General features: G+C 35.0%; 17 protein-coding genes and 1 long non-coding RNA gene across 38 annotated transcripts; 8 read left to right on the top strand and 10 right to left on the bottom strand.

Moving 5' to 3' along the window:
• The first annotated feature begins 586 nt into the window (after positions 1 to 586).
• On the top strand, positions 587 to 14100 carry LOC105163660 (PH, RCC1 and FYVE domains-containing protein 1). 2 transcript variants are annotated; one of them, XM_088881867.1, is made up of 9 exons: positions 587 to 1101; positions 2859 to 2945; positions 3875 to 3964; positions 5151 to 5231; positions 5354 to 5548; positions 5688 to 7820; positions 9781 to 9927; positions 12464 to 12849; positions 13620 to 14100. In XM_088881867.1, exons 1-9 carry the CDS (start codon positions 1045 to 1047, stop codon positions 13750 to 13752), a joined length of 3309 nt encoding a protein of 1102 aa, XP_088737993.1. In that variant the 5' UTR covers positions 587 to 1044; the 3' UTR covers positions 13753 to 14100. The 2 variants fall into 2 exon arrangements, with proteins under 2 accessions (XP_088737993.1, XP_020550674.2); XM_020695015.2 differs by having other exon boundaries at positions 5691 to 7820.
• Positions 14101 to 14240: 140 nt separating this feature from the next.
• Positions 14241 to 17594, top strand: LOC105163661 (protein PATRONUS 2). 3 transcript variants are annotated; one of them, XM_020695017.2, is made up of 6 exons: positions 14241 to 14605; positions 14744 to 14818; positions 15068 to 15148; positions 15418 to 15765; positions 16744 to 16775; positions 16873 to 17594. In XM_020695017.2, the coding sequence occupies exons 3-6, from the start codon at positions 15082 to 15084 to the stop codon at positions 17071 to 17073; spliced, it is 648 nt and encodes a 215-aa protein (XP_020550676.2). In that variant the 5' UTR covers positions 14241 to 14605; positions 14744 to 14818; positions 15068 to 15081; the 3' UTR covers positions 17074 to 17594. The 3 variants fall into 3 exon arrangements, with proteins under 3 accessions (XP_020550676.2, XP_011080400.2, XP_020550675.2); XM_011082098.3 differs by lacking the exon at positions 14744 to 14818 and having other exon boundaries at positions 14241 to 14690; XM_020695016.2 differs by lacking the exon at positions 14744 to 14818.
• Positions 17595 to 18018: 424 nt separating this feature from the next.
• LOC105163659 (uncharacterized) lies at positions 18019 to 20596 on the bottom strand. The gene is made up of 3 exons (XM_011082096.3): positions 20436 to 20596; positions 19726 to 19763; positions 18019 to 18512 (listed from the first exon to the last, which is right to left on the bottom strand). The coding sequence occupies exons 1-3, from the start codon at positions 20506 to 20508 to the stop codon at positions 18399 to 18401; spliced, it is 225 nt and encodes a 74-aa protein (XP_011080398.1). The 5' UTR covers positions 20509 to 20596; the 3' UTR covers positions 18019 to 18398.
• A 1067-nt stretch (positions 20597 to 21663) lies between these two features.
• On the bottom strand, positions 21664 to 24521 carry FIS1B (Tetratricopeptide repeat (TPR)-like superfamily protein). The gene is made up of 5 exons (XM_011082095.3): positions 24291 to 24521; positions 22781 to 22919; positions 22405 to 22526; positions 22076 to 22139; positions 21664 to 21970 (listed from the first exon to the last, which is right to left on the bottom strand). Exons 1-5 carry the CDS (start codon positions 24381 to 24383, stop codon positions 21882 to 21884), a joined length of 507 nt encoding a protein of 168 aa, XP_011080397.2. The 5' UTR covers positions 24384 to 24521; the 3' UTR covers positions 21664 to 21881.
• A 2562-nt stretch (positions 24522 to 27083) lies between these two features.
• On the top strand, positions 27084 to 32116 carry LOC105163657 (putative magnesium transporter NIPA3). Of its 12 annotated transcripts, none has more exons than XR_016065909.1 (11): positions 27090 to 27425; positions 27526 to 27582; positions 28035 to 28125; positions 28245 to 28405; positions 28492 to 28619; positions 29357 to 29494; positions 29888 to 29980; positions 30329 to 30449; positions 30527 to 30675; positions 30971 to 31024; positions 31539 to 32116. XR_016065909.1 is itself a non-coding variant. In XM_088881551.1 (10 exons), the coding sequence occupies exons 1-9, from the start codon at positions 27296 to 27298 to the stop codon at positions 30658 to 30660; spliced, it is 1053 nt and encodes a 350-aa protein (XP_088737677.1). In that variant the 5' UTR covers positions 27090 to 27295; the 3' UTR covers positions 30661 to 30675; positions 30856 to 31243. The 12 variants fall into 12 exon arrangements, 6 of the variants coding, with proteins under 6 accessions (XP_088737681.1, XP_088737679.1, XP_088737677.1 ...); XR_016065910.1 differs by lacking the exon at positions 31539 to 32116 and adding an exon at positions 31378 to 31529; XR_016065907.1 differs by having other exon boundaries at positions 27091 to 27425; positions 30527 to 31024; positions 31539 to 31595; positions 31890 to 32116.
• A 154-nt stretch (positions 32117 to 32270) lies between these two features.
• On the bottom strand, positions 32271 to 34072 carry LOC105163655 (F-box protein At4g18380). The gene has a single exon (XM_011082086.3). It carries the CDS (start codon positions 33775 to 33777, stop codon positions 32662 to 32664), a length of 1116 nt encoding a protein of 371 aa, XP_011080388.1. The 5' UTR covers positions 33778 to 34072; the 3' UTR covers positions 32271 to 32661.
• A 1755-nt stretch (positions 34073 to 35827) lies between these two features.
• LOC105163654 (serine--glyoxylate aminotransferase) lies at positions 35828 to 39461 on the bottom strand. Its single transcript, XM_011082085.3, has 6 exons — positions 39291 to 39461; positions 37652 to 37921; positions 37295 to 37579; positions 36677 to 37043; positions 36362 to 36572; positions 35828 to 36138 (listed from the first exon to the last, which is right to left on the bottom strand). Exons 2-6 carry the CDS (start codon positions 37854 to 37856, stop codon positions 36001 to 36003), a joined length of 1206 nt encoding a protein of 401 aa, XP_011080387.1. The 5' UTR covers positions 37857 to 37921; positions 39291 to 39461; the 3' UTR covers positions 35828 to 36000.
• Positions 39462 to 42755: 3294 nt separating this feature from the next.
• LOC105163699 (uncharacterized) lies at positions 42756 to 50126 on the bottom strand. The gene is made up of 12 exons (XM_011082141.3): positions 49101 to 50126; positions 46125 to 46222; positions 45884 to 45963; positions 45629 to 45755; positions 45256 to 45319; positions 44727 to 44824; positions 44412 to 44496; positions 43873 to 43996; positions 43657 to 43758; positions 43463 to 43527; positions 42964 to 43045; positions 42756 to 42881 (listed from the first exon to the last, which is right to left on the bottom strand). The coding sequence occupies exons 1-12, from the start codon at positions 49346 to 49348 to the stop codon at positions 42756 to 42758; spliced, it is 1299 nt and encodes a 432-aa protein (XP_011080443.2). The 5' UTR covers positions 49349 to 50126.
• Positions 50127 to 53351: 3225 nt separating this feature from the next.
• On the bottom strand, positions 53352 to 59976 carry LOC105163698 (uncharacterized). Its single transcript, XM_011082140.3, has 13 exons — positions 59468 to 59976; positions 57035 to 57132; positions 56794 to 56873; positions 56538 to 56664; positions 56165 to 56228; positions 55635 to 55732; positions 55253 to 55337; positions 54700 to 54823; positions 54480 to 54581; positions 54286 to 54350; positions 53788 to 53869; positions 53627 to 53706; positions 53352 to 53546 (listed from the first exon to the last, which is right to left on the bottom strand). Exons 1-13 carry the CDS (start codon positions 59713 to 59715, stop codon positions 53525 to 53527), a joined length of 1275 nt encoding a protein of 424 aa, XP_011080442.1. The 5' UTR covers positions 59716 to 59976; the 3' UTR covers positions 53352 to 53524.
• A 1883-nt stretch (positions 59977 to 61859) lies between these two features.
• LOC105163653 (NAD(P)-binding Rossmann-fold superfamily protein) lies at positions 61860 to 67172 on the bottom strand. The gene is made up of 9 exons (XM_011082084.3): positions 66805 to 67172; positions 64589 to 64701; positions 64384 to 64437; positions 64181 to 64265; positions 63811 to 63916; positions 63255 to 63341; positions 63056 to 63153; positions 62584 to 62693; positions 61860 to 62171 (listed from the first exon to the last, which is right to left on the bottom strand). Exons 1-9 carry the CDS (start codon positions 67148 to 67150, stop codon positions 62097 to 62099), a joined length of 1074 nt encoding a protein of 357 aa, XP_011080386.1. The 5' UTR covers positions 67151 to 67172; the 3' UTR covers positions 61860 to 62096.
• A 2184-nt stretch (positions 67173 to 69356) lies between these two features.
• On the top strand, positions 69357 to 75761 carry LOC105163652 (indigoidine synthase A family protein). 7 transcript variants are annotated; one of them, XR_016066182.1, is made up of 15 exons: positions 69362 to 69577; positions 69801 to 69894; positions 70438 to 70548; positions 71324 to 71406; positions 71819 to 71878; positions 71973 to 72033; positions 72686 to 72792; positions 72886 to 72963; positions 73578 to 73623; positions 73709 to 73829; positions 73948 to 74033; positions 74234 to 74317; positions 74792 to 75018; positions 75383 to 75446; positions 75531 to 75761. XR_016066182.1 is itself a non-coding variant. In XM_020695156.2 (13 exons), the coding sequence occupies exons 1-13, from the start codon at positions 69515 to 69517 to the stop codon at positions 74797 to 74799; spliced, it is 1002 nt and encodes a 333-aa protein (XP_020550815.2). In that variant the 5' UTR covers positions 69362 to 69514; the 3' UTR covers positions 74800 to 75156. The 7 variants fall into 7 exon arrangements, 2 of the variants coding, with proteins under 2 accessions (XP_020550818.2, XP_020550815.2); XR_016066181.1 differs by having other exon boundaries at positions 75383 to 75761; XR_016066185.1 differs by lacking the exon at positions 69801 to 69894 and having other exon boundaries at positions 75383 to 75761.
• Positions 75762 to 77483: 1722 nt separating this feature from the next.
• Positions 77484 to 79877, top strand: LOC105163651 (scarecrow-like protein 3). Its single transcript, XM_011082080.3, has 2 exons — positions 77484 to 77938; positions 78087 to 79877. Exon 2 carries the CDS (start codon positions 78208 to 78210, stop codon positions 79618 to 79620), a length of 1413 nt encoding a protein of 470 aa, XP_011080382.1. The 5' UTR covers positions 77484 to 77938; positions 78087 to 78207; the 3' UTR covers positions 79621 to 79877.
• Positions 79878 to 80808: 931 nt separating this feature from the next.
• LOC105163650 (protein GAST1) lies at positions 80809 to 82157 on the bottom strand. Its single transcript, XM_011082079.3, has 4 exons — positions 82003 to 82157; positions 81514 to 81570; positions 81375 to 81408; positions 80809 to 81212 (listed from the first exon to the last, which is right to left on the bottom strand). The coding sequence occupies exons 1-4, from the start codon at positions 82066 to 82068 to the stop codon at positions 81031 to 81033; spliced, it is 339 nt and encodes a 112-aa protein (XP_011080381.1). The 5' UTR covers positions 82069 to 82157; the 3' UTR covers positions 80809 to 81030.
• Positions 82158 to 91740: 9583 nt separating this feature from the next.
• LOC105163648 (PHD-finger and DNA binding domain-containing protein) lies at positions 91741 to 106504 on the top strand. Its single transcript, XM_011082076.3, has 9 exons — positions 91741 to 93553; positions 93644 to 94258; positions 99031 to 100195; positions 101246 to 101534; positions 101626 to 101750; positions 102070 to 102530; positions 102893 to 102921; positions 104752 to 105354; positions 105712 to 106504. Exons 1-9 carry the CDS (start codon positions 92010 to 92012, stop codon positions 106293 to 106295), a joined length of 5415 nt encoding a protein of 1804 aa, XP_011080378.2. The 5' UTR covers positions 91741 to 92009; the 3' UTR covers positions 106296 to 106504.
• A 5063-nt stretch (positions 106505 to 111567) lies between these two features.
• On the top strand, positions 111568 to 125578 carry ALB1 (ALBINA 1). Its single transcript, XM_011082077.3, has 15 exons — positions 111568 to 111942; positions 112812 to 112990; positions 113554 to 113638; positions 113714 to 114030; positions 115614 to 115737; positions 116549 to 116641; positions 119934 to 120029; positions 120750 to 120884; positions 121034 to 121234; positions 121451 to 121606; positions 123166 to 123273; positions 123998 to 124132; positions 124468 to 124623; positions 125011 to 125131; positions 125201 to 125578. The coding sequence occupies exons 1-15, from the start codon at positions 111661 to 111663 to the stop codon at positions 125284 to 125286; spliced, it is 2274 nt and encodes a 757-aa protein (XP_011080379.2). The 5' UTR covers positions 111568 to 111660; the 3' UTR covers positions 125287 to 125578.
• Positions 125579 to 127104: 1526 nt separating this feature from the next.
• Positions 127105 to 128579, bottom strand: LOC110012125 (uncharacterized). Its single transcript, XR_016065781.1, has 3 exons — positions 128439 to 128579; positions 128215 to 128334; positions 127105 to 127717 (listed from the first exon to the last, which is right to left on the bottom strand). It is a non-coding gene; the product is annotated as an uncharacterized LOC110012125 (long non-coding RNA).
• On the top strand, positions 127260 to 128767 carry LOC105163697 (transcription factor BC1). Its single transcript, XM_011082139.3, has 6 exons — positions 127260 to 127640; positions 127717 to 127836; positions 127923 to 127988; positions 128088 to 128156; positions 128249 to 128326; positions 128461 to 128767. Exons 1-6 carry the CDS (start codon positions 127260 to 127262, stop codon positions 128581 to 128583), a joined length of 837 nt encoding a protein of 278 aa, XP_011080441.2. The 3' UTR covers positions 128584 to 128767.
• Positions 128768 to 136592: 7825 nt separating this feature from the next.
• LOC105163647 (ubiquitin-conjugating enzyme E2 19) lies at positions 136593 to 138391 on the bottom strand. The gene is made up of 6 exons (XM_011082075.3): positions 138041 to 138391; positions 137726 to 137753; positions 137358 to 137585; positions 137209 to 137272; positions 137062 to 137121; positions 136593 to 136801 (listed from the first exon to the last, which is right to left on the bottom strand). The coding sequence occupies exons 1-6, from the start codon at positions 138169 to 138171 to the stop codon at positions 136758 to 136760; spliced, it is 555 nt and encodes a 184-aa protein (XP_011080377.2). The 5' UTR covers positions 138172 to 138391; the 3' UTR covers positions 136593 to 136757.
• Between the last annotated feature and the right edge of the window lie 1295 nt (positions 138392 to 139686).

The raw sequence follows: 139686 nt of genomic DNA on the forward strand, positions 1-139686 counted from the left end.
GTAATAAGGTATAAAACTATTTCAGATAGAATGAATCTTCGACACCCGTAGAAGATGGTCCTGTAAATTTGTATTTGTTTCGAAAGATGGTGGATTAAGGATAGGGTATTGCTAGAATAGAAATGAAATATTAGAAATGGCAATAATAGTGATAGCAATGCAATACTTGTGACTGTAAATATTTACAAATTTATTCATTTTCATTTGTTCCAAATTTCACTTAAAACAAATATGTGTTTCTATAAATATTGTATTATTGACTAAATCAAACAACTATTTAATTTTCGATAATGTTTTTACGTGTAGTATAATATCATAATTTGATAAAATAATCATTATTAATTATATATATTCACACATTAAATTATTTTTACGCGATTATATGTTAGAAAGTCACATCAATAATCATACATCAAATTCAGACCCATTAATTAATTTTCATACGAAAGATACCAAAAAAGTAAAATCTAATCCAAACACACCATATGGAAATAGACATTCAAAGTTTTTCAATTATTATCCATTTTTATTTATTTGCTATTTCTTTTTTACATTTTCCATATGAAAATACCATAAGTCCACACTTTTTCCAATCTCTCATCTCTCTCTCTCTCTCTCATATCTGAGCACAGGATAGTACTATTGCTCACTTCTGCTACATAAAAAAGAAGTGTTGATTATCAGATCAAAAGACCATTGGATTCTACTCAACTCACTTTTTCTTGATCTCCCATATTGTCGCACAACGCATACCTCGACAATCATCACAGCCGTCAATCGACTGCGAATGACCCTTTTTCCTGAAACTGTTGTTCTTTACTACTTCATTTTCCAACTTGGGTTGACAAGTCACCTTTAGCTTGGTAATCGGCAAGTTCTGCAGTTGCATTAGGTGGAATTCATGCGGCTCTGCAGCTGGGGTTGGAGTACAGCTGACTGGGAGCGGAGTATTGTATGAGCGTGGATGGGGGATGGGGGGGTTGGATTTAGGGCTTGTTTGGGGAAGTGGGAATTTGTTTTTTGATTTCACGGGACGGCGATAGGATGAGCAACTCTGATGTCAGCAGGGCTGGTGGGCCAGTGGAGAGAGACATCGAGCAGGTAAAAGTTTCTTGGGTGTTATTGTTAGTATTGGTATTATTGTGTGTTATGAGCGGAGTTTAACTTTCGAATTGTTGGATTAAGTTAAGTAATCCATTGTTTAGTAATTTTACAGTAATAGTTTTTATTCTGTTAGGTTTAGCTGATTGGAGTGCTTGAAAAATTAATCACGTTGCTGATATGTTTTTTTTACTTAATTATTTATTTTTTACTAAATTTCCTGATGCTGTATGCTAAAGTAGCTAGCACTTGAGAGTTATAATCATTACAATTTGGTTAATTTAATATTATAAACATTGACATAGTATGGTATAGTTTAGCGATGGTGATGTGTTGATTCACACCAAGTGATGGAATACACAGGGTGGTTGTGGCAAGAGGTGCGGGGGTGGGAATGGGGGCCTGCCTCTCCTAAGTTTGTGATGAGATCTTTATTGAATGTTTATATTGTGTTGCCCTTATAATAAAATTTTGTAGTTTTGTCATTCCTTATATGTGTGGTATCTTATGGTTCTGCCATTGCTTATGTGTCTGGTTCGTGTTTAAACTTAGAATGCAAATGCATTAATAATGACTGAAGTGGCCACCAAAGTAAGGCCATTATCTGTTGCTAGTTTTGACTGGTAATTTGGTTTAATATAGTAACTTCATTCTAAATAGATCACCATACTTCTGGTCTGTACATGGTTTTCTGTAAGCACATTCTAGAGATGGGTATTAAACTGCTCTTTATATAGTTTCAAACACTTGTCTAAGATACTTGAGAGTTTGTGAAGCCTTCTTATTAACTTTTAAGAATCTTGTGCTAAGATTCCCAAGAATCTCTTAAAATTTCTCGAGTCACAGAAAATTTTTCTTCAATGTCTTCTGTATGGTTATACTATGATTCTCTTATTGATGCCTTGCAATTCAATGAAATTTTCTTGGCTTCTCAGATTGCGAGTCTTCACCATTTTGCATTATAATCATGGTTGTCCTGCTGCTTTGATTTTTTACGCCCTCATCCGTGCCCGTTTTAAAATTCTTTAGTTAAAAGTGATAAACCGCAAATGGGCCAATATTACCACAATTAAAGCAAAAGTTTGAATATCTATCTAACATGCTCAATATTCATCACAAGCTTTTCTAGTAACTTGTCGCCGTAGCAGATTTCTGGCATCAAGTTTTCTCCTGCATTGAGTTGGTCTGATTTTATCGGAGAACCGGTATCGTTGTTTCATTAGATGCTGTCACCATGTACCAACATTTCCCCTCTTTCTCTACTTTCTGAAGATATGACATACAAATATTTATTGTTCTTTGTTGGTTCCAATTGGTCAGTCATTCTTCTTCTACAAGGTTCCTAGTAAGTCCAAGTCAGTTTATACCTTCAAACGACCAAAGTGATAGCTGAATACACTATTCTTGTTTGGGTTTTAAACAAGTCCACATTATATTTCATGGCTCTCCTTGACTATCATGCTTCCTCAAATGATTTTATCTTCATCTAGTTGTGATGAAGATAAGCTTTCTGATGTCACTGTCATATCTTAGATAGGCTGCCTTTCCATGTAAATCTGAGCACATGTGAATATCCTTTTTTTCCTCCTTGTGATTCTCTTCGTTTATTGCTCCATTAATACTAACCGATTATATACTTACCATACTATTTCTTTTTCTTGTTTACACTTATTTGTTTGGGGAAAAGCCTTGATTTAGCTTTTCACACAATATGCTGGCTATGCTAAACGTGTGTTATTGCCTGATCTTTACAACAGGCCATCACTGCTCTAAAGAAAGGTGCATACTTACTGAAGTATGGAAGAAGAGGGAAGCCTAAGTTTTGTCCATTCCGCTTGGCAAATGTAAGCCCATTCGATTTTGAAGTTCTTGTACTTTCTTTTGGCTCTTAATTTTTGTTTCACCTTGTGCCTAAAATGGTGTAAAGGCCCTTTGCTTTTTCCGTCTTGATAAATGTGAACAGCTATTTCAGAACATGGATATATATTATGATTAGCTGCTAATCATTGTCGCAATTGATTGAGACGCTCAATTGCCTAAAATTATAAAATGAGTCTAAAACTACCAATGTATATAATCTTTGAGGATTATAAGTTTGTTACAGTTTCTAGCAGTTATAATTTGAAGTAACGTGTTAAGATTTTGGATGCTTTGTGTCCATGACTGTCCTGAACTCCTGCTTGCGTAGTTTTTATGCAAGACATATTAACTATTTTCTATAGTAGTTCTGACCTCATGATTATAATTGTTGAGTTGATTCCGTAATTTATCTTGATCTCCATGCGTTTGTTCATTAAATTGCTGTAGCTTGATCAAAAAATTGCTCTTAAAGTGTTAATAATGCCTTTTCAGCCAGCTGTGAAAAAGCTTTCGCAGTTTCTGCTAGTGGCAAGGAATTGGGCACGGAGAGCTTGGAGTTAATTTTGTTTTAGTTGATAGGAATGCTAGTTTGAGCAGCGCACATTCCATTGCCTCCTTTATTTTTGTGCTATGGGATATCAAATAAGTTTCCTTAGATTTACTTAGAAGGATCTTTTTGTTCTCATCTGATAGACGTAATGCCAATCTAAATTCTACCTATAGTAGGAAGTGCTCAGTTCAGTTGTCATATTTTATGAACCTTGGTTGAATGGAGTTTTTTTCATTAGGATGGCTGGCTGTTAATCAGTTTCCTAATTTCACCTGCCAGTAAAGATTAATTTGCTTTTTTTGTCACCTGTAAAATCTTGAAAAATACTACAAACATCTAATGATCTGGTGTCCTTGTTTCCAGGATGAGTCTGTTCTGATATGGTTCTCGGGTAAAGAGGAGAAACACCTTAAACTTACTCATGTTTCCAGAATTATATCTGGACAGCGGACTGTAAGTTTCCTACTGCACATGTACATTTTCTCATTGTTATGCTGCCATGAGTTACCAAAGTTTTACTAGAACTTGACTGCTTATGCACAATATACAAAATCTAAGAATGTTTCTTTTGGTTCAAAGACTACTGCTTACATGTTCTAATTCTGCATTTGAGTTTAGCAATGTAATTTTGCCTTTTACTCCAACTATCACTCAACAGAAAATAAGAGCTTTGGTTTTGGCTGATGGGGATAGGGATAAGCAAAAGAGAAATATTTCGTCTTTTGACTTTTATTAACTGCTGCTGACAACTAATTATGTCATAATTCGATATTTGATTCATGGATTGAACCCTCAAGAATTTAGGTGGACGGTAATGTTAGATGTTACCTTTGTAGATTCAATGTTAACCTCCAGTGTTTGCATTTCCATTGTGGTCTGTTTTGGCTCTATTACGAAATATAGGCTAAAATTCCATCCTAAGATGAAGATTTCCTTTAATTTTCGGGCATGGCCTAATTCAGTGACCAACTTCATGAAAATGAACATATTTTACACATTCCCTATCTGTTTCAGGTAATCCACTTAAATAACAAACATTATCCCCTAGAATTTCCTTCGACCTTGTTTGGTTAAACTACTATTCTGTTTATCAGTCGTTCAAACAAATTTGATCTATCTTTCTTTTCTAGATGATACAGTTTTATTCATACATGGCTCGCTAAGTTTTATTCTGGTGTTACACCATGTAATATCATGATAAGTGATATAACAAGAAAATATGCAGGGAGTACTGGGAGGTGAAGTTTTGTCTTGGTTGCTGGACTGGCTATTTATGCATGCTACTTTTGCATAAGTATTCAAGCATGTCAATGCACATTTAAAATGTTATGAACTATACATGAGATACTTTTACTCTCCTAAGTATAGGATCTTCAGGGCTAGATTTGCTGCCAGTCCTTTAGTCAGACATAATCAAAGCTCTCCACCTCCTGTTCTTTCTACTTTTAAGTACCCTGGTTAACTGGTTTCAAAGATTTAACATTAAACTCTAGAGATCTGCTATGTGAATAGGAACTTTTCTCTTGTTTGCTTAGAGTATTAGTGCAAGCAGTCTGACATACATTTCTGGTTAAGTGTTTGGTTTCACCCTTTTTTTTATGTTCATTTATGTAAATCTATGATTTTTTTTCTTGTCTAGCCAATTTTTCAAAGGTACCCACGACCTGAGAAAGAATACCAGTCGTTTTCTCTTATATACAATGAGAGATCACTTGATTTGGTAAGATTCTCATTTGTTATCTCCAAGTTCTCTGAGAAGCAACTATTTTGTACATAGTTTGGTGCTTTGACTGCAGCAGTTTATCATTTAGATAGTGGAAATTTGTCATCTTCTTTTGATAGATATGCAAAGACAAGGAAGAAGCAGAAGTGTGGTTTAGCGGGCTTAAGGCATTGATTTCACGCAGTCATCAGCGTAAGTGGAGAACAGAATCAAGAAGTGATGGCATTTCATCTGGAGCTAATAGTCCCAGAACATACACAAGAAGAAGTTCTCCACTGCACTCCCCATTTGGAAGTGGTGATGGCGTGCAGAAGGTGTAGTGCTTTTATTTTTCCTCAATTCACATGCATAGCCATATGTTTCCTCTTTTCAGATAAATGGGCTGAAACTCTCTATGAGCGCATAATCGTCTTGATTTTTTTAAAACTTGAAATAAATCATTCATCACTTCAGCAGGATGGTGCTGAACTTCGCCTCCACAGCCCTTATGAAAGCCCTCCTAAAAATGGTCTGGATAAGGCATTTTCAGATGTGATATTGTACTCTGTGCCTCCCAAGGGTTTCTTTCCTTCAGATTCTGCCAGCGGTTCTGTCCATTCTGTGTCATCTGGAGGGTCGGATAACTTACATGGTCAGATGAAAGGAATAGGAGTAGACGCCTTCAGAGTAAGCCTTTCTAGTGCTGTAAGCTCATCAAGTCAAGGTTCCGGTCATGATGATGGTGATGCCTTGGGAGATGTTTTCATTTGGGGAGAAGGTATTGGCGATGGTGTTATGGGTGGTGGACCACACAGAGTTGGAAGTAGTTTAGGTATCAAAATGGATGCATTGTTGCCCAAGGCATTGGAATCTGCTGTTGTATTAGATGTTCAGAACATAGCTTGTGGTGGACGACATGCTGCCCTAGTGACCAAACAAGGAGAGATATTCTCTTGGGGTGAGGAGTCAGGTGGTAGACTTGGTCATGGTGTAGATGCTGATGTCTTGCATCCTAAGCTAATTGATGCACTCAGCAATACAAACATTGAGCTTGTTGCTTGCGGTGAATATCATTCCTGTGCCGTCACACTTTCTGGAGATTTGTACACTTGGGGTGATGGTCATTTTGGTCTCCTGGGGCATGGAAATGAAGTGAGTCATTGGGTGCCAAAAAGAGTAAACGGGCCACTGGAGGGGATTCACGTTTCTTCAATTTCATGTGGGCCTTGGCATACTGCCGTTGTCACCTCTGCTGGGCAGTTGTTTACTTTTGGTGATGGAACTTTCGGAGTTCTTGGTCACGGAGATAGGGAAAGTATTTCAAAGCCTAGGGAAGTGGAATCGCTGAAGGGCCTCCGCACTGTGCGAGCAGCCTGTGGTGTTTGGCATACTGCTGCAGTTGTTGAAGTTATGGTTGGGAGTTCTAGTTCCAGTAACTGTTCTTCAGGGAAACTTTTTACATGGGGAGATGGTGACAAAGGTCGACTCGGACATGGTGATAAGGAATCAAAACTTGTTCCAACCTGTGTTGCTGCTCTTGTAGAACCGAACTTTTGCCAGGTTGCTTGTGGACACAGCCTGACAGTGGCTCTTACAACCTCTGGGCATGTATACACCATGGGAAGTCCAGTTTATGGACAGCTAGGAAACCCTCAAGCTGATGGGAAGCTACCATCTCGTGTTGAAGGAAAACTCGGGAAAAGTTTTGTGGAGGAGATAGCTTGTGGTGCCTACCATGTGGCAGTGTTGACTTCGAGAACTGAAGTTTATACATGGGGGAAGGGAGCAAATGGCAGATTGGGTCATGGGGATACAGATGACAGAAATTTTCCAACTTTAGTCGAAGCTCTAAAGGACAAGCAAGTGAAGAGTATTGCTTGTGGTACTAATTTCACAGCAGCTATCTGCCTTCATAAGTGGGTCTCAGGGGTTGATCAGTCCATGTGTTCTGGCTGCCGTCTACCATTTAATTTCAAACGAAAACGTCACAATTGTTACAACTGTGGACTTGTGTTTTGTAATTCATGCAGCAGCAAGAAGTCACTGAGGGCTTCCATGGCGCCAAATCCCAATAAACCATACCGTGTTTGTGATAATTGTTTCAATAAATTGAAAAAAGCTATTGAAACTGATACATCATCTCAGTCTAGTGTGAGTAGAAGAGGAAGTATGACTCAGGGGATAAATGACATTGTAGACAAAGACGAGAAGTTGGATACAAGATCTCGTCCTAATCTAGCTAGGTTTTCTTCAATGGAATCCTTTAAGCAAGGGGAAAGCCGCTTCTCCAAGAGAAACAAAAAACTGGAGTTCAACAGCAGTCGTGTATCACCAATCCCAAACGGAAGCTCCCAGTGGGGGGCACTTAATATCTCAAAGTCTTTTAATCCGGTTTTTGGGTCGTCCAAAAAATTTTTCTCAGCTTCGGTTCCTGGATCAAGAATTGTTTCTCGAGCAACATCGCCAATATCAAGAAGGGCTAGTCCTCCTCGTTCAACTACACCAACCCCCACTCTAGGAGGACTCACATCACCTAAGATTGTTGTGGATGACGAAAAGATGACTAATGATGGCCTTAGCCAAGAAGTTATTAAATTAAGAGCACAGGTACCGTGTCTTATCTAAGTTGCTGTCCATATATTTGCACTTCAGTTGTATTTTATTTTCTGTATCCTTGACTACACTTCATATCGTGCCATAATTTTGACACTGCTATTGGCTCTAGAAGCCCTGGTAGGTCACAAATGGTGAAAACAGTTCCCACATTGCGTGCAACTAGTGCACTGCTAAATTTTCTCTGGTTATCTTGAATGTGTGGAATCACTAAAGATGAAACCCAACTATAGCTGAGAGTTACACAACCTTCCTTTGGGTTTCTCTTGGGAAGATGAGGGAGATGAGGACTAACCATCCATGAAGTGTGGCTTATTACATTTAATGCGTACAATCCTTTCCCTTTGTCTGAAAAACGGTGGGTATGGAGTGATCAGTTCAAGCTTGTGTTTCTACCTGGGTTCTATTTTTGTTGCCATGGAGACCGAAGGAGATGGCATTTCATCAACATCTTTTGTGCAAACTGGAAAGGGTTTCCTACTGGTGATTTTAATTTTCTGGTCCTGGAGAGATGGATTCATTGTAGTGGTTCCTTTCAAACACTCTTTATTTTATCCAGGGAATGCTGTAATTGCAGCATAATCTTTAATCCAAAGGTTAGATATGGACGATTACACAATTCGAACAATTTCTTCGAATTCACCTCAAATAAAAAATTTATAAAAACCTGATTCAAAAAACATTTACAAATTCAAAATTAAAATAGAATAGAAAAACTTTAGTTTTCTATCGATCTATTACCAATCTATTCCCTTATTTTGTTCCATACTTGTTAGAATCGAATCCATTGAATTATTGTTCAGATTGAAATGAATATGAATCAAGATTGATAAGGAGTTGGTTAATGATGCTCAAACATATATTTGTTTTGATTGCCTATTTTTTTCTATTGGTATCTATGGATTGATCACAAGTCGAAAGATAGTTAGAGCCCTTATGTGTCTTGAACTTATATTAAATTCAGTTAATATCAATTTTGTAACATTTTTTCCATTTTTGTTATAGCTATTGCAGCTGCTGAAGCAGCTATTGGACCGGCTATTGTTTTATCAATTTATGTAACAGAAAATCAACTCGTATTAACCAATAAAATTTGTTGAATAAATAGTATTAATCATATAAATGGAAATTTGAATATTCATAAATTGATTCAAATTAGCAGGTTTGATACGGGTAAGGTATGATCGTGGTTGCAAAAACATAAGAAAGAAAAGTATTTTGGCCCTTGCTCATAAACCAATTCGGAAGTAGATTGATTCTGATCACTCATTGATTCGTCTGGTATCTAAATATAGGATTTATTTATAAGTTAGTTTACTACACTGAAAATTTATGACGTTAAAAAATGTATAGATCCAATGTCACATTCAGTAAAGATTTATGATACATGTATAGGATGTATTCAATGTGTCCGCGTGTGCCCTACCGATGTATTAGAAATGATACCCTGGGACGGATGTAAAGCTAAACAAATCGCTTCTGCTCCAAGGACCGAGGACTGTGTTGGTTGTAAGCGATGTGAATCCGCCTGTCCAACGGATTTCTTGAGTGTTTGAATTTTTTTATGGCATGAAACAACTCGCAGTATGGGTCTAGCTTATTGATACATTCCATAAAACTCTACTTGAATCCATTTTCTTTTTTTTAGTTGTGGTAGCTTCCGCGCCAGCAAGATAGGCAAAGCCAAAGCAATACTAAATCATCATGCAGTATCTATACCTCTCCCCTCAAGCTGGGGATTTTTCTGTTTGCCATTTGCCTCCTCCAGGCTGGGGAAGCACATTTGAGGACTTTATTTTTACTTTAGTCATAGTGGAACTTGATTGCTTTCTTTTGGACAGGATAACTCTCTAAGTTGTGTGAGTTGAGGTTTTTTGATTTTATCTGCAACTACTGGATATAACTTGTTAAGTGATGGTAATAGCATTTTGACTTCGCCTTTCCCTCTATATAGGTGGAAAACCTCACTCGCAAGTCTCAACTTCAGGAATTAGAGCTAGAAAGAACAACTAAACAGCTGAAGGAGGCAATAGCAATTGCAGGGGAAGAGACCGCGAAATGCAAAGCTGCAAAAGAAGTCATTAAATCGCTTACTGCACAAGTAAGAAAAGTACTTCTGTTCATCAATTATCTAAATGGCACGTTATGGATTTGCTTGCACATGTTTAATGGAACTAAAGATGACTGGTCTTCTTTGATAGCAGTAGGCATAAGCCCATGTTATCTAGTATGCAAGAGTACCCGATATTTCTTGTGCATCCTTCTCAAGTTTACTGGCCCTATAGTTCTTTTGCCTTGTTTATCTTATGATGTCTTTTCCAATTGAATGCTTATTCAACAGCAAGAACTGTGCTTAAATGATATGCAAGGCACATGAAACCTATCTCAAGATGAAAATAGTGTCTAAATTAAAATGCTTAGATTTCATTTCTGCAATGATGCGGTGTATGTAATTAAGAACATATTACACTTGCAATATTTCCCTATTTATTGCTTGAGTGGTTCTGGCTATGAAATTTGACAGCTACCTATGACACTTTGTTAATTTAATTTTATCAATTAAAATGCTTCACATTGTGAAAAAACTAGCATAACTACGATGAGGATATTGAAGTCGATAACCCTCAAGTCTGCACCAATGATAATGATATGTAGAATCTAATCATTTGATGGCGCAACATTTCTTTACCCATGAAAGTGCCCTTGTGTGTACAATATTTTTTAAGTACTAGTCTTCTCTCTGATAAATCTCTCGGTATGATGTCATTTGTGTGTGGTAATTTCGTTAAACAAAAAGTAACTTTCTTCGTGTTACTTCACTTTTCTTGCATCCTTCTCGATGGTTCGTGTCCTTCACCTCAAGCTTCTATGATATAAATACCATCACACATGAAGCATATCTGCTCTTATTTTAACTAATAGAACGAGATCTAGGCTTCAAGCTCTTCTATAACAACCTAGGCTAGCAACAGCATTATAACAAATTGCCATTGGAAAAATTAGCACTTTAATTCTGGTAAATTGTGGTCTGTAGTTATTCATTGGTATTTAAGATATTTGATCGTGAAAAACTTCCTGATCTGACAAAAAGTGATTTGAGAAATAGGCAATTTAATGATGATCGAGAAAGTTTTCCTTTATTCAGCTGTCAAAGATCTTTACATTAGTCACTGTCCACGAGAGCTATTGGGCTAGTTCTTATTTATATGATAATAGTATTAAGAATGGTGTAGGACTCAAGTAAATCAAGCGACTCACATGTTAAACATAGCCAAAATATATTAAACGTTAGTTAATACATTAAACGCGAGCATGCTAGTAAATTATGAATGAAAAGCCAAGATCCTTCAACTGTAAAAATTTATCAGTTCCTCGTTCATATTAAATGATCTTGTCAGATAAGAACTCGGTGAAAGTTTTGTATATGTCCACAATTGAATGCCTCCTATTTCCTTTCTGGAACATTCTTAGGTAATGCTCCATTTCTTTAGGAAGTTCTTTGTATGCTCTCAATTAAAGTAAGGTGTGATGCCATTAACTACCGCGATTGCTTATACTAAAAAGAATTGTAAATGCACCTAAAACATTTAGGTCTTCAATGCTGATCCATAATTCCATAATCTTGGAAGGGAGTATTTGTATCTATTTTACTGTCCACTGGGATTCCTCTTGTTTAACTTTTTATATTGTTTTATCTTATTGTTTTATCATATATATATATATATATTTTTGTATGCATACATGATGATTGCTCTAGTTAAAAGGTCCTTAACATACATAACTGGCTATGATCTATTGTTTACATATTTTTTATATTTCCTTGGTTAGATTTCTGCTTAAACTGATAAAACACTGAGCCTAAGTATCAAAAGGGAGTAATCAGTAGGAAAGCATGGGTAGCTAGTGGATGAATCAGTAGCGATAAACAAAAAAAGGAAAAAGAACAGTGAAAGTTTTGAGTTCACAAAGTTTATCATGTACCTTATCAGTGATAAATAGTGAAAACTTGTTGAGAAGCTAGGTTTGGTTCCTTTTTTTCGTAACCTCAACTTTTTATTCCATTGTGGCCCAGTGAATGACCCTCTGTGGATTAGGTCAAACTGATATGTTTTTGATAATTATCTTATGGTGATACCTTTATGTAGAAACAAACACAGGATCTCAATACCATACAAATGACTTGGTTTCCTAAATAATGAGTTAACAAGATCAAGTTCTGAACAAAATACTGTCAGTTTGACTTGAAAGAATTAAAGTAGCAATTTAATTTCAGATGGAGGGCATTCTACACAGGTATAGTCAAATTAAGGGGTAAACAAAACCACCGAACTACTTTTTATACAAACGACACATATAATTTGATTCTGAACCGTAATCGACTCTGCATGCCAGTTATCATCGCCTTAAGCTCTACCACTGGATGATTTTGCATATTTTGGACTTGCAAGCTTCTTTTTCATGATATTTGCAGCTCTGGTTTCGCTAAATTTTGGTTTTGGTTTGATTTGGATAAGATTGAATAAGGAGAAAAAAGGAAACAATGCAGAGATTTGACTGTGAGGGGAATTGTGACTAAGTTTTGTTTCTTGTTATACCTTTTTTTTAGCGTCCGTTGCTGATGATATTGTATACTGTAGCTGAAGGAAATGGCTGAAAGGCTTCCCGTGGGTTCTGCTAGAAACATGAAATCTCCGCCATTCACTTCACTTGGTCCCCCTTCTATGCCTAATGACGTTGCAAACCTCTCTATTGATCGGGTAAATGGTCAAACAAATGGCCCAGAATTAGAATCAAATGAGACAAACAGCCTGTTGCTTTCTAATGGGTCCAATACTGCCAGTAATCGCAGTTTGGGTCACAGCAGACAAGGTTACACAGAAGCAACAATGAGAAATGGAAATAGAACAAAAGAAAGTGAGTCTCGTACCGAAAATGAATGGGTTGAGCAAGACGAGCCTGGTGTTTATATCACTCTTACCTCTCTACCGGGAGGGCTCAAAGATCTGAAGCGAGTTCGTTTCAGGTATGTTGCACTGAGCTCTAGTGTGGCCGTTTTGGTGCCATCTTCAAATTATTCTGTAATGCTATGTTCAGATATAGGATTAAGAGGGAGTTAAGCGCTAAAGAAACAATTCTCTCTTTAAAGATAGTATTTTTATGGTGTCTCCTTTGACCATTTTATTCTTCTTTTTCCGTTCCAAAAAAACATTGTCCAGACCTAGTATAACATTCTAGCAGATATGCTTGGTACAACTGCATAGACTCCATAAATAGAAAGGTACCAGTTTTGTGCATATTGATGAGCCACACTCACGGAGGCCTAAGCTTTGCTCTGTGTATGGAGTAATAGTGATCTGATACATATGTCATTTTGCTTCTTTATTTTCCTAATGCAAGCTGTGAGATAGGCTCTGTTTTTGGTGATGATACATTGTTTCTGCTGTCTGTCAATAAATATCAAAGCTATAGCATTAATGTCTGCAATTTTCTTATTTTGGTCTCAGTTACACTCATTTGTGTTCTAACATCATAGAACATATCATGATGTACAATAGTGATTCGTAAATATTACATTATCTATTGTGGGCTGAAAATGCTGTAATGTTCTCACAGAGAGCTTGATAAAAACGTAACTAAGTACAGAAATATCTTGAGTTTACTGTTCAAAGGTAGTTGCTGAACCTGTATTGAATAAAATGGAAAACATCGATCTTATGTTTTGGGAAAGTAGTGACATGGTTTATAGTTTGTTTATGTATGAAACTGAACATCCTTCTCAATGGTCGAATGCAGTCGGAAGCGATTCAGTGAGAAGCAAGCGGAACAATGGTGGGCAGAGAACCGAGCAAGAGTATATGAACAGTACAATGTACGGATGGTCGACAAGTCAAGCATCGGTGTAGGAAGTGAGGACTTGGCACATTGATGGTGGATGTATCACATGTATATGGAAGAAGTTTTTTCCTTTTTACCCAGCATACGTGTTTCTGCTTCCGCCACAGAGGAAAGATCATATTGATTAGAAGGGTTTGGCATATGAAAAAAGAGTAGAGAGGAATTTCTAATCTGCAGTGTTTTCTTTTCTTTTCTTTTTTTCGTTTATTAACCCTCTATTATTCTTATGGCTTGACTATGCTTTTATCATTTTTTGTTCCCTTGCTTGGGGTTGGGGTTGAGGGTGAGAAATGTAAATTCTTGCTAGGGTGCTGGCTCAAGTTGTGAGCAGCTTCCATGTAAATTCTATAAGCAAATGTTTCTGATCTCCAGTTTCCTACTGCTTTTCTTTGATTTCCTTTCTACGTATGTGTTGCTCGTTTGTTGTCTGCGTCGCGTTTTTCATACGAACCCCATCATACAAGACCAAGAACGTGAGCATGGATTTCGCGTTTTCTAATGTTACTGGTTTCGTAGATGGGAGATGATATTTTTGTTGCTCTTTGGGTTGACCGAATGTATGCCTAAAAATGATATAGCGTATGAGGTAAATATGCAAACATGTCACAACCACCTCAACAATGAAGAAACGTGGTTATATCTCGGGGCAGAAAGCCCGCTGGTTATGAAAGATTGATCGGAACGACGTCGTTATGGCGATGCTGGGACTGGGAGACAGCAATGAAATTGAAACCCAATGAACCGAATTGTTGTTGCGCGCCTCTTTCAACTTTTTCGAACATACGCACACAGAAATCCCTCTCACAAACTCACTCACCCTTCCGCTCGCAAGGAGTAGTACTCTTTGTCTTGTCCGATCAATTCCAGCAAATTAAAGAGAAGAGGTATGCTTTTCACGGCTTTTGCTTTCGGAACTTTGATTCTTGGATTTTGAAATTGACCTCGGGAGTTCTTCCGCGACGTTCATAGGTGATGAATATTGCCTGATTTTAAGTCATCTTCTGTGGTTTTATCTTTTATAGCTCAAGAGAAAATGAGATGCAAAAGAGGAAAAAGTTGAGGAACGAGAAGGACGTAATTGAAATGTTCATAAGAATGTGCGTATTTGGGAATTCGGACTAGATATTTCATCCAAAACCCTTGAGAATATTGTCTGTGTATTTTCGTTACTTTTCAAGAAAATTGCTCTTTGCTTGTTTCATACTATGTGTCTACTTTCTTCTTCTTCTATTGTTGTTATTATTATTATTACTGTTTCTTTTAAAAAAAAGTTTAGAAATTTGTTTCTTGTGTTAAACACATGGGCAATAACTTATTAGTCGTTGTAACATATTTCTATTGTGCAGTGTTCTAAACAAGTATGGAAAAACCCCTCGCGCTTAGGCCGCTGAGCATCCAAGATGAAAATTCTGCCATCCATCATAAAAGTAATCACTTGTGGTTTTTTCTTGTGTGTATTATCTGTTCTCTCTGTAAAATGAGCTTTTGGCTACAACGATATTACTTTGTTATGCATTTTTTGTCTTGTGGATAGTTAACATGTTTGCATTGTCAGCTGTACTTTATCTCGAGCACGTAGGTTAGATTGAAGCCTATAAGAGCTTCTCAGATATTGTGCGGCGCCGCTATGTCTATCATATTTCTTTTTGACAATCCTTCATGTATCTTACAGAATGAAGTTAACTTAATTTTGTAGAGGCTGCAGCTGATGGTAAATCCAAGAGCTCCAAACTAGTTGCTAGGAAGGCTGGAGTGGGGCTCGAGAGTCGTAAAGCTCTGACTGATATTACAAACAAGTCATCCATCCATCTCGAAGCATCCTCACAGAGAAAAAATTCACAAGATAAAAAGTGTAATATTGCAGAAGATGGATATTTGCACCAACAGGTTATTGAGGGTGAGGCACTTTTGAAGAAAAAGAGTTCAACAAATGAGAAACTTAACATTGCTGAAGAGGGTTTCTTGCATGATCACAATAAGTGCATTGAAGCACAAAAAGCAGCATTAGAACTTGATTTCTGGGACACAGTTCTTCCTGGACATGGTAATTCCTTCAAATTTGTATTCTGTTGTTATTTTGTGCTAGTTCACTTTATTTATTCTCATGGTTAGAATACCATAACCCAATAGAGTAATTTAAGCTCCTTTGTGCCTCTCCTTTCTTTGGAAATTTGCATAAGGTGCCTTTCCTGTAGTTGCAATTTTAGTAATATCTGAATGAGTGGTACTTGATCCTGAATTTCATATGTGGTAGTATGTAATCCTATATAGAAATGTTCGTACTTGGGAACTTATTCAGATGTCTTTTTTAAATGAAATATTAGTCAAATCATTTTAAGATATGAGTCGAGGCATTCTGAAAGAATTTAGTTTCTAGGTAATAATAATGTTCAGATAGGGTGTCTTGGAAAGAAAGGAATGAGTGTCATGTTTCTTTGTGGTTTTACATTATGCAACGCTTTTGTTGACAGATACACTTAATAAGGTAATATCAACATGTTTATAGGTGTCTGTTTGTTTGTCTTATAGGTTATTCAAACAGTTGCTGAAACACTTAGACATGTGGAAAGGAAGAATCTTTGAACCTGAATAGATCATTGAATATGTTCTGGACGCTTAAGTAGGTCTATTCACTTGAGGGAATATTGATTGTAGTCACTTGAGGGAATACTGTTTGTACATATTTAGTTCATGCTTCTTCTCTGATTTCTTATTAGAAGTTGTTAGCTTTCTAATCCATCATGGCGAGAGAGCAACATCATGGAAGCTTCATGTATTCTTGCAAGTCATACTTCTTTCCTCACAGATTCAAAAATATGTTTAGTAGCTTTCTCTACTTAGTGAGCAAAATTAGAGGAACTCTGATGCAGTACAGTTCCATGATATGCCCATCATATTAAGTTTTTCAACTTGTGTTTGGAAGCAAATGTTTCTGAATCATCAATTTCAAACAACAGTTATAAATTCCAGCACTATTTACTTGAATACATGAGAACAGATTCTAAGCTCTTTTTATATGCAGATTCTGCAGATCAAATAATGAAACAAGCAAAGGTATGAATATTCCTTTACATTTGCTGCATTTACCATATAATATGGCAAAAGGATATGTGGACCTTGACGTCTGACTCACATTTATGCGTTCTTTTAGAGTGATCCTGATATTGATAGCAAAACTTGCCACCGTATACTAGAAGAGTTATCCATGTCAGAGTTTTCTGATTGGTTTAAGTCTTGGTGGAAGTCTCCTCCTTCTCCAATACACTGGGATTCTCCTCCCCTCTCTCCTTTTGCATGGGATCTTGAGTCAGTTGAACTATTGCTCAAGGAAGATGACTCTGGTGATGTCTGAGGATCTCGTTAATTGCATGCATGCACATGGAATGTGAAACAAAGGCAGTTTTTGTACCTGATGAGACTAACTTGTATGGACTTTCTAGCTCTCTTCTTTTGTTAGAAAATCTAGAATTGCATTTGAAATAAGTTTTTGGGCTTGCTGACTAACTTGCTAACTTACATTCATATCTATGTTTGTGTCAAGTGTTGTTTGTTTCAGTTTTCATTTCTATAGTTCTCAGAATGTGAGATTGGATCAATCATGATGAAGAGAATCCTGCATTTGAACCCATGGCTGCAGTTAGTTTCCTTGTGGCAATGCACAATGTCACTTCCTAGTGCATGCATGTTTTATGCCGTTAAATCTGATTTGTTGTATCCTGGTTTTGAAACCAGTTATGCCCTTAGATGAAAGAATTAACCAGCCACAGCCAGTAGATGATTCAGTCATTTGATATGCTCCCAAGACATTTCCAACCTAATTGAGCACCGAATTCTATATTTGATCAGTTTCATGGACTTCTTTTTTAATAATTATTTCATGGACTTGTTATCCCCATCCTCATCAAGGTTGTGTCCGAACTGAAACAGAAATTTTTTGGTTTTCAGTAATTCACACAAATCCAACCTTGGAAAGATTCTGTGTCAACTACAATTGAAACACAATGGTTCCACTCATTAAGTAAATCACACCACCCTTCTTCAGGGCTTCTGACGAACAAGCGAAACAAATTCAAGAAAACTTCATTCCGCAATTCATGTGCATATTGGTGTTTTAATTCCTCTTTCCTTGCTTCTTTTGTGGAATTAAACTAACAAAGGTACGATTATTTAATATATATTGGCTTCAGAAGCTCCTTTTAGGTTGTAACCAAGGAACTAGCATGTATGTAAAATAAAATACTATCATGCACTGAATTAGCTATGTGCAATTTAGAGGACAAGTATCACAAGCAAAGGAAAAAAAGACAGGATTCCTAATGGAAGCATAAAAATTTATCAAAACAGTCTATTCTGAGAAGTCATTATGAATACACAGGACACTGCAAATTATTGTATTAGTCCTGATGAAATCATACTTATAGATCATGATGTAAGTAGCCATTTCTAAAGGCCAATTGCTTAGCTAAACACTGCTCAGACTAGGATGAAAATGACAATCGGAAAGCATGTTTGTTCCCGTGATGCTCTACTGGAGAACAGTTTTGGACTTACAAAAGCACCACACAGTAAGCAGAAAGGCCAAGAAAAATTAGTGAGTGACATCTAAAGACTTGTGATTTAGAGCAATTCATCCAACACAATGCAAGTTTCACTTGATGCAAACTAGAGTGGAAGACCCTAGTAGGATTTCCCACAATGTATTAAGCTTCCAGCTCCCAGGAAAAGTCCAAAAACGGCAGCACTCCCTAGTGTTGTTTGCCCAATATATCGTACTTTTAAAAGACCTGGAACCTGCATTTCAGAAAGTATAGCTTTCACCTTTAAGTCCAAACAAGACTAGCACAAATAGAGTACTTCTGCAGTTTTTTGCAAAACAATATTTTTATACTTTCACGAAGACAAAGTCTAGTTCAGCTATAAAAAGGACATCAATTAAAAAATCTGAAATGGATCTCCCAGATTTCAAGATTTTCTCCATCACTTTTTAAGGTCTCAAAAGATGTAGGAAGAAGCTATATATTTACTTGAAGAATGTTCAGTGGACAACAGTTGATTATGGGCAAGACCAACTATGAATGATCACAATAGTGATCTGATGAAAATGCACAATAATTAATTTGAGGAATTTTCAAATATTTTGACCATTGAAACTATAAAATACAAAAAAAAGAAGTTCATAATCAAAACATGTGAGACCCCCCATCAGCTAGTCCATGCAATGTCTTCCCTATTTTGGTGCCGTGGCAATTTTTTATTTTTTTGTTTAATTTCTGAACATGCTAAATGTCACATCTTAGCTGCACCAATGCCTGACATTCAACACTATATGGGATCATTATTTGGAGAGTTGTACATTATATTGACAAGTAATGAGGCCCAATGATCACTGAAAGTATTCCTTCGATGGTATAGAAGTCTTGAATACTAACATATGCCAGCCCATTTGATGCTGATAGTGGGTGTTATGACCCTCAACAATCATAAAGCCATATAAACAAGTCAATGAGCAAGCCTCTTAGACAACACAGGTGGGGGGATGCAAGGATATCACTTAGCTCTCTCATCTCTGGAATAGATTATAAACTGTTTGTAGCTCATTGAAGGGCTAGCCTGGATTGACGGTAACAAGGTTGCAACAAGACTGAAACCCAAAGTATCAGTGAAGACATGTACTAAGAAAAAGGACCAAAGGAAGACTACAAAGAGCCAAATATTGGACATTTACATAAAAAAACACACTATAGATATTCACATGTGTGCACGACCATGCCAACACCACTAAAATTTATTAACCATGCACACACCAAAAATGCAATTAGACTAAACTCACCGAAATTCCAATTAAATAGTGGCATATTTTTCGGGCACATATAGTCAAAATTAGCTATAAACAGAAGCAACAAATAGACAGAACCTATTATTCTTAAGCATTTATGATGAATTACTATCAAACAGAACAGAGTTAAGAGTTTCTGGGAAGGCTGGAAACACAAAGGAACTTTACCTTGTATCTTATAGCCTCATAAGTTCCATAAACAGCACCTGCACATGATAGCATATTCGATGATTCATGAGTGCAATTAATCACAACATTACTCACGGGTATCCGATGTAAACAGGAAGAACAAACATTCAACATAATCACACCAAATATTTCAATAAGAAATCTTACCTATTTAATGCAGAAGAACAAATATTCAACAGAATCGCACAAAAAATTGAATAAAAGATCTTATCTATTTAATAGAGAAGAAGAAACAAATCCTACTCCCTTTCTTCTTTTCAGACCTTTCCAATTCAAAGACCAATCAGCATGCATTGTTTGGTGTATCACATGAACAATTTCTTCCTTGTGGTAATAGAAACATCCAAATAACCCACACATTTCAGATAATGCAAATGCAAAATAGATATCCTCCCTAATCGGACATTAAGATGCACTTAAGACAACATTCAAGAAAATTTTTCTTGTTTAGCGAGAAGTTTGATGATGCCATAGCAGAGGTACAATCTTCCTAACCAGATATGCATCAAGGTTTTATGCCCCTAAAATCTATCAGTACCCGAGTTGCATATTCAGAGATACGAAAAATAAATTTCATTTCTGCCAAAAAAAAAAAAAACAGAGAAACCAAGAGAGAATTTTTTCAATACGGGGACAGAAAAGAGGAAGATAGTTGCAGCTAGGGTTTAAGAAGAAATAGGATACGTTACCCACAGCGCCTCCAACAGCACCGCCGACGGCGAATCCTGCCGTAACCCTTGCCAGACAGCTATCCCTCGCCATGTCCTCTCTCTCTCTCTCTCTCTCTCTACTATCCCAATATCTACTGATCAGATAGACATGGTGGACTTGAACAAGTAGCAATCACTTTTCTTTTCTTTTTTCTTTTTGTTTTTTAAGAATTTTAATTTTTTCAGAAAAAAAAAGGGAAGAAGGGAGGACATAAGTTTAAATAGGGCGTATAAGTAAATACTAGTATATATCTGTGTCCATAATAAACTATAAATTTTATAAAATATTATAATTTTAAAAAATATATTAATTAATAAATAAGAAATACTAAAGAAATATAACAAAGTTATGAAAATTTATTGAAAAAAAATTAGATAAGAAAAAGAAATGTGAAATTTATTTTTTTTAAAGAAAAAAAATAGGGATGTGAAAGCTGAGAATAGGGGTAAAATTAATTTTGGTTCCCTACTTCTGGATTCAACTTCAAATTAATCCCTATCTTTTCAATACATTTTAAATCAGTCCCTCCGATGAGTTCAATACATTTTCAATAAATCACTAACACTAACACTAAAAGTGTTTTGAGTTCAAAAGGGCACTATTTGTAGCATGCCCAACAAACTCCCTGTAACATCACCAAAATAGGAGAAAAGGAGAGGAATTTTGCCAATGGTTTTCCTTTCTTTTCTTGGGTTTTGACCCTTTTCTTATTTATCTTCATTTTTTCAACTCATCGGTGAAGAAGATTAAGTTGGATATTCTGATTGATTCAAATGAGGTACATAGTCGATTCATTTCTGTTTTTTGTTTTTGTCCCTAAAAGTTGTATGTTTATGTCCAATACTTGTACAATTGTTTCCATTATATCAGCAATACCTATTATGTGCTATTGATGATCTGATGCTTAGTTTTTGGACAAATATAAATCGTACAAGTACTCTCTACTCCATTCTTGCGTGGAGCTGAGATATGTATGTAGAATTGTAGATATGTTCCCTTCTTTTGGAGGCTAATTCATTTGATCCCCTGTATTTTTCTAAAATAGCTGGGGTAGAGCTACAAACAGGAGTTTTGTGGGATTATCAATCCCTCTTTGGGACAGAGCTGCCAAACATGTCATAGGCACAGATGCAGAGATTGGATATAGGAGTATAGTTGAGCCGTGTGAGGAAATGAACAAATCAGGATCGTTTGTTCTCATTCATGTATTCTCCAACAAGGTATGAATTGAGATTTCCACAAAGAAAGAAGCCCATCTAGTGCAGTAATGCATGGAAATACAGTATTTTGTCTAATTATACATCAGGTACAACATCCATACACTCAAATTTTACAAGAGATCATAACAGGAAAAATCAGACAGTATCATAAGGCAGAGGGTCTGCAATCAAACTCTGGATGTAATTCCATTATGTACATTGTTATCACTTCTTGCGAGCTGAAAGAGCTGCGGCAATACCCCCAGCCACAAGTCCAACAGCAGTTGCAGCAATGCCAATACCAATTACTCCATCTGGATAGAATTAAGAAAAGCAAAGGCAAAAAAGATCATTTCGTGGCAAGTTATATATACACATCAGATTATACAAGTACAAGCATTAAGTTGAGTTCAAGTTACCTTTTGTGATTTTATCTTCCAGTGCTTTCTTGAGGGTCAACGCCTGCCTCCAGTCTGGTGCAATCTGTAATATTCTCCACCGATTTAAAACCAAATTTCAAATGAATATATACGCCAAGACAGAAGTTTACTGGAAGATGAAGGATTATGAAGTAAACTAAAAAGGGAAAATATAAACCAAAACCTGAGAACAAACTGATAACCATTTGCTTTCAACAGATAGAGGCTCCCTAATATATTTCAAGCCTGATTTCGTAAAAGACTACCAACGTCTAAACACCGAGGCTCCCTAATATATTTCAAGCCTGATTTCGTAAAAGACTACCAACCTCTAAACACCGCTCGACAAGCTGCCTGCTCTTAGAGTAGTTCCCACTTCTGTAGTATCCAACAGCAAGAAGATAAAGCTTTTCCCTGACCTGCAGGGGGGTATTAGACCCAGACAATGAAGCTGCAAGTGAAAAGTTTCAAAAATCAAAATTTTGAAACCTGATTTTACACCAGGAAGATGAGTACATACAGTGGTCCATGAGAAGCCAAAAAACAGAACATAAGCAAAAGGTATTGATGAAGGATCCAACAGCAATATCTTCAGTTCCATGAGTTCAAAAAGAAAAAGGATTCCCTTGAGACACACAACAAACATGACAGAGCAAGAAGAGAGTGGGGGCCGGGGAGAGGGGGTTCGTGGTGGTCCCAGATCACCTTCAAGCATAGCTATTCCGCGTTGAACATCCTCTTCCCGTTTTGAGTGAACAAGGGCCCAAGACAAGCGCATGATGCATTCACCTTTTAGTTTATCAGAGGAGCCTTTCTCAGCTTCAGCTACCTCACGCTCACAACCCTGTATATGTGTAATTGTCAGACATAGGCAAAACGAAATGGCAAAAGAGGAATATTTGTAGAGGAACACCCTAAGATCTGCAAGGCAAGGGAACATCAGTGCTTTTCTGAATGCATGAAAACATTTCCAGACAGAACCAGAGTCAGAATCACAAACCATTACAGGTTGGCCAGTTCTTGTATTTAATATATAGGAATATTCTTTTCTGAGTATATACTCCAAAATCAGATGATATATGCAAGGAAATGACAGTTGCAGAAAGTAAAAAATTCAATTGACCACAAACCAAAATCCAAATTTGTGTAATTTGGTTTTGAACACGATCACCTAAGTCATAAGCAACACAAGAAAATCAAATGTTATGCAGAGACTCTCCATTTCCTACTTCAAAGAACAAAATCCACCACCATCATATAACGAGCCAATGAGCAAGAGAAACAGAGAAAGTAATGTCCAAACCTGATGCGTAGAAGCAGCCATCTAATCAATAAGAAGCCTCTATTTGCCCAGGATATTGTAAACGTTCATATACAAACATTTCATAAATGATAATTCTACATTACTGTAAGAAAACAGGAACAGATGAAAACAGAACCAAACAAATATGCACCCTCAGAAAAAATCCAATAAGCCAAGACTGAAATTTTTAAAGCAGGCATATCACTCACAAACTGCTTATCAATCCCACTGCTATGAAGCATTGAGCTTTCCCCTCTAGTCCATCAATTCATGTAATCACCGGCTTTCTTCCTACCATTATAGGGAGACTAATAGACAAAAGACTATCCAAGAAAGTATCCCGTATGCTAAAAAACTATGCTCAATTCAGGAGAATAACGCTGTCTATGACAAGTCATAGTTAATTACAAATTTATTCAAAAAGCAAATAAGCTAGTAGCGAACCAAACGCACTTTGAAATCCAACCTCAAATGAGCAAATTATTGGATTCTTAGAACTAACAATCAAAAGCAACTAAAGGCAATGGACAAAAAAGGCCAGAACAGGTCTTGGTACATCAAAATGCAAGGTAAATTAACCCAGCAAACACTAGGTCGCTTAAGTATAGCAGACACACGGAATATCAGATTTCCAATATACTAAGTTACATCGAGCTGTATTCCTCTCCTTTCATCATTCCCTCAATCAAACCCCATCAAATTTTGCCCCACATGCAGTCACTGTGATATCTTCAGTAGGATTTCCGTCTCCAAGGACTATTCTCAGAACTACGAACGCAGAAAGAACAAAGATTTTGCTCCCAACAATTCACCTCTTAAACCCAAGTAAAATCACCACGATTCCCAGAAATCTTAACTGCACTCAAGTCGGTGGAAAAACTACAAAGAAAAACAAATATAACAAACACTCACAGCGACGATGTCGAAATCGCACCACGGAATCTGATCCCCGCCGGTGAAAAAATTGCTCACCGAGTCGAAAAATTTCCCAATTTTCGCTTCCATTTCCTATATAACTAGTTTGTACCAAACCGAAACTTTATGAATTTCTATAGAATAGTTATATATCTACTTCTTTTCTTTTCCGTTAAGTTTGTGTGTGATTGGAGTAGTCTAGAGAATTTTGAATGAGATGATTCGTAGACATTTTGGGGTTACGGAGGTTTGTCAAATGGGTCCGTTCCAAAACCCGCAAATCAGACCCGATTCTCCCTGGACAATCCGCGTTGGCCGATAATATAAATGGATAATTACACTGCAATTACTGAATTACATGTAGATTTTTTATAATTTGAAAAATTATGTCTAGCACCTTGATGTATACTTTTATTTAATAAATAAATTTTTTATTAGTCAAAATTCATTGAATTTATAAAAAATTAAAAAAAAATTCTATATTCACCGTCAATCGACTTATTACTGACTTATAGTAAGTCAAATAAATATTTTTATAATCAAATTATCCTCATACATTTTCACATGTTAATACATGTGCAGGGTATATCTTCACTATTATGAGGATAGTTTATCCGAAAAAAATTATTTAACATGCAATAAGTCAGTTTTAAGTCAATCAAGGGTAAATATCAATTTTCATTCAATTTTTTTTATTAATATTAGTAAATTCGATTAATTTTTACTAACAGGTGGACTTATTTATTAAATAGAGGCAAACCTCAGAGGTACTAAATGTAATTTCCCATACTACAATGGGTCTACGCGTAATTACACCAAATCTTAGGGAGGGGAATGTAATTATTCCTTCTTTTTTTTCCGGTAAATATAAGTTTCATTAAATAAATTGTAGTACATTGGTACAATACAATATGAAAGGCTAGACAGTCACCTCGACAGGCCAAGGGATCCGCCATAAACGAAAAAGTGCACAAGTACTAATAGAAGGAGGTAAATCAACATAAGTATCCGTTGTCGGACATCTTCAATAATAAGTTATCCTACTGAAGGTGCCCCCCATATTCCTCCATCAAATCGTCGAACATATGTGGTATACAAGAGAGCCCAATAGTGCACGATAAGAAGCCGAGATACAATGCTTTCCTCTCCCACCTTTTTGCTGCTGACAGAACGTCGGTAGGTCAATCACGGTGGGGTCAGTCAAAACGCAGGGTGCGCCAGATCACCCTCAGCAGTGTCTTGAGTAGGGGCAATGAACAAAGAGGTGATTGTGTGTTTCAGTAACCCATTCGTTACACAAGAAACAAGTGGTACCTAAGTGAAATAACCAAGACTTGTCAACTGTAGAAAGCTTTCCAAAGATGGTGAGCCAGAGGATAAACGTATGGCAAGGAATCTTGAAGGGGCTCAAGAGTAGTGAAGACCAACCTACCTTGGTACCCACAGTTTTGAGAACCTGGAGTAGCGTAGCCGATGTCAAAGGCCCAATCTAAGATCGCCAAGAAATACGGTCAATGCCCCCATGGATATGTGGGAGAGTATGGAGGATCTGTGGACAACGAATATCTGTAATATGGGGCCATTGACATTGCCAATCCTCAATTACAACAGAATTGCATTTGTCAATTAAGTACCCGTGAGGTAATGGCCATGTACACAAGACACAAGTGGTATGTAATTGACCTTAATAAACGATTTATATTAGGGAGAATTACATTCCAATAGCAACACTGTCTTAGTCTAATGGTTAAGGAATCTCTGATAGATCTGATAAAGTTGCCCTCATTACCTCCATTATTATATAAATCTGATGGATGCAATGATAAGATCCTTTATGATCTTTGGCTTTGGAATCTCTGTAGCCTTTCCCTTCTGGTGTAGAAGAGTAACTATTTCGAGGGCGTCCCTAATTCGTTCTTGTCTGGATTTGGATGTTTCAGGGTTTTTCCTTTGATTTCTCCGGTTGCAACTTCTGTCTTCAGATCCGTAAAATTCTTAATTAGATCTGGAAGGATTTTAAGAATCTTGATCACTTTTTGGCTCAATGTTTCTATTTTTATAGGTATATAAGTTAAACCTATGTGCATAGTCTTAAAATATCTTATGAATTTCTCTCAAATCTTATGAGATCTTTGAGGTGTCTTGAAATGTCTTATGAATCGCATAGGTGCAGGAATTTACCTGTTCAGTTTCTTTTGGTTGAAATTCTACCATGGATTTCGGTGAAGTGTAATTGCCTAACCGCATTTCTTGGTAGTATATAGCTGACTTGGAAAGTCCGCATCTCTTCCTCTAATTCTTCTTTCATATGAAGATCCGAGTCAATCCTCTTAGGACTGTTGTTTCTCAAGAATTTCCATAAGAAATTCCCTTCCTTGTATTTTCAAAATCTGAAAATATTCCCTATTTTTATTGCAACTTGAAAGTTCGGTTCCATATATCTCAAAGGTCTCCTCCAGTAGTGGATAAAATATCTAAATATAATATAATCAAATATTTATTCAATAAATCTAGACTCTGATATCATTCTTCGCGAGCAAGGAAGTTAAATTCAAATAGGAATGAAATTGGACTAAAAAGCTCATTTTAAAGTTAAATAGGGGTAAAATTGTTTTAAATTTGATCGCAAGACTAAAAGTGTCGCTGCTATGAAGTTATAGGACTAAATCTGTTTCTTCTTTGAAATTACCGAACTAAATCTGTTGGCCCAAAAGTTGAACGACTAAATGGGCACAACTGACCAAACTTACAGGACTGAACTTGTGATTTCCCATTTATACTTGTAACAAATTTTGAGGGAGTAGTAGTGAAAATGTAATAAAATATATACTTTAAAACAAAGACACCAAGCAATAATGAGGGCTTATGATTGAGCAGCAGGTGTGAATGATCAGGCAAAAAGGCTCATTGATCATTGGAGGATTTCCATGAAGAAGAAGAAGAAGAAGAGGAGGAGTAAGAATTAACGTAAATTCTTGAAAGTGATATTGTTGAGCACAACTATGGGAATCTCCAAAGACAACCTCAAAGGATTCATATTGGCTCTCCTTTCAAGTGGGTTTATTGGTGCAAGCTTCATAATCAAGAAGATAGGCCTTCGAAGAGCTGCTGCGGCCTCCGGTGTTAGGGCTGGTGAGCATCTTCATATATTTTTTTCAAAGTTTTGATCTTTTTCTCCATATGGGTTCTTGTTTTTGTGTGTGATCGGTGTGTTTTCTTGGGATTTTGTTAGGTGTTGGGGGGTATTCGTATCTCATGGAGCCTCTGTGGTGGCTTGGGATGATCACGAGTAAGTTAATTTTTCCCTTTTCTTTGTTGTTTTTTGATAGTGTTTTCTGCCTTCTTGTTGTTCCCAAGATTATGTTTATATGTACTCTTGAGATTGTCAGTTGTAGAGGGGATGATCCAATGAATATTGGGGAGATAGTGGAAGAAGCTAGATATTGTTCTAACAAGTATCTGTAACTTAACATCTTTATGATGGTGGAGATCATACTATAAATAGTTTCAGCAGTCATCTTCTGGAAATAATTTCACTGCAGTTACTCTAGAATTGTGTAGTTTTGCGTAAAACGGGCTTGATGAATTATTAGAAGAGTTCATAGTTTGAATCAGAGGGACCGTGTGATTCATTACCTGTGACAGCTATGCCTATACATGATATCAAATTTTAAAAAGAAGAGATGAATGTGTAATTTGCAAAGAAATGTTTATATTTCTATTCTGATTCGTATCGTGTAGTGGTCATTGGAGAAGTGGCGAACTTTGTGGCATATGCATTTGCTCCTGCAGTGCTTGTCACGCCCCTTGGTGCATTGAGTATCATTGTCAGGTGACCTATTTCAGTTTCTTGTCCTTAATATTGACCATGGTTGTCGAGATGGCTTTCTTCTAGTTATGCAGTCTACCTTGGTTTTTCCTTGTGTTATATTCTAACATGATATGATGCAGTGCTGTATTGGCTCACTTTATTTTAAATGAGAGGCTACATCAACTGGGAATATTGGGCTGTATAATGTGCATCACGGGTTCTATCATAATTGTTATACATGCACCACAAGAGCAGCCGATATCCTCTGTCCAGGAAATATGGAATATGGCAACACAGATGGGTGAGAAGACACCTCATCTCCTCGCCTTTTAGAAAACTAAAGCTGCAAATCTGGTGACTGATGCAATTCCTTTTGTTTGTTTTCAGCCTTTCTAGTCTATGTGGGGTCGGTCATCGTTTTGGTATTCATTCTTGTTTTCTATTTTGCACCCCAATGTGGACACAGCAACGTACTTGTTTTCACCGGCATTTGTTCACTGATTGGTTCTCTCTCGGTAAATCCTGAGTTGCTAATATTCTAAATTGCATGCTTCTCTTGTTTCATGTAGTATATCTTGTTTGTGTGCATATCTGAACTTATATTTAGAACGCTGTTGCTTCAAGGTTAGAATATCAAATTAGTTGATTACATTCTTACTCAAATCTCAGTTGATTGGCCTTTTCAGCCAAAACCAAATCCAACTTGTTCAAGGTCAAACTTTATAAAAATTCTGCTCTCCTATTCTTAATTATAATCAGATTCCTGAAACATTGTTCAACTTCTGCTGGCAAAAGTTATGACTCTAGTAATGACCACTCACTTATTTGCTACAAATTTATGCTTCTCTAGATTTTATTATTCTATAAGTGAACATAAACAATTGCAGCCCTTTTGATTTGAGTTCCGTTTCAAAATCTTGCATGGTGAAGTCTGTAGGATTCGGCTAGATAAACTTACCGCCCTTGCCTTATCTTGCAGTTGGTTCATTTTGTCCTACTGGAGTTTGTACTCAACTGCCTTTTTAGAAATCTTGGCCCTTGTATCTTGGAATTATGTGAGGCAGTTCCAATTTTTCTCCTTCCATCTGGTGAATTGATAGAAAATCTACTTAAGTGCTTTAGGGGAACTATATAATGCATAGTGTTGTACTGACTAATCCACACATCTAGCACTACTTGCTGATTCGGAATTTGTTGTACTTGTGATTTTCTAATTGCCTAGCAATATGAATATTTTATGTCCATATTGCAGGTCATGAGTGTTAAAGCCCTTGGAACTTCTTTGAAATTGACTATTGAGGGGAAAAACCAGTTAATCTACCCAGAGACCTGGTTTTTTATGTTTTTCGTGGCAACTTGTGTCATTACACAGATGAATTACCTAAACAAGGCAAGTATCACTTTCACTCAACTGAATTTTCTTGATAGACTAGTATCTTTTCTAATATGATGAGATTCTGGATCTTGCTTTAACATGCCACATACAAGGAGGCAATGTTTATTCTATCTTTGAGATGCAAAATGATTTTAATATTAGTTGAGACAGTCATAATAAAAGCCCACGGCAGTTTCTTCTTTGTAGTAACTTGAAAATCTTGAATCTACAGGAAGTTTTACATTAATTGATGCTCGCTGCTTGCTCAACTTGGTGATATCATTTTGAAACAGAATATCGTTGAACTTCTATCATAGTTCTCTTTTTTTTGGGTTTTTATTTTTTGTGGGGTGCGGGTGTTAAATCTGATCAGCTTTCTGAGTCTAACTGAATGTCCATTTGTTACAGGCACTTGACACCTTCAACACTGCCATTGTTTCTCCTATATACTATGTCCTGTTTACATCACTTACAATACTTGCCAGCGTAATTATGTTTAAGGTAGTATCTGTTTTCTCATGGCACTTCTTATTGGACATGCTATTTTATTGCTTGTCCAATCTATCTATGCTCTGACATTTGACTCAGAAAGCACGAGGTGGTCGCAAAAGATGAACTTTCCCACCTTTGGCAAGTGATAACATTAAAATATATCCTACATAACAAGCAATCTACCTCAGATTTGACATGAACCAAGAATCACTGTCTCCATTATCATAGTCAAAGTATTAATCTCTCAAACACACCTTGAAATTGATTGGAGATCCCTTCAAGATCATGGATTATTTAAGTAGAAAACTAATAATTGTAGTCCTATGGTTATTTCTATGCTAAAATATCATGTTACAGGAATGGGACGACCAAAGTGCTGGGAGCATTGTATCAGAATTATGTGCCTTTGTCATAGTGCTCTCTGGAACCATCTTGTTGCATTTGACCAAGGATTTTGATAGAAGTTCGTCTTTTAGAGGTTTTCGTACTCTCCTATTGTATTCAACTATGCTGATATAATAAGATTTCATGCTCACAATCTCACATCACATTCAGGCAATTGTACCCCATTATCCCCTACATTAGCGACCCGACTATGCAATGGGAATGGGGATTTTGTGCAGCATGACGAGCACAATGAGCCATGTGAAAATGAGGTTTACTCAAGAAGGCAAGAATGGTACACGTGAATGGATGTCCTTCAGGTAAGAAAATACTTCCTTTTGAACCATCGGGAGATAAGTATGGAAGTTATGCCTGGAGCAGGGCTCAAACAGCATACTATCTTGTGACATACCACCTTGCGGTTTCCAACTATGTTTTCATCAGCTTCTTTCCAGACGTTTGAACAAATAACTTGACTTGATATGTTGCTGAACAGCAAGAAAAGGAATTAGTCAAAAGCTGCCTGTGTGAATAGTCTGTGATAATTCAGTATGCGCCCTGTAGTTATCTGCCCCTCAGGCATCTCAGCTTAAATTTGACAGTGATCACTCACAGAATTTTGGATTTGGCGAGACGATGGCAATGATGGGAGCAGAATATCAAAAAGAGGTGGTACTGAATGAATGTAGAACTGAAATTTCATCTTGTAGCCCGAGTTATATGAAGATTCCATTCTCTTTTCTGTTTCGGGGTTTATTGTGTGGCCACAAGAAGAAAGTTTCTTATTCAGTCTATTAGATTTCTTGTTAATCATTCGTAAGAGAAACTCGTAATATAATGATTCTTCCCACGATATTCGTAGGCTATATATCATTCCACCTTGTCCTACTCGATTTCTTATGATGTTGAAATGAGCAGAGATGAACTTGATTTTACACCTGTCCTGAGGCTATCTTTTCTTGGAGTTTTCTGTTTGTCATTGTCATTGCTATTATTACCGTTACATTATTTTCTATTTCCAGTTGCAAGATTCATTCTCTTGAAGGCTCTCTTTGGTGTCATGGTGTAAATTGTGATGGAAAATGCTATATGCAAAGTTGCAAACCCCCACCAACCCTTAAGGCTCAGTGTTTTCCCTGCTCTCTCTCTCTGTGAAATTTACATGGCACCGTGGTTGTTGCAGAAGCTGCAGGAGCATTGAGTTCTTGCCACACCTCTGAGAGTTGAGCAGTATTTGCAGGTAATATACATAGTAATTCATGCCGTCTCCCATGCTTCAATGCTGTTGCCCAGTTTATACTTGAAACAACACGAAATCCATCTCAATCGTTTAAGACACGTATTTTACTTTTATCCAATATACCAAACAGAAATGCTCATAATGCTCGTTAAATTCATGCTACACTTTATGTTATGTGTATTAAGTATATGAATGATTGCTACATACTCCGCATTTTTAAAAAGAAGGGTATATGTTCAATCTTCCGCCTTCCTATCTAGGACAAAAATGAAGAGTATATGTTCAATCTTTTAGACAGGTAATTGCTGCCGCCTTTCTATCTAGGACAGTCTGCGTTCCAACCGTGATAGTTTCCATCTTCAGATCTTCATGGCTGAACATGTTTGGGAAGCTGAGATGTGTTTGTACAAACAGCTAACTATTGCAGCATTAATAACTGCACTAAAGGCTGTTGCATTGAGGATGAGGAGTGTTGGACAATTACTACTTACTAGGCTGTTATTGCAGCGTCGCTTTCAATATGGCTGTCTATCAAATTATGCCTTCATTTGTCAAAAAATCAAACCCCTTTTCCTGGAAAAAAATTCTAGACAAACCTATTGAATTTGAATTAGAAACCATCACCAAATATCCAGACTTCGCCAACTGTTGGGCATAAAATCTCAAGAATGTAAATGAACTAAAAAATGATCAATCCTTGTGAATTTGAATGAAATAATTCATACATTATGTATGACGGACACATGTATGATTGACACGTGTCTTTTCAAAGATTACAAAATTTACAAATAAGATATGCATACATATTATGTACAGGTAGGTGTTATACCAAAGGGGGACAACAGGAAAACCCATTGATCAGGCAATTCCAAGAATGTGAAATGGACCGAATGGTCAATTCCTTTCACTAACCTTGGAATGAAAGAACAAAACGTAGCACTGTACAACTCAAAATTCTTACCCAAAACAGCTTTGGATGAATTAAATCCATTACAGAGAATGTGTGTTGTGTTGTGTAAATGATTCAGGTCCGGCCAATTTGGATTAGAATTTCACTTCTTCAAACTCAAAACGAATTCATTTCCAAAGTGTAACATTTCTTGGCAACCATCAATTTCCTGACAGCTTCCCGAAGCATCTTCCCATCTCCTTCCTCACCAAACGCTTCCGCCGCCATACCGCCATCGCCCCAATTGCCCATTCTCAACTCATCCGCCCCTGCACCACCACACGCCGCGGCCGGCCTTATGACGACCAGGGTGCCCCCCTCCATGACCTTGCCAGAATCCGGCAGCTCCAGCCTCTCCAAGTACCACATTTTCATCCTCAGAGCCGGAACTCTACTCCTATACTCCAACAATTCATCTCCCTTCCGTTCCATCTTCCTCACCTCCTCAATCTGTCCTTTGTTCATACAAAGCCTCCCCTGATTGCTCTCATCAGAAACCACTATGCTATCAATGGTTTTCAGCCCCTTCACCGTTTCTTGAATCAGATAATGCCTGGCGGACGCGGCTATCAGGCATGAGATCGTCCAAACGATTCTCAGCTTCAGCTCTTCGTCCGCCATAATCCGCGATTCTTGATCTGGGTAAACTGAATTCTCCTCCCCCTCAGACTTGTCCCTCCAGGACTTGGCTCCAAGAATCACACAGCTCTGCAGTTCCCGCCCGAACTCAGCCTTCCACCTCAGGAAATTCGTGGGGTTCATGCTGTTCTCCCCGGTTTTTAAACCCTGTTTTTGCGTTCCATAGCAGGGCAGACGGAGATGAAAAGCACGAATTTCCTGAAAAGACTTCAAGACTTGATTGGGCACGTAATGAGAGTAGAACTCCAGGTCGTTCTCCTCGTTCTTGGGCTTGGATTTGATCATCTGAGAGACGAAATAAAAGGGCTTCTTCAGGGCCCGAATCACAGCACTCCTGAATAAACCCCTGCGGGTTTCTTGACCCGATTCTCTCTCCGCTGATTTCTTCTGAGGGAGTGGGAGAAAAACTTGGTTAACCTGAGGAATTATGGAATGAAAACGCTTGCAGACAGACATGGACAAACACAAGGACTTGGCATCCTGCAGCTGGTCGAAGATGGAAAGCACGACTTCGTCCGGTAAACGATCAAAGAAATCATCGGAACCAGCGACTCTCGAATCCATATTATTACACAAACTCTTCCTTTGAGGCATAGAAACAAATGGGATCGATGTGTCTGGGATGAAGCAAGAATATGCGGGGGGAGATGGGCCACTTTTATATGAAAAAGAAGAAGAAAAGCTATTAGCTGTGGGATTGGCGGTTGAGGAACAGGGGTGGGGATGATTCTAGAGAGAGAAAGCCGTGTGCTTTAGAGAGAGAGAAAGAGGAGAGGTGACGCGGTGAAACAAGAACTGCACACGTTTCCGGCAGGCAAGATTGACTGGGGAAAAACCATTGAAGAATTCCGAGGTTTATTAACGTTTTTGGTTGGATTATGGTCGGTCGATTTCGTGGATTTATGTCTGCTGATAAGCTGTTTCTCGAGCAGTTGCGTGGAAACCTTATCTATATCCTCTGACAGTTTCTCTTCTATCTGTCAACAAAATCATGTGCCCATTAAATTTAAATCAAGAATTGGGTGATGATGATTATGAGTTTTTGGCAAGATTTAGGAATCAATCCACTTTCAAGAAATTTAGGGCCATTATTTTTATTTAATTTATTATAACTATATCAAATGCTTATCCAGTTTGAATGTTTATATGCATGTATATAGAATTAATTATTCTTATTTTTTTTAAAAAATAGAAAATTATATGTATATATTTTTTTAAAATTATACTAACATCTTTAGGAATTCTCTATTTACGTCTAACCCATTTATATTATGATTAGATGGAAAATACTGATATTAACCAAAAATTATTATATAAATTTTTATTTTTTTCTCATTCAGCATTTTTGTACGTATTATTGTACTTATAAAGGGATAAATATAATATATATAGAGAGTAAGACTAACATCATTAATTCATAAAAAATATCTCTAACTGTATAAAATCTTAAAAATGTGGTAGTAATTTTACCTAATTAAAAAAGAAGTAAATTAGTGATAGTATTTGTAATCTAAGATTGTAGGGTACAAACTGAGACGACCTCTATATTTATTATGTCAAGTCTAAAGCAGTTTGTCCCTAAAAAAGTGAACTCCAAACACGGAACTAATGCAAGTCCCAAGTGGAATATTCTACTTTTCACTCCTACGTTTGACCAAAACACTATTCATTATTGCCTCCGCCTCCAAGTTGAGGTTGTCATAAATTTGACTCTGTAATATTGGACTTAGGACCCATTCAGCCCTCACAATTTCAATTCGTTGATGAGCTCATTAGAATCAAATTAAATTTAAGAGTTTTGGGTCCAATTTCATTGTCACTCGTTGGAGTTTTATGTCTGGGGTTTAACAAAAATATTAAAGTTAATTATATTTGAATTTTATAATTACGAGGTTGTGAGCTCGAGTCTTATAAATGTAGTTGTCTTGTCTACTTTTAATACTATCTCTTTGTTTACTTTGCGAAAGTTTGTTAATTTTAATTTTTTTTAATATATTAAATTTGTATGTAGTAAATGATGTAGCAATGAACCTTATTCAAGGAAAAGAATTACTGTTACACTCTTTTTTTGTAAATGTGAAATTACATTTTTCTCTTAAAAAACTTTTGAAATTACAATCACCCTTTAAAAAATGTCCATTTATAACTGGATTCTTTCCTCAGGAATTAATGAAAAATACTAGACATCAATAACAAATTAAGGGGAGCATTCAAGCTTACCTCCATTTGGTATTGTTTATAATTTATTGACAAAAATACCTTAGTATTAGTTTTATACTCGTGAGGGGGTAAATGTAATAGACATGAAGGCAAAATGATATACTTCAGTAATTATAATAAAATATTATTTTCAAATTGAATAAAAAGATTAATCAATAATCTATACGGAATGTTCAATAAAGAGTCAAATTAAAATTTTAGATTTCTTCTTTGATGAAGCCAACATTTTCGGTCCATACACTAACGGAAGAGTATAGTTGCAAACGGGAATTCTCAAAAGGATATAAGTGTAATTTAAAAAGTTTTTTTGAGAAAAAGTGTAATTTTGTATTTTCAGGGGAAATTTAAGTGCAATTAACCTAAAATGTTATACACTAAATGATCTTCGTTAAAAACATTAAATGATTCCCATCATTAGCGATAGTTTTTAGTTGAAGTGGTCGTTCAACCAAGAAACTTTGTTTAGATACAACGGATACATAAACGACATTTAACCGAATACAAAGCCTCAAGTCCAGAAGAGAGGAGGATGGTGCAATTTTTACAGTATAGTGATACCGGAGAATGAACACAATTCCATGCTCTGAAAATGTTGAATCAAATCCTGGAAGGAATGTATGGAGTTGAGTTCTGTAAGTATGCTGAAGCTGCAGCCACCCCGCTGCCGAGCTTCACCGGATAACCGACGTCCTTCAGCACCATCTCCACTCCGGCAAGACAGCCGAGTAGTTGCAGCTGCAGCAATGTTAAACTTGATCATATGCTATCAAAGATTTTCTCACTTGTGATTTTGGTATTGTCTGGTATGAGCTTTGAGTCTCCGAAAGCAATCGGAGGACTTAATGATGGAATCGTAGTCGGAACGAATAATTATAACTTTTAGCACCAAGGGGGATGCTCAGTCCTATGATTAGTTTTAGATTACTGGAATTATGTAGTTTAAAGAAAGAAATCATACCTCATTTAGGTGGCCGAGATGGCCGATTCTGAAAACCTTTCCGGCAACCTTGTTAAGCCCTAGGCCTAAGCTTAAGTTGTATCGTTTCCATGCCCTTCGCACGATTTCTGAGCTGTCGATGTTTGATGGAACCACCACGGCCGTGACTGTGTCGCTATACCATTCCTCCTTCTGGGTGCAGTTCTTCAGTCCCCACGCTTGTACTGCAAGTCTGCATGTTCAAGCAGAACACAGAAGCCCCAAAGGTTTACACACAAATCTGCAAGTCATTTTTTTTTTTTTTTTGGTTTTCTTTACCACAGGGAAGTGATGTACCGTGTTGCTTGGCCGAGGCGAGCATGTCTTGCAATAACGTTGTCGAGTCCTTCCTCGAAAATGAGATCCAAAGCAGCTCTTAGCCCATAGAGGAGTTGGATGGAAGGGGTGTAAGGCCAATAAGTTCCCAACTTATAGAACTTCAAGTAATCATTCCAGTCAAAGAAAACTCTGACTGATTTTGCAGTTTTGGTGGCCCTAAGAGCCTTGGCGCTTGCACACACGATTCCCATTCCAGTTGGAAGAGAAAGAGCTTTCTGTGAACCAGTAAGAGCCACATCTATACCCCATTCGTCCATGCGGAAATCAAGCGCACAGATGGAGGAAACTCCGTCAACAAGAAAGAGTGCTGGATGCTGATAGTGATCTGGTAGTAATGCAAAGTTGATGAGTGTCTGATCATTTCAATCACATACATGTAAACAAGCAATATTTTGCGTTTGGATATCAAATACAATGAGCGGTTTTGCACGACTTAGAATTAATCAAGAACATGAATATAGGAAAAGCAAGTTAGTTCCAAGCCTAACCAGAAACATGACTTATATTCTGGTACATCAATTTCAACAATGTCATAGATCAGCAAAGGGGCAACATAAGTACTTTGTGTATGCTTACCGAGTATTTTTCTTACAGTAGCCAAGTTATTGGTAACTCCTGTTGCTGTCTCGTTGTGTACAATGCAAATGGCCTTAATAGTATGCTCTCTGTCTTCCGCTATTTTTGATGCCAAAATTTCAAGATTAGCACCTTGTCCCCATTCACTTTCAACAACATCAACATTGAAGTTCAGGCGTTGTTGCTGATCAATCCAGAGCAAACTGAACTGACCAATCAGGAAAGTGACAATGCGATCACCGGGAGATAGTGTGTTGGTAAGTGCACTTTCCCATGCCCCAGTTCCTGCCCAAACACAAAAAGTTAACTCAGCAAATTACAAGTGATTAATATTTAAAGTTATTCTGGGATTAATACCTGTGGTTGGGATGAGAAAAGGGGTTCCAGAAGCGGTCTTAAAAATCTTCTTCACATCCTCGAGCAGCGTTTTTGTGAGCGCAGGAACAGCTGGAGAACGGTAGTCCTCGTTGTTTCTGTTCATTGCACGAATGACTTGTTCCGGGATATTGACAGGTCCCGGAACAAAGAGGTGGTTCCTTCCTGGTCCGTAAACATAGTCCATCTTTTTTCTCGGAAATGTCAGACAGTAGCTTCAAAAACTTACAGAAGCGTTCTACGGTGAGATCGCTGCAAGATTAAGAAGAAATCAACAGTTGGGATCAGAACCATCTAGACTTCTACCTGCAAGGCCCTTGTGCATACAATACTGGTGAAATGTGGAAGGCCCTCGAGTATAACTCACACACTAGGCATGGTTGTAGTGCAGCAAATTGAAGTCTTATCCACTAAGGTGCTCTATTTCAAAATTTACTTGAAGTTGGAAAACTTCAGTCAGTTTCATGCACTGATGATAGAGGTCATGTAATTGAAACGGCAGAATTGCACCATTGGTTCCATAAGAATGGACCATTTCAACTTTTGGTTTTGTGCTTTACTGAATTGTATATTTGGCCCCTGCTCCTTTTAAATTTTGCGCCTTTAGTTAAAAAATACATAACAAATTTAGTCATTTTTCACTCCACTACGACAAACTAACGGCACAAGCCATCTGCATGCACGTGAGGGTCATATGCACCCATAAATCACCAGCTAACGGCCACATGAACAGAACATGGGTTATGCCGTTAGTTTCTACCGGCAGAGAGAAAAAATGACCAAATTTTTTCTTACTTTTTTACTAACATTGCAAATTTTAACAGGACTTAGCTCCAAAATTAAAATTCCACAAAGTGCAGGACCAAAGCTGAAATGATTCAATCTTATGGGATCAATGTTGCAATTTTGCTTAATAGAAACCATACAAAAACTTATTTTTTATGGATGTGGAGTGGAGCATCTGTATCGAAAAGGTTATTTTTCTTCAGAAAGACTAAACTGAGTTAAATAAATTTTCCATCCAATCTATTTATCACTATTATTCATATACATAACTTTCAAGTTGTTGAATCAATATTTTCCTTAAAAGAAACCTTCAAATTTTCAGTTTGAAAACTGAGAAACACAACAGGGAGCCCAATTTCATTCTTGAAAGATCAACTAATGCAATACTTCAGTCAGAAAAAAGCTAAAGCACACAGTTCCCTTGATCATATGAATCATACAATGATGAGGCCATGCATCATAATTTTTGCACTAAATCAATGGAACCACATCAGATATTGCTCCAACGCAAAGCAGAAGGTGTAAAGTTCCCTAATTTTCTGAATAGCCCAACTCCACATATTCATGAATCATATCACACACACAACACCACATACAGCGAAACCCATCAAACAAGAGCAATTCTTGATCATCAATTTACAAAAAGAAACTGCAAACAAACAAAGGGTTCCTCTCCCTGAAATCTCAAAAATTTTGGGTAAAAAAGACAACATCTTTAAGGTTGTAAGACTTAGTATATGTGCATGCATGTCAATAACTTACATATAATAGCTCAGTAGAAGAGATTGAAATCAAGAAAAAAGAGTTTGAGAAAGAGCAGTGAGAGTGGTGATACCTCTGACTACTCAACTATGGAAACAGCGACTTCTCCAATGGCCTTAGAATTTCCTTTTTCTGATAATCGATGGAAATGCCAAAGCAAAGAGGAGCTTGTAAAAATTATATAACAGCTACACAGACCAATCACAGCAGTTTGTGGGTCCCATTTTGCTCTTCTTCACTTGGCAGATGATGTGAATCTTGCGGCTAAGAGTGAGTGACATCACCACTACCACGGAGTAGTATCAAAGAAACTTGGCCAGCCATAGTCAAAATTTCAGATTTTTGCAATTGTGCCACTGCTTTCTGATGATATTTCAATTTGGCCTCACAAAAGTGCAAAAATTCGTATATACTTTAATATACAAAAGAGTGTGGCTTGCTATTATTTCTCTGTTTCTTTTCTCATACGTGAGCTACAAAAAAAATTTCCGAAAATTCTCTATTTATAACTGTACCCATTTTGTTAGGGTTTGAATACGATCTCAGCCCAAAAAAAAAAAAAAAAAAAAATTAACTTTACGGTTCATTCAGTATTTCGTACAAATTAGTGACAATATGCTTAATTTTTCATATCAACGGCTACTTTTTATCCAATAGAAATAACTTGAGGGTATAATATCTTATTAATTATAGCTATACCCTTTTGACTTCATTTATATTATATTTAGCCCCTTACAAGTATAAAAGTGATTGTTAAGGTATTTTTATCGATAAATTATGCGAATTATTTATGAGGGGTAAAATTGAAAGGTTACGTGATTTTTCTGTTGGCATCGGTATTTTTCATCCAAACCCTTAAGTATAGTCGTAATCAGAAAATTCCCGGAGTGGGTGCAAGTATAATTTCGAAAATCTTTTGTGAAACACTTTGCATTTTTAAAAGACGTTCTGATTGTAATTAACCGTAATTTAAAGTAAGAGATCATAATGTGCAAATACAACAAAATATAGGGTGCATAGGTTGAATAGGAAAAACTTACCAAAGCAAAATAAATTGATGCCCAACACACACCATAGAAAAAAAAACACAGAGTTGAAGAAAGATTGAGGTGGAAAACAAAAAATGAAGGATAATGTGATAAAGGGATTTGAACCACAGCTTCTAGCTATGGGAACTCAAGCCACAAAAAAAAGCTTCCCTTTTGTTTTCTTGTCAAAATTATGTGTTGTTTTATCTCTAGTATGAGGCTCTTACACAAACAAATTGCATGCTTTCCTTCCTCAATACAAGATAATATATCCTCAATATCTCCATCATTACAAGCTTTCAAGCCTCAACACATCTCTTAATTTGGAGACATAATTTTAGAAGATTAAGCACCTTTGTCTCAATGTATATATGGATAAATTACAACGACTTTCTTAAGGTTTGTTTTAATTACATATACCTTTTAAAATTATAAATATCCTAACAAATACCCCCTATAATGAGCTATTATAAGAGGTATTTGTTAAAATATTTGTAATTTGAGAAGGGTATTTATAATTTTTCAAATAATGATGGAGTATTTGTAATTAAGCAAATTTCAAAAGAATCAATAAAAGGAAAAAAAAGTTCATAGGTAGAATGATTTGTCCTTATGTAATCACTATGGGGAAATTAATTCAAATATGCATCAGCATAAATATTTAATAATGTAAATCAAATTATATTACATCAATAAAATTTTATTTTCAACATGTCAAAAAATTATTTTTTCAACAAAAAGAATAAAAAAGGCTAAAAGGTGAAAAATATTAATGGAATGTAAATTCAACAAGAAATTGTAGTGCTGTCAAATGATATTTTTTGTAGGTAAAATGGAGTTGGGAAATATCATACAGTGTGGATCATATGGTATTCACAACATGGATGGATTGTGTTGGAGGGATTACAATAGGTTGGGTCCAATACAAGTTCAAATGTATGGGTTAAATAAGAGTCGAATTGAAAATAAGTTAGTTTATGTTCGATTTTATTCAATATAATAACATTACTTTTTCTGTGATATAAGTTTAAATTATCGTCATATTTTTTGTTTTCTAACGTCTTTAGCAACTTATGTGTGTTGTTACGAAATCAAATAATAACTATTTTTTTTAGAATATTGCACTGAATTTTTTATTTATCGAAATTTCAGTTCAATTTCATTCGATTAGATTAATTTACAAATTATTGTTTCATTCGGAACAATAATTTACTAGTTATAAAAAATTAGAAGTTTATCATGTTTTTTTTTCTTTTAATCAAGCGAAAATATATTTATTTATAAAATATTTTTTTATATAGTTTAAAAAGAAAATTAAAGAGCACGATGAATATAGCAGTATTTTTCTTCAATTGCATAGTATTATTAAAAATAATATCCTTTTTTTTATCAATACTAAAAATCTTAATTTACCTACGGAATCTTTGAGTTTTCAATGAAACTTTTTATTTTTTCTTAATTTTTTAACGAAATATTTATTTGACACTTTAAGCTACAAATATATAAATTCTTGTGTCACGCATAAATATTGTATTCAATGATAACTAGTTTAAAATTAATTACACTAATTTTTAATGTTATATCTATATATCAAGATAATAAAGACATTTTATAACACATAGTTAAAAAAAAATGTGTACTATATTATTGTTTAGTTTTAATATCAACTATATCAAATTATAATTCCAAATATATGTAACATGTTAAAGAAGTATTTGAAATAAGAAAATGTCAATGTCAATTCTACTCATGGCTATTCAATATGCAAAATATTCATACAAGCAAAATCAAAATATAATTGAAAAAAATGCGAGCAATCTCTTGTGATATTAAAAATATTAAATTATACCCTATAAAAAAAAATTATCTTTTTATATTTTTTAAAACACAAGCAATTTTGCAATATTTCATAGGGAGGTAAATTGTCAATTTTTTTCATAGGGAAGTAATTTTCTCATGTGCAATATTTCACAGGGGGGTAAATTGCTATTCACCAAAACATAATCTAATCTTGCAGTGGTAATTTAAGTAGCAGCTAGGGCATAAGAGGGCAAAATATTTTTTCAATCTCATAAAATAAGGGAAGAATCTGTTTTGGTACCCAATTATGGCAGGTGTTACTTTTGTTACATAAAACTCATAATCACGTATTTTTAGTCTCAGAAAACAACGTGCATTGTGTTTTTGGGACTAAAAATACTTAATTTTGAGTTTTATGAGACTAAAAGCTTCACCTGCCATAGTTGTGGTACCAAAAAAAATTATGAGACTAAAAAAACTTTTGGCCCAGCATAAGACTTAATTGTCTTTATTGAATACTTTTTGTACTCAGCTGAGTTTACATGTTAAATAAGTATTTGAAGTACTTTAAAATTAGGAAGTATGCAGAATATGAGATCATGAAAGAATTTGAATTTTCCGAATCAGCATATCTTATCTATTCCTAACTTGAGTCTACTTCCTTCTGCAAAATGACCTGTAGGAGGAAACAACCTGATTTAGTTCTCAAATCATACATAAACACAATCACAAGAACATAAAGTACTAGTAACATACTTGGTTATAACGGAATTGATTGCTCCGTCTGCTACACGTCTGAGAAGAGTTTCCCTAGCCTCAATGGGAATTCCTTCCGGCTGTAAGGATAGCCGGAATCAGGAAATGGGCGAAACCAATCATATATTTGACCAAGTGGATTAATGCTATTACTACACATACCTCTTCCGGGTACCAAACTCCCGGCTTCGTGCTTCCCTCAAGAACAGCAAGTGCGAATGCAGCTGTTGCAACTCCGACAACTCTAAAACAATGAATTCGCATTGCTAAAGTTAAGTGTATGAATCAGATTAAGAAAACAAAGCCAGTCGAGACTTGGACAGTCACATTTTATGCTGGAGTGCATATATACAATATCCAATGTTGCAATCTGACTCAACACTCATGTTACCAACTTTAATTTGGCGCACACTTTACTGCAGCAGGACAAAGTTTTTGGTATTCATTCTATAAGATTATACTATTTTGTAATGCCTTAGCTCTGTGTAGTTTATGGTGTCCATCTATTGTGCGTGTACGATTTTTCTATCCTAATAGGAGAAACTTGAACAGCTGTGGACATAGCAGCGATCATCTTTGGATCACATAAAATCATTATGTTCAAGGTGATTTATGATTTCATCATCAGAGAATAGCCTAAGAATGTGAAATGGGAATTTACTCTGATAGTCTTTTGTGGCTGAAAATAGCTGTTGTATTATATCCATCCGAACACTCCAAATCAACCTGTTGAGAAGACAATGAGGTGCAAACGTCTGTCAAACAGATCGACATGTTACCCAAAGAAGAAAATTCTCTCCCTAGTCCTTTGTGGAAGTTCTTAGTAACAGGAGATGCACCAACTTACCAACTTACCTTTATTGACATGATCTCACCAGTTATCACATCTACTGCACGAATAAGTGGATAAGAAAACTGCACTAACATCTGAACGATTCTTTGGTCCCTAAGAAAATTCTTCAAATTGGGATTAAAATAAAAAACATTATCAGCATATCGGAACTAGGCCCATGAACAGCAACTTGTAATTTTTGATATATTTAAGCATTGTCATGGTCATAGTAGGCATACAGTCGGAACGAGACGAGTTATAGCTGAGAGCGTCCAGTTCCAGAAGAATGGTCCAGTTCCAAACCGACTACTGACAGTTGGTACTTGTAGAACCTCATGCGCGCTTTCCACCTCAGGCAAATTCCTATCATCAGAAGATACTGTGAGATATAATGGCTATGACATGAATCCAATGAAGACTGAAGGTTGGAGAAATCATGAAAATGTTTATCCAGATTGCACGTATAATACTTTGGTCACGCGGTGGTGGAAGCAAAAACAAGGAATATATAAACACATTTCTTTAACTGAAGCAAGCACCTTTCTGTTCAGTGCTTTAACTTCATAATACTTTAAAACCTGGAAAAACAGGTAGTGGTAAGGATTAGAGAAAACAGTACCACTCCAACTTGATTAAGACTGTCTTGGCCTTTCTAAAATATACTTTAATAGGCATATTTTTGTTCAAAGAGGTGCGAATAAATAAACTATAAACGCCATTCACTGAACTTTCTACTATAATTTACTTGCTTTTGAAGCGAATCATTAAAACGACATACAAAAGAAAAACATCTTGCTTGCCAATGCCTTCTCCAAAGTCGACGTTAAGCATACTGCTGTAAGGACTGAACTTCACTTTTTCTCCTGAAAGAATCCAACGTTTCAGTAAAAAACACAACAGAAGACGGAGAAGTTGGTGGATTGAAGTAAAATGAGCCAGTGAAAATGAAAGCGGTTCTCCTGACTCTCTTCTGGTTTCGATAACATTACTGTTTGTTTGTATTAAACAAGGATCTGTTTTTTAACATAACAAACGGCAATAGCACAATGTATGCATTTCTTCCTAACAGTTATTTGTAGTCATAGCAGGTGACCTTTATGGTACGTAACTGCTTCGTCTCCCAAAAGGAAAAAGCTTGTGGCCAGTATGGCCCGGCCAGCGCCGCCAGTTCCACAAGTGTAATAGTTGAATCTAGGAATGATATCAGCAAGTAAGAAAATGCAAAAGATAGGACAAGGAAGAAAATGAAAATGAGGTGTTGTCTTTTGCAGTAGTTGCTTTGCCCCTTCATATACATATTCTTTTCCTGTATCTTGATCTTCCACTATTTTTCTCTGACTTTTCTATGTACAAGGGCTCGGCAATCTTAATAATGTGTTCTGACTCGCAAATGTTGAAATGTTGGGATTTTAGAAGATTTAAGCTACAAGGTGACTTCAATCAAGATCAAGAAAAGGCTGTATTCAAGGACCAAAGCAAGAAATAGAAGAATCATCCCAATATGGTTAAAGCCTAAACATTTATGCACTCTCTTGAGAGCTTCAAATTAATCCGGATGCATAAATTAGAAGTAGCCACTATTTGACGCTTTTGACATGGTAAAGTTTTGGATAAATAACCACCTTAGGCTCTCAAGTTGACCTCTGCTTTCCCTTTGTGCATTGTGGACGAGCACGGCTGCCATCACTGTCAGAAGAAAGGAAGAGAACATGTAAATTAAAGATTCAAAGAAACTATTATAGGAATACATAATTGATGCCTTCATTGTCCTAAGAAAGTTTGGCCTGGAAATTCATCAGAAATGTGTTGAAGTTTCTAAACCAAAACAGAACAATACCAACAGAAACTTCAAATCCTGTAAAGTGAAGCCAGAACCAAAGATCATGCAGAAAAATTGAACTCAAATGGAGACTGTATCCTACTAAACCAGATAACAAATCTTTATCTCAACTTTCACTCATTTAAGTCTGTCCATGTTATATGAAGAGACATTACAATTGCTAACTCCGGGGTTGATTCCACAAGTTGTAATGGCCGGAACACCTGCAGCCATTGCCTTGTTCTTGTAGGTTTTTGCACGTTGCGCATATCTTTTACTGTCACTCACGTCAATATATGCTGTCTGATAGATGTAAGGATGGTAAGTTTTCAAATAGAAGACTGCTACCAAAATCATTAAATATTGGCTCTGATGGATAACTCAAAAACTAAGAAGCTAAACAGCAACCATGCACAAGAGCTCCTCCTTACCTTGGACTGGATTGCAGCTTCCAACACATTGCACTCCATATAGTCGAATGGACCGGCTGCATTAACAACAAGGTCCACATCTGCAAATTGTTTCTGTTAACTCATGATAGATTCATGCAACAGTCGACCTCATGAGTACAAACACCAGCTCTTTTGCCATAACAACTGATGGACATAGAGCATAAAGAGCTCGAGAACATATTCACTTCAAACTTTAAGGTAATCAGAAGAAATGGCAAACCTTTAATTGCTGCTTTTAAAGATCTGACATCTCCAATGTCAACTTGAGAAAACTCTGAATTCTCACCCAAGGTTGCCACAACTTTATCACCCTTGTGCCTGTCACAGTAAACAAATTTGTGGGACTAAATTATGTTTTCGGGTATATATACCTAGGTGAAATAAAGAAAATGTCCAACAAATTAAAATAAGTTACAGGCTAAACATAATATCGGATGGGAATGACTAACTAAAATAGCCCTCTTTTTGTTGTCTCATATATCTTTCTTAAACAACTTTCAACTTGTACATATTAAGCCACCTTGTTACATTTGGAACGAGAAGTGTAGGTAGGTGGCTTTTTGGAAGAAAAGCCACATGCGCCGAGCCCGATTGCCCCGGTCCGCGCGGGGCTGGGCCGGGCCGCAAGGCTATGGATTTTTTTGGGAGAAATTATACTGAATTCCTTCACACTTTTATTTTGGGTTAAATTCATTTTGACTCTCCTGTGATATATCAAAATATAAAAAATTCCCCTATAAAATTTTTAATATAAAAAATTATTCCTATGTTATGAATAAATAAGCACACCGCCCCTTGGTCAACTTGAACCTATTTCTTTTTAAACAATGACTAAAATACCCTTTATAATCAACCGGTCAAACTAAATATATTAATATATAATTTTTTTATTTATAATATATATAATTTATAACTATTAAAATATATTTATAATATATATAATTATAATTTATAAAAATTTAAAATAAAAATTATAACCCCCCACCCCCCATCCCCAATCTTCTTCCCCGGCCAACCCACCCCCCACCTCCCCTCCGCCCCCCCCCCCAATCTTCTTCCTCAGCCAACCCAACCCCCCCCCCCCCCACTCCTCCACCCCCGCCTCCCCCCTCCCCTTCGCTCGCCCCCTACCTGTCTGGGCAGTGTCGGTCGCCCATGCGCGCGCTCCCTCCTCTTCAGCAGCGGCAGCGGCAGCGGCGAGCTGTTTTTTTTTAAAAAAAAATTATAATTTTTAATTAACTTAATTAAAATTATATTTTATTATATAAATAATTAAATAATTATTATATAAGATAATATTTTATTATTAATAAATATATAATATTATATATATTAGATGTGAGAGAAGGGTAAAAATGTCATAAAAATATTTTATAGCAAATTCGCAGTCAAGAGCGACTGTGGCTCAATTTCTATACGGAGGGGATTTTTTTAACTTTATTTTATATCACAAGGAGGTTATTCGATACTTTCATTTTCATAGGGGTTTTTTTAAACATTCCCATTATCGTAGGGGGTCTCTGGATTTGTCCCCTTTTATTTTTGAACCATCAAACAACTGACCTTTTGGGGTGAGAAATTACACTGAATTCCTACACTCTTTTACTTTTGAACCTTCAAACAACTGACCGAGTCTTAGAGGTTGACGAATATCTGCCTCTCCTATCTATTGTGCATCAGGTTTGATTATACAGATAAGAGAGTCCATTTGCATGAAACTCTCAACAATTTGAGTCTTTTTGCATCTATAAATAAGCCTCGATTCTTACTTCATTTCACACAAAAAACTGAGCTCCTCCTCCCTCACTTCCTTTGTTGTTTTCTTATTTGCCTCTGGGTGATATTTTGAGTTCGTTATTCCAAACTCTTTGATACAAGTGGATCGTGTTAGAGGGTGCAACAGTGTTGACCTTGGCTAGCCAATGATTATTGCTATTGCACCTCTGTGGTATCAAAGTTTCACTTTATGGACAATGGCTTATGCACAGCATAACGTTTCCTTACAATGTCAATCATGTCTTTTCATGGCTAGCATAAAAGTTTAAGAAAATATTTTGTGTTTTGGAGATAGAGTGAGATAAATAGAGATTAATAAGTGCGTTGGATATAGAATGTATATTTAAATTTATTTTTAAATATAATTTAAAATATTTTAAAATAAGTTATGTAAGTTTGATATTGGAATTTGAGAAATAAAAATAATTATTTATTATCAAATTATATCTCTTTCCGGCCCCGTCCCCCCTCCCTCAGCTCCAGCCACCGCTTGCCGCAGTCTTCCCCGAAGACCATTGTAATATATATATACATATGTATAAAATATACATGTCTATATATATATAGACTTGATTTTATGTACAATAAAACATGTAATTGTATAAACAAATAGTTAAATTTGGACCCCCATTTTTCGTCAAAGAAAATATAAATGTTAAGTTAACTCTGAACTGTTGGATTAATTTGACAAATTTGGACCATTGATTTATATTCTTTAAATATAGGCTACGGATTTATGTATAAATCAAGTATATCAAACGGTTAATAAACGAGGATATTTTTGTCATATTTTATGCTAAAAATGAAAATTCCACACATACTTGGCGCGTTTATATAATAAATCCAGCTCTAGAGGGGTTCTTTGTCACATTTATTTTATTATAGGGGGTTTGTTGCTATATTTCTTATCACAAGGGGTTTCTTGGAATATTAAGAATAACAAAGGGGATAAAATGCTTTTAATCTTATATATACATTATACATAGAAAGTTCAAAAACAAAAAAGACAAACAGATAAGGTGTAAAAAACAATTGACAATCATTCAATATGTTTGAAGAATTGCCCAAAAATGAAACCAAACATTATGTTAAGTTTTGCACACTGCCGAGTATATTTATACACTTAAAAGTACATTTCTAACATATATAAAACACAGATAAAATATTTTTGGTTAAAGTTGTTAATTATCAGATTAAAGAGAATCTCAAGAGTCGTGTTTTTGAGTAAAGTAATAAAGTAGTGGATATTCCTATAGAGTCCATATTAATTAACATCAATGAATAAGGTCGACTTATTCATCAATGCTCATTTCATGCTCAATAGATTAGCTATAGAAGCAGTATTTAATTAGCAGAAAAAACAATTAGTTGTAGAGGTATGGATCGGAAAGTAACTAGACATGAAATATATTTGAATTACCTGTTACGGCCTGCGACGACAACACGAAGGTGAGGGCAGAGTTTGTTGAGTGCAACGGCGGTGTTGCTGCCGACCACGCCGGTTCCACCTACTATCAAAACACTCCGGTTCCGTGCAATTTCTTCCGCCGACACCCTACTTACATTGACTCTCTCCACATCACGATGATGATCTCCAATCTGTTTCCTAATTTCTGCAGTACTACTTGCCTTCACAAACCCAACCGCCATGCAAACTGCAGATGCCATATCTATATATACACTATATATATATATATGTATATATGTGTGTGTATTTCTTCCTTCTCGCTCTAACTCCTACTCTCTCTCTCAAAAATCATTCGCGCGCAGAACTGAGAAATCCGTCCGTATGTGTGTACGTAGTATGAAGAACAGTTTTGTCTGGAGAACATCATTATTTATTTTATTTATTTATTTAAATAGAAGGACAAAAGGAGATCGGAGTTGAATTTTAGGTAATCAGATTATTGAGTTAAATGGAATTGAAGTTTTGAGAAGCACGATTATGATTATTTTATTATGATCCGCATACGATTTTGGAGTAGTCTATATATATATATAGAGAGAGAGAGAGAGTGTGTGAAGAATGTGGACATTTAAAGCAACTGTCCCTTTCAATTTCTTGTGATATTTTAAGTATCTCGTGTTTAGGGATGGGTGAATTATATGTTTTTTAAACAAATTTAAAATATAATTCAAAGTTTATAATATAAACATAAATAATTGATAATATATAAATTTTGATATGATAATGATCAGTGATAGCAAAGTATACAAAATAATATAAATTATGTTGGTGATGAGTTGAACTGGCATCTTGTCAAGATGTCGTAGCAGTTGACTTAGATCAATTGGGAATGAATATTTCAACTCTTTCCACAGAGAAGGCATACCTCCAACTGAAGAATTGACACGAGACCTTCCCAGTCTACAAAGTTAAAATGCAAGAATAGACTTACGTACATTAATGCCATATCTTCTGAAGCTGAGTGTTTGCATCTGCCTTACTAATATGCGATGCTTTAAGAATATGAGAAAACATGAATTGCTTGCAAATCCTTTCACTTTTTTATAGTAGAAAAGTGTGTCGCCATGCGTCCTTGTCCAATCTTAACATCTTCATTTGAAGACAGAAATCTTCCTTCATTCTCTTGCACAAGTAAGCTGTTTGTCTGTGCTTCCAAGAGCCACATACCCAACATTGACCAGAAAATTGGCGACCAAAAAGCAAGAAATTACGTTGAACCCGTTGCACTACTGATACGGGACGTATATTTTCTTCAAGGCAAGCAGTAATTCTGTGATTCGTTATATTAACGACTTCAATTGGACTGAGAATTGTACAATATAATTCTCATTGTAAGTTTTCGATTTAAATTTCTTATCATAAATAGCGTTTCTAATTGCTTTATATTATGGGCAAAAGACAATTTTCGTCCCACAACTATAGGCCATTTTCGTTTTAGTCCCGTAAGTATCTAGGGTTTCAATTTGGTCCCGTAAAACTGAAAAATTCGCAATTTCAGTCCAAATTTCGCCGGAAAATTTTGTGGGTCACCGGAAAAGGTCACATGCGATGCATGTGACTTTTAAAATTGGGGGCTCGATCCTGATTGGCTGGAGAAGCTGATGTGGCGCATATGTGGAAATTAAAAAAAAAAAAAACGACTGAAAAATCGCCCGCCAGTCGCCGCCACCTTCTCTCTTCAATTCCGCCGCCGTTACTTGGAATTTCTGGCCACCACATATACCATTCGATTCCCCACATCAAGGAGAACAAAACCCCTCAACCAATTTTGAGATCCCACCACGACAGCGACTGGGCTTTGAAATTGACCGCCGCGGACAATTCCTGTCGATTCGCCGGCGACAGGACGACCCACGATCGCGGATTGGTACCATTGGATTCGTCTCCTCACTGCGGTTTTAATGGGACTAGTCTCATCCATTTTCATCAACTAGGTGCAAAGATCCATCGTTTTGAAGATTTCGGTCGTCGTCCGCCACGACTGCACCTTCCGCCGGCGTATTCTCCTTCGTCCGAACGAACCACCTGCTCGGAATACCATCGTTGAACGCCTCTCATTCTGGCGAATCTTTTGAGACCAGTCCCATCGATTTTGGTCACCTCTGTGCAAAGATTTGACGAAAGCCATCCTCCGCCTTTGCCGACGGTCGCGAGCTCGATTTTTGTCGTTTTTTTTTTTTTTAATTTCCACGTATGCGCCACATATGCGCTACATCAGCTTCTCCAGCCAATCAAGATCGAGCCCCCAATTTTAAAAGTCACATGCATCACATGTGACTTTTTCCGGCGACCCACAAAATTTTCCGGCGAAATTTGGACTGAAATTGCGAATTTTTCAGTTTTACGGGACCAAATTGAAACCCTAGATACTTACGGGACTAAAACGAAAATGGCCTATAGCTGTGGGACGAAAATTGTCTTTTGCCCTTATATTATTTATTGCTTTTGATTTCTAAATTCGATCGTAATATTTCAAAACGTTGTTTCTATTTGAACTAAATTTTTTTTTCCAACAAAAAGCAAACACTTGATATGGAACTCGAAACCTTCAAATTTTCGTGTAAATGTGGTGAAACAGGAACAAGTTCATGCTACCCTCCTTTCTTATTCAAAATCTTCCCTTCCTCCCCCTAAAAAAAGCTCAGGTCCATCCCAATCTGCTCCCACGTTTTGGGCAACTAAACTTAGCATCTCAACACGTTTCTCGTAAAATGATAGAAAAGATTCCCAACAAACACTCAAAGCTCTACTCCACTTGTTACTGTAAGCTAGAAGCACACTACAATCATAATTTGAACTCACATTCCCCATTTTCCATTCTGAAACTAATTTTTGTGATGTATTTCTAATTTCCCAATAGGCGACATTGCTTTTTTAATCCCATACAATAGGGGTTGCACATATAGTCCCAACCTTTACAGGCTAAATATATTTAGTTCTACAATTCAAAAGATCATACATTTTGTCATTTTTCAGTAACTCCGTTAAAAAACTAACAGGATTTTATTTTTAAAAATTTGGCTCCCAACTATTTCATGTGACACATGAATGTTTTCCCCTCAATTGCAGTGAATTGATAAACATGTGCCAAACACGTTTCTTTTGTTAATTTTTAACCGAATAATTGAAAGAGGAAAAAAATTGCATAAGTTTATTTTATTTTATTTTATTTTGAGACTAAATATGGCGAGTATAAAGTTTGGGATTACAAACGAAGACCCCCTTATCAAATGTAACTAAAAGTGCAATTTTGTTCAAAATAAAAGAAAATTAAAAATAAATTAAAAACTAACGGCAACCGTTGGCTTTTTAGTGGAGTTACTAAAAGAAACTAGAAATGCATGATTTTTCAAAGTGTATTAACTAAAAACGTTTAGCCTGTAAAGCTGAAGGCTATATATACAACACCTCCTATCCCATATGATGAAAAATGCAATTTTGCCTTCCTAATAACATGAATGAGACCTCAAAAGAAAATCAAACATGAAAAATATTCCAGGATCAAACTGAATTTCAAGAACATGAATATAGCATAAACGAAGTTTCCTGTTAATTTCTGAGATCTTACATGAAGTTGCAAAGAGAACTCCTAAACGCTTCATTACTTGCCATACTAACTACTGAACCAACAAGTTGCAGATACAAAGAAAAAGGAAGTACTGACACTTCAGAGAATTTCAAAACTAGAAAAGTCATTATATCATCCGAAACAACATAATTTGCAAACAATTTTCCTTTTTGTATTTTTTAAAATACAGCAATTCATCTTCTTATATTTTTTAAAATGAAGCAATTTTGCTTTATTTTAAGAAACATATAAAGGGGGTAAATTGTCAATTTTTTGTCATAGGCGAGTAATTTGCTCATTTATAATATAATAGGGAAGTAAATTGCTATTTATTGGAACATAATTTGATCTTGCAGTGGTAATTTAAGTAGCAACTAGGGCATAAGAGGGCAAAATATTTTTTCAATCTCATAAAACAAGGGAATAGATTATTTTGGTACCACAATTATGGCAGGTGTCATTTTTAGATTCATAAAACTCATAATCACGTATTTTTAGTCCCAGAAAGCCACGTGCGTTGTGTTTTTGGGACTAAAAAGACTTAATTTTGAGTTTTATGAGACTAAAAGCTTCACCTGTCATAATTGTGGTACCAAAAAAAAATTATCGGACTAAAAAAATATTTTGCTCGGGCATAAGACTTAATTGTTTATATTGAATACTTTTTGTACTCAGCTGAGTTTGTGCATTGTTTACATGTTAAATAAGTATTTGAAGTACTTTGAAATTAGGAAGCATGCAGAATATTAGATCATGAAAGAATTTGAATTTTCTGAATCAGCATATCTCATTTATTCCTAACTTGAGTCTACTTCCTTCTGCAAAATGACCTGTAGGAGGAAACAACCTGATTTAGTTCTCAAATCATACATAAACACAATGAGAAGAACATAAAGTACTAGTAACATACTTGGTTATAACGGAATTGATTGCTCCGTCTGCTACACGTCTGAGAAGAGTTTCCCTAGCCTCAATGGAAATTCCTTCCGGCTGTAAGGATAGCCGGAATCAGCAAATGGGCGAAACCAATCATATATTCGACCAAGTGGATTACTCCTATACTATACATACCTCTTCAGGATACCAAACTCCCGGCTTTGTGCTTCCCTCAAGAACAGCAAGTGCGAATGCAGCTGTTGCAACTCCGGCAGCTCTAAACAATGAATTCGCATTGCTAAAGTTAAGTGTACGAATCAGAATAAGAAAACAAAGCCAGTCGAGACTTGGACAGTCACATTTTATGCTGGAGTGCATATATACAATATCCAATGTTGCAATCTGACTCAACACTCATGTTACCAACTTTAATTTGGCGCACACTTTACTGCAGCAGGACAAAGTTTTTGGTATGCATTCTATAAGATTATACTATTTTGTAATGCCTTAGCTCTGTATAGTTGATGGTCTCCATCTATTGTACGCGTTCGATTTTTCTATCCTAATAGGAGAAACTTGAACAGGTGTGGACATAGCAGCAATCATCTTGGGATCACATAAAATCACTATGTTCAAGGTGATTTATGATTTCATCATCAGAGAATAGCCTAAGAATGTGAAATGGGAATTTACTCTGATAGTCTTTTGTGGCTGAAAATAGCTGTTGTATTATATCCATCGGAACACTCCAAATCAACCTGTTGAGAAGACAATGAGGGGCAAACGTCTGTCAAACAGATCAACATGTTACCCAAAGAAGAAAATTCTCTCCCTAGTCCTTTGTGGAAGTTCTTAGTAACAGGAGATGCACTAAGTTACCAACTTACCTTTATTGACATGATCTCACCAGTTATCACATCTACTGCACGAATAAGTGGATAAGAAAACTGCACTAACATCTGAACGATTCTTTGGTCCCTAAGAAAATTCTTCAAATTGGGATTAAAATAAAAAACATTATCAGCATATCGGAAAGAACTAGGTTTATGAACAGCAACTTGTTATTTTTGATAGATTTAAGCATTGTCATGGTCATAGTAGGCATACAGTCGGAACGAGACGAGTTATAGCTGAAAGCGTCCAGTTCCAGAAGAATGGTCCAGTTCCAAACCGACCACTGACAGTTGGTACTTGTAGAACCTCATGCGCACTTTCCACCTCAGGCAAATTCCTATCATCAGAAGATACTATGAGATATAATGGCTATGACATGAATCCAATGAAGACTGAAGGTTGGAGAAACCATGTAAACGTTTATCTAGATTGCACGTATAATACTTTGGTCAGCCAGTGGTGGAAGCGAAAACAAGGAATATATAAACACATTTCTTTAACTGAAGCAAGCACCTTTCTGTTCAGTGCTTTAACTTCATGATACTTAAAAACCTAGAAAAACAGGTAGTGGTAAGGATTAGAAGAAAATAGTACCACTCCAACTTGATTAAGATTGTCTTGGCCATTCTAAAATATACTTTAAGAGGCATATTTTTGTTCAAAGAGGTGCGAATGAATAAATTATAAATGCCATTCACTGAACTTTCTACTATAATTTACGTGCTTTTGAAGCGATTCATTAAAACGCTTCAAAAAAACGACATACAAAAGAAAAGCGTCTTGCTTGCCAATGCCTTCTCCAAAGTCGATGTTGAGCATACTGCTGTAAGGACTGAACTTCACTTTTTCTCCTGAAAGAATCCAATGTTTCAGTCAAAAACACAACAGAAGACGGAGAAGTTAGTGGATTGAAGTAAAATGAGCCAGTAAAAATGAAAGCATTTCTCCCGACTCTCTTCTGGTTTCGATACACAAACATTACTACCGCTGGCTAGGATAAGTGCCCCACTCATAAATTCAACTCCCTTCCCTCAACCCCAAAGTTGTTTGTTTGTATTAAACAAGGATCTGTTTTTCAACATAACAAACGGCAATAGCACAATGTATGCATTTCTTCCAAACAGTTATATGTAGTCATAGCAGCTGACCTTTATGGTACGTAACTGCTTCGTCTCCCAAAAGAAAAAAGCTTGTGGCCAGTACGCCCCTGCCAGTGCCGCCACTTCCACAAGTGTAATAGTTGAATCTAGGGAATGATATCAGCAAGTAAGAAAATGCAAAAGATAGGACAAGGAAGAAAATGAAAATGAGGTGTTGTCTTTTGCAGTAGTCGCTTTGCCCCTTCATATACATATTCTTTTCCTGTATCTTGATCTTCCACTATTTTTCTCTGACTTTTCTATGTACAAGGGCTCGGCTATCTTAATAATGTGTTCTGACTCGCAAATGTTGAAATGTTGGGATTTTAGAAGATTTAAGCTACAAGGTGACTTCAATCAAGATCAAGAAAAGGCTGTATTCAAGGACAAAAGCAAGAAATAGAAGAATCATCCCAATATGGTTAAAGCCTAAACATTTATGCACTCTCTTGAGAGCTTCAACTCAATCCGGATGCATAAATTAGAAGTAGCCACTATTTGACGCTTTTGACATGGTAAAGTTTTGGATAAATAACCACCTTAGGCTCTCAAGTTGACCTCTGCTTTCCCTTTGTGCATTGTGGACGAGCACGGCTGCCATCACTGTCAGAAGAAAGGAAGAGAACATGTCAATTAAAGATTCAAAGAAACTATTATAGGAATACATAATTGATGCCTTCATTGTCCTAAGAAAGTTTGGCCTGGAAATTCATCAGAAATGTGTTGAAGTTTCTAAACCAAAACAGAACAATACCAACAGAAACATCAAATCCTGTAAAGTGAAGCCAGAACCAAAGATCATGCAGAAAAATTGAACTCAAATGGAGACTGTATCCTACTAAACCAGATAACAAATCTTTATCTCAACTTTCACTCATTTAAGTCTGTCCATGTTATATGAAGAGACATTACAATTGCTAACTCCGGGGTTGATTCCACAAGTTGTAATGGCCGGAACACCTGCAGCCATTGCCTTGTTCTTGTAGGTTTTTGCACGTTGCGCAAATCTTTTACTGTCACTCACGTCAATATATGCTGTCTGATAGATGTAAGGATGGTAAGTTTTCAAATAGAAGACTGCTACCAAAATATATTAAATATTGGCTCTGATGGATAACTCAAAAACTAAGAAGCTAAACAGCAACCATGCACAAGAGCTCGTCCTTACCTTGGACTGGATTGCAGCTTCCAACACATTGCACTCCATATAGTCGAATGGACCGGCTGCATTAACAACAAGGTCCACATCTGCAAATTATTTCTGTTAACTCATGATAGATTCATGCAACAGTCAACCTCATGAGTACAAACACCAGCTCTTTTGCCATAACAACTGATGGACATAGAGCATAAAGAGCTCGAGAACATATTCACTTCAAATTTTAAGGTAATCAGAAGAAATGGCAAACCTTTCATTGCTGCTTTTAAAGATCTGACATCTCCAATGTCAACTTGAGAAAACTCTGAATTCTCACCCAAGGTTGCCACAACTTTATCACCCTTCTGCCTGTCACAGTACACAAATTTGTGGGACTAAATTATGTTTTCGGGTATATATACTAAGGTGAAATAAAGAAAATGTCCAACAAATTAAAATAAGTTACAGGCTAAACATAATATCAGATGGGAATGACTAACTAAACTAGCCCTCTTTTTGTTGTCTCATATATCTTTCTTAAACAACTTTCAACTTGTACATATTAAGCCACCTTGTTACCTTTGGAACGAGAAGTGTAGGTAGGTGGCTTTTTGGAAGAAAAGCCACATGCGCCGAGCCCGATTGTCCCGGTCCGGACGGGGCTGGGCTGGGCCGCAAGGCTGTGGAGTTTCTTGGGAGAAATTATACTGAATTCCTACACACTTTTATTTTTTAACCTTCAAACAACTGACCTTTTCTGGGAGAAATTACACTGAATTCCTATACTCTTTTACTTTTGAACCTTCAAACAACTGACCGAGTCTTAGAGTTGGACGAATATCTGCCTCTCCTATCTGTTGTGCATCAGGTTTGATTATGCAGTAAGAGAGTCCATTTGCATGAAACTCTCAACAATTTGAGTCTTTTTGCGTCTATAAATAGGCCTCGGTTCTCACTTCGTTTTACACAAAAAACCGAGCTCCTCCTCCATCACTTCCTTTGTTGTTTTCTTATTTGCCTCTGGGTGATATTTTGAGTTCGTTATTTCAAACTCTCTATACGAGTAGACGTGTTTGAGGGTGCAACGGTGTTGATCTTGGCGAGCGAATGATTATTGCTATTGCACCTCTGTGGGATCAAAGTTTCACTTTCTGGACATGGCTTATGCACAGCATAACGTTTCCTACAATGTCGATCAGGTCTTTTTATGGCTAGCATAAAAGTTTAAGAAAATATTTTCTGTATTTATGTTTTATTTTTTGAGTGTCCTGTTTTGTGTTTTAGAGATGGAGTGAGATAAAATAAATAAGTGCCTTGGATATAAAATGTATATTTTAATTTATTTTTAAAGATAATTTAAAATATTTTAAAATAAGTGATGTAAATTTAATGTTGGGATTTGAGAAATAAAAAACACTATCTATTATTTTTTTTTGTTAATTGTCAAATGATATCTTTTTTATGTTATATTTATATATATACGTGTGTATATAATAAGTAAATATCACAAAATAAATTAAGATTTATTTTAAAATTAAATTTAAAATGTAAAATATAATAAAAACCCCTCCCACCCCCAAATTTCCCCCGTCAGCCAGGCACCCCCTCCCTCCCTTCTTCTTCCTTAGCCCCAAACCTATCTCCCCCTTCCTCCTTGGCCCCAATCTCTGGTAAAATCCACCGCCACCCCTCCCGCCATCTTCTCTCACTTCCTCGCACTCCCATCTTCTCCCTCATCTTCCCCCATCGCTCCCTTCCCGCCACGTCCCCCCTCCCTCAGCTCCCGCCACCGCTTGCCGCCGTCTTCCCCCAAGACCATTGGAATATATATATACGTATATATAAACACATGTCTATATATATAAAACATGTAGTTGTATAATAAAACATGTAATTGTATAAATAAATAGTTAAATTTGGACCTCCATTTCTCGTCAAAGAAAATATAAATGTTAGGTTAAATCTGAACTGTTGATTAATTTGACAAATTTGGACCATTGATTTATATTCTTTAAATATAGGCTATAGCTTTATGTCAAATATATCCAACCATTAATAAATAAGGATTATTCCGTCATTTTATATGCTAAAAATAAAAAATACACACATACTGGGTGTGTGTATAACAAATCCAGCTCTAAAGGGGTTCTGTCACATTTATTTTATTATAGGAGGGTTTGTTGCAATATTTCTTATCACAGTGGGTTTCTTGGAATATTAAGAATAACACAGGGGTAAAATGCTTTTAATCCTGTATATATTATCCATAAAAAGTTCAAAAATAAAAAAATACATAGATAAGATGTAAAAAATAATTAACAATCATTTAATGTATTTGAAGAATTGCCTAAAAATAAAACCAAACATTATATTAAAATTTGCACACTGCCGAGTATATATGATCAAAGCTAATATTTATACACTTAAAGTACATTTCTAACATATATAAAACGCAGATAAAATATTTTTGGTTAAAGTTGTTAATTATCAGATCAAAGAGAATCTCAAGATTTGAATAAAGTAGTGCATATCCATATACCATCCATATTAATTAAAATCAATGAATACGGTTGACTTATTCATTAATGGCCATTTCATGCTCAATTAGATTAGCTACAGAAGCAGTATTTAATTAGCAGAAAAAACAAATTGTTGTAGAGGTATGGATCGGAAAGTCATTAGACATGAAATATATTTGAATTACCTGTTACGGCCTCCGACGACAACGCGAAGGTGAGGGCAGAGTTTGTTGAGTGCAACGGCGGTGTTGCTGCCGGCCACGCCGGTTCCACCTACTATCAAAACACTCCGATTCCGTGCAATTTCTTCCGCCGACACCCTACTTACATTAACTCTCTCCACATCACGATGATGATCTCCAATCTGTTTCCTAATTTCTGCAGTACTACTTGCCTTCACAAACCCAACCGCCATGCAAACTGCAGATGCCATATCTATATATATATAATATATATATATATATATCTGTGTCTATATATATATGTATATATGTGTGTGTATTTCTTCCTTCTCGCTGTAACTCCTATTCTCTCTCTCAAAAATCATTCGCGCGCAGAACTGAGAAATCCGTCCGTATGTGTGTGTGTATATACACACACACACATAGTATGAAGAACAGTTTTGTTGGAGAATATCATTATTTATTTTATTTATTTAAATAGAAGGAAAAAATAAGATCGGAGTTGACATTGAGGTAATCAAATTATTGAGTTAAATGGAATTGAAGTTTTGAAAAGCACGATTATTATTATTTTATTATGATCCGCACGCGATTTTGGAGTAGTCTATATCTATATCTATATCTATATATTTAAGTATACAGAAGAAGATGTACTTATTTATTTAAATAATGTGTACATTTAAAGCAACTGTCCCTTTCAATTTATTGTGATTTTTTTAGTATCTCGTGTTTAGGAATGGGTGAATTATATTTTTTAAATAAATTTAAAATATAATTCAAAGTTTATAATATAAACATAAATAATTGATAATATATAAATTTTGATATGATAATGATCAATGATAGCAAAGTGTTACTAAATATACAAAATAATTTAAATTATGTTCATCTAAAAAAAATATGTACATTTGTTGCATAAAAATTAAATAGTTTTACAAGATTAATTATATAAAATTTAAATAAAAATAAACAATCATAGACTTATCAAAAATTAAATTAAAAAAAATCTTTTTTACAAAAAGAGATGATATAGAAACGAAGTGGCGGTTTTGGCATTGCTACACCAATTTTTTTGTGATATATATCAAAAAGTGATAAAATAACTAATTTATGTAATTCTTTAAATTTTATATTAATTTAATTATCTAATTAATATATTTTATTCTTATTTGTAATATATCTTAAAGTATAAAAAATTGCTACAACAGTTAGTGCTATAAGAGGTGTTATCGAGACAGAGTAGCAATTTTGACAACGCTGCATCAATTTTTTGTAATAACATAATTAAGTTATTCAACTTCCTAAGTCTATATTAACTTCACTATTCAATTAATATATTTTTATTTTGATTTATGATATATTTTAAAATATAAAAAAAATTATTATATACGCACAAAAATAATGTACTACAATAGTTAATAGAGCAAGATAAAATGCGAAAAGACCATCCAAATATACTCATATATGTATGACCTCAATGTTTTTGTTTTTTAATATATAGATTTAACCATATGGACCTAAATTTGAGTAATTTTTAAAGTAGTTCTTACAAAAAAAAATTAATAATAATTAATTGTTTTAAAATAAAGGGATAATTAATCAGGTTGCTCCTAAAAATTTGAAATAATTACACCTATAGTTCATATATTTTAAAAAGTTACGTACAATATTCCTAATGTTTGTTTTCGTTCAATAAATAAATTCATTTATTAATAAAAAATTCATGAAATATTCTAATATTAGGAGGAGGGAAAGTTGAATAACAGTTCATATCTATCCATAATTGACTTATAACAGATTTATTGTAAGTCAAAATTCTTGTTTAGACAACTATTTTTATACTTCTTCACGTGATAATGCATATGAATAGATACGTTTTCAACTTTATAAAAATAATTTAATCAGAAAAAAATGTATTTAACCAGCAATATACATGTAGCAAGCCAATTGTAGGCAAATATGAATTTTGATTCAACTTTTTTTGTGAATTTCAGCAAATTTTATAAGTTTTTACTAATAAATAAATTTATTTGTTGGATGAAAACAAACTTCAGATACTATGCGTAATTTTTCAAACCATAAGAAATTTATATAATAAACATCAATGGATTTATGCAACCAGCAAAGGCATCATGTGCTCCAGATTTGTAGGCAGATCACATATATCACCGACGATCACAATATCTCACCTTGATAAACGCAGCAATTACTTCACCAGTGCCGAGAGATATTAAAGTATGGTGTGAAACACGACTTCATATATTTAATAATGCAAATCTCAACCTCCAATTCAGAATAACCTATTCAAACGTTTAATGTGACTTCATAATTTATTGAATGTAGTATGCCATACCAAAGTAGGTTTTGAATTAGCATATCAAAGTTGACAACAATAGACCTTAAAGATAAATAGAATAATGCGTAGCAAAGTTGACAAGTTCTAGATACACACTGGTAAGTATTCAACTTGTAAAAGGAAATTCAATTCAAGCCGATAGAATACAGAGAAAGATAATGTTCTTTATGTTTTAATGTAATAAAATATATATGTACAAGCCCTTTACTGTTAATTCTTTGAAGCTAACCTTTGACTTTATGTCAGGTAAGTATATATTATGTCCATCGAGTGAAATTACAGAGGGAGTGGTTTCTGGGCAGCTCTGAATAGTTCTTGCCATTTCTGCGGATCGCTTCCTGGTCCTTCCCCCTGCATTAATTTCAAATTATGGTTTTGGGAAAAATCAAAATTTTTGCTGTATCATATGATTTTTGTTATATGGATGGGATTTGAGAAAGTTTGTGACGTTAAAATAATATAGGTGATACTGATGACGTGGCATGATTCATACTGTTTGGAAACGATGTAGTCAGCTGAAAATGCAAGAAAAACCAGAAACATGGACATCAAAGTGCATTGTTCTATGGGCTATTGAAAAGAGAGGTTTCCAAATCGAAGAGTTCAGAATTTTTACTGTGAAGCTTCCCATGTTGGAAGTGACTATTTTCTGGGAAGAAATAATGTCCATGCAATGACAGGGTTATGATTTTAGAGATGTAAAACTTGCAGAAAATCAGCAGGCTTTCGAGTGTTTTGGTGTATATGATGTTAAGAAAATTACCTTGACTGAGTTGATTTCATAAATTTGGCCTTCGGTGAAATCTATGTCCAGTGCCTGTATGCATGCTTCTGCCACCACAAGCCTACTAACCTCTCCAACAAGTTTATCGCCTGCGAACCACATGCAACATTGATTGGTGAAGAAGTGAAGCATTCTGATCATAAGTTATTGCTCTAGCAGGGATAAACAACATACAGCATGCATGTTGGAACACGTATAGAACTGAACAGAGAAACAATAAAATCAAAGAATGTGATGTCAAATGCATGAAATGTACTTCACTGCTTGCAACAGAGAATATAGCATGCCAATATTCATCATTGGCATGAGTCATGAGACATTGATGGAATTAGTGACAGCATAGTTTTCTGATTTGCCGTAAAAGCTACCTGAATTGCTTTGCAATCTGATTCTTCAGTTAGCTCCGTGTGGAAGAGAAACTCAGACAATAACAATATAAAATCTAAAGTACCTTGACCTATAAGCACAGCACGGCGTTCTCCAGCGGTAGCCTGGAGGAGAGTATTAAGATCATAAGATGTATAGGGTCCATCTGTTAATCTACCGGGTCTGGCATAAGAAAAGCAAATTATAAGTGAAAACTGTCTAAGAAGGTACGGCATAGTAATTTTCAAAGGAAAGTCCATTAGGAGCGGAAATGGATATCAGACCTGATGATTGTAAATGGTAGGCCAGAATTACGAACAAAGTCCTCCCCCATTTTCTTATATTTTAGAACACCAAAAAGGTTCATGATGCTAGGGCATAAGAAGAAAGATCAAATTAGAAAAAGTGAAAGTAGCACTCAAAATTTAAAAAATGAATAATGACCAAGCTGAAGAAATTAAGCATATTTTGGAGGTGCATTCAAGAATAAGAAGCAAATACAATTATGCATTAGCAGAGTACAAAAAGTAATTCTTCTAATATCAAAGCACTGTTAGTATTATTAAGTAATATCAGTGTCAACTTCTACTCAGGCAAGTGGTGAAACCGATGACCATTCAAATCTGAAATATCATAAAAGCAACATAAAATATGATCTGATCTGGCAGTGGTAGGTTAAGTAACAAAGCATGTGTGATTTTACTAATTTCTCTGCTACTGTTCAACTGGCATCTTGTCAAGATGTTCTAGCAGTTAACTTTACCATCAATCCAAACGTCCTAGATCAACTCGGAATGAATATTTCAACTGCCTTGCAAATTTTCCAAAGAGAAGGCATACCTCCAGGGGATTTCATTAAACTTGGTGACTCCAACTGAAGAAACAAGAATAATTCTTTTCAATGATGCCGGCAATGCTGACACGAGGTTTCTCACACCTTCCCAGTCTACAAAGTTAAAATGCAATGATCAGGAGAAGGCAATGCAATGTAATGATAGTATGTAGAATAGACTTACGTACATTAAAGCCATATCTACTGGAAGTGAGTGTTTGCATGTGCCTTCTTAAGATGCAAGACGCACAGAAATACCAACAACAATAACCAACTTGCTTTTCTGGTCTAACCCATACAGTATATATACAGCTTATCTAAGGTTGCAGGAAGAAAACGCAAGGCTCTGAAATATCATTTTAGAAGTAGAACTCTAACCTACTCTTTCAGGTGTATTGTCTCCATCCCATCTCCTTGAAGGGAAGGCAGTTGTACCTGTGCAGCAAATAACATGCGTAACACCCTAAACACAACAACCCTAATATTAATGACTTTTCACCAAGTTGTACAAACTCCTTGAAGCACCTGAATTCCTCATAAAAACAACAACCCAGAAGCTAAAGTGACAACAATCCACCAACCTCAAACATGGAAGGATCTAAATCCTGTGGATTCCGGGTGTCACCTTGCACCACCTAGCAAGTCAGAAAGATGCTTTAAGAATAAGAACACCCTGAATATGAGAAAAGATGAATTAAACTTTTGGATGCCAAAATTGTGCTAGCTACTAAAACAATAAGCACTATTTGGACAACAGGTTTACAAGTGAGGCAACATGAGTGGAACCTGTAACTTTTCCTCATCTTGTTCACCAAAAAGAGCAGTAGCCTTCTCAGGGTTCCGGAGTAAGAGGCGTGATTTAATATTCCGATTGAGCAGTGATGCTACAACCAATTGCCCTAAAAAGCAAGTAATGGTTAGCAGTGACAAGTAAAAATGCTCTTTTCAATAAAGGACAAGAAAGATCAGTGTATATGCTTTTTCTTTTCTTTTCTTTTTTTTTTTTTTTTGTGTGTGTGTATCTGCAGAAGGATTTTATGCAGGCAAAATCTTTTTCCAAGGGAATCGAAAAGGACTTCATTGTACGTGTGCATCCCGCATACCTGTTCACTGAGTAATGAGTTTTACTATCCAAAGATACACAGAATAATTTATCTTCTGATTGTAACTTCACAGCTAAGAGCATATTAGCATAATACTATTGACTACTTGAAAAAAGTTACACTTTTCCCGGTAGCGGTGACATCAACGTCAACTTGGAGGTTGCAAATCCTTTCACAGAGAAGACTTTTTTATAGTCCCGGTAAAAGTAGAAAAGTATGTCGCCATGAATAGAATGCGTCCTTCTGCAATTTTAACATCTTGATTTGAAGAGAAAAATCTTCATTCATTCTCTTGCACATGTAAGGTGTTGTCTGTGCTCCGAAGAGCCACACACCGAACATTGAGCAGAAAATTGGCAGGGAAACAGAGCAAAGAAAGCAGCCAAAAAGCAAGGCTCAGAGGATGGAATACTCCTTGACTAAAAAGCAAACACTTCATATGGAGTAGGCATGTTGAACTCGAAACCTTCAAATTCGTGTAAATGTGGTGAAAAAGGAACAAGTTTTTGCCCCAAATTGCTCATGCTACCCTCCTTTCTTATTAAAAATCTTCTCTTCCTCCCGCTAACAAAAGCTCGGGTCCATTCCAATCTGCTCCCACGTTTTGGGCAACTAAACTTAGCATCTCAACATGTTCTCGTAAAATGATAAAAGAGATTCCCAACACACACTCAAAGCTCTACTCCACATAAAAGATACTTGTTACTGTAAGCTAGAAGCACACTACAATCATAATTTGAACGCACATTCCCATTTTCCATTCTGAAACTAATTTTTTGTGATATATTTATAATTTCCCAATAGGCGACATTGCTTTTTTAATCCCATACAATAGGGGTTGCACATATAGTCCCAACCTTTACAGGCTAAATATATTTAGTCCTACAATTCAAAAGATGATACATTTTTAGTCATTTTTCAGTAACTCCGTTAAAAAACTAACAGGATTTTATTTTTAAAAATTTGGCTCCCAACTATTTCATGTGACACATGAATGTTTTCCCCTCAATTGCACTGAATTGATAAACATGTGCCAAACACGTTTCTTTTGTTAATTTTTAACGGAATATTTGAAAGAGGAAAAAAATTGCATAAGTTTTATTTTATTTTATTTTATTTTGAGACTGAATATGGCGAGTGTAAAGCTTGGGATTACAAACGAAGACCCCCTTATCACATGTAACTAAAAGTGCAATTTTGTTCAAAATAAAAGAAAATTAAAAAAAAAATAAAAACTAACGTCAACCGTTGGCTTTTTAGTGGAGTTACTAAAAGAAACTAGAAATGCATGATTTTTCAAAGTGTACGACTAAATACGCTTAGCCTGTAAAGCTGAAGGCTATATATACAACACCTCCTATCCCATATGATGAAAAATGCAATTTTGCCTTTCTAATAACATGAATGAGACCTCAAAAGAAAATCAAACATGAAAATTATTCCAGGATCAAACTGAATTTCAAGAACATGAATATAGCATAAACGAAGTTTCCTGTTAATTTCTGAGATCTTACATGAAGTTGCAAAGAGAACTCCTAAACGCTTCATTACTTGCCATACTAACTACTGAACCAACAAGTTGCAGATACAAAGAAAAAGGAAGTACTGAAACTTGAGAGAATTTCAAAACTAGAAAAGTCATTATATCATCCGAAACAACATAATTTGCAAACAATTAATATTTGTACCGCAGAAGCATCACCAAATTACTTCATTTCACTCAAACTACGAGAACCCAATTCCAAATTCACAAAAGCAGGCTATTATCAGACTATAACACCAAAGGAAGACAATGAAATGCAAATAAACAAACATATAACGTGCACACACCTAACTTTCCAAGACCGTATTAGTAGAAAGTGTGAGTAAATTTCAAAAACATAAAAAAGACAAAATTACCAACGCCGCCGGTGCCACCCACAACGAGAACAAGCTTCGACGAAGAAGGCGGTGAATCTGCGGACTGGGAATCTTGAGTTGAGTCTGATGTAACAGATTCAACTACTTGTTCGCTCACAGCATTTAGACGTGATGCAGATGGTAGTTGCGGTACTTCTCTTCTGACGGAATAACGGAGATGAGGAGAATTTAGGGGCAGAAGAGGGAACAAATTGACTGTTCTAGAGTGTGGAGTGAAAGCTTTACTTGAAAGGGGAAGATCGGCGATGGGAGAGAGTGAGAGCCTGGACGCCATGAATGAACTGTGAGGAGGAAGAGAGAGGGACAGTGTGTGGGCACAAAACATAAAACTAAAAATATGAATATTTGTGGTTACCGCTTAATTTTGGAAATAAATATAAAATAAAATAAAATCATCAATCATACCCCCAATTTCAAGAAAAATATCTTTTTCCTCCCCTCTAAACCTTAATTTGCAATTCTAAGGGTGTTGAATTGATATTAGGGATGGCAACAGAGCAGGTTTATAGGATGGAGTTTGTCGAAACTCAACCTTATTTTGAATCGATAAATTTGATTTTTCTTTTTTTTAATTTAGCCATCCATTGTAAATAGTACTTGCAAGCAATATAATTATATAGACATAATACAAATTTTAAAAATAAAAATTAATACAAGAGTAAAAGTGGAAGATGATTAAATATGATAGTATATTGGAGGTCAAAAAATCGTATGGACCATTTGAAATAAATAAGTAATTATATTGGAACAAATATTTAAAAGTAAAATTAGCATTTAAAATTTAGTATAGTGATGTCACAAATCGCTTTTTGTGAGTGAAAAATTGGGGTTAAATTCATTTTGACCCCCTGTGACATATCAAAATATCAAAAATCCCCTTATGAATTTTTTAATATCAAAATTCATCCTTATGTTATGAATAAATAATCACACGCCCCTAGTCAACTTGAACTTATTTTTTTAAGAAACAATAACTAAAATACCCTTCTAGTCAACCGATCAAACTATGTCTATTGTATATAATTATTTTAATTTATAATGTATATAATTTATAACTATTAAAATATATTTATAATATATATAATTATTAATTTATAAAAAAGTTTCAAAATAATAATTATAACCCCAACCCCCCCAATCCCCACCTGCTTCGCCTCCACCTCAGCCCCCCCCCCCCCTCCCCTTCTCTTGCCCCACCACCCGTCTGGGTAATGCCGACCACCCAGAAGTAAAGGGCAACACGGTCACCCTCGCTGAAGATGCGCGATGACCGTCGCTCAGGGGTGAGGAGGGCGCAAGCAACGGCGGCAACGTCTGTCTTTTTTTTAATATATAATTTTTAGTTAATATAATTAGAATTATATTTTATATAAATAACTATTAAATAAAATAATATTTTATTATTAATAAATATTATTATATAAAATAATTTTTTATTATTAATAAATATATATAATATTATATATATTAGATGTGAGAGAATGGCAAAAATATCCAAAAAAAAAGTATTTTCATAGCAAATTCACAGTCAAAGCCCGTGTGGTCTAATTTCTGTAGGGGAGTTAAACTTTATTTTATATCACAGGGGGATATTCGATACTTTAATTTTCATAAATGATTTTTTAAACATTCCTATTATCACATGGGGAGTCTCTAGATTTTTTTTCTAAAAAATTATCTTTTTATTTTATGTTAGCACAAATAACATTATCATAACTTTATAATAATAAAAACTAATTATTGAAAAGTTACTTTATTTTTTTTATAAATTTGTTTGCGCATGTTTTAGAATTTTGAATATTAAATTTTTTAAAATATGCATTACCTATATATACATTAAAATTGTATAACTATTTTATATTATTATTTTAAATTATAAACTACTTTTATATATTACATATAAATAAATAAAATTTAAACATACTTTTTAAAATATGTTGAATTAATTTATATAAGTATATAAAAAATATATTGAAAATATTAAAAAACCAACCGATTTGGGTCAGGTCCTCCAATCGATAATGATCGGGGACATGAAACCTGATTATGGCTTCAAAACCCACCCTAAATGGGAGTTATTTATTTTTTTATTAAAAAATAAAAAATTATATTAATATAATTAACTTAAATATATTAATATTAATATGTCGAGTCGTGATTTAAAATCATAACTCGACATTAAAAATTATTTTTTTCTTCAAAAATACATGAAGTCGTGATTCACGACACCAACCTTTTTTTATTTTATTTTTTAATTTTATTTAATTAATTTTTTTATAAGTTAATTATATATCGAATTATAGACTATGGGTTGGTTCGGTCCAAGCTCAATTGGAACGGACTACTCTTGGACTGTTCCCAAGTACCAATATTTAGACTAATCAGCCCAAGCTAGTGGGTTGGTCCACCTAGGCAATTTTTTTGTTTTCCGAATGTGCCCTTGAGTGGTAATGTATTATCTTGTTAATAAATAGCAAAGGTATTGAGTTTGTTTTTTATATTAAAAATGAATTGATTTTAATATGTAATTGAATATTTTTACATCCTCTTTATCAAGTTTTTCCAAATTCACAAAACGCGGTTTTAACCACGGTGAGTGAAGCTAAAAGAGCGAGTTTAGATTTGCAGAGGTGCGTACTCTGGCTGCAGAAGCAAAACCACTCGCTACTGAAAGGAAAAATTGAAGAAAATGGCGTCTTCAGCTCTCTCCAGAATAGCTAACCTCCAAAAGCACTTCAATCCCAACTCCAAGGTACAATCTCTTTGCAGTTCCCGTTTTTTTTTTTTTTTTTTGGGTTCTGGATTGGTTGTTTTATGAGGTAAAACCGGAAAATCTGCTGTTTTTAATAATGTTTGTTCGAATTCAAGAAGGAGCAATGCTTCCTGCCGTACTTTGCCTTCATTTTTTGACTCAGTAATTTCTGTTTAAGCTTACTTTTCGTTGATTACTAGTTGTCGGATTGTTGTCTGCGTAGGGTGAAAGGGGAGTTAAGATATCCTCGGAAGTGGCAGAAGCTTTAGCACTTGGGAAAGCCGTGGTTGCTCTTGAATCCACCATTATTTCTCATGGTATCATGCATCCTCGCGAATAGAATGTATCCCCCCCGCCCTCCCAATATTTTGCTTCACTAAGGTGGATGATAATATAATCAGAAAGATTTCAGGGGCCTGTAAAGTTTTCAGGGAAATGTCCTGTTTATTTAATTATTGTGTTTTGATATGCAAAAGTCTTAGATAGAATTGGGGAAATTCATAATGCATAGAAAGGAGAATGATTGCGAGGAAGCAAAGACGCCTTGCGTTTAGACAACATTAAATACAGGTTTCCATTTTGTATATTTTCAGTTCGGAAGGATAAGTGGGGATTTTATTTTTCCCTGTTGAAGGACTTACATGCTTCAGAATTCCTGCTTCATTTAGCGTAAAACTGAAAATCCATATTCACAAAGTGCATGATATTGATAGTTGTATTTCGATTTTGTTCAGGATATGATGGTTTCTAGGTTTCTAGTCTTTACATGCACATTTCTCTTGTATGGTATGAGACTTCATGGTTCCTGTGATTAATCGATGACTGCTATTCTAACCCTTTTTCATCCATCATGTGCTTAGGAATGCCATATCCACAGAATTTGGAGACAGCCAAAGAGGTGGAGGCAATCGTAAGGCAGAATGGAGCAATTCCTGCGACTATTGCTATTTTGGATGGCATGCCTTGCGTAGGTGTTTATTCCAAACTTTTTTGAGTTGCCTTAGTTTTCCAAAGTTCTGTGTTTTATTAATATTCAGAGAATAGGCGTTTGTCATGAGATAGTCTTGGAAATCCATTGAAATGAAATTACTGAATCAAAGTCTAGTCTCTTTTCTAAGATATATAGAACATAAGAAAGAGATAAGGTATTACTTAGGCATGGATTTATTTTGAAAAAAAAATTTGCTAGAACTACGTGTTCCTTGTTTGAAGTGCATATCAGTTGACATATTAATGGTGCAGATTGACCAAATTTGTCAAATTCTTAACATAAGTATGAGATCCTACAGATGGTAATACATGGTGAATTAACCATCTAAACCTCGCTTCTCCTCCTCTGTTCTTATGCATTTTGCGTCATGTTCATGTTATCTAAAAATACATTGTATCTGTATTGATCGTAAGAAACTTTTGACAGTTTGCTTGTTTCAACTTGAATGTTTATTCTTGTAACATTAGGAAATGAAACTTGTGATTTGGTATTTTGCACAATGATCTTATTGGCTGATAAGATGACATTTTGCTATGAAGGTTGGGGAATAGAGCAGTTTACCTCTTCTTTGACTATTTCTCCTTAGGGATTGTGGCAGTAGATTCTTGCATCCTTTCACAAATATTTAAATTGTATGGTCTCTTAGTGTTTCTTCTTTCTAGTCTCTTTGCTGTTATTTTCAATTGCTTCCAGAGTGAATAAGAGGGAAAAAAGAAATGACAGGAAATATCTGATGTGTACCATTTAATTTTAAGGTTTATCCGTGGAAGAACTTGAGAGGCTGGCTATCCTAGGAAGAAAAGCTCGAAAGACAGCTCGAAGGGACATTGCACATGTTGTGAGTATTTTAATGCTAGTTTGCACTTACTTGTGTGTGGCCTTTCATAGTTTAAGTTATGATATTTGATGTGTTAAAATCTTGGCTCAACTGTAGCTGCACAGGAACTATCGTCATTGTTAATAATGTGGGATTCAGGATGGAATATCCAAAGAATGCTTCACATGAAAATTTATGCCTTCGGAAATGATATTTTTCCAAATTTTTTCATGAAAACACGTACCTACATAGATTAGATGTTTAACATCTAGTAATGGGGATACCAACCATCTGATATCAGAAAAAAATTTCTTTGCAATTTTTTTTGGTTTTCATTATCTAAAATTTAATATTTGTTGCATTTGTTGGACTCAGATATTATGTTCCCCACACAAGCTAGGATTTTAAACTTGAATATAAGCAACTTTTCCAGGTAGCTACTGGAGGAAATGGTGCAACTACTGTTTCTGCAACAATGTTTTTTGCTGCAAAGGTAACCATCCTTTTTATGTTCCTTTCCTTTTTCCAGATTCACCTTTCGAGCAAATTGTATTTTTGCTGACCCTTGGAACGTCAATTTTCTGCAGGTTGGCATTGCAATATTCGTCACTGGGGGTATCGGTGGAGTGCATAGACATGGAGAGAGTAGTACGTTCAATGTGTGTTACTTTGTCTAATGGCAGATTAAGTTGAATGCTTTGGTGGTATAAACATTACTTTGAAGATGTCAAATAAACATGCATTCTACTTAGATGACTCCGCATTTTCAATTTTAACCGATTCTTTCTTGATCAAGATTCCAAGTAATGGAGTGGTTTATGAATTGAAGCAAGGAAAGAATTAACATAGACGTCAGAATTAAATTTCACTAAACTGAATTTGAGCTTGTAATCCCTTCCGTTGAATGCTAGGGTGCTGGAGATAAGTACTTGGAGGGAACATGGTTATCCTACAGTTACTGGGTAACGGAGGTTAAATTGTTCTATAAAATTCGCTGCACTATGTTCTCTCCAAGTTTAAGAATGCAGATCCTGGACTTTTCTTGTTATTAAGGTGATGTATCTTTTTTTCTAGGCAAGGCTGACCGTGTGCTTTAGTTGTTTGCTGAAAGTCCTGGAGACTTGACTGTTGAGTGGAGTGAGGGATCTTCCTGATTTTACTATGTTATAACTGGCTGATAAAAAATGACTTTCGGTTTGGTTCCGAGAGCATTTTCATCATATGCGATTAATCAAAGTTAGCATAAACACAAATAAATTTTGAGTGGTTCGTGTTTTTATCATCACAATTCTTTTCACAGCTTTAGATATTTCTTCTGATCTCACGGAGCTGGGAAGGACACCTGTAGCTGTAGTTTCTGCAGGGGTGAAATCGATATTAGATATTCCAAGAACACTGGAGTATTTGGTAACCACTCTTTACCTTACAATATAACAGCAGAAGTACATTTAGGCTTGTTTAAGTTTCAAAAATAAAATTCTTCTTTAATTGGATATACAGGAAACACAAGGAGTTTGTGTTGCAGCATATCAGTCAAATGAGTTCCCTGCTTTTTTCACTGAAAAGAGCGGCTGCACGGTAATCTGTTTCATGCTTTACATTGATGATACACTATAAAATGGTCATTGTCATGATTATTGCCTATAGCTTTACCCGCATATACTATTCCAAGCCCTTAGAACTAAGAGTTTCATGATTCATGAAGATTGTACATGATAATACGGCATGAGCAACAAGCTATTTTATCTTCTATAACCTTCTAAAGCTATAAAACAAATTGAGAAGTTTTGTAGCTGAATTTGGCTTGAAAAGATATTGGATTTCATATTGTCATTGCCTGGTGACTAAAAATCCACCCCCCTTCTTTATTTGCAACTCATCACATGTCACATCGTAAGAACTTTTGTGAAGTATCTCATATAGATATTTAAAAATTCAAAAATGAAATGGAAGGAACATGATAATATTAAAAACAGTGAGCCTCTAAGAACTTGTTTTTAAGTAGTTTCATGAGATATTATAAACCGTTGTACAGCTCTCTTGATAAGTTATGGAAACCTAAGTGCTGCTTCTGATATAAGTATAATTTTTCTGATCAGTTTTCATTATCATCTATTCTTACAGGTATTGTTGATTTCCAATGTTGTTAACTTATTTTTGTTTTTTCTGCTCATTTTCTTATAAACCCATAGGCACCTTCTCGTGTTGACTCACCTGAGGATTGTGCTCGACTAATAGGTACAGCTTGTTATGTGACATATGTCATCTTGTTCTATCCTTTTATTGTGTTGCTCTGCTGACTTAATCTTCCGGAACATCACAGATTCAAGCATTAATCTTGGGCTGACGACTGGAATTCTGATAGCACTCCCTATTCCAAGAGAACATTCTGCTTCAGGAAACATAATTGAGTCAGCAATACAGAAAGCTCTTAAGGAAGCTAGGTAGGTTTGTCCATATTCATCTTTTCTTGTGAAAGATTATATCAGTAGTTCAGTTATTTCTAGTTTATTATGCAGTCATATTCCAACAAATTAATAATGGATTGGATATGTGACACAGGGAGCAGAATGTGACTGGCAGTGCTGAAACTCCTTTCTTACTTGCTAGAGTGAGCGAGCTAACTGGAGGGACCTCTCTTGCTTCAAGTATTCTTTAAAAAATGCTTCAACATCTCTTAACCAAGTAATACTAATAAATAAAGGCCAAAGGATATTACCCTTTATATCTAATTCACTTCTTTTATGCATGAGTTCGTAAATCTTTATGCATATTCCTATTTATGATCACTGCTATCTTTAACTGCTCAGTCTCATTCATCATCTGAATTTCCTTAATGGAGGATTAGACATTGCTCTCGTGAAAAATAATGCGCGCTTAGGTGCTCAGATTGCAGTCTCCCTCTGTCAGCTACGAGATCATAGTTGTAAAGGTGAGTTTTTGTAGTTTCTTCAGCAACTTTGTTGTTTATATGTACCCTAGGAACAGTACAACATGAACCGGACTAACTCTGTTATTACTGAGCATGCAGGCCGAACAACTTTTCTCGTGGGATTAATTGGCTTTAAATTCTTATATATTCCCTCAACTAGAAATTTCCTTTACCATCCTACCTCGGGGTATAAAATTTGCATTTTGCTGATGCTGCTTCATCTACTTCATTCATGTTTTGTAGTGTGTATGAATTGTTACGAAATATCTATCATTATTGACCAAAATAATTGTTGCATTCAATACCATTTTATAGAAGGGAATTTGTCAGTTCAAGGTGGGTTGTAACTTCGAAAGAATTGAATATCCATATGGTATTTGTTTCACTAATGTTTTATTAGTAGTTAAATGCTAGGATCAATGAACAGTATAACTAAGGTGAAGCTCCGATGAACATTTATTTTTTCTCTTGCAGGTACCTAATGGAGAAAAAGGGTTAGCAGCCATGTTTTGAGAAGCCAACAACTATATAGGAACACTTGCAAAGCATGGTAGATCTGGACATGAAACTTTCTAGATTCTCAACGCTTCCCAATTTCGTTTCTGGGTTTGGTCACACCAGGACTCTGTGCATTGATTGACCGTAATAAACCTCCTTTCTTTACCACCAACACTAATGTAAAAGCCACCCCTAAATCACTTGTAAGTTCCAGAATCTTTTACATTTCTCAATTTAAGAAAAATAGTCATATTTCTTCAAAAAGCCTTCATTTCATAGTCTGTACGTTTTTCTTCCACTTGAAAGGATAAATGAATTTATTGCTTTTTTTCCTGAGTTCATCTGTTGTTATTTTACTCTATGACATCATAGTGTTCTAACCTTAGTACTATCCACATGGGTGGCATGAAATCATCAGTCTTTATGAACCTGCTTTTCTTGCATTTTCTATTTAGACAAAAGTAGGTGAGAAAGAGTTTACCAGGATTTTGATATTATTATAAAATCTTAGAATTTTGATGTATATTTTTGGCTGGTTCTTTAACTCCCTCCTCTTTTTCTTCAAAGGAGAAGATAATACCAATTTGAAGGTCTTTGGCTCTGCAGAAGAGAACAAAAGCAGTGTGTGGAAGTATGTGGGAGAATTTCTTGCAATTCCCACAACTAAACATCACTAGGGAACAAAAACTGATGGCACATTGTTTGGCTTTGTTAGGGCATGTTTGGATGGTAGTGAAAGTTGGAGAATATTAAAGACTTTAGGCAGCCCTTGATTCCCCATCCATCTTATGTCATGACAAGCATACAACACAAAAGTAGTTCCAAATTCTAAAGAAAGACATATGGGTCATTTTCTACATGGAGAGAAAGAGGGTGAATTTCTTGATGATCCTACCAATGCAATTACAAAACAAGAATTGTAGTAGTGGGCTGCATTCTGATGCAACTTTATGCTAAAAGTTACTTTAAAGTCTTAAAGTTATAAGGTAAATATAGTTTTTAACCCAAGGCTTATTGAAAGTGATTTATCATATGTATATTTAACATTTGAGATTAATTACAATTTGAACCCCTCCAGAAATGTATAATTACTGATCTACCCCAAGAAAAATCCAAATTAAACTGACACCCCTTCTGAAATTTCTTGGTTTATAATTGATTCATTTTGTTAGTATTTAGATGGGAAATGTTGATGTTAGCAAATAAAATTACATCAACGTAGGTATTTCACCTAGTAGAAAAACACCAAAAGATGACTAATTTTTTTATTCATCAATGGTAATTTTATTTTCAATGGCTATAATTCGTGGACAATATTGTATTATAATTACACCCTTTTAACTTATGTATATTATATTTACCTCTTTACAAATATAAAAGTACTTTTAGAGGAATATTGAATTGGTGTAGAATTAAAACTTTTTTACCTGATGTCAGCATTTGTCGTCTAAACCTAATGGAAGTGGGTGAATTATGAACGGAGAATTCTCAGAGGTGGCATAAGTATAATTTTGATTTTTTTTAGAAAAAAATAATATAATTTTATATTTTTAAAAAATTCTAAATATAATTAGCCCTAAAATGTATTTACAAAATGTACTTCAGAAAGCAGAGTTTGTCGGTATTTGAAAAATCCATAAAACATTTGACACAATACTTCCATTTAACGTCGGATAGGATTTATAGGTAAAAATCTAAAAATAATCTTAATTTAGGTATTTAAATGCGCGTATAAAAATGTAACTTGTTCAAAAATTATTACCAAACATGAGACATTTCATCATATGGACATCCAATTTCACAACCTTAATTGAAATTTGAACTTTCAAATTATAAAGAAGAAAAGGGGAAAAAGAATGTCATTTACCTAAAACAATGTTCTCTTCCACCCCTTATATAAGAAAGTAATGTGAAAATCACTTTGGCTTAGGAGTGTCCACAAAAGTATTAGAAAAAAGTTAGAATTGGTAATAAAACCAAAAATAGAAGTATTTGAAAGAAAAAAAAAATATTGTGAAATTAACCTTCTCTCTAATAAAAAACTGAAAAATATTTTTCGTAAATTATTATAAGTGATACTTACACCGTCCTTTTATAAGAATTGGTTTAGTTACATGCAAATTTTATAATTTGAAAAATTATATCTAGTATTTTTGAAGTTTATTCCCATCTAAAAAATAGATTCATCCATTGGTCAAATTCACCAAATTTATTGATATTGACAGAAAATTGAAGAAGATTAATATTTACTCCTTTATTACTGACTTATTGCAATTTAACAAATTCTTTTGCGATTAAATTATCCTTATGCATCTTTATCCTTACAAGGGTAGTTTAGTTAGAAAAATATTTATTTGACTTGCAATAAGTTAATAATAATTTAATTGGGGTAAACATGAATTTTTTAATTTTTTTGGCTAATATTAGCAAATTTAATGAATTTTTATTAATAAAAAAATTATTTATTAAACGGAAACAAACCTAAAAGTACAAAATGTAATTTTTCAAATTATGAAAAATTTATGTATAATTATACTAAAATTTTAAAAAATAAACGGTATAAGTATCCCTATTACAAATACTTCCTTAATCCCCTAACCAAAACACTTTTAACAACTCAATATGAGTTAAAATCATAGGAATTTGCAATCCCCAAGTAATTCTGCCTGGAAAACCTAGGCCCTGTGGCTGTCACTCCTCCTATTTCCTTCCCCCTATTGAGGAGAAAGTGACAAGTGATATCCTAGACAAAGAATGAAAACAAATTTCAAGACAAGAAAACAGAAAAAAAGGGTAGAAATGGGCACTTCTTCTCACAAATTCCATGTTCCTTCAACAGACAAAAGGACACCAAAACCAAACCCTTCACGACAAAATCTCCTCTCACGCTTACTCCACAACGTTGCCATGTAACAAATGCCTCCAAAACTGACTAATCTTTTAACTCTCTCTTCCTTAAATGCAACCGAACTATGTACTCTCTCCATCTGTTTATTTTGTTGACAAGATTTTTTGAGAGAAAAGATTGAGCGTTCTGGGCTCGTTGTGGGAATTTGCATGCGGGGTTTTGTAGGTTTTTGGTGAATCGAAAAGCCCAGCAAGGAATTCAGAAATCTTGGCCGGGTTAGTGAGTTCTTGAAATTTTCACTTGTTTTGTCCAATTTTTCTGTTCTGCGTTGCCCTTTTTCTTGCTTTAGTTAGTTTCTGTATTGATTTGGGTGTGATTCTTGACTGACTGGTTTTTGTATGCGTGTTTTGGGTTTCTTTGCAGGAAAAAATTCATTTGTTCGATGATAATTTGAATCTGTCATTTGCTTCCCAGGAAAGGTGCCCTTTTTTTTTTTTTTTTTCAGTTTTTGCTGTCCATTTCAAGAAATTGTTTGATTGCACAAATGTTTCAAGAAGATGGATCATCGTCTGTAACTTCATCGCCCCTCCAAATGTTTCCTATGATGTCTTTATCACCTGGTTTGACGTCTCCATATCCATTGCTCAAGGAGCTGAAACCTGAAGAGAGGGGTTTATATTTAATTCATCTGTTAGTCACTTGTGCTAATCATGTAGCATCCGGTAGCCTAGAAAATGCAAACATAGCCCTTGATCAAATTTCACATCTTGCATCGCCCGATGGCGATACCATGCAGCGCATTGCTTCGTATTTTTCGGAGGCTCTAGCTGATAGGATTCTTAGAACCTGGCCTGGTGTTTATAAGGCATTTCGCTCCACCAGAATTTCCGTTGTTGCTGAGGAAATCCTTGTGAAGAAAATGTTTTTTGAGTTTTTGCCATTTATGAAGGTGGCTTTTGTGATCAGTAACCAAGCGATTATTGAAGCAATGGAAGGAGAGAAGATGGTTCATGTCATTGACTTAAATGCGACTGAACCGGCACAATGGTGTGCGCTCATTCGAGACCTGAGCGCTCGGCCCGAAGGTCCCCCTCATTTGAGGATTACAGGGATTTCTCAGCAAAAGGAGGTGTTGGAACAGATGGCTCATATATTGATCGAAGAGGCTGAAAGGTTGGATTTGCCATTTCAGTTCAACCCTGTTGTAAGCAAATTAGAGAATCTCGACATTGAAAAGTTGCGCGTCAAAACAGGGGAGGCTCTAGCAATTAGTTCAATTATGCAATTGCATTCCCTGTTAGCTTCTAATAATGATGTTAGAAACAGGTCACCGTCAACGCCGATAAATGCTATTGGTATTCACTTGCAAAGGGTTGCACAAATGAACCAGAATACGTTAGGGGACTTGCTGGAGAAGGATATGATTAGTGGTTATAGCCCGAGGAATGACTCGGCCTCTTCATCACCACTATCTCCGACGTCCTCTCCATATATTGATACTTTTCTTAGTACTTTATGGGCTTTGTCTCCTAAGGTTATGGTGGTGATGGAGCAAGACTCAGATCACAATGGGAAGAGCTTGATGGAAAGGCTGTCAGAGTCATTGTACTTTTATGCTGCATTATTTGATTGTTTGGAATCTGCTCTGCCAAGAGCATCTTTGGAGAGACTGAAGATGGAGAAGTCGCTTTTAGGCGAGGAGATTAAGAATATCATAGCATGTGAGGGAGCCGAGAGGAAACAAAGACATGAGAAGCTTGAAAAGTGGAACCAACGATTTGACCTGGCTGGTTTTGGAAATGTTCCGCTGAGCTATTACGCTATGTTGCAAGCAAAGAGGTTGTTGCAAAGCTTCAACTGTGATGGTTATAAGATCAAAGAAGAGAATGGGTGCGTTGTGATTTGCTGGCAAGATCGACCCCTTTTCTCAGTTTCGGCATGGAGATTTAGGAGGTGAAATCTTGGTTGATTCACAGTATTTTCATGCTTTTTTTCTTCTTTGTTGTTATCTGTAGAGGAACAACTTGATCCTGTTAGATGTAGGATTTTCAGTGATCAACTGTTTGATCTCTCTGCTCTTTTCTAGACCTGTTTTTAGTTTTTACTGACTTCAGCTTCTGTAGATAGAAGTTCAACTCAATGGTTTGTGTTTGAAAATCTCCATATCCTCTGTATTTAAATTTCAGCTTCTTTCAGACCAAGACACCATAAGAAGCTACTCTCTCCTCTACAAATTAAACCTTCCATACCGCACAGTTTCTTCTTTCTTTAATTCTGAGTATATCATGAATTTTTAACATCCCACATAGTAAATTGTTCAAGAAACAGATCACTTTTCACATAATCTTTGCATTGTTAAAGGGAAAATATGAAGCCCTCATTTATTTCAATCATCATTATGGATCTGCAATTTCGCGTCATGTTTTTGTAACTTAGAATTGACCTTTTTTGCTCCATCCCTTTGATGGAAATGTCTTGCTGCTATCTATTTTGATGGTTGGGAATTCTTGATCAGTTGAACTGGCATGTTGTGCTTAAGCATTTAGCTTGACACTTGACAGTCTCTGTTGGTCTTTCTGTGGATTATTTCTCAGAAAGATCATAGGACAACAGTCTCACCTCGTGAATATGTATCTAATGCAGAGCTTTTGTACACACTCTGTTAAATTAGTTCCACAGGATTGGGAACAAAGTAGCTCATATTGTAATCCATTTTGCACTCACAGATCAGGAAATATTTGATAAGATTCCTACGTCTGGCCTCTGAATTTGTTCTCTCTGATTTGGATTTTGAGAAATAATAGAATTGTTGTTGCTTCTTTGCACTCAAAGTAAAAGTTTGGACTCCTCAATTGTAGGACTAAACGGGAGTTAGGACTGTAGTAGTTTGACGTTCTGGTTTTGTAGTTTCGGTAGGCCAACTGGGGTAGCACCTGCACCTTTAAGCATCAAGGTGCTAACGGTGGGGTGTCGAAGTGGGGGTTGATGGTTGAGTCTTGGAATGCTTATCCCAAGACTTCCTGAGCAAGCACTGATTCCATAGAAGATAACGATGTTGCACCATTCTTGATTTTGCACAGCATGTAACATGAGAACGAACAAGTGACATGGTTTGTCACTAAATAAGTAGAGAACCAGCGATAAGTACACAATCAAACGATTAAGGTGTCTCCAGCTTGTGGGCACACATATTCTCATAGTTAGCTATTTAAAGCCCCTCTTAAGACATTAATGCTCAACACAGGGCAACAGTACATGCATAGATCAAGTGAAAACAGGTAATGAACTGGTGGTGGAGAATCGACAACATAAATTGTCGAAAACTCTGGCTAGGGCTGATGGGTCGATCTCTCAGAGATGGATTGTTTCATGGGCATTTAGGGCCACCCCTCTTGGTCTTCCAGTTGTTGTAGCAAGGGCAGACTTGCTTGTTGCCGTAAGTGCCAGGGGGCACACACAAACACTTGGCACAGCATTTCTGGCAGAAGAGCATGCACGGCTTCTTGAATGAGGTTTTTGAGCATCTGTAAGTGCATTTTGATGGACAATCTGCATACACAAAAATAAATCAAATCAAAGGGCCATTAAAGCATAACATACCGCAACACGTATATAGACATTTTGTTTTCTTGAAATTTGGTGTTTTGATTTTTGGCATTGCTTTTACTGTCAAGAATTGTGCATAAAATTAGTACGCGCGCCAACTCCCACCTTGAGGCCGGAGGCTGCCCTCACTCGTGCCATACTGCAGAGAAAGAATCAATCCAGGAAGAATTAGTCATGAAGAAAGGCTCAGTTTTCTTGATACTTCAAAAGTACATTAAAGAGAAGTTTCAGTATTTGGTTTTACTTGGAGACTGCCTTGGGGATGCAGTTGATCAGAAGCTGGTACCGCAGCGCTGGAGGCCTGCAAGGAAACATCCAAGAGCACAAAATCTTAAAATGCGAGTGATCGCCTAACGACTCTATTATGGCGTTACTCCTGCCATTTTTGTTATAGCTAGATTGAGAAATGAATATTATGGAAGATGAACAAGAACCCGTTCCTACGATCATGTCAAAATGCAAAACAAACCATAATTCACCCCCATAATCTAGCATGCAAAATTGACCTAAATAAGTTCAATCCCCTGGACCCCTCTTACGAGAAGGCTAGATCCCTTCACTTGAACCAGCCATCTCAACAGTAGTTTCTGTCACAAAGTCCGAAAATGATATATACTATGATGTAAAAATTCTCTCATGTAAGTGCAGTAGAGACACTTCTAGTCACATTCTTCAGGATGTTTCTATATGTGCTTACACAAAAATGTACTTGAATAAACATTTGTGGGTTTACCTGCTTTTGGGCCAGAATGGTGGCAACGAAGAGTAGATAGAAGAGGAAAGCTAATTTGGTAGCCATTTCTTGTGTAAAGGTTCAACAATTTGAGGGAAGGAGAGGTGGAGAAGACAGAGATCAGTTGTTTGAAGTTACATGAAGAAAGAATACAAGTGGTATTTATAGAGAACTGGCTATGCCCAACTATTAGCTGCTTTCCATTCTTCAAGTGGATACCCTTGACCCCGTGAAATGACCATCTTGCCCTTACCCTGACCTCCTTAACAACATTGTTTTGGGAGTCATTGAACTATTTTTATTTTAACTCAATCATATTTTGAATTTTACTTTAACGATACGTAAAAACTTGATATTATAGAGTCGGTCCCAAATCTTTAACTCGCTCCATCTATGCTTTCTTGATTATGAGATCGTGGGCCATGAACTCAACAAAAATGCATGCATAGAAATCAATTGTGTAAAAACAAGATTTACGTGGTTTGAAAAAAAAATTTATTATCATAAATCATTCGAAATACAGTGATCTCTGTGGAAGGGTAAAAATGATAACAAAGAGCAATAAATGTGGGACAGGAATTTGGGGCCTGGCCCTGGGGCACTATTATGAGGCATGTGCAATAAGAAACATTGAGGGTGATAGGAGAGCCCATCAAACATGTGCATTCACATGCCCACTATTGTTGCATGAGATGCCCAACAGACAAACTGAAGAATAAGAAGAACAGTTTGGAGAAATGGATGGTTATCAACTTGGACAACCATGTTTTTTTCCCCCCCATTATCTTATTTTTATCAAATGATTTGAGGCTGAGACCTATGGTGGATTGTGGGATGAGGGTAGGGCTTCTTCTCATCAATTCTCAGCCACTTGCTTAGTGCTCATACCTTTTTTTTTTAGTTACTGCATGTTATTATTGGGTATTAAAAATATTGATATCATCGTGTATGAACAATATTTAATTTATTTTCTTTTTGGTTGCTATTGGAATAATTACATAATTCTTCATCGAGATTTGGTGTACTTACACGTAAAATTTTTTATTGTTTGAAAAATTATATCTAATACACTTAACGTTGGTACTTTGTTCTCATCCAACAAATGAATCTATACGTTAGTCAAATTCATTGAATTTACCGATATTAGTAAAATATTTGAATGAAAATTCATATTTATCCCAATTGACTTATTATTAATTTATTACACGTCAAACTAATACTTTTTGACCAAACTGTTAATGACATCAAATTATCTTGTTAATGCTATCATAAAGAATTTGAAAGAATGATATGTGATAGTAGGGAAATCTCATTCTTGGTCCTATGTATTAGGCCCTATTCAATATTCGTCATATTCATTATAAAAATTTTAATTTCAGGATTATATTTTCTGATATGTCTTAATTTTAGTCCACCATCAAATAATTAACGATATACATTTAATTGCAGTTAATGTGGCACATGTTTCTCACATAATGTGTATTTGGGAAAAATATATACCAGGCTTGACAAAAAAGAGGGACAAATTAAAACTTAGGGTTCCTCCACCATTTTCTTTCTTCCAACCCGAATACAACTTCAAACGGCATCAACTTCTACAATATGAAGACCCATCAATGTGCACAAGGGTGAAGAAAACCATACATGGGCTCTTTCGCAAATTGAACAAAATAGAAGAAGAAATCTCCGCAATAAGAATGAAAGTGAATTTCTTACACAAAATGAAAGAAAAGGTGGCTGAAATGAAGAAAAATAGGGGAAATCATTCAACTTGGGTTCAAGAAGACTATTCATTTAGTAATAATCTCTTTCTCTTGGCTTCTTCCATGGGAATTTGAAAATAGAAAAAAAAAAAAAGAAAAGAAGAAGAAAAATATTTAGGATGGGATTTTGGCAGCAGAAATTTCGTAAAGGAAAGGATTTGGAGAAGAAATTAGGATTGAAGAAGTATGATTTTCCGTCCAAATAAGAATTCAATGATATCATTAAGAGGCACGTGTCTCTTTAACGGTTATTAACATAATCCTTCAATTATTTGAGAATAGGATCAAAATTGAGACAAAAGTAAAAGATATTATCCTGAAATTGATATTTTTATAATGAATTGGACCAAAATTGAACAAGGCCTTATATGTGGGCCCAAAAACGAAATTTTCCTTGTCATAATATTTGTGATGTGCTAGTTACTAAAAAATGTATTAAATTATTAATTGGTATTTTGATTTGTACCCATTTTTCTACTTGTTGCTTTACAACGTACAATAAGTTTCTATCATACTTGTTTAATAAATTAAAATAGAATAAAGATAAAATGAATAATTAATAAAATTAATAAAATTTGTTTATATAATTATAAATTAAAAAGATTTCAAATCTTTCTACTCTAAATTTTGAGTTATATTTTGTTAAATTTCGTTATTTTAGTTTTTTTAATATGTATTCATTTAAAGTTCTTTTTTTAAATACTTTCGTTAATTTTAAATTCATCAATCTAAATACGTTCAGGTACTATGGTTAGGTTTTCTTGGAATTGGGCCTTGGGCTCGCACCATTTGTCTTTCTCTAAATCGATTTTGGGCCACAACATTGAAGGCCCATTCTTCTGGACCACCACTGCTCACAACCCATTTGGACTAATTTGGGCTTTATTTTTCAACTGCCCTAATGGAGGTTCAGTTACGTACTAGCATTCAAAGCATACTTGATTCGTGTATTAATTTAGATTTTTATTATATTAATTTAATTAAATACGAATAAAATAAATAATTGATCCAAATTTTAAAAATAAATTAATATTAAATACATAAATAAAAAAAATTATTGCGAGAGTTAATTGATTAAATAGAGACATCTGATTAATAAATAAATATATTCGAGGGTGATTTTATTAATAAATATTATGTCAACTAAAGTAGTTATTTTAAGAGCCTCGTCGTTTTTAATGAATAGCATAGATATTTTTTAAGGATTTTTCGACAAAATAAAAATTTGACAACCAATGTAATAAGATTTGTTGTAATGCATTCATCCACAGTAATAATATTTTTTGATATATGACAAATATACTAAACTGTGTAGTAACTGCGGCGTTGTCCATGTGCAAGAAATTTACAATTTTTATGTGCAGAAAAGGAGTGAGATGCCGATGGAGTACTTTGATTTCTTTCCGACATGAACAAACATAAATAAAAAGGTGCAATAAATAAGTAGAGCAATCGATAAAAATGTCCAAAATCTAACTTTATGTTAAATTTTTAAATTTCAAAAAGAGAAAATTTTTATAATTGTGAGGTTTTAATTACCTTTCTCTTTTTTTTTTTCGGGTAGCCATAAATATTTTTCAGCAACAAACAAAATAGACAAAAATTGTAATAAGATTCCTTCTCGATATGAATGAAATGCGGTCGACAATAAATAATAATAAGATTATAACGTTAGTTGAAAATAACCAAAATCATCGTAATAAGATTCATGTAATGCAAAAAATTAATATTTTTCAATATATAATAAAGATGTTGATTCTTTTTCTAGTACCCATAAATGTTCTCAAGCCAAAAATCTAAAAAAAATGAAATAAGAAATATTGTTTTTTTATATATGATAAAAATATTGACTGGATGACAACGTATCCATTTTTGAGAAAAAAGATTTGGTGTGGGTTTAGGAACGATTTTTTTTTCTTTGTGAACAGTTTTGAATTAACGTAATTAATTAGAACCAAAGTTTGGAATGGTTCACCTTCCATCTGTATAGATGGCATTACAAATCTTAGGTATGATTGATGAAGGACCTTTCCAATTTGGAATGGCCACTGTAACACATTGTCGCTAACCATTCCAAATATTGATTTTGTATTAACAAAATTATTTTTTATTTGGAACGGGTTGAATGACATTTGGAACGGTTATATTATTTATTTCGGATTACTTTTAGAATGGTCTTTGTAATATTCATGCCTGGATTTTGGAACTGTATATATTTGTACCGGTAATATATTTAGAATCGGTCAATCTTATTTAGGAACACGTGTTAAAAACTGTTTTAGTAATTATATTAGGAATGGTCGATTTTATTTAGGAACACGTTTTTAGATCTGTTTTAGTAATGGTATCAAGAATAATTATTTATTTATATTTGTAATATTTTCTTTATAATTACTAAAATCGTTCATAATTTTATTTTATAATAATTTTTTATAAATTATTTAATTTATATATTTAATAAAGTTAATAAACAATATAATTTATATATTTTAAAAAATTATAATAAATAATTAAACTAATTAATAAAATTTTAATTAATTATATTATTTAATTGATTGAATAAATATGAAATCATGGAATGTAATAAACATTATGAAACATGAATAATTAGAAAAAAATATTATTCAATTATAAAATTGAAAAAAAAATTAACACCTAATCTAAACCATCCTCGTCAGCCTCGTCCATAGCATCATTGCACGGAGGCATAGGGTCTGTCAGAGGCTATGGTAGGGCAGTAGTCGAGGCGGTCGGCTGTGACGGCGGCACAATTTAAGAGCTAGCGTGCATGTCCTTCATCATGGCCATCATTGTCTCTAGCCTATTCATGCGCACCTCCATGGCTGAGTGTGGTTGTGGCAGTGGGGGTGGGGGGGGGGGGGCGATGGTGATGTGAAGGTCCGACTGGATACATGAGCCTCATAACTAAGGCAGAATACTCACCCTAATTCTTGCCTAGGGGTGCAAACGAGTCGGACTCGAGCTCGAGTTAATTTATTTATTATTATTAGATTAAATCATGAGAATCGCCAATTTTTTACATAAATTTATAAGTAATAAAATAAATTGAATAATGTATACTATATCAGAAGTATACCAAAATATAGTATGAAATTTTAATTTATTGTTATAAATATAAACTACTGATTAGTTTAGTAGTAATATAATTAGTAAAATGTACAAAAAAAAAAAATCATACTGAACAATTTAAAATTATAGAAAAGTATCCATTATCTGAAATAATGCAATTGAAATGCATAAAAGTATTTTATAATTGATTTAATTTATGTTCACAATTTGCAATAAATTTATATATTTATAAATGTTATTATTACATTGATTAAACTATCATCTTACATTGTTGAACAACATGAGTTAATTGGACTATCAAAATTCAGATCAAACCATTAGATATGATAAAACTTAAGAAAAAATACATTTGGTAAAGTTTTAGACTTATTGGATATACGGATGTCAAGATATCGTATTTGAAATATAAGAATAATCATTCAAGTCGGTATATCGTTAAATCAGGCCATGTGATTTTAAATTACACCGTCGAATATGATCTAATGGACACAGTCTTATATATATTTAAATTTGGTATGAATCGGGTGCCCGAATTTTAATATCGTAATTATTGATTAAATTTTTTGATCTCATTATATATAATAAAATAATTAAAATTGTTCAACCATCACTATTATTATCATTATCATTATCATTATTTTTAGATTAATTCATAGGAATCACTAAATTTCGACATAAATTTATAAGTAATAAAATAGATTGCATAATACATAGTATGTATCTTAATATAAATATAAAATACAGAAACAGATAAAAAAATCATAAGTGAATTATTTGTCAATTTAAAAAAAGTATAACACAATACAATATATTAAAATATAACATAAAATTTATATGTGTCGTATTAAATAAAATTTTAATTATAAAAAAATATTATAATTTACTAAGTTGTTAATTAAGTTTATTTTTGTATAAAGATTAAATATATAAATAAAAGTACCACAATTTATTATTATCCAAAATAAAATGTATGATATTGATTAATAATTTTAATATATGTTCAATTTTGAGTATAAAATTGATAAAGTATTGATATGAAATTAAATATATAAAAGTTTATAAATAAAAATATATATAAAAAATAGAAAAAGCTCGCGAGCTGATGAACAGAGAAAATTGAGAGCCGGCTCGACTCGTCTGCCAGCCCTAGCTTTTTGCCCCCGATTACAGCCAGCCACATTTGATGCTTGGTTATCCTCACCAAAGCCTCCAATTCAGCCAGCTGGTATCCTGATTCTTGGCCGTACGCTGAGTCTGATGATCCTCCATCAGCTTTTGAAACATCTCTTACAAAACAGATAAAATTATTAGAATTTAATTTAGCCTAAAATAATTTAAAAAAATAAAATGACTAATTTAACTTAGAAGCCCTATGCCCGCTCTAGCCGTTGTTTGCCTTCTTCTTGTAGCATCTGGCAAAAGTTTCATCTACTTGGGCGGTCGGCCGGGCTCTGCCTTCTGTAGAAAAATCAAACAATTAGCATAATATTTATAAAATAATGATAAAACTTAAAAAAAAACATAATGTATTTAACATCTTTCTCTTGTTCATACTGACAGAGGAGGATCCCTCATGGTACACACTAGAGGACGTTGTGGGGTTTGCTGCCCAGTTCACTTTATTCTTCAAGGATTCCTCCTGGAAGTCCGCATTGGCCCAGTACGCTTGGAGCTGGAGCCAGACCTGGTTGGCCAGCCAAAGTGGCTTGACCAGGCTCTCTCGAGCGACGGCGAACTTCTTCCGAATGTATTTGCCGACCCACATATGGAAGACCCAAAACATGGATTCATTGTCAGAGTCCCACTAGTAGGTCATATACAGTAAGAAAATTAAAGAAAACATTAGTAAAATTCATTAAATAATTTAGATTAACATATAATACCAAATTGAAATTAAGGTACATTACCTTCACAGACTCGAACTAGAAATGCTGGTGCTCTGTGGGCACTTGCCTCAAATGTGCCCACGAGTGGAAATAGTGTCCTGGCAACACCGCATTGATGTGCTCGTGGAAGAGACGATCAGACCTGAAAGGACATGTTAATTAGTGATTTTTAAAATAAAATAATACTAAAATATATTTTCAATCGAATTTTACCGGTTTTGGAGAAAAAGGACTATATATTTTCAATCGAATTTCAGGTTCTACACATGTTACTTTTGTTTCACTAAATTAATACTTGTATTCTTAAACTGGTGAATTATTTTATTTAAATTCTTTACTTCACTTTATATAATTTTACATCTTGATATTTTTTGTTTTTCAGGATCAGTAGATTTTTTTTGAGTTTATTATATTTGATAGGACACTAAAGATCAAGATTTGTGAAGTAGATATGGAAAATAGAATTTATGAGTAGATTGTTTATTTCTAGTATTTGTCTTTCATAAGTGAATGAAATCAACAAGACGACAAAATTATAAAATTATAGGCATTTAATAAAATTAATGTCAAGTGCAAAGGAACGACTTTACCGTTGAAAACTCAACATGATAAAATGTTATTCATTAAAAAATAATTCGATTGTTTTACAATATCGATAATAATCAATGGTCATAGTCACAACTACTAATTATAATGTATATCATAGATATTAATGTTTTGTTTGTGTTATTTCAAATTCTTATTGTATAATGTGTCTTAGCATATGACTTAGAAATATATCTGTATCATTACTTTTATTATTTTCAAATATTGTTATATATTTATGAAGAAAATAAAAAAATAATACTAATGCTCTTTTATTTTTTTCGTTACAAAAGGGACACTTTATTGCAGATTGTATTATATTAAGATAAATTCTCTCATATCGTATGGTAATATATGACAACATCGTTTAAACTAATGTATTTAAATATTAACATTTTTTATTTTTATGAAAAGCACATTACTCGAATAAGAAAAATATATATGATATCTAAAACTTATAAAATAAATTTTCTCAATGTTCAATACATTGATAATGTTTAATGGTTATTTACAAAATATTGTTCAATATATAAGCTTAGTAAACAATTCTATTTGAGTTTTATATAAATTTTTTGTACTATTATATACAGTAAGATTGTTATTAAAATATGACATATCATTATATGATTCCAAATTTATGAAAATATTTAATATAATTTATAAGTTTTTGTGTATAGCACGGGTTTCAAGTTAGCTTTGAGTATATGATAAGATGCTAATTGTGCAGTAACTGTGTGCCCTCTAAGTGTAAATATAGAAAATTCTTATCCGGATCAGGTTTGGTTGAACCAAACTAATTACAAAGCAAATGTATTGCACTTGTCATATGATTGGTTCAGATTCGATAGAACCGAGTTTGAGTTAGAATTTCGCGTGTAAACGCCTACAATATTTATTTGCAAAAAGATGAATAGAATGCACGACGTGTCAATTTGATTCCTTTACGATAAGAGCGCACACACAAATGCAAACAAGATTATAAAATTAAAACGTTAGGTGAAAATATTCAAACCCCGACTGACCACAAAAACTTAAAAAGAGAAAATCCTACTCACCCATTAATATTTTTCAACCCAAAAACAATTGTCAACCATTGTAATAAATTGTTATTTCCATAGTATTTATCTTTTTCCGTTCTTGACAGAGATGCTAATTAAAAATTCCAATTTCGAAAAGAAGAATCCTACTCATGAAATTCAAATTACTGTCCTCTTTTTTTGGTACACATACATGTTTAAGACCTAATTTTTTTCAAGAAAGCTATCAATGTAATAAAACTATTTAATATACAAAATTAATACTTTTCTATAAATGATAAAATGATGACTGTGCAGTAACTGCATGTCCTCCAAGTGTATACGCTTACAACCTCTACTTGCAAGAAAATGACTGGACTGCACGATGTGCGATTTTGATTCTTTTTCGATAAGAACGAAGCACAGATACAAGCAAACAATAATAGAATAAAAACGTTAGGTGAAAATGTTCAGACTCCACCGAATGCTGAAATTCAAATTTCAAAAAGAGAAAATCCTACTCATAATTTCAAATTACTTTCCTCTTTTTGACACCCACTGTGACAAAATTGTTGAAACCCACAGTAATTCTTTTTCCATTCCTGACAAAGAGTTGAAATTTCAAATTCCAAAAAGAGAAAATCCTACTCATGAAATTCAAATCACCTTCCTTCTTTTCTGGTAGCCATAAATGTTTTACAGACCATAAAATTTTAAAATCAATATAATAAGACTATTGTAATATAGAAAATCAATATTTTTCAGTAAGTGATAAGGTGCTAGCTGTACAGTAACTGCATGTCCTCCAAGTGTAAACGCTTACAACCTCTATACCCAAAAAGATGCGTGGAACGCACGCTGTACCAGTTTGATTCCTTTCCGATAAGAACGAAGCGCATACAAAGACAAACAATAATAAAAGCTAAAACGTTAGGTGGAAACATCCAAACTCCAACCGATTGACCGACTGATGAAATTTCAAATTTCAAAAAAGAAAAAAATACTGCTCATAAAATTCAAATTACAATCCTTTTTATAGGTACCATAAATGCAATTCAACCCAAAAAATTTAAAAAGTAATGGCAATTAAATCAAAGAAATCCACAATAGATGTTCAAATTCCCCTTCCTCTCAAATGAGGAAAAGTATCTAACTTTGGTCCCTTCTCTTTTCTTTTTATTCAAAATCACCCCCAAGTTATAATTTCTGTTGTACTTCTTTATCTAAGAGTCGTACCTTAGATTTTTATATTATATAAAATATTACCAAAACGGGTCCTGTTTTCATACCTTTTTCAGAAGAGCGACCAATAGGGGGAGTACCTTCCGCCTCGAAAGTTGTACCTTTGAATCCCAGTAAAATTTGAAGACAACCCGCTGTCACGTAAAAAATGCAGCTTCCTTCACATTTTTTGTGTACTGAGTATCACATGTAGTCCCCACTCTCTCACACCATCAGCACACCGAACTTTTTCCAGTTCTAGAGAGAGAAACAAAACCCCCCTAACCCCCTCCCCCCTCCCCCCACAACCATTTTTTTTACTCTGTACTCAAAAGGGCTTTTGCAGATCACTTGTACCGGGGTTTTATTCTTTATGAAGTTTTCTTTTTTTGTTTCTGAATTCAACATCTATTCTTGACTTTGAGGATTATTTATGAAATTGGGGAATGGAGTATGTGGGCAGAGCGGTGAAGAAGGAGTTCCAAGGGCGGGGGACGTGCTTGGGTTCGGTTCAAGCGTACGAACCGACAACTGGATTGTTTAAGATCGTCTATGAAGACGGAGGTTCCGAGGAGTTGGAGCTGTCGGGACTCTCCGCCCTTTTGGTGTTCTCCGAGCCTCCACCGCGGCAGCTTTCGGAGGTGGCTGGTAGCGAACTGGGAGGCCAGCCGAAGAAGCGGCGCCGCATTGTTGATATAGGTAAAAATGATGATAATTCTGTAATTGGGAGTGTTAGTGGTGATAATTCGGCAGGGAGAGATGGGGATTCTGGGGAATTTGACTTGAATTTGAATGAAAGCGCTGATTTGAATGATGATGCGTTTAATTATTTGAATGGTGATGATCAAGGGGTTAATGCTGTTGGCGGTGGGGCTAAGTTGCGAGACCTGGATTTAAATGAAGGGGTCAATTTGGAATTAGATGAGGGGGTATTTTTGACTGGAGGAGTTATTGAAGGGAGTTCTGGAGCAAAGAAGGAAGTAATCGACTTGAATTTGGATTTAAATGAGAATTTCGATAATTTGAGTGAAGAGAGAGAAGGAAGATTTTTTGATTTGAATTTACAGGTAATGGAGGATGAGGTGAGGGGTATAGATGGTCGGGAGTGGCAGTCCGGAGCGAATGAAAGGATTTGTGATGAAGGACATATACAGATGATGGAAGAGTTGGCGGAGGATGTTAATAAGGCAATTCTAGTGAATGTGGATGGAGACAGCGGAAATCTTACAGTAAATATGGACAAAAATGAAGATAGCCCATTGAGGAACTGCACTACTGGGGTTGATAATGAAAATGTTGCCCCAGTAAATGCACAAAAGAAAAGACGTGGTAGAAAGAAAAAAGATGCTTCAAGTAACAATATTGGGTTGGGCACACCAGAGTCGCTAAAAGTGGACTCTGAAACTGCAAATACAAAATTGGAGTTGGAAAGTAGAGATTATGATAATGTAATTTCAGATCCTGTATTGAGAGGGAGAAGGGGTAGGAAGAGAAGAGAGTCATTGGATGGTGATATGACCTTGCCGACCCCAGAAACAGGATTGAGAAGGAGCAGTCGTAGAGCAAAAAGAGATGCATTTTCTAGTCCAGATCAAGGTCTTAATGCAGCAGCATCCAATGGTGTGAACCATCAGTTGTTGTCTCCAGCGATTAGCGTTGTGTCCAACGAAAAGATAATGGTGGCAGCACACGGAAACTCTATTAATCCTGTTATGCTTCCACCAAAGGTGGAGTTGCCGCCTTCATCTTGTAACTTGTATCTCAGTGGAGTTTCGGTGTTTGATTTTGTTTCTGTTTATGCATTTTTGAGGTCGTTTAGTACTTTGTTGTTTTTAAGCCCCTTCGAGCTGGATGATTTCGTGGCATCTGTTAAATGTAATGATTCGACATTATTATTTGATTCCATTCATGTTTCCCTCCTAAGAACATTAAGGAAGCATTTGGAGTCTCTTTCTGATGAGGGTTCCGTGTCTGCATCTGATTGTCTCAGGTATTACATTCACTCCTTCTAGAAAATTTATACATTCAAAAGCCATTTTATGGTACTTATTATCTCCCTAATAATAAAATTTTGGTTCAGGTCTCTTAACTGGGATTTTCTTGACTTGATTACATGGCCATTGTTCGTGGTTGAGTATCTGTTATTGCATAGTCCTGGATACATTCCTGGGTTAGATATTTGTCAATTGAAGCATTTTCAGAATGACTACTACAAACTGCCAGTTTCAGCAAAGGTTGAGGTATTGCGGCATCTCTGTGATGATGTAATTGAAGTGGAAGCCTTCAGGTCAGAGTTAAACCGAAGGACATTGGCAACAGATCGACACACAGAATTCCAGCGTAACTCGAAATTTGACAGCTCTAGAAAAAGAAAGGCTGCTATAGATGTTGCTAGCACTTCCTGCCTTACAGAAGAGGATGCTGAGGAACCTGCAGACTGGAACAGTGATGAATGCTGTCTCTGTAAGATGGATGGGAACTTAATATGCTGTGACGGTTGCCCCGCAGCATTCCATTCCAGGTGTGTAGGGGTTCTCAGCAACCTGTTGCCAGAGGGGGATTGGTATTGCCCTGAATGTGCTATTGAGAAGGATAAGCCTTGGATGAAAGTTGGGAAGTCAATTCGAGGTGCGGAGCTGTTGGGGGTTGATCCTTATGGGCGACTATATTATAGCAGCTGTGGTTACCTGTTGGTGTAAGTTCCTTTTAATACCTGCTAAGAAAATTACTTGAATTTAGTTTCTGAATGGGTTGTTATTAGTAATTTAATACCTGCCTAAGATATATCATCAAATTTGTAGCTAAATTTATCTGTCTTTTAGTCTTAAAGTTTCTAAACTGACAAGTTGTGGAAGTATCATAGCATTGGGAAAGGCTGTGCTTGGAAGGTAAATCTTATCCCTTACAACATGCATCGATGGTGTTGATTCTGGTTCATGTATTCCAGATACTATCATGTTCTCTTTTACACTCTGGGCATTCTTAAGCATCTTGTCTTCTTCTTTTTTTCTTTCAATTTCCATTTACTTTTCTCTGTTGATAGTTGTGCATTTGTTGGGGAACTAATTTACAGTGTATATATATATTTGAGAAAAAAGAACTGTTCCTAACCAGCTTATTATATTGATGATTGCAATTGATGTTCAATCCTGCATTTAAAAATATTGTTACTGCCGTTTACAAATATTTATTCAATTAATTCCTTTGGAGACAGCTATGGAGCCTCTTTAAAAAGGCAACTTGTCTTTTGGTTCACGATTTCTGGAGGATGTCACTTACCTGGTTATCAATGCCAACTGCATAGTTGTAAAAGGTGAATCGCGAAGGTGCTCTGGAGCCGTGCGACTTGCGCCCTTCTTGAAACATGGCGCATATTTGCATATATATATATATATATGTTATACATTTAGTGTTTTTACCAAAATCAGCATGTTCAGGATTAGGTTTTGAATTTTTTAGCCAAAGGGTTCAAAGAAGGGCAAATGTGCTAACATTCAGCCTTTTCTTTTCCTTATTTAATAGAAAGCCGAGCCTTTTAAGGCTTGGCTTGGCGCGCTAGAAAAAGGCGCCCTCACTGCGCTAGGTGAAAGCCCAAAGCCATGTTTTGAGAATGGCATATGGTTCCTGCCTTTTGCGGCATGGTGCACACCATTTTGTGGACTTGTAGCTAGTAGCTAGGACCCTGGTTATTTTACGGTTTGTAAATTGACCTATTTCTCTTTACTAGAAGAGCATAGACTTTATACCAAATATGGTGGTTAGGGGTGTGCATTTTGGTAGGCCAAACTTACATACGGAAGAATACCGAATCCAGTTATTCAGTTCGGTAATATATGGATTTTTCTTGGGGTGAATTTGGCTCGATAGATGTATAACCGAGTTTTTCTTTAAACACTTAAAATCATATTCCAATATATATACAATATATAACATAAATAAAAGATTGGCTGGTTCGGTTTACTAGGAACTGAAACTGAAACCGAACAGAAATGTAAATTTTTAGAAATTTCGTACCAGACACCGAGCTGAAATTTCAGTTCCGTATTGGGTGTATTGAATTTTGGTTTCAGCATAGTTTGGTTGGATTACCGAACTATGCGCACATCCAATCATGGTTATTTATTTATTTATCCTCGGGGGGGGGGGGGGGAAGGTGCCTCGGTTGGATTTAGAATAGGTATTTATCTCAAATTCTTGGGCTATATTTACTTATGCGTTGGGTCGGATATCCCGCCCAATCCTGCCTATCAACTGTTTACATTTCTTTTAGCCAACTCGGGAAGGTGGACTCGCCCGGAACAACTTTGGATGGCTGGTGACTAGAATCCCTCACATGGATCTCCGATTATCTATCCAACGAAACCCGCTTGTGTGATTATATTTTGTTTGCGCAATTTGTCATGAATTGAAGAGAGAAATTTCCAAAATGCCCCGGATTTTTTTGCAAAACATCCAACAAACCTGGACAAGTGATTAATGCCATTTGACAACCTTTGTGACTATCTTTTTATTTCTCTCTTCCCAAAACTCTTGTTTGAAAGTGCTGAGGTGCCATTGTTGGGTTCTTGAGCTCCAATTTTACTTGAGTCCGCACGCTTGTTTATACAGTAACCATGCAACCCACCAATACTAGAAAGGCCCCAATTTCCATATCGAGCCATGCCAAGATTAATTCACAATGGAGTTTCTTGGAAACTTTTGATGAGTATGAAGAAGATTTCGACGTAGAATTGATTCTTGGTGAGAAGATTGAAGACGGAATTAATATCATCATGCAAAAGTTGAGACATGGAAAATGGGTCGATGAACAATTCCAAAGGGTGAAAACAATCCCATGCATGGAGAGACGGCAGGTGGCGTATGAGAGAAAATTCTTGAGCTGACATTTGACGAAAAATTTTGTCCTATAAATGGGTAGATTTGGAAATTCACAATTTTATCCCAACTTTTTACCCTACAACATATGAACACTAAAATAATCACGCATTAATCCCAATTAAAATCTAACCAAGTAAACTTAATATTATAATACCCCATCACCACCTATGCCCATTTTGTTATGTATTTGTCTATCCAGAGTTAATCCCGTTCCTATATGTAAAAACATCTTTTAAAGTTGGGATTTTTAAAGGTATATATTCGGTGATTGGTATTGTATGCAGAGGATGTACGTCGTAAGTGCCCAAGCATACTCCTCTAACTCTCATGCATATGCACCATACGGCAACCAACCGCTAGAGTTGCACGGAGGCACCTTATATGGGCCATGCCTTGAATCTTTGAGTATCGAGGTAGACTAATAAAACTTGATCAAGATCACATATTGTTAATGAAAATTTCCCTTTAGTGAATGCTAATAGCATGAATATAATATTACATGGGATCCCTTGTAAATTTAGGGCCACATTAGTTGATTTCGTTGCGGCCTGCGGGATTCTAAATATCTATTACTTAAAATAGATAAATTATATCGACCCCTAAGATTAAGCCTCCTCGTACAAACTCCTCGTGCTTTTGGTAAAATTACAAGTAGACCCCTTTGAGGGGGTGTCTATGTATTGTATCTCAGAGGGTGATTGTGTAAGTCTTATTAGAGCACATGGGGCTCTATGTCTATCTGTCTTTTTCTTTCCTTTCCTAGACGACACAAAGCCTCATTAACTGGAGATTTTTCTTGTTTTGAAGTGATAACGTGCGAATTGCCAAATATATAGAACAAGAATCATAACCATCAGTGCCTTTTTTGAAGCTTCAAAACACACATCCATTTATATATTTTTTCAACCGTACCCTTTTGCGTGCATTTTCACCTAAATTTTAAGCCTTTGTCTTTGACTATTAACTATAGAGTCATTGGGAAAGTACGGCTTCTCAAAATTGTCATGGATGTTGAAGGAAAAATTGGATTAACTTTAGGAAATATTTGTCGGACCATTCCCATTTTAGTTCCTTTATTGGTGATATAGGTTATTATGATGTTGATAATAATACGAAGGAGTAAGAGTGCATGATCGTCCGAAAGTACCATTCTTCTCATACTGGTCTCTCGATACACAATCGAGCCTTTCGGGGAAAAAGACAAATTTTTAATATCAAATTTGAACTGCCATGGTATTATTACTTAAAGTGGGAAGGCATTTTTCTTTCTTATCTCAAACGAAATAGCGTCTCAGGTGCCAAGCCTACGGGGGTAATAGACATTTAGTAATTTCTCTTCCAACCAGGATATCCCATGCGTGTTGTATAGACCTCTAGTTGAACAAATTGCAACGTATCATATATAGCTACTCTATGTATTGCCATCGGCCATGCGAATTCTAAACAAATACAGATCCTAGGTAAGACATAAGCACCCTCTTCCTACCCATATTTGAGACGCCATTTTAGGCTTCCTTGGCCAGAATCGCTTGATATGGCCACATACCATAAAACTAATGTGGTGATTCGAGATCTTGCTCTCAACTTCTTAGCCTCGAAAAGTAATCTTTATTGATGAAGTCGGTGAGTAGGGTATACTTGTATCTCTTAGTAACTGTACATGCACCGTTTGATGCATGTATGATGAAGACTTAGTAGATTTCTACTGGTTCATCTGCAACATTAGTGTTCTATTCCCTATATTCATATTTTCACCTTGCAATCACTTGATTATAGTGGTCCGCCTGCACTTTGGTTAGAGGTTGCTGCGGCCTTATAGTAGCTTCATTCATGCATTATTGGGTAGCCACGTGTCTTCCCAATTTGTGTGTTTTATTTACTCGGTTTAGTTTGCCTTTCATACTATTATTTATTTTCATTTATTTCATTCTATTATTTATTTTTCTTTTATCTAATTGTGGTGGCATTTTGTCAGTGGACTGCACTGCAGCCTAAATGAAGTGGAGATGTAGGTGGAAGATGATGATTTTGCTAAAAATGGTTGGAATTTTCTTTCAATTTGGACAAATTTTTTACCTTGTAGATAGCAGAAACTTATTCAATAGACTCATTTCTAATGTTAGCCTACTTTATTAAAACAAGTAACTAGGCTGGAAGCTTAAATTCGCAAACTATTCTTTTTGTAGTTTTTCATATTTGGCATGTATGGTTGAAGATAAATTATATAAAATATCTTCCGGACCTCCCGAGTGTTATTATCGTTTTAATTAGTTTTTGTTGTCGTATTGGCTAAAAGTTGGTTCCCTGTTTGATTGGTTGCAATCAGGAAAGGCTGACTCCTGCCATTTCAATTAGATCGTTTTACTATGAACTGCATTTTGCTTGGATACAGCTAGCCTGAAAAGTATAGGAATCTAATTGGTGCTACGACTTCCTTTAACTAGACAACATACCTCTTCTAATTTTATTTTGTGTTTCAAAACTTATGATTCTTTTGGCTTATGATTATGTTAGAATGCTTGTTTCAATTGTTGTTATAGCCATGTCTGTGATATATATATATATAACCAACGGATTGTCTACTTGCAGATTAGAGTCATGCAATGACGAATACTCATTCTGGTCCTACAATAGAAATGACTTGCTTACCCTTATTGAAACTCTGGAGTCGTCACGATTTATCTATGACACAATAATAAATGTTATTTGTAAGCATTGGAATGTAGTACGTGGAGTTGGTGGGACCAGAACTGATTTGGATGCCCGTTCTTATTCTATACAATCAGCTTTTCTTGGAAAAAGGCAACTGCCCAATGTGCATCCCACACCATCAGAAACTCTTAACGAGAATGAGGCTTTTGCTGAAAAAGTATCTCATGAAAAGTCCATGGTGACTACTTATTCCAGTAATACAGAACTTGAAAATGCAGAGCACGCTAATCCACAGCTGGAGACTGGCAACGATGGAGTGAAGATGGAAAATCATTTGGCAAGTTCTGAAGGATCAGCTGAAGTCTCTCAGACATTCCTAAAGACTGATACCTTAAAGGAAAGTGTGCCAGATCTTTCAAGCAGATGCCCAGAGATTCAAGATGATTGTCATATTCCAGGGAAGCTTGTGAAAACTGGAGATCATTATATGATATTGACTACTGAAAATGTTGAAAAAGGGAGCAATCTTGGTTTGGAAAATTATAGCTCTGGACTGTGCACCTCAAAATCTGGAGGAGTGTTGTCTCAAGTGTATCCTGGGACAAATTATGTTAACTGGTATGAATTTGCTCGAACAGCATCATTATTTTTTGAAGAAGTGACCTGTAAATCATCAGATAAGACCTCTGAAGATGCCCCAAGATCTGTTGAAGAAATTGTAGCAGGACAGCTGAAGGTTATCTCAAATAGGTTTGCTGAATTTTCTTGGTCAAATGTTAACAATTCAAGTATGAAGTCTAGGAAAGAAAGATGTGGCTGGTGTATCTACTGCAGAGTTCCTGAAGATGGAAGGGACTGCTTATTCATTATGAATGATAGTATTCCAGCTGTAGAAAATTATACATGTGAGGTTCTAGGAATTCAGCCAGGAAATAATAGGAAGAACCATCTTATTGATGTCATGTGCCATGTTATATGCATTGAAGATCATCTGCAGGGTCTTCTGCAGGGCCCATGGTTAAATCCAGATTATTCCATGCTTTGGCGTAAAAGTGTTCTTGGAGTGGCCGACATTGCCTCATTGAAAAATTTGCTGCTCGAGGTATACGTATTACCTTTGGATCTCTATTTCTCTAAATGAATGTACTGTGGAGCTGTATGTTATGTTTTTGTGTTGCATGCTTCTGTTTTCTGTTGGATTCATCATTTGATGTAAAGAGATGGCATTCAAAAATGATTCCTCGTAAATTCTGATGATCAATTGATAAATTCTAGGTTTACAGGATCTTGAACCAGAATTAGGATCCACTTGGTGGGTAAATGTTGCTTGTTCTTGGTTCTTGTGCAAATTGAATATTTCATTATGTTAATGTGAAATTTGTAATTGTTTCTATGGAAACTACTGAAATAAATAAATCATAATAACTTTAATCATCAATGTTTGAGAGGCAAAAACTCAACGTGCTTGCTTTCCCTGTCTTTCATGGTCGTGATAATTGATTGATGGTAGTGAGAGAGATAGGACCTGAAGATTCACTAAGTGGCAGTGGTTTATTGACTGCCAGAAACATTTAGATGAACTTTTCGTCTTAAAGGTGGTATCAGCAAAATGTCTAAATTGATATCTGGTATCATCCATTGAATAGCAAGATGCATTATTTTACGTCCCTTATCCTTCAGTGTTTCACTCTCTTTCCCTCTTTTATGCAGTTGCTGCTAAGACTAGTTTGAAAGACTAAAACAACTTAATAAATTTAGTAATGCCTTCAAATTTTGATGTCATATAAAATAGAATCTCTTTGGCATTCTGATGCTAGTCTTAGTTCTTTTTCGAGCAATATCCATGACGCTCATATACTTCAAAGTTCCGGATGCATGTTATACCTTCATACTTCTTGCTTCTCTTGGGACATTGTTCATTGACTTCAAATGTGGAATATTAACATCTTTGGTTCTTGTCCTTGAGTATGCTGTGTTTAAGAGATGGCAAAAGTATCAAAAGGAAATAATACTTGTATCTGATTCGAGTTTTACTTTATCCAGCTCGGGGAGGTCTCCCCTTCCGTTGTTGCTTCTTTGGCACATTTTTCTTTGTGTTTCCTATTTCATATTTGTATGCAGTCATCTGATGATCTTTGACTTTTTACTCCAGCTAGAGTCAAATTTGCATCATCTAGCCCTGTCTGCTGACTGGCGAAAGCATGTGGATTCTGTTGCTACAATGGGGTCTGCTTCTCATATTGTCAGCAGTTCTGCACGGGCGTCTTCAAGACATGGAATTGCCAAGAAAAGAACCAAATCTTCCGAGGTGGTGACTACCCCATCTTCAAATGCTGCTACTGGGCTGAGTTTATTCTGGTGGAGGGGTGGAAGGGGTTCGCGTATGCTCTTCAATTGGAAGGTTCTGCCTCGCTCTTTGGCTTCTAAAGCTGCCCGACAAGGTTCAAAGTTTCTGTTATTCCACTTTTTACAACTTGTGATCTTCGTGGGTTGAACATTTGTCTGAACATGTTTCACAATGAACTGTTGTAGGTGGACGTAAGAAGATACCAGGCATACTTTACCCTGACAGTGGAGAATATGCCAAGCGAACTAAGTATGCTTCTTGGAGAGCTGCGGTTGAGACATCGAGAAGCGTCGAGCAGCTAGCTCTCCAGGCATGTTTATTCTATTTGCATTTTCCATATTTTCTGGCTTTACCTGGCGTACGGACAAATTGATTTTGACTGCCTGAACAAGGCTCTCCAAGGAAGCTGGATTTCCTTGAGCTTATGTTTTGTCCTTCTGAGTTGCTTCTGGGGTTTGGCCTAGTTGTGTACAGTATTACCCTTGATGATAACTATAATTTTTGGATATAGTCTGCGTATAGAAACTGTGTCAACTCAGTGAGGAAGGGAAAAGGGATAGAGATATTATTGCAATATTTACTGATACCTAATGAAAGGAAATGCTCCTGTCTACTTTCCATGTTTGCAGGTTAGGGAGCTTGACGCCAATATTAGATGGGTTGATATTGGGAATACCAATCTTCTTTCAAAGATGGATAAGGACCCAAAAAAATCAATCCGCTCATTTAAAAAGGTTATTATCCGTAGGAAGTGCTCTGAGGGAGCAGTGGTGAGGTATCTTCTGGATTTTGGCAAAAGAAGGTTTATCCCTGATGTTGTTGTGAGACATGGATCCATGCTCGACGATTCCTCAAGCGAGAGGAAGAAATATTGGCTGGAAGAGTCTCATGTTCCATTACATCTCTTGAAATCTTTTGAAGAGAAAAGAATTGCTCGTAAATCCAATAAGATGGAGCCTGGAAAAGGTCATGACAGCAGTGGAGTAGCTGGGATGCCTTCCAAGAAAAAAGGATTTGAATATCTTTTTGCAAGAGCGGAAAGGTTGGAGAAGAATCAGTGTGGGCATTGCAATAAAGATGTTCTAATCAGGTATTGCATAGCTTTAATTGTTAGTGTAGTTATGTTCTTCCTGAAAAGGATCTTATTGCCAAAGAATGATATCCTAGAGTGTCAAATAACAAACTCTTCTCTGTAATTTTATCACTAAAGCATTTAATGCATGTGTTTTATTTTAAAGTAAAAGATCTCGTCTTTGCTTGAGATGAAAAACAGTCAAGCTTCGCTTGTTGGCAAAAGATTATCATTTTGGCTGGAGGCTAGAATATGAGCTGGCATTTTCATTTTATTTAAATGCTTTTGGAAAGTATACTCGACTAATGTAATCTGTTTTAAAATTTACTCTGCTTCTGAATTTGCAATGCCAGTGATCAAATACTTCTGTTGATTTGCAGGGAAGCAGTGAGCTGCCAGCATTGCAAAGGTAAACTACCTGAGCTTGTACAGGTTTCTTGTTGCTGGTTTATACTTCCTTTTGGCACTGGTCATGATTGTTGCATTTTGATGTAATCTGTTTGTGCATTTTTGATTGTTGAGGTCAAGAAACTGATATTGACCTGATTTTGGTGGTTTAACACAGTCCAAGAATCTCCTATTAATCATTCTCAAATGCTGCTCATAAAGCTCAATGCCCGCATTAGGGAAATGTCAAAGTTATCCATGCCAACAAGCTATAAATGGTTTTTGGGTATCCTCAAAGAAAGTTAATGGCGTCTTACTTACACTTAATATATCTAAGTGCGTCAGAAAATGAACCATTTTTTTTAAAATTGGCTTGATTCAGAAATCAAGTTAATTAAAATCTATAAAGACCTCAATGTCATGTTCGCTGCCCCTCTTCCTCAGTCTGAGTCAACATTCTTAGATTTAAGCTTCTTTTTCATACAAAAACAGGAATTTTCTCTTTGCTCTCAATTTTTTACTTGCCATTCTCTTAGTCTTGTGATTCATGCTTGGCACAAAATGGAGGGATTTTATTTGTGCTTTTGAAAGTAAGGTTACTGCTTGCAATGCATTTGAGATGTTAAAGATATGACTAGTGGTGACAGTTCACAGGCCAAATAATTCCATGACTGTTGTGGAAAAGGAACAGTGTTTTAGTCCACATTGCTTGAGTTCACCATAGATGGACTTAACCTTTATTTTCCTGATAAAATTTTAACGCATCTGATGTTCATTACCGATTTTGTTGTCAAAGAATCATGAAATATAGTAATTCATTGGCATTTATGCTACCAGCCCTGCGGTGGCTGCCAAGTGTCTTATTCAGATGTAGATGTTGGTGACTGATGTTCGTTGTATTATGTGCTATGCAGTTATAGTGGCCTCTTTTTTAAGACACCCCCTTCTCTTTGACTTGGTCAATAGTGTCATAGATTGGAAAATGGTAACATCTGAATCTTCATCTCCCTATTGCCAACCTCTCTTCTCCCTGCAGGGGTCAAAACCAAAGAATCACCACTACCGCTACCTCCCCTGACTGACCAGCATCACCAGCTCTCCTCTATCCCCCTCACATTAATGGCAACACATCCACACTTTAAGCCCCATCCATTTGCCTCTAAGCCAGGCAGTCCAAATAGTTAACACAATAACTAATACACCTTATGAAACTGTCTTAGTGAAACCAGAGTACTGATGTTAATGAATATGGATATAAGGTTAAAACTTTGGTGCCTATTGAAGTGAAATAGAGATCTGATCCACCAATCATTATAATGGGTACTAATGGTCCATATTGTTGACATGGAATGAAGTCTGGTCAGAAGAGCCCAGTAATGAAAGATTTAAAAATTGCAGGATTAATAGTCCTCCAATAATGCATTGGTTGTTAAATTCAAAGTGGATGTACTGTCCGAAGATTTAGCTCTAATTTCCTTCCTGATTATTTATTTTCCAATAGTTGGAATAGTGATGGAGGTTGCACTGCTTGAGGTGAAATGGGTGTTTAGGGTTTGTTACTGCAGGGGACTAAAGGCTACTTGATTGTGCCCTGAAGTCTTGGTGGTTTTTATTATTGCGGTCCTGGAATGGTAATAGTTGACGTGTGTAGCAGAGAGAGTACTGCTAATGGTTTGTTGGAGGTGGCAATGGCATAGACACAACCAGGGGGTGGGGGCAAGAACAGTTATTATGTGATTTCTGTATCTTTTTCATTGAACTAATTTTGATTCAGCTACTTGATAATGTTGCATGTTTGAACTTCCGTCATTTTTTCTGCTTAAATGACTTATTAATGGCATTTCTTTTTCAGGCTCTTTCCATAAAAGACATGCTCGGAAATCTGCTGGATCCATCTCTACTGAGTGTATATATACTTGCCATAAATGCCAGGATGGAAAGTTTATGAAAACTGATGCTAGGGAGGGCAAATCTGAGTCTCCAAAATATAAGCATGCATCAAAAGTAGTGAAGCCATTAGGCTCAGGGAAAGGGAAAAAGAGGGGGAAACCAAAGCGGCCAGTGAATTCTAAAAACACAAAAAAAGTTACTTTGGTTGTTCCTTTGCGACGTTCTGCTAGGAATGCTGAACGCATTGCAAAGCTTTCTTTACAGAAAACTAAGGTGAAAAGACGCAAGAAGGGAAAACAAGGTAAATCAGGAAAGGGCAAATCTAGGAAGCTCAAAAGTGTTTTCTCGAGGAAGAAGCGAACGCCTGTTAATAGCAGTTACTGGTTGAATGGTGTACAATTATGCAGAAGGCCAAATGATGAAAGGTTGATATATTTCAGGAGTAGAATGCTTCTCGTACGTTCAGGAGAGATGCCTTCCGGCTGTGATAAACCAAAATGCAGCCTTTGCAGCGAAGTGGATTATAATTCTGAGCTGAATTATGTGGCTTGCCAAATTTGTGGAGGTAAAATCTTTACATTCAGTTTGTGTCTCCTTGATAACACCCAAACTCATGCTGTAATGCTGTAGAAGATGGTATGTCCTCCTTGAATTTACTTTTGGCTTGTCAAAGCTCTTTTTTTAGGAAAGATAAGTGCCTGACTTATGACTCTGAATTCATTAGACTCTTGCTTAAACATGATAGCCCTGTAAAAAGTCCAGACATATAATATCTCAACGGAAAATAAGTTTTGTACACGCACTTGAATTTGGTGAAGTGGTGGAAGGGAAAATGGTTCAACTGATGGAGTGTGATTTTCTTTTGACTGAAATCTGGAAATTCTTCCTAGCTGATTGTTTTTCCGTGTGCAATCTTTTGCAGCTTGGCTGCATGGAGATGCTTTGGGTCTTACAGCTGATAAAATTGAAAATCTTATCGGCTTTAAGTGCCACAAGTGTCTTAATAAGAGGCCTCCTGTCTGCCCTCATCACTGTCAAACTGGAAGCAGCAAGGCTGAACTTGTTTCAGAAAATAACACCAAGACTGATTGCACTGGAGAAGATTCTAATTGTACCCACCCGGATGACAGATCAGCAGATCAGAAGTCTCATTCAACTGATGAATCCAAGGATATGTTATTAACTGTTGGTAGGGAAAAGCAGTCATCAGGATCCATGCTTGATTCAGATCAGAAAGATAATGATTTCACATTGTCTGAGAAGATTCTACTGGGAAATGATTCTGTTGAACTTGGTGACAAAAAAGAAGGGGTGTTGAATGCTGTTGAAACTGAATCTACTACTCATGATTCTGACATAGTCAAGGAAGCTGAATATTTACCCTTAACGCATAACCTTGTGAAGAATGGTTTGACAAACAATAAAGAAGTTCAGGAATTTGGAAAGGATAGAGCTCTTTCTGACGCATCTGAGTTGTCTCCACAAACCGTTTCCAATGTCAGGTGATTTGCTGCATGGTGGGAGAGGAAAACGTAGATTAGATTTATGTTTATACTTTTCCCTTTACAGGGCATTGTGCTAATACTACAGATGTTAAAACCTTTTTATGAAACTTGATATATTAGCTGAAAAGCAAAATTTCATTGAGATGATTTTCATGGAATTTCCATGAAATTGCGGATAGGAAATAACTAGCTGCTTCTTTTTTTTCTTCAGTATGATATATCCTCTATTTATTTTAATCGTTTTTTTTTCTGCTGCATCTGAATTTATTTTTAATGTGCAAAGTAGCTCTCTCTCTCTCTCTCTCTCTGTATATATACATCTTCTTTACATCTGATTCCTTAAATTGATTTTAATTGAAGCCTGAAGTTCAGGGGCTCCATTTTCAGTCACTGCTACTATTTGCCAGAAAAAATCGTCTTTGTTTCTTTTGTCAGTCTTGCAGCTATGGTACTTATCTTGCAGCTATGGTACTTATCTTGGTCATTTTCATAAAGTGGCATCACACTCGTTTCTTTTTGATATCATGAAAGAGAGTTTTAAAATTTGTATGCGCAGTCGTTTCATTATTATCGTATGGCATTGATAGTTTCTCTTAAGATTTGTTTTCCTCTTAAATCTTGAAAGTTTCATGTGGAATGAAAATAATTTGCAAGGCTATTTGCTAACTTTTAATTGCGGATCAGAAAATGGAGGTTTTTATATTACAACATGTTTACCAGAAGTTTTCAGCTTAACATGGAAATGTTATTATGTTCTGCTAATTAACTAACTAGTATGTGGTTGGTTCTGCTTTACATGAACCCTTTCCTTTCCTTTGTCATTGCCAATATAATCTGAGAGTTGGTGAGATATTTTCACCTGGATGGCATCACATTCGCATAACTAGTCGTCCTACTAATTCTTTCTGCATATATCTGAATCTAATTTGCTGTTGCTCAACTCAATAAGTTGTAAAAAGGATATATCAATTTATCAGGCCTTGAATGCAAATCAATGGCTTGACCGCGGACATTGGAGATGTAAGAACTCATGGAGCTAGCTAGGAAAACAGTCAAATTGCTATTTGACTATGTCAGCTTCGAATTTGACCTTGAATCATGTTTTCTTGTTAACTGGTGTTTGTTCTGATGATATCTCGAGCAAGCACATTACAACACACACCTGGCATGTAATTGGTCAAGATTCAAGATGTTGCAGGAAATTTGAAGACACAAGGCCAGTGACATCAGCAATTTGGTTAATGCTAAACCATTATCTGGTCCCAGCTTTTGTTGTATAGAGGTTTGTTTTCTTCCCTATTTAAGTTGATTGCTTGCATATTCTAATATAGACGACAATGTTCATAGCTGAATTTGACTCCATAAGATTGTCAAAGGAGCTTTTGGAGAACCCTTACCAAATTTAGTAAAAGTTTTCAGTTTTTTGGACAAAATAAAAAAATAGGATAATTACATTTACACCCCTTGATCTATGGTCTGTTTACGCAAATCACCCCTATCTTTTAGATAATTACACATACACCCACCAAAATATCATTATCATTTACACAAACCACCCCTTACTTTTTGAAATATTACACACACACCCTAAAAATGTTAGTATCATTACATAAACTACCCCTATTCTTTGATTGTCAGGGGTAGTTTTTGTAATTATGCAAAAGACATGGGTGGCTTGTGTAAATAGACCATAGGTCAAGGGTTGTAAATGTAATTATCCCTAAAATAAATACAGATTCTGAGCATGTCTCAAAGGTGAGGAAAAAATGTGGTTCTAAAGATAACTAGTAAGCTCAGTGTTAAAAGGGTGGTCACAAAGAGTTTTTTTAGTTATTAATGTGCTCTTGTTAACCTGAATTTCTGATACTTGTTTGTTAGAATGAACTCGACATTTTGTCAATGATCATGGATTTGGCTTTTCGAATAGGATTCATACAAGGGAAGTAAGTTTAATGTACATTGTGCTTTTTGGGATATAAGATTATGAAAATGTATGGTGGAAATGCATAAAGGAAAAGAAGGATAATATTCTTAATGCTGAAGCTGAATTGCACGAGCACTTCATATGATTGGAATACCTGTTTGGAGTGATGATATTCGAACAAACTTAAAGATATTCCATGCCCTCAGTAGGCTTTTCCTTGTTCCTAGAAATATTATGTTAAAGAAAATATTAGAAGAAATTATATCTTGTTTAACATTTATGTTTGGTTAATAGAATCTTTACAAAATGAAATTGAAAATTGAGGTAACATTCAAACTATAAGTAAAATATTCTTGGAGCTTATCTTGAAGTGTAACCACAGGATTGCACTGCTGTTGCTTTGTCCCCATAAAACAACCAACAAGGTAACTTTTGAAGATGACATAAATCATAAGGAGCACTATGATTCTATCCAGTTTTATCCATTTTATAATATATGTCTGAGATTCTGCATAAAAATGTATATTAGTCATATTCAACTATTCCGTCTGGCAATATTGCAGCTTTGGTATGAGTTGGTAATTGGTTGACCATCTTCCCAGCTGATTATATAACTATTCAAGGAGTTTGAGCAAGTGATTGTAGGAACAATGTTTTGCCTCTAGCGTGTAACAGTTTTATTTGACAGTGGGTTTGGCTATTCTTGGTAATTACAATGTAAATTTGGAAGTGGGAAGTTTTAGTTGATGTTTGATACATCTAGAACATCAGAACTCTTTCACTACTTTTTCTCCATTTGGAGGATGATTAGTTGCAGTGAAGTGAGGGATGGGCATATTTCTTTTGACTTGTAAATTTGAAGCATACTCTTTTGGTAAAATTAGTTATGCAAACACTAAGACACATTTGAATAGTGTCTGTGTGTGTATGCATCCATGTAAATGATGTACTTACTGCAAACCAGATGTAGAAAAGATTAAATTATAAAAGTATCACAAAGATCACATGTGGCTGGAATATAATTGCGTGTCCTTGTGCATAATTTACGTCCGGTACTGTCTATAACTGAAAAAATTGTTTGTACGCAGTTCTTTTCTTCATCGATGTCCTTGTGCTGTTTATCAGGCAGATTGTTATGTGTACAAGGGCATCCAACTAACATCATGGGTAATAGCAGTAAGTTTATTCTTACATTGGGTTTAATGTTTTCCAATCTTATACTACAAAGCTATCATGACAACTTAGATTTTACTGATGCATCTTTCTATGGTGGATTTTTATTTATTTATTTTGTTTTTGGAGAGGGGTTTTTTCTTGTGGTGTTGGGAACAAGCAGAAGCATGTGTGATCAAGTTTTTCATCATCAGGTGTTCTCATAGAATTTCCAGATTTTTCTATCTTCTGTAGTCTCCAAAATTGATTGCATGTATATAAGCAAGTCAAGCTACTCCGATGAAATACTAGACAATGTTGATGGGTTTGCATGAACTAGATTTGCTCAAGGTTGGCATATCTTTATTTTCAATCTTTATTCATTAGGTTTATAGATTAATCATGTAGAAGGTCGTCTTGGTCTAGCACCTTATTGTAGTCTTGTGTAGCATTAATGAGTGTGCTTTTACAAAGATCCATGTTCAATGTTTTCCTGCAGTTCTATTATGGGATTTGCATGATCAACTCATTGTACTACGGAAGGTGATATTGGTGCTATCTGTTCAATGGGTTTGGCTAGTGTTGGTCGTATCTTTTGAGTGCTGGACCTGCTCATTCACAAATGCGTCCAAGAAGTTCTGCAGGTATGCTATGAAGCTTTCATTTTGGTTTATAGCTTCTATCAGCGAAAGTGTGGTCGATCAGTAGACATGAAAGAATTAGTGACTTTTGAGATTAAAAAGCTCTCTTGAGCTATAAATTATGCATATGAATTAGGTTGATTTGCAGTTCTATGCTCATTCCATGTTCTTTTGGAACCACATCCTCCCCGTTATACATTATAATATAAGTGACCTTTCCCACACTAAATTGTTTTTTGAGATTCGCATGCTTGCTTGAATATTGGTATTCAAGTCAATTCACTGAAGCAACAATCGACTTTCCTCCACTAAATTGACTGTACTACAGGATATCTTCTGCATGTGATTCTATGGCAATTATTTGCAACAGAATGCCAGTAAGATCGACACAGATATGGTGAAATTCAGTGCAGCATAGAGGCATGAACTGATGCGAGTCCCATGTGGACTGCTCTACTGGAAAGCCGCATCAGAATCCCCAAGCATCCTTCTATTTTGAAGCTGTTTTTGATCCATGGTCGTGAATACTATGTATTTTAATTTGCATTTGGATGCAGTGATGCTTAGATCATCTCAAAATTGAAAATGAGATGCAGATTCTGTTGCGGGCCTGAGAGCTCCGGCGATGGCAAAAACTGGTGAAGGATAAAATTTGCATTCATTGGGGGAGTTTACTCTTTGAAGGCTCTGTATAGCGTATTGAAATTAGCAACAGGATTCGTAGCCAAAACTCAAAACGCATTTTGTCCGAAAATTCTTCAGATTTTGTCCCCAAATTTCAGTATTTGGAGTTATTAAATTCACTACACCTACCAATGATGTCTTAGTCTAGTGGCTGAAACTAATGTGGAGGTGTTGTGAACAAGTTCTTTTTCATGGCTTCGAGTTTCATCGATCATATCTTACTTTACATGAGTGTTTGAGTTATTTTAATTTGTTATTGTTTTTGGTCATATTTATGTATTGATAAAATTGAGCGCTTGAGTTATTTTAATTTATTATTGTTTTTAGTAATATTGATGTATTGATTGAATTGATACAATTTATTATTAATCTTACTTATACATATGCATTTGTTGAAAATCAAAATATACTAAAAAAATTGTACTACATTTGTTTGGATAAATTTGTGTTCCAAATAATTTGTAATCCTTGGATACTTATTTTGAGATATTTGTAGCAAACATTGTGCATCGTATTTTGAACTCTTTTAGTATGAACTCATTTGAAATTTTTTCTTCAAATTCCTAATGTAAATCTAAACTTATCCATTCGAATGAAGCATTAGATTGTACTAGAAAATATTAATTAAGAACAAAGTGTTATTTCCAATAATTTTGATGTAATTATTTAAAAGAGTTAAAATTTCAAATAATTTAATAATTGAATTAAGAGAGAGGAGAAGAGAAGCGCGAGTAGATAGGAAGTGACGTGGGCACATGCGCGGTCTAAATTGCATGATGAGATCTCCATACCCCGTATCAGCTTGGAGCTAAAATCGCGTAGGAGAGTTACCTCAAAAGCGAGTCTTCAGCATATACCGCTGTTTGGAAACACGACGTCCGTTCTAAACCAGAAAGATAAGATGGGATAACAGAAAGCATGAAGGAGGTGCAGTGCTTTCTCACTGTTTTGATGATTACTGCGCAATGGCGCTGTCTACTCCAATTCCTCCTTTATGTTCGCCTTCAAAATCCCTCCTGAGTTTGAAATCTTTGAAGCCATTGAATCCGCTTCTTGTTTATTCCCATTCTTCGAGGCCAAGAACACATTTTTCACACACAAAAAGTAGGAGGCTGAGAGTTGAAGCTACTGCCATTCTTGATTCCGGCAATGGGTCTGTTGGCGTGGCACCAGAGAAGGAGGATGAAAGTGCTCCTGCTAGTCCATATGGCAGGCAGTTTTTTCCTTTGGCTGCTGTTGTCGGCCAGGTTCCACCCCCTCTCTCTGTGTGTGCGTGTGTGTTTGCATAGTTAAATGTGATCTTGATTAATTGGTTATTGAACTGATTCCTCTTGATGGGTTTGTTTATAATACTTGTGATTTGGGGATAACTTTGTAATTATGATGCTAAAGGTCAGATGAAACCTGAGATATTTGTAAATGACTTGCAATTCTTCTCAGTATTTGATTCCCAGGTTAAAAAATCTTTGTAATAGACTAAGATGTAACTCTGTGCTTTAATGATTTGCATATGCTGCATAATGTGATGAGTGAGAGTAATTGTATCCCGTCCGCATCGAACTGCATGTATCCTCCTCTATGGTCCTTAGTCTGCTTAAGATCGCTTCAACCTTTCTGTCTCTTTCCTTTTCTCCGTACTCTGTGTTTATTTATTGTTACTTTGATTTGGTTTTTTTATGCTGTTCCTATGGGGAACTTATAGTGTGTCTTTAAAGATGACTCTGGCTCGTTGAATATCTTCCCTTCTCTTGTTGGTTTAAATGAAAGGAGGCAGAGTAATCTTCCTTTCTTGAGGTAATATCCACGTATAACTTAATCCATTATAGAAGATAGGTGGCTTATTTGGTTGAGATAATATTTAATGTATATTATGGTATTACTGTCTAGTGTAGTAAAATCAGTGGGAAAGCATTTTTCTGTGCCATGTTGTGCTGTAAAAGTTCAATTTTTCTGAAAAAGGACATTTATGTGAAAACGCATAAATATTGCGGTGTGCTGGATTTCATAGTCGTACTTGGGTAAAGACATGTTTATATTCACACTACTAGTCATTTATATAATTAGTATGTAATATCAGAAGTTCTTTATGAAGTGTGTATATTGACTTCTTATACAGGATGCTATCAAGACCGCTCTTTTACTTGGGGCTGTAGACCGTGAGATTGGAGGAATAGCAATCTCCGGAAAGCGAGGAACAGCCAAAACAGTAATGGCCCGTGGTTTGCATGCAATTCTTCCACCTATTGAAGTAGTTGACGGATCAGTTGCAAATGCTGATCCAGCATGCCCTGAAGAGTAAGGTTCACTAGATCTGGCAGCTCAATTAGATGCTACGGATTTCAAGTTTCAACATAACTTGGCATGATAAATTGTAATGCAAAGGATATAGTTGTTTCCTCTTTCCTTATTTATGCATGCTATGCGACCTGGGAAGTTCTTGTGGTTCACTTGGCTCATGAATATTGCTGAATTGTTATCTTGCATATTAAACTCTCGAGGATTGATTTGTTGAAAAATGAGTAATAATTTTGAGAATAATTTCTTATTTGTTGCAGTTAGATGAGATTGGGGAACATTAGGTTCAGGGACTATATCACTATATCAGTGGGACATTTGCATAAAGATGATTGCTCGGCTAACAATACTTTGATATTGGATCTAGAACCAAATGATTTTGACTCAGACCTTTTCTAGTTCAGCGGCTAACCTTACCTCTGTTGTTCCACTATATTGTTTTATAGTTGTATGTGAAGAAATTATGCACTTTAGGTTTCAGCCTTTTCAACGGTCACTGTCATGCTTTGAGTTATATTGTTCTTCATTACCTTTAAATTAGTAAATTCTTATAATTTTTGAAGGTGGGAAGATGGGCTTTCCAACAAGGTAGAGTATGACTCTGCTGGTAATATAAAGACCCAAATAGTCAGGTCACCTTTTGTTCAGGTAGTTTATGAATAAGAGAGTATTTGTAAATAAAAAGATCTATTTGGTATTCTCTTAATTATATTTGTTCTGCAGATTCCTCTTGGTGTTACGGAGGATAGACTAGTGGGGTCTGTTGATGTTGAGGAGTCTGTAAAATCTGGAACAACAGTTTTCCAGCCGGGGTTACTTGCAGAGGCTCATAGAGGAGTTTTATACGTAGACGAGATAAATCTGTTGGATGAAGGTATCAGTAATTTGCTGCTTAATGTTTTGACGGAGGGAGTCAATATTGTAGAGAGGGAAGGGATCAGCTTTCGTCATCCATGCAAACCACTTCTGATTGCTACTTATAATCCTGAAGAGGGTGCTGTCCGGGAACATCTACTGGACCGCATAGCCATAAATTTGAGGTAAGACTGATGGTCGTTTTCTATGTACAGTGTCTTAAAAGTATGGATAGCATTAAAAGGTTTCTTTCTTTTTTTGATTGGACTATAATGTCCTTATAATTAGTAGTTTTTTTAGTGGTATTTATGTTTATGAATATTGTGATTATTTAAAGCTTAATTTGGTTAGATCTTAAATTAATAAAATATCTTAATTAAATTGAATGTTGATAGTCTTCTGATAAGATTTCATTGAATGGATTAGATTCATTTCTAACTTTCTAAATTCCTATAATTAGCTTTCTAAGTACATTTTATTGATGTATTTACATACTTATTTTTCCTTTTTAAAGAATCTATTTATGTTTATTTAAACTACTAAAATCTATGTGCATTGCCCATATTGCAAGTGCCTTTTTTTTTAACCTTAATTATCTTTGCTTTCATTAAAAAATTCAACAAATTAATAAGTATTTTAGGTCTCGTGGTCTATACTCTATTTAATTTAAAGTAACGGTCTGAATCCAATATGTATTAATAAATACTTCAGGAAAATAACTAAAAAGTAAAAACAAAGAACAAAAAATATTTTTATATAAATGAATAACCTATACTGTGTATATATATCAGAAAAAAATAGAACAGAAATAAATATGTAACAGTAATATAAGAAAAAAAAATCAAATTTGTATAATTAAAATATATATCTACTTATAGATAACTTTAATAAAACATATATACTTTTTTACTTGATCTTCTTCCCCATCTCTGCCGGCGACAAACCTATGTTTCCCCTCCCCACACCATACCCCCCTCTTTCCCGTATCCCTGCCTCTATCATCTTCCACTGGCCCCTCTCACCTCCACAGTCCTCACCCCCGCTTCTGCCCACACCAGCATTGGCCCTAAACCTTGCCCCTCTTTGCCGATAAATGGTGCTGCAGTCCCGCCCTTCACGCCGCCATCCTCTCATCCCCTTCCACATTGTGTATATATACATATCTATACTTATATAGATATAGAATATAAAATAATATATACATCATATGTAATTAGTAATATAATTTTCTATTATATAGATTTATTAATGTATAACAATTACGTACTTAAATCTGGATTGTTGATTTAATTTAAATTTTGTTTGTTGATTTATATCACTTAAGATATAGACATGTTGATATATATCAAATAATATCCAACAGTTTAAGAATAAGGGTACATATGTCATTTTTTAAAGGGGGCAAAAAGAAATTCGCATAAGAAATGCATGTTATACACTGCCAACATTGGGGGTCTTTTTCTCATTTGTTTTTTCTTTTCACAAATTGGTTTGTTTGGTAATTTCTTTTACATTTTTTTTTTTTGAATATGTAGACTTTTGCAAGTGTTAAATTGCATTAAGCCCTCAAATTTAAGAGAAATAACCATCTCTCAATTTGTACTTGTAGAACTATGATGTGATGCCTCTGGGACATTCTTGTTGGTTAGCTGTTTGTTTCCTTGCTTTTGAATACTTAACATTTGAAGTTTCTCATCCGCTAATGTTATCATTTATTGTTTCTGCGTTTAAATATTGTATTACTGTAAATGACACCATCCTTCTGCAGTGCAGATCTTCCAATGAGTTTTGAAGATCGTGTTGCAGCTGTTGAAATAGCGACACAGTTTCAAGAACGAAGTAATGAAGTTCTCAAAATGGTTGAGGAAGAAATGGACTATGCAAAGACACAGGTAATGCTGGTTTTATAGATATGATAAATGCCAATTATCGTGGAGGATATCACTTGTAATGAATTGGAACTTTTAGATTCCAAGATGAATATGTTATGAGACAAAGATTTCATTGTAAAAGCACATGCTATCCTGTCATATGAATCTTGATATTGGTGGATTTGAACTACCTTGATACACCCAGACATCCACTGTGTGCTTGTTATGCTGTGTTTCACATTTGTTATAGGACTACCTAAGAATAAATAATTTTGGTGAATCTCGAAGATCATAGATGAACAAGTGCTATAGCGTTGCACAATCATGCAGGTTGTGGAGGTTATTCATATATTATTAGGATTATCCATCATGTTGCCACATGACTCTTTGTAGTTTAACACACCTTTCCAAAAGGTGTTACTTTCCCTGCTGTTTGGAGTTTTTTTCTTGAAAGTGTGTGCCATAAAACAATATATCTCTTGTAAGGTCTTGTGGATGCAATGGAATTGGGAACTTCACTCATCAAGGCCCCCGCGCATCTCTTTCTCTCTCTCCGCCTCTGTTAAACCCCTAGCTTTCTCCCACCCAAAAAAGTACTTCTGCTGGTTTCATGACATGTTCTTAGATTTGCATGTTTCTACTGATCATATCTTTGCTAGAAATGAATAAAAGAATTTACAACCTTAACATCCTTGTGGCAATTTTTTTTTTTTTCAATTGTACTTGATTTCAGTGAATACTATAGTTATAACATTGATACTAAAATATGCACATAGGTTTATGTATAGTTATGACTCGTAGATTGTAATGATCTTGTGGTTTATCTATGCAGATAATTTTGGCGAGGGAGTACTTGAAGGACGTGAGCATCAGCAGAGAGCAGCTAAAGTACCTTGTCATGGAAGCCCTCAGGGGCGGTTGTCAGGTTCGTGGTTTAAAAAACTTCTTGATGTTCTAAGCTGCTTTCTCTTACCATGATTAAGGTTCATATGCTTGTCATAGTCGCTGATAGGACATAGTATTTCCGCCCTCATATTAGAAAATATCGAATAAGATGCATTCATCTTCTTGATTTAGAATCCATGATAATTTATTTATATCCACACTCTTTGAGGGTTGACATAACTATAAATATCCTTTCAGATTAAAAATTACTATTACCCTCATGAGGTTTGTTTTGTCTTACATATGAGCCCACCAATCACTGATCAGGTTCCAGCGATTTTAACATGTGATATTCCAAAATACCCTTTGTAAGATTTTGACTATAATTTGACCAATTTCTTGGACCAAAATACCCTTTGGACTAAATTCTAATGTTTTACAAAACTGAGGGAGTTATACTTTATAATTTATTATACATAATGTTTAAAGGTTATATTTCAAATTTTTTTTTTTTGCTAAATAGCCATTTTTTTACCTTTGAAAATGCATCTATATATATATATGCATATTTTGGCCTAAAGGCGTTCTCATGCAATTTTTATATGGTTTCTCAGTTGAGCCCTCATGTTCTACTGAAAAAAGATTGAGATATCAAAAAGATGTAAGAAACATGGGTGTTTGAGAATGCATCCATATATACATATGCAATGTAAGCCAATTTTTTGCAATTTTTTTATGGCCTCTTGATGGATCACTTCATATTCTAGTGAAAATAGATTGAAATATAAAAAGAGATATTAAGCACTTGAATGATCGAAATCGTTGTCAGTATACGATTACATAAACATTCAATATGTATAATGGCGGTGGAATGCAGTAATCAAGTATCGTAGATATTGGATGTTTATGCAGTATATCAGAAACGGTTTTCTTTAAATATGTATGATGCTTATCTCTTTTTTTGATATCCTAACCTGTTTTCACTAGAATATGAAGTACATTGAGAAGCCATGTAAAAATTATAAACAAAGAATTTAGACCAAAATATGTAGGATAAATTACACTTTGCACCCTTGAAAAATTCAAATATGCATTTTACACCATAAAAAGAAAAAAAATTGCAGATTCCACTCTGAAAATCTATTTATGTTGGCACATTAAATTCTTGACACTTTTTAGCCAAAACCGGTGGCAGGAGGGAGAGCAAAATTGTCAAAAAAAAAAAAAAAATTTATAATGAAATTTCCACTAATTTACACTTGCACTATTTGCACATGTGGCTTGCACATGATTTTAAGGAACAGGATTGTATATTGCACCCGCAAGTAATGGTAAATGCTGGATGCATAGTTCAAAAGAAAATATCTAGTTCACATGGTAAAAATTTCAGCCTTCAAAGAATTTACCTTCTATCCCTTTCATCACTAAAATCTGCTCTTCCCAGAGTTTTTCTTTTGAAAGTTGTCAGAGGACAAGAGCTAAAACTTCAAAATGGTGTGAAAATTGGCAAGTTATGGTTGTTTGTTTTTTTGTTCATTGCTATTTGGTATTGATATGTGACATGCAACATAATAAACATGGGAACAAATAAGCATTAGATTGCCAACAAAATCTTATGTAATAAACGTACCATCAAGCAGCTTAATTTAACTTCACATAAGTTGCAATACATTCCCAAAAATTGCACTACTTTAGATATCCCAAAGCACTTTTAATGCTATTATCAACCATGCCGTCATTGCTAAAATGAAAAGGATGTCCTCCCTTGAACGTGATTTTGTCAATTTCTATTTTAAAGTCTCTCATTCCAATCTACAATTTATAGCATTTATCTTTATTGTTTCTTTTTCGTCAATATTTTTTGAAATGTTTTTTCGTATTATTCTTCACAACATCTACTTTTCGTAGCAATCCAATATAATTTTTTCTTGATCTTTCACACGGAATTTTTTTTACCTTTTTGATGTATGAGAGGTAGGACATTTAGAGAAAATAATAAATAAAAATATTTTAATGCATTTGGACATTTGTGAAATCTTATCCAAGATTTTTTTTATTTCAATTAGTGACCATTGGCATTTTATCACCACAATCATAACATATGACTTGTCAATCCTATCTCCAAAGTGCCAATAACTATTTCCACCATTTGAACAAGAAGCTTCCATTTTTTATGTTGTAGAAGTTTCTAATTTGCGTTTGCTATGTTTTGTTTTGTGCAACCAAAATAAAATGGTCAGGTGAAAATTGGTGGGAACTTCATTTTGTTGATGGTTTTGCCCTCCTTCCGGTAGTTGGTTTTGCTGAAAAGTGCCAACAATTCAATATGCCAACATAAATTAATTTGTAGAGTGCAATTTGCAATATTTTCTTGGAGTGAAAAGTGCATACTTAAAATATTTCAAGGGTGCAAAGTGTAATTTAGCCAAATATGTATGCATAGGGGCATTCCTTTGACTATAAATGGTCATAATGATCTAGTTTATAAAAAAAATTAAAATATAAAATTTAACCACATTTAAATCATGACCTTCGAAACCTCCCAACCAAAAAAATGAAAAAATAAAAAATCCAAACACTGCAATCTGGTCCGAAGGGCATTTTGGTCAGAAAAAATAGTTAAATTTTTATGAGAGGTAATATTGAAATATCATATGTAAAATTCATGAGAACTCTATGTGAGACAGGGTATATTTCAGTTACGGCGCTAATAATAATTTTTAATCTAGTAGGGAATGGTAAATTCATGAGAACCCTATGTGAGACAGGGTATATCTCAGTTATGCTAATAGTAATTTTTAATCTAGTAGGGGTGTGAGAATGTAACTTACCCTTGATAATTTGTGTACATATGCCCTTGCATTTTTTGTTTTTGTTAATTATACTTTTCTCTTTCTTTTTTGCCAGAAACACATGAGGGTATTATTGTGCTTTTGCACTTTTGCAACAAGTAGCGTAAGGTTTTTAGACCTTAGGTGGGGTAGTTGGAATTGTCATTCTAATAACAGGGAATTATAAATATAACAAACCTCGGGGGGTGTGAATGTAATTTACCCTTAAATGAATGTGAAAATTCATTGACCACTGTCTCAGTTGTAATTTTTTCGTGTGAAAATATTGGCATGATGACTTTTAAGTCCTGTGCATGTTGCTTAGCCAGCCATGCTGAGCAACAAATCGAAACACCTTGATGCGTGTTGGTTGGGAGGGGAGATAAATACAGTGGAGAATATGAAGAACCATTGTGGGTTTCCTAATGAATATATAATACCTAAGCTATGTATCAATGAGCTCATTCTGGCATTTTTTGATTGTCCACACTGAAATTGCAGGGGCACAGGGCTGAGCTATATGCGGCACGAGTCGCAAGATGTTTAGCTGCTCTAGAGGGACGTGAAAAAGTCAATGTGGATGACCTGAAGAAAGCAGTTAGTCCAATATTCTTGCCTTACTAATCGTTGCTTTACATTTTAGTAGCAATACTAACGTCTAAGAGGCAGAATAAGACGTTTGATGATTTGAAGATACCCATTACTGTTACATAACTTACAATGGCATAACTACTTTATGACACTTTGCCATATTTTACCAAGGTGGTATTAGTTTTGTTTGAGAAAAATATGAAAGAACTTTATATTAGCGATGGTTCTAGAAAAGATTAGATATGCTTGGGTGGTAAGATAGTGGGCCTATTGGCTCAAAGCTACATTACAGGAGACAAAATCCAGCCTTAAGGCAACTAAGTTAAACATTCTACTGCATGTGGCTTTGGAAAAAGATCTAGCTATTATCAGACATTATGGCCTATGGATTCTTCATTCATCTGAAGAGCCTTAAAGGTGATGCAAGAATCATTTAAGAGATTGTTAAATGTTACAACTGATGTTTCTTCTTAAACAGATATTTGAGTTTATTCAACTGATTGCATGAAGGTTTTGGTTGCTTAGTGAGTTTAAACCTTCAATGAGTAGGAAAGAACACATACTACGTACACAAAAGATATAATAAACTGGATACCTTTATTTTCTGGATGTGGTTTTACACCCATATCAAGCAACTGACTGAGGAAAATAACATCAGTCAACCTGTTAACTGCTCCCTTATCAAATATTCTTGGAGAGGATTGTGACAGTTCACTATTAATGCAGGTAGAATTAGTGATCCTTCCACGTTCCATCATTGTTGAGAGCCCACCAGAACAGCAAAACCAGCAACCTCCTCCACCTCCTCCTCCACAGAACCAGGATTCTGGAGAGGAGCAGAATGAGGAGGAAGATCAAGAGGTTTGCTTACAACTCACTAATTTTAATCTGCCACTTGCCTTCTCCAATGCAGAATTTGAGACTTATTGAAGGAAGAAATGACACCTATTAAGAAAGATACAAAAGATTGTTTGCTTTCTTATTAGCCAAAATGTTCATTTTCATGACAGGATGAGAATGATGAAGAGAATGAACAGCAACAAGACCAAATTCCTGAAGAGTTCATCTTTGATGCTGAAGGAGGTTTAGTGGACGAAAAACTTCTCTTCTTTGCGCAGCAGGCACAGAGAAAACGAGGGAAAGCTGGGAGAGCAAAGAATGTTATCTTTTCTGAGGACAGAGGCCGATATATTAAGCCAATGCTTCCTAAGGTCAGATCCTTTTTCTTTCCGTTTCTCTTTAAAGGTGTTTGTTGTTTTGGGACCCTCAAATGGTGGAGATACTATAATTATTAGTTGCCTGTGTAGAAGCATCTTCTTAAGTTTCTTAAACGAGTCAGTTTCCTATATTAAGATAAGTTCTATTTGATTTTATTTTTTATTCTTTTAATGTAGCAACTTCTCTTACAAAGTTCTCGATCAAAGCAGGGTCCTGTAAAGAGGTTGGCTGTGGATGCAACTCTTAGAGCAGCTGCACCTTATCAGAAGTTGCGGAGAGAGAAGGATATCCAGAAGAGCCGAAAAGTTTTTGTAGAAAAAACAGACATGCGGGCTAAAAGAATGGCTCGGAAAGCAGGAGCCCTGGTAGAGTTCTAGTTAAATTTACACCATTTTTCTGTGCTTAATGTCTTTATAGTAACTAGGGGTGGTAAATGGGCGGGTTGGTTGGGTTGGGTTGGGGTGGGGCCACATGAGTTGGGTTCAAAATGGGTCTAAATTAATGGGTTCAAAATGAGCTGGGTTGCAAACTGGTCGGGTTAGGTCGGTGGTAACTGTTTTCTTATATTTAATCTCTAAAACATTCAAAATTTCACATAATAAAAAGATGGCAATATCTTTACTATTATTTGTAATATAATACGACTAAACTTGTGTTATTCATTGTTTTTTGAAAGTAACATGTGCGTTAAAGATTCATTTGTTAAATAATAAAATTGAAAACTCGTAACATATACAAAATACCACATTTTTCAAAACAGATCATGGAATCAATAGATGTGTAATCAGTTTCTCCAAATCTGCTTGTAGAATTGAATTTTAGATTTTCAATCATAATAATAATAGCTATTTGTCTATATTAATTGGAAATATTAGTTCATTATGAATTATTATTAGCTTGATATTTGATATATTTATTGTTGGTATTTGATATGTTGTTTGGAATTCATACTATAGTGGTACATTGTCGATTTATTAAATTAAAAAAAAGAAGGAATTCTACATGATCACATAGAAGTTGCAAGTTTTGGCTATGTTATAAAATCTTAGCTCTCCTTTTGTTCTTCGTTAATTTGAAAAATGTTAATTTGTTTTGGAAAATTTGTTTCTCATAAAAAATGTGAAAAGTTAGAAATGTAAAAGTAATTAGTGAATTATAATACAACTAATCAACAATGAATTTAAACAATTAAACCATGGGTTGGACCTATTTAAGACCCATCACCGACCAACCCAATAAGGCCCATGGTGCAATAAAATTTAATTAAGTTCAACTAGATCATACTAAATATGTTTCTTATAAAAAATGTGAAGAAAAGTTAGAAAATATGAAAATAGTTTGAGATATTAGTTTGACAATGAGTTCAAAACAATTAAACTATTGTTGGACCCATTTTAGGCCTATCATTAATCCACATAAAACTCATCACAAATCCATGTAAGGCCCATGATTTGATAAAATTTAATTAAGTTCGACCCACTTAAACCCATTATAAACCATTTTAAACCCAACCAACACAAAACCACTTGGGTTGGTTGGACCCATGGGTTCTAACCCAAATGGCCACCCCAATTTTATAAACAAGATATTCATCCCTTTAAAGTTTGACGTGAAAGACTTTCTTATAGCTTCTGGAACCCACAAGAAAAAAAGGAAAACTGAATTATATTGTTGAGATTAACCCATATGAAGTATAACATGATATCATAAATGCTGATACATGTATTGTTGACTACCGCTTACTTTTTTAGAGGGTGATGCACTTTTTATTTTAATTTAAATATTTTGAATGGTGAAGTGTTGTACATATACATGAATGGTAATCTTATAAGCTTTTACTTTGTTACTTACAAAGGGCTGATCGCATTGTTATGGATGGAGGATTATATGAAATTTATCAGTTGACGATATGTTAATATGACAGGTTATATTTGTTGTTGATGCAAGTGGAAGCATGGCACTAAACAGAATGCAAAATGCCAAGGGCGCAGCACTTAAGCTGCTTGCAGAGAGTTATACGAGCAGAGATCAGGTGCATTTAAATGATGTTCATTCCAGATTTGTTGACACTAGATCCTGTCCACTCAGTTGTCTCTCCAATTCCTTAAACGATATTGACCAGGATGCGAAAATTGATTAAGGATAAAATAACAGGGATCCTATGTTGATCAACTCTTTAAGGACTATGCTAAACGTCATGTTTATGTTCTGAAGTAGAACTTGATGCAAGGAGCTATGGCCTTGTACTTTGTTTATTTTAGCAATTAGGGGCATCCATATTGATTGTCATGGTGGTCATAATGACTTAATTCCCCGATGCGATAGCAGTTATGATTTATTTTTTGAATTTCTTTGTGATTACGTATTAACGGGTTTAAGTGAACATGTCCCGTCATCTGGTGGAATAGGATACTACCAACCGGTTCAAGCCATTATGATTCCCATCTATTACTATGTGGCCGATGACTGGATCTAGAACTTCATGGGGCTTGATAAGAGATCTGAGTCCATTACTAGTTGCATAGATGAGAAAACAGTTTCTTTATGTTGCATGCATGATCCAATTTAGTAGGAGGATGGCACTGATTTATTTGCTTACTGTTTGTTTCACTTCCTTAAGATAGGGTTTCTGCTGTTTACCAGTATTGGAAAGATAAATTCTGAATTCTTCCGTTTCATTGTTCACTAGAGTTGTTCAAGTTATATTGCGGACAACATGAAATAACTACTTCCATTCTGATTTGAGGTCTGAATAGGTTTGTATCATTCCGTTCCGTGGAGACGCTGCAGAAGTTCTGCTTCCTCCTTCCAGATCAATTTCCATGGCAAGGAAACGTCTAGAGAGACTTCCTTGTGGTGGGGGTTCTCCTCTTGCTCACGGTCTTACCACGGTAAAAGTCTGATGAATTTGATTTACTGACATTCTACTGCAATGTTATGCTCTTAAGTGCTGCCACTATAATGGACTGCAGTGCAACTTTTAATCAATCCAGGACCACATGAACAGATGTTTCTTTCATCTGCATGTGACCGAGCTTCTATTTTTTCTCTACTTCAAAATAAAGATCTGTGTTTCTTCTAGAAGACATCACTCTTCTTGTACTACTGATTTATCATGTAAAAAAGAACTGCTAGCATTGGCATCCCTATTCATGACCAATTGCTAAATGATCTCTCTTCTGCATATCTATTGCCTTTTCACTCCCTGTTTAAACCTTTTCTACAGGCTGTTAGAGTTGGAATGAACGCAGAGAAGAGTGGTGACGTTGGGCGCATAATGATTGTCGTCTTAACTGATGGCAGAGCAAACATATCACTTAAAAGATCTACTGATCTTGAAGCTACTGCTGATATGCCTCGACCCTCTGCTCAAGAGTTGAAGGTAAAACAGCTAAGACATTTTCCGAGTATCCCAGAATTAACATCCATGGAGGCTTCTTTCTCTCCATAAGTACCCGAAAATATTCCCAAAAGTGAAGTATTGGGCTTCCGTAAATGGTTGTGGCCTTGATGGTGAAACCATCAGTCAAGATCCTATATTTCAAAATTGTTCCATTTTATGCCCCACTCCACATATTGTGCCAAGTTTATAAAGTTTGTTTGACCTATATCCTAAAAGAACGCTCTTTAAATATGGAGCATATATTATGAAGTGAAATAGAAGTTTATCAAAACTGGACGAAAGCGATTCAGTTGCACAGGTCCTTTAATTAACCCCAGAAATTAAAACTATCAATATGAAGAACTGATGACTTAATTTTTCTTTCAGGATGAGATTCTTGAAGTTGCTGGAAAAATATACAAAGCAGGGATGTCGGTTCTTGTTATTGATACGGAGAATAAGTTTGTTTCAACTGGTTTCGCCAAAGAGATTGCCCGTGTTGCTCAAGGTAACCTATTTCACATTCAAACTTTTGGAAACGAAGCTTTCAATGACACATTTGTGATTCTATTTCCAGGAAAATACTACTACCTGCCAAATGCCTCAGATGCTGTTATCTCAGCAACAACGAAGGATGCATTGTCAGCTTTGAAGAACTCATAACCATCTTAGTTTTGCTAATGCAGAAGATGTAAATTAAACATGGTGGGTAGTTTGAAAATTTTTGCCTATATTGATATTGTCTCCAGTTGAGATATTATATATATTTTGTTTTCCTCATGCAATTAAGCATGTGTTCAAAGCCATTCAATACATGTGGTTGTTATGAACTGATGAGCAAGCCGGTGATGTCGCATAAATAGAAATAGCTCTTTTTGCTTTTATTTGACGCTATACGTCGCTAGTTACTTTGTATTAGTGAAATAAATAGTGCAAGAACATAGAAGTTTTTTCAGTTTCTTGAAAGTGAAGCAGTCAAATTCATCAAATATTTCGCTTTCTGCTTCATTGGCTTAATACCATCTTATCTTGGCTTGTTGTTTCTTAACTTTTATTTGAACTGTGCATACTGCATACAGGCATGTTCTGGCGAGTTTCACATCCAAACTGAAACTTTTGTAGTATATTTCATGATATGCGATTCAAACAAAAAGCGTATGTTTGTGTAAATTATTAAATAATTGCAGTCCCTTGTAAGAGCATATTATTAATATCCTAAGACTTTGGACTTCATTTTTCTTAAGTAATTAAGAAGTTGCAATAAGTTTGTGTACTGATGTGCCACTTCACTGTTCTATCATAACTGCACGCCGTTGTGCGGAATTGTCTGCTTTATCAACTGAGGGGCTCGACGCTTCTCTGTCATGCAAACCCTTTGTTGCCGTCAATATGGGATGGGAACATGCATTGTGTAGCATCATCAACCTCTCAAACAAGAAGATCAGACTGGACATATAATCTTGTTCTTGCAAATCAACTCAATAACTAGTTACAAGATTAGCCTAAGTATTGATTCCAAACTCAATCTCCTCTTCTCTTCCTTCAACATAAGCCTCGGATATTGGCATTTCAACCTATGTCTTCTGTTACATCATTAATTTTAGAGATAATTACATATACACTTCTTAATTTATGATTTATTTATATAAATTACTCAGTCTTTGCGTAATTACAAAAGTCACTCCCGACAACCAAAAAGTAGGGGTAGTTTGTATGACGTTGTCGATATTTTGGTGTGTAGTTTTTTAAAACTTATGAACGATTTGTGTAAATAATATTGATGTTTGTAGTGAATGTATGTGTAATTCTTTAAAAAATAAAGATCATTTATATAAATAAATTGTAAATTATGGGGTGTAGACTTAATTATCCCTTAATTTTGACAAGATACTTGAAGGGTTTGTAACCTCTCTTTTTTTACATAGAATAAGCAGCCATGTAACCCGTAAACCTTATCACGTGACTGGTCTATGATACAAGAAATTCATTTGTCTTATGTAAGCTGTAGCATAACTCTGAAATTCCATAAACTGCCCTACTCTGACAGAACTGCCACTTTGCTGAATTCAGACAACAGCAGAATGCTATATTTCAAGAGACGGATACACTGATGAAAATGATTGTCAAGATTGCAATACAGTCTGAAAGTAGTTGGGTTGGGGTGGGGTGAGGTGAGGTGGTGGGGTGGGGGGGGGGGGGGGGGAAGGGGGTTTGGGGAATAAGAGGAAGATGCATTGTATAGAAGAAGTGTCTTGTCAACTCCTAACTTCTTTTGCAATTAAAATAGAGGGTCAAATAGTTTCCAGCTACGCTTTGATCTTTTCCCCATAACTCTCCACTTGAGATTGCATATTGATGGACCCCATGTTTAGGATATATCTCCTGAACAAGGGTCCACCAAACAAACGCAACCATAGAAGCCCAGATTGCCACGTGGCACCCTCTAAATGCACACTTTTTCATTATTGAATAAAAGTCAAAAAAAAAAAAAAAAATAATCTTGCTTATATGAACATATATATACATACATACAATCACAACTCACAACTTATTATTATAGTGTAATAAAAAAACAGCATTTTGCTTCAAAACCAAGAAGCCGATATAGAACCTTAAAAGCAAGTGTTTTTGTCGCTATGGCTGATCAGTATTTCTTGCAAAACATTAAACAGTCTTTCTCTTTAGCAGACATTGATCCAAACATTGAATTCATGAACCATTTTCCAGGTCTAAATCCAGGTCATCAAGACACCTCAGACCTGAACTTCCACAGCTTAATGGGATTTCCCCATGACAGCATTAATTTCCATCAGTTGCCAGAATTCCCTGGAAACCTGGAAAATTTCCCTGGATTATTCTTCCTTGATGACAACACTGTAATTCCTCATGTCCCTGCGCCCACCATCTCCAATGACAACAATCATCAAGACAGGAAAAGGAAATCAACCGATATCAGCACGCCTGAAAGCAGTTCTGCAAACAGTTTCTCCTCTGATAAAGGGATTAGAAAGACTAATGTAAGCTTTCGATTCTTGAGTTCTTTTTAGTCGGATTCTTTACCTCGGATTTTTCAGACAATTCTTCTGTTCGTAGGCTGCAGGAAGAGGAAAGAAAGTGAAATCCAATGAAGAGAAAGATGATATGCCAAGAGAAGTGATTCATGTCAGGGCCAAAAGAGGCCAGGCCACTGATAGTCATAGTTTAGCAGAGAGAGTAAGTTCAAATTTACTACTGTTTTCAGCTGAGGCTACTCTCCTAAAACAGAAAATTACAATGATCTGCTTTCTTACCTGAATCAGGTCAGAAGAGGAAAAATCAACGAGCGATTACGATGTTTGCAAGACATCGTTCCAGGATGCTACAAGGTGATTAATTAATATTCTACTCCAACTATATAGTTTTTTCCAAAGTATTGTTCTGATTCTTGATGTAATCATTCTAACATTCCTACCGAAAACGAACAGTCCATGGGAATGGCAGTAATGTTGGATCAGATCATCAATTATGTCCAGTCCTTGCAGAATCAAGTAGAGGTCAGTGATCAACACTTACCACAACAGAAAATAAAAATACAATGATTCAGATCAAAACCTGATATAATTTCTTCTCTCTTCCGCAAATTCAGTTTCTCTCTATGAAGCTTACGGCAGCAAGCACGTTTTACGACTTCAACACCGATGCAGATGGCATCGACACACTGCAGGTGTGCTCCTACAACCTCAAATGAGCACATCAATCGAACAAATATTAGTGTTTTGCGTCATATATATACCACGTTACAAATGCACGAGCGTTGTACATGATGGTTAACTAACGAGAAAGTTTTTGCCTTTGCAGAGAGCAAAGGCGTCCGAAGCCTTGGAGGTTCAAAATGCAGCTAGCCAGGGCATCCCTTCTGCTCAATCTGCCGCATTAGGCCTGAATTTTGGCTATTTTCCTCAACTCCCACACAGCAAATGAAAACTTCACAAATTTTCAGTGTTTTTTCTCAGTTAAATTTGTATACAAGAAAAAAGAAAGGTCCCATATTGGGCAAAAAGGCAGAAGTTAAAAGATTATACTCAACTTGTATCAACTCTATCATATGTTGGAATTCAATTGACCAAATACCAATAATAGTGAAGTGTATAATCTATTTCAGTTCCGCGTGACGTCCAAGAAACGATTTTCAAGATTCCATAAATGTCGATAGTTATCAACGTCAGTTTGAGTTTGAGTACCAGATGTACGGCTCAACGCGTTATTGGATTGGATTTTTAGGCATGAGTCGATGTGGTTCATACACCTGTTGATAGTATGAGACAGCAGCTGGCTAACTATGTACTTCACTTCCAGACATCTTAATGATGTCAACAGGTTGGTTTAGTCCCAAGGATATGAATAGACTCATGTCTTGTGATCTTACAGCATGTTTTATCAATTCTAATCCTTTCTTTGTTGTTGTTATTTGAGGAACTTGTCTTTTTGTTTCTCCCAAGTGGTTGTGTTCACTTGTTTGTCCTCACCCCCTCACAAATTATCTGTTCATGAACAGCAGTCAATTATTGAAAGACAATTCAATCTATATATAGACAAAATTCGTCTTCGTCTTCGTCTTCACATGCTTTTTTGTGACGGTAGAAATTACAATTTTAGTACTGTAACTTAAAAAGTGGTATTTTGGGTTGCATACAAATTGGTTTTCGAAATTAGTTCTATTACTTTATAATTTTGTCAATTTTAGTTGGCCCGAAAAAGTTTCAATTAAATTGTAATTTTGGTTAAATCAATTCATGCAAAACAAGAAATACTAACGCCTCTTAAGTTGTACTACTAAAATTGCAATTTGATTGAGTCAAATACGACTAAATTGACCAAAAAAGGATGAAAATTCTAAAATATAAAGTTACAAAATAAATTCATACAGGACGTAAAATAACACAGCTATAAAATTATCGGCCTAAAATTGCATTTTTCCCTTTATGATAACACGCAATGGTGGTTGAATTAGTTTGACACTATTTTTGGTTATGTGTTAATGTTAAATAGTGGTAATGCTTTGTGAATTAATTACAATTGTGCTCCTTGAGTTTTTCTAAAATTCACTGTTAGACCTCAAAATGATCTAATGTTTGTTCTAATAAAATAAAAAATATATCTTAAACATTTAAAGGTATTTTTTAACTACAAACTAAGTTAACAAGTATAAATCCAAGATTCAAGTTTTATAATACTGTACTTATTTTTAAAAATATTCAGCACATCAACCCCCAATAATTTATATTTCCATAATAACCCCGTAAAAATGATAAAGTAGTACATTACTCCCCAAAATCTATTAATAATTATTGCACGTTAATTACCCCGTCGGCTAATTTTTGTAAAAAATATACTGGAAATATGTCATATGATCTGCACGTGATATTTTTAAAAGCAAACTCGTCTTTTTGCTGAAAAAAAAATAGTATTTTGCTCCTCAATTTTTTAAAAAAATAAAAAATAAAAAATAAAAAAAATTCGCACATTTATCCAGATATTACTGGAAAATGCTTAATCCTTGGAAGTTAGCATTGTTGGCACGTGACCTATATAATTTGTGATTTTTAGTTTTTCAACCAGGTTTGCTGATGTGGGATATTTACCCTGGTGGCATTTGGACTAAATATATCGTTCTTTATAGTTATAGAACCACAATTGCGTTTTTTCCTTATGCCACGTCAACAAAGGTGGCTGAAAAACTTAACAAATCTTTATGGGGAATTGCACTTTTAATCACACACGATAAGTGTATAGTAGTTTTGGTCCCATAGCTTACAAGCTTAGCACATTTAATTTCATATGATAAATGTTATACTATTTTTGATCCCACGGGATAAAAATTTGGCATAGTTGGTCCCATAAGATAAAAATTATGACACATTTGATCCCTTAAGATATAAATAAATTTATATTCTATCGGACTAAATGAACCACAATTTTATACACTATTGGATCAAATGTGCTACAATTTTAGTTTATGGGACAAAAAAATGCTACAATATTTATTTTATGGGACTAAATGTGCTTAGCACGTAAATTGTGGGACTCAAAATGAAACACACCCTATCGTGCGGGACCAAAAATATAATTTTTTCAAACCTCAAATTAACTAGGTCGAGTGCAAGGAACAATATGTGATAATTTTCGATCAATTTAACTTCTTTCGATGAAATTTGGATTAAATGTATTTTTTATTTTTTTTATTACGATCCTCAATTACATTTTCAAATCGGGCATGACTGAAAGTGCCACCATCCCATAATTAATGGAACGAAATTGTATATTTTTTTTTTTCGTTTTAGAAATGTTAGAAGATCTATACTTAAGTGGAATTTTATGTAATAATCCTTGATTATTCACCTCAAAGGTTAAGATTCACTAGAAAACAAATGACTATTGCCTATAATTTTAATAGTTATGAACTAAAACTATAATAAATAAATTTTATTGACCACAGTTAAATAAAATTGATACAAAACGTAGATTTTCCACCAAGCCATGGCAAATGTTTTAGCCACTCTCGCAGATACCACGGCCAACAACTGTTGCATGACCATGGTCAATGACTATTTGCTACGACTATTTTATTTTAAATATTGTATTTTTTGTAGTGATTAATTAGACTTTAATTCTATTATTATACTAACATCAACAAATTCAATCCATAAAACAACAGTTGAGTTTTGGTAATACTGTTAGAAATATTAGATATAATTTTTTAAGATGGACGAACTATTTTAATTAATTTTACAAATTAAAACTTAGTGGACCCCATAATATTTCCCCAATAATAATCTTCTATTTGAAAGAAAGATTTAAAAATCATCTTAATTAAATTCCTACGTTTCAAATTATTATATTTCTCAGTCGAAGATGCAAATTATATTATTATGCCTCCAAATTAATTTAAAAGATTATAATGATACTTTCAAATTTATAAAATACAAATCTAACTCGTCAAACCTATCATTTAGTCGACACAAGAAAAATAAAATATAAGTTTCACTATTAACGTGAAAAACAACAGCACAAATATTTCTCAGCGTCAATAAATAATATTAGATAAATAAAAAAATAATATACACTCCACAAGTTAAATTTATCTTGTACATGAATTAAAGAGCAAAAAACAATATCTTTCCAACTTAATAAATCATTACAAATCCGTGTCGACGACATGAGCAAGTAGTGAAACAAACCCTACAAATAATGCACACACCAAATCTCATGGACGTTGCCAATTCATTACATGAATGATTGCAAAAAAGATACTTCATCTTATATATAATTGCATTTTCCTCTCCAAGAAATAAAACCAAGTAGCTAGATTCAATGCATCCATGAGGGGACAGCCTCAGATGGGCCATAGTGACGGGGTTGTCTTAAAGAGGGATTCAACAGTGTCTGTTCTCTTTCAAATACTCTCAATTATAATAATTTACTGGTAAATTACAATGGACTCTTTTAAATTCGTTATTTTTTTATTATTTTAAAAACTACAAATACATTTTTAACAGAGTACTTATTATACGACTGTTAATTTTATAAAAATATTTGTTATTTTTCAAATTATGAAAAATTTAATGTATGGTAATTTACATGTGATATGTAGGAAGCTTTTAATGTATTCCTTTTTTCACTCAAAATGTTTTGGCATAAAGCATATGCATGCACAAGGAGGAGGAAAGGGACCCTCCCATAGTTACAAATAGGATATAGCATGGGACTGAGGGTTGCATATATGCATATATAAATATATATGTATGGTGAGGTGGAGATGGGACAGATTGGGTGGTGACTAATATGGGCAAGTTCAAGGATCCAAATATTGGAGTCCATGAAGCTTTTAGAGGATGTAGTTGGTTAGTCATAAAAGTAGAGATTCTGGGGATCAGCACCTGATCAGACCTGCCTGCATCCACTCAACTTTAATAGAGTATGATGTTGCTCGTCACTTGAGGGTGAATTTAGATTTAATTTGCTGGGTTTTGAGTTCGGAGATGGTCCCAACCCCTATTCCTTTTATTTATTTTAACTTTATGCACCCCCCCCCCCCCTATTAACCTAACATAACTCTTACAATAAATTACTATGAACTACAATGATGTTCAGTATAATTATAAATATTTTTTGTATTATTTAAAAAAATTGTTAATATTTTTTAATGTTTGTGAAATTATGTAATTTTTATATAGATGTTTGAAATTGTCAATTTTATTTTTATTGTATTTTTTTATTAAAAAAAACGAATAAGGTGAATGAAAAATTGTAACTAAATTATACACTTAGTCCATAAAAAAGTATTTTCTTTTAAAAAAATAAATATATTATAATGCATAGTTCACAAGAACATTTGGTTAGTTCACCATAAAAAATGGACAAAAAATTAATGGAGACTAATAGATCGATCTAGTTGATAGACGACGGCTGTTAAAATTAGAAAAGTATTGATAATTTTTCAAATTATAAGAGAGAAGTATTTGCAAACCCTCATGGTAGCTGGGTTAATTATTTTAATATTATTAAAAAAATTATATAAATATAACTTATATAAATTGTATAACAAATTTAGGTCGTCCTCGACTCGACCTAAATTTTTTTTTATAAAAATAGGGAGGTCGTGGATGTTTTTTATTTTTTGTTTAGTTTTATTTTTTATAAATTTATTATATTTAATTAATTTTTAACAATATATTAAAATTTAAAAAATTATAATAGACAATTATTTTTAACAATTTATTTTTTTATAAATTTTTATAATTATTTTTAACTATACAAATGTAATAAAGTATATTTTTTTATACTATTTTAAAAAAACACAATTAAAAAAGTCAATTATTATTGAGAACCCCACACCTGCACATTTTTGTAGAATAATCTCTTTGTTGGGTTTGTTGCCTTTCATTCATTTGCGGGCGATCCATCTTGTTGTGAATACGTGATGTTTAGTTTCGACTAGGGCGTGTAAAGATACAAATAGTAGTGTCAGACCAACTCAAATTCCGAGACATCCTAATAATTTTCGGAATGCACAGGTTCAAATGATTTAGAATATGTATTCCTATAAGTCACTAAATCATAATAATCATTCACTATTGATCCAACATTAATCATGTATACCAAATTGAGTCCACTTACCCACGAACATTCGGTTCGCAAATTTGACAACATGTGTATTGAATCCATGTTCATTCTGACGTTTTGTAACAATCGAGACGGACTATTGAAACTGATGGTGTTTGAAACTGACGTTTTGTAACAAGTTTGTTGCCAACGGTGTAAACATCTTGTATGCAAAATCTGTCCACAGTTGGTTGTTGGTCAACATTACAGTACTCTTCGCAGACCTCTCACAAAAATAATGGACAGTACGTTGAAGCGTCATCTCAGCTATTGCTGTCAGCGGTAGTCGGCGAGCCCCTTTCAAAACCCATTGACGCAGTTTGACATGTCGGTCGTCAAAATACCACATTACCATCCACCTTCATGTGAAACTGTCCATTTTTTATGTTAATCTGGTCTAAGAATTCAAATGCACCTAGTTTTTGGTTCATTATCTCTTGCATAATTCGATTGAATTTTCTGATTTAATATTCAGAGTCAACTCTCCAATAAAGATCTTTCAACACGATATTTTTGTAACGATTGTTGAAATATTGTTGCATGCAGTGAGGTGGCACAAAATTCGAACTTTCACCTACTGTTTTAATTATACCGGGGTGATGGCTAAGCACATCCCACGTCGCTCCCGTATAATATGTCTGTTCAAATATCTAAGAACCACTTTCAAGATGAATATGATTTTTCATTGACAATTGCAAACTGTTGATTTTCATTTGTGGCAGCAGCAATCAACATTTTGTGTTTGTACTTTGTGTATAAATGAGTTTCATCTATACTGATAAGTTTGCGATAGTATTGGAACCCTTCAATATACGGTTTGAACGTCTAGAAGATGTATCCTAACACATATGCATCAGTTGATGGTTGGAAGGCTTTGTGTTCTCATTCAATAATAGTTCTTGTATTAAATTTTTGGAGAGCTCCCACGTATTTTGGTAGCTTTCGAATTGAGCTCTCCCATGTGCCGTAAACAAATTCACGTGCCATCTTCAAACTGTACCATGCCTTTTGGTATATGTCGTACCCTATATGATTTTTCATAATTTGAATGACATGTTTTATTCCGTATGCAAGGTTGTATTTTACCTGTCGTAAATTCAAAAAAGCAATATAATCACTATCTAGATTATCATGTTCAAGGGACATATAATTCAAAATATATGTATGGTCCTCTTCATATTTGGTTATTATCCAACGTCCAATCTTTTATTTTAAAATCCCTCACAGCTCCTATTTACAAAACATATCTAAAAAAAGTAAATATCAATCAATCAACTAATGATGTATGCTTAAGCGAATATATGGGTTGCGCTGTCTACATATTCACTTTCCACTTGACCTTCGAACTCTAAGTTGCAAAATACTTGGTCAATTTTTTAAATTAATACAATTTTAATATTATAATTTTTTAAATTTTAATAAGTTGTTAACAATTAATTAAATATAATTATTTTATAAAAAATAAAACTAAACAAAAAAATGAAAAGAGGATGTCGTGGCTGACATCCACGACTTCAACCACGATACCAAGTCGTGAATGCTATCCACAATATGGTGCTTTTTTTCAAACCTTTTTTTAGTTCAGATCGTAGATGTGATCCACAACTCGTTATAAATTTGTTATATTATTATAAAAATTATGTATTTATAATTTTTTAAAAAATATTTAAATAATTAATCCCATGGTAGCTCGTTATAATTTACTTTATATCTTATAGTAAACACACAAATTGTTTCTTGATGACGAAATCAACCTCTTTGATAGAAATTAACATTATGTTTCAATTAGTATTTTGAGTGTTTTTGGAGATAGAGAGAGAAAAAAATAGAGATAAATAAGTATGTGTTTGAGATAGATGGTATGTTTGGATTTGTACTTTGATATATATAAAATAGAGTAAAATAAGGGGTGTAGGTTTGAAATTGGGATTTGGGAGACATGAATTACTTTTCATTGGGATATGTGTATGCATATATTTTGTTTGTTAGTGAAATATATGTGTACGCATGTATGGTAAGTAATTTTCTTTGTTGAGGAATTTCATTTTACATTTTAAATTATAATTACAAATTTAATGCATAATTAAATACATTGTAGTATTGTCTCCAAAATGAGAATCTTTAGAATGAAAAAACATAAGATATAAAATTCAAATAAAAATTTTAGAATAAAGAGTTGGTATATTGTCCTCAATTTTCAAATTTCTCAAATATTTCATTGAAATAGGAAAAATTTTGAGTACAAAAGATTTAAATAGTTTAAGTTGAAAAAATTTATAATTAAGAGTTAAATGCACTATACTAACATGTTGAAAATACATTCATTAGACTTTCATATTCGAACTGATAAATTTTAATAGATAATTGAAGTAATAAAAATACGAATTAAGTATATAGTACTAATATACTGTCCTTAGTATACGCAACTGCTACAGTATTTTTGTTAGGTAGAAAAGTTTAAATATAAACTAAGTAGCATTGATAGTAAATATCTTTAATATTAATGGTTTCATAAGTTAATAATTAATTTTTAATAGTACTAATTGATTACATTTGACATATATTATATATTAAATAATATATAATACATATAATACAAATAATTTTTAAAAAAAGAGAAAAGAAGAAAAAAAATAAAAGAAGAAAAAAGAGAAAAAAAATATTTTTAAAAAAAATCTGCAAAGTATTTTGCTTGGGCATAAAAAACCCAAGCAAAACACTCTCAGACCTAATTATGTGCAAAATTCTAAACAAAACATGGATTTGGTTTTGGCCCATCTTAAAAATGGCCCAAAACACAAATCCAAACATAGGCTAAAAGTTCCACATTTTCTTGGCACGAGAAACTTTACTATAATCATCGAAAGTACAATTTTCGTTTCACGTCAAAAGACTAATCTCTTGACATTAGAGAATGAAGTGAACATCATGCTGCAGAAAGAATCAATCTCAACCAAGCTTCCATCTGTCTAATTAGCTCCTGTGAGAAATTTCTATGCACTTGGCTTGTATAATTTCTCCAGCATCTTCCTATACTCTGCAGTTGATAGGAAAAACTATACTTAGAGGTACGACCTCATGTAACAGGGAATATTCCAACTCAAATCGGATTTAGTTAAACTTGAACCAATTATATGGTAAGCACAATACACTTCCAATATGATTGGTGTATAATTCAAGAAAAATGATCAATTACATGGTACACTTGCACTTTGTGATCGGTTTGGTTCGACCAAACTTGATTTGGGTAAAAAAATTTCCAAGAAACACATGTTTTAAGTAGTGTAGTATTATTACCTTCTTGGTTGCCCCAAAGTGATGCTGCCTGAGTGTTGAGAGGTGAACTGATGTTTGGCTCTAAATAAGACATAATAGACAAATTCAGTAAACAACTAAAGTAGGACAATCAAATGGTAAGGGTGAAACAAAGGGCATAAAAGTTACCTCCAAGTAAACTCTGGATTGACAGCAAGATTGTCCTAACATCATAGGCAGATGACCACTTATCCTGTGAAAGATCAGAAAAAGAACAGTCAGATACATCATGTGAGAAAATTAGGATAGTTTCAAAGGCAAAGTTCATCATAAGCAACCTGTAATATGTCCAAGCATATATTCCCATATACATCGACATTGGGATGGAAGCAAGCCGTCTCGAATTTAACCTTAGGGGGCTTGAAAGGATAGTCGGAGGGAAAAGAAAGGGATAACTTGTATTCAGTTCCCTCAAAGACGGTATCTTTGCTGCCAGTGATCGTTCCTTTCCAGCAGAATATGTTGTCCTCCTCAGGGAAGGCTGAAACCCCGGAATCGCCACCCATCTATGGATTTTACGCATAAAGGGGATTGCAAAGAAAATAAGAGTCAGCTAATGATAATTCTTGAAAGGGATCAATCTTGCTTATTCAGAAGCAAGGTTCGTGGATTTAAAAAGAATGGAGTCAGGATCCATAGTTCTCACCATTAAGGCCATTAGCTCAGATTGCAACCTGTTTAATTTGATAAATCATTCAAAGTACCGTCAGATAACCATAGATGGGAGACGTAAATACCATACAAAAACATTACATGATTCACAGAAAATTGCACTTTTGGCCCCACATGAAAGAGGGTGCTCCACTTTTGATCCTATAGTTTATCGACTTAGCACATTTGACCCATATATATGAACATATTGTTCACTTAAACACTAATTACAGAATCTTAATTTCCTAGGGCAAATACATCAGAATCTTAATAGAGAAAAGAGAGATCAAGGAAATTTATAGAGCTATACCTTTTCAGCACAGACTGAGTATCAACGGTTTTGGCAGTGGGAACAGCCTGCTTTGCCGTGGACACCGCCGGCGCCGTGGCGGCGGGAGTGTTGGGGTTGCTGTCTTGGTGGTGAACGTTGATTGTCGCCATCTTTTCCTCTTCTTTTCGATCTCTGTTTAATTCAGATAACAGATTCCAAGAGAATGAAAAATACAGCTCTAAGAATTCAAGAATCTGCGCAAAATCGAAGAAGAAGAGACAGTTTAGAGTAACAACTGAAAGGGGTCTCTTCTTCTTCGACCAGCGATGCGAAAGAGAGAAAAAGAGAGAGTTTAGAGAGAGAGAAAGAGAGTAGACGGGAACAGAAGCTAATAGCAGATGCTTATAAAAGGGAGCGCTCTGTTCAACTTTTCAAAATCATTTCCGACCGTTACTTGCAGGCCGCATAGTATGCATTTTTTTCGGGGTCTAACGGCTAGTTTTTCAATATTCTTTAGGTCTTTTCTTACAGATCGGGTTCGGGTATGGATCCTTACCCGGCCCATCACTCAGAGATATTTAGGCTAAAATTCATTTTTCATCCCTGACTTTTCAAAATCATCCCTATCATTTCAATTAACTTCAAATTAGTCCCTCCTTTGATTTCAGGCATTAATTTATGACCAAATTATATTAATTTTTCTAAATTATTCTTCTAAAATTTTTACCTTAAATCATTTGGTCCTTCACATTATCATTTCATTTTTAATATAATTCATTACACACCAATTTGCATGTAAAAAATAATATTTTTGTCAAATATTAGTAAATATAAGTGTTTCTTTAGTTTCAAGTTAGTAAATTATTTAAATTATTAGGCATGTTTATATTTTACTATAACAAGTCCTCAAGTTCAAAAAAAATATATTGTATGCATGAATATAATATTGATAATTCGTTATTAGCAAGTGAGAATTATATGCCTATTTAATTTTAAATTGAATTTAATTTATTTATGCAGTTCTATATATCATTCTATATTATGTATTTATTTAGTTTTTAGTTAACTATTTTATATAACAAAATGCAGGATTTCTCATTTATGAAAGTGTGATTTGTGCACCTAACATATGTTGTCAAGAGTTAATTTTGAAAAAAAAAATTACAATATTTTTTTTGAAATATGATTAAAAATAAATATTCTTTATTGAGTTACAAAAGTTATAAAAAACAATATATAAACATGTTACAAGAATAAATTATTCTATAAATAAATATGTAATAAAAACTGAATATATATCTTGACAAAACTGTCAGTTTTTTTTCTGTACAAAAGTATATCTTGACAAATATAATTTCTTATATATAAAAGTATTTTGACAAAAATATTTTTGATAAAATAATTTTTTCCTTGAAAAATATTGAATTCTTTTATGCAACACTATTTTGACAAAAAAAATATTAGGCTTTTTTATATATAAATCTATGTACAAGGGAGTAAAATGCACTATAAATTAAATGTGAGGGACGATTATATTAATAAAGTAAAACTTATGAAGGGCAATTTAGGAAAATTATATAATTTTACCAAAAATTAATGCTGAAAAATTATTGGAGGGACTATTTGAAGTTAATTAACAAGATAGGGATCAATTTGAAATTAAATTGAAAAGAAGGATGAAAATG

The sequence above is a fragment of the Sesamum indicum genome, linkage group LG6 (assembly GCF_026168435.1).
Source record: "Sesamum indicum cultivar Baizhima isolate 11 linkage group LG6, ASM2616843v1, whole genome shotgun sequence".
Taxonomy (NCBI): Eukaryota; Viridiplantae; Streptophyta; class Magnoliopsida; order Lamiales; family Pedaliaceae; genus Sesamum; species Sesamum indicum.

Coding starts and splice junctions, on each gene's coding strand:
- LOC105163660 (XM_088881867.1), top strand. CDS start 1,045: ATGAGCAACTCTGATGTCAGCAGGGCTGGTGGGCCAGTGGAGAGAGAC. Junction 5,232..5,353: donor ATGAGAGATCACTTGATTTG/GTAAGATTCTCA, acceptor TTCTTTTGATAG/ATATGCAAAGACAAGGAAGA. Junction 7,821..9,780: donor TTATTAAATTAAGAGCACAG/GTACCGTGTCTT, acceptor CCCTCTATATAG/GTGGAAAACCTCACTCGCAA.
- LOC105163661 (XM_011082098.3), top strand. CDS start 15,082: ATGGAAAAACCCCTCGCGCTTAGGCCGCTGAGCATCCAAGATGAAAAT. Junction 15,149..15,417: donor TTCTGCCATCCATCATAAAA/GTAATCACTTGT, acceptor TTAATTTTGTAG/AGGCTGCAGCTGATGGTAAA. Junction 16,776..16,872: donor AAATAATGAAACAAGCAAAG/GTATGAATATTC, acceptor GCGTTCTTTTAG/AGTGATCCTGATATTGATAG.
- LOC105163659 (XM_011082096.3), bottom strand. CDS start 20,508: ATGGCGAGGGATAGCTGTCTGGCAAGGGTTACGGCAGGATTCGCCGTC. Junction 19,764..20,435: donor TGCTGTTGGAGGCGCTGTGG/GTAACGTATCCT, acceptor TATCATGTGCAG/GTGCTGTTTATGGAACTTAT. Junction 18,513..19,725: donor ATGAGGCTATAAGATACAAG/GTAAAGTTCCTT, acceptor TCTGAAATGCAG/GTTCCAGGTCTTTTAAAAGT.
- FIS1B (XM_011082095.3), bottom strand. CDS start 24,383: ATGGAAGCGAAAATTGGGAAATTTTTCGACTCGGTGAGCAATTTTTTC. Junction 22,527..22,780: donor CGGAATAGCTATGCTTGAAG/GTGATCTGGGAC, acceptor TTTCACTTGCAG/CTTCATTGTCTGGGTCTAAT. Junction 22,140..22,404: donor TTGTCGAGCGGTGTTTAGAG/GTTGGTAGTCTT, acceptor AGAATATTACAG/ATTGCACCAGACTGGAGGCA.
- LOC105163657 (XM_088881551.1), top strand. CDS start 27,296: ATGGGAATCTCCAAAGACAACCTCAAAGGATTCATATTGGCTCTCCTT. Junction 28,406..28,491: donor GAATATGGCAACACAGATGG/GTGAGAAGACAC, acceptor GTTTGTTTTCAG/CCTTTCTAGTCTATGTGGGG. Junction 29,495..29,887: donor AGATGAATTACCTAAACAAG/GCAAGTATCACT, acceptor CATTTGTTACAG/GCACTTGACACCTTCAACAC.
- LOC105163655 (XM_011082086.3), bottom strand. CDS start 33,777: ATGCCTCAAAGGAAGAGTTTGTGTAATAATATGGATTCGAGAGTCGCT.
- LOC105163654 (XM_011082085.3), bottom strand. CDS start 37,856: ATGGACTATGTTTACGGACCAGGAAGGAACCACCTCTTTGTTCCGGGA. Junction 36,573..36,676: donor CGCCTCGGCCAAGCAACACG/GTACATCACTTC, acceptor TTGAACATGCAG/ACTTGCAGTACAAGCGTGGG. Junction 36,139..36,361: donor ATCTCGGCCACCTAAATGAG/GTATGATTTCTT, acceptor ACATTGCTGCAG/CTGCAACTACTCGGCTGTCT.
- LOC105163699 (XM_011082141.3), bottom strand. CDS start 49,348: ATGGCATCTGCAGTTTGCATGGCGGTTGGGTTTGTGAAGGCAAGTAGT. Junction 44,497..44,726: donor AGCAGTTACGTACCATAAAG/GTCACCTGCTAT, acceptor GGATTCTTTCAG/GAGAAAAAGTGAAGTTCAGT. Junction 43,997..44,411: donor AAGCAAGATGTTTTTCTTTT/GTATGTCGTTTT, acceptor TTCTGATGATAG/GAATTTGCCTGAGGTGGAAA.
- LOC105163698 (XM_011082140.3), bottom strand. CDS start 59,715: ATGGCATCTGCAGTTTGCATGGCGGTTGGGTTTGTGAAGGCAAGTAGT. Junction 55,733..56,164: donor GGTCAACTTGAGAGCCTAAG/GTGGTTATTTAT, acceptor ATCATTCCCTAG/ATTCAACTATTACACTTGTG. Junction 53,707..53,787: donor GAGTTTGGTATCCTGAAGAG/GTATGTATAGTA, acceptor CTATCCTTACAG/CCGGAAGGAATTTCCATTGA.
- LOC105163653 (XM_011082084.3), bottom strand. CDS start 67,150: ATGTTTTGTGCCCACACACTGTCCCTCTCTCTTCCTCCTCACAGTTCA. Junction 64,266..64,383: donor TAGATCCTTCCATGTTTGAG/GTTGGTGGATTG, acceptor TGTTGTGTTTAG/GGTGTTACGCATGTTATTTG. Junction 63,917..64,180: donor CAATACACCTGAAAGAGTAG/GTTAGAGTTCTA, acceptor TTAACTTTGTAG/ACTGGGAAGGTGTGAGAAAC.
- LOC105163652 (XM_020695156.2), top strand. CDS start 69,515: ATGGCGTCTTCAGCTCTCTCCAGAATAGCTAACCTCCAAAAGCACTTC. Junction 71,879..71,972: donor CAATGTTTTTTGCTGCAAAG/GTAACCATCCTT, acceptor AATTTTCTGCAG/GTTGGCATTGCAATATTCGT. Junction 73,624..73,708: donor GGATTGTGCTCGACTAATAG/GTACAGCTTGTT, acceptor GGAACATCACAG/ATTCAAGCATTAATCTTGGG.
- LOC105163651 (XM_011082080.3), top strand. CDS start 78,208: ATGTTTCAAGAAGATGGATCATCGTCTGTAACTTCATCGCCCCTCCAA.
- LOC105163650 (XM_011082079.3), bottom strand. CDS start 82,068: ATGGCTACCAAATTAGCTTTCCTCTTCTATCTACTCTTCGTTGCCACC. Junction 81,571..82,002: donor CCATTCTGGCCCAAAAGCAG/GTAAACCCACAA, acceptor GTTTCCTTGCAG/GCCTCCAGCGCTGCGGTACC. Junction 81,409..81,513: donor ATCCCCAAGGCAGTCTCCAA/GTAAAACCAAAT, acceptor CTTTCTCTGCAG/TATGGCACGAGTGAGGGCAG.
- LOC105163648 (XM_011082076.3), top strand. CDS start 92,010: ATGGAGTATGTGGGCAGAGCGGTGAAGAAGGAGTTCCAAGGGCGGGGG. Junction 101,535..101,625: donor TTCTAAAGCTGCCCGACAAG/GTTCAAAGTTTC, acceptor GAACTGTTGTAG/GTGGACGTAAGAAGATACCA. Junction 102,922..104,751: donor GAGCTGCCAGCATTGCAAAG/GTAAACTACCTG, acceptor TTTCTTTTTCAG/GCTCTTTCCATAAAAGACAT.
- ALB1 (XM_011082077.3), top strand. CDS start 111,661: ATGGCGCTGTCTACTCCAATTCCTCCTTTATGTTCGCCTTCAAAATCC. Junction 115,738..116,548: donor TGGACTATGCAAAGACACAG/GTAATGCTGGTT, acceptor TTATCTATGCAG/ATAATTTTGGCGAGGGAGTA. Junction 123,274..123,997: donor GTTATACGAGCAGAGATCAG/GTGCATTTAAAT, acceptor AGGTCTGAATAG/GTTTGTATCATTCCGTTCCG.
- LOC105163697 (XM_011082139.3), top strand. CDS start 127,260: ATGGCTGATCAGTATTTCTTGCAAAACATTAAACAGTCTTTCTCTTTA. Junction 127,641..127,716: donor AAGGGATTAGAAAGACTAAT/GTAAGCTTTCGA, acceptor TTCTGTTCGTAG/GCTGCAGGAAGAGGAAAGAA. Junction 128,327..128,460: donor ATGGCATCGACACACTGCAG/GTGTGCTCCTAC, acceptor TTGCCTTTGCAG/AGAGCAAAGGCGTCCGAAGC.
- LOC105163647 (XM_011082075.3), bottom strand. CDS start 138,171: ATGGCGACAATCAACGTTCACCACCAAGACAGCAACCCCAACACTCCC. Junction 137,754..138,040: donor ACTCAGTCTGTGCTGAAAAG/GTATAGCTCTAT, acceptor CAAATTAAACAG/GTTGCAATCTGAGCTAATGG. Junction 136,802..137,061: donor ACTTTGGGGCAACCAAGAAG/GTAATAATACTA, acceptor TATCAACTGCAG/AGTATAGGAAGATGCTGGAG.